The sequence below is a fragment of the Dioscorea cayenensis genome, chromosome 1 (assembly GCF_009730915.1).
Source record: "Dioscorea cayenensis subsp. rotundata cultivar TDr96_F1 chromosome 1, TDr96_F1_v2_PseudoChromosome.rev07_lg8_w22 25.fasta, whole genome shotgun sequence".
In the NCBI taxonomy this organism is placed as follows: Eukaryota; Viridiplantae; Streptophyta; class Magnoliopsida; order Dioscoreales; family Dioscoreaceae; genus Dioscorea; species Dioscorea cayenensis.
In genome coordinates, this window is record NC_052471.1 from 2,059,427 (window position 1) to 2,182,393 (window position 122,967).

The 122,967-nt window shown below is 33.1% G+C and overlaps 14 protein-coding genes, 1 long non-coding RNA gene and 1 pseudogene across 28 annotated transcripts in view; 6 read left to right on the forward strand and 10 right to left on the reverse strand.

Moving 5' to 3' along the window:
* The window catches only part of LOC120263247 (cucumisin-like), a 4,660-nt gene extending 2,538 nt beyond the window's left edge, over positions 1-2,122 (reverse strand). Inside the window, exons 1-6 of the mRNA XM_039271118.1 lie at positions 2,035-2,122; positions 1,840-1,934; positions 781-878; positions 473-616; positions 212-317; positions 1-52 (exon numbers count right to left, since the gene is read on the reverse strand). The exon at positions 1-52 is cut by the window's left edge and continues 465 nt beyond it. Coding sequence (XP_039127052.1) covers positions 1-52; positions 212-317; positions 473-616; positions 781-878; positions 1,840-1,934; positions 2,035-2,109 — 570 coding nt within the window. The 5' untranslated portion in view covers positions 2,110-2,122. The remainder of the gene's footprint in view (positions 53-211; positions 318-472; positions 617-780; positions 879-1,839; positions 1,935-2,034) is intronic.
* Positions 2,123-5,821: 3,699 nt separating this feature from the next.
* On the reverse strand, positions 5,822-10,153 carry LOC120264511 (hydroxymethylglutaryl-CoA synthase). The gene is made up of 12 exons (XM_039272325.1): positions 9,920-10,153; positions 9,530-9,636; positions 8,569-8,701; positions 8,119-8,262; positions 7,817-7,975; positions 7,354-7,427; positions 7,177-7,252; positions 7,049-7,104; positions 6,742-6,829; positions 6,520-6,660; positions 6,290-6,439; positions 5,822-6,210 (listed from the first exon to the last, which is right to left on the reverse strand). The coding sequence occupies exons 1-12, from the start codon at positions 9,989-9,991 to the stop codon at positions 5,983-5,985; spliced, it is 1,428 nt and encodes a 475-aa protein (XP_039128259.1). The 5' UTR covers positions 9,992-10,153; the 3' UTR covers positions 5,822-5,982.
* A 13,230-nt stretch (positions 10,154-23,383) lies between these two features.
* On the forward strand, positions 23,384-26,085 carry LOC120264359 (post-GPI attachment to proteins factor 3-like). The gene is made up of 5 exons (XM_039272175.1): positions 23,384-23,653; positions 24,433-24,694; positions 24,824-25,023; positions 25,121-25,308; positions 25,542-26,085. The coding sequence occupies exons 1-5, from the start codon at positions 23,562-23,564 to the stop codon at positions 25,898-25,900; spliced, it is 1,101 nt and encodes a 366-aa protein (XP_039128109.1). The 5' UTR covers positions 23,384-23,561; the 3' UTR covers positions 25,901-26,085.
* Positions 26,086-26,340: 255 nt separating this feature from the next.
* Positions 26,341-30,753, reverse strand: LOC120272028 (cell division control protein 2 homolog A-like). Of its 7 annotated transcripts, none has more exons than XM_039278919.1 (9): positions 30,691-30,753; positions 30,379-30,413; positions 30,106-30,290; positions 28,665-28,785; positions 27,846-28,019; positions 27,153-27,316; positions 26,969-27,056; positions 26,770-26,841; positions 26,341-26,688 (listed from the first exon to the last, which is right to left on the reverse strand). In XM_039278919.1, exons 2-9 carry the CDS (start codon positions 30,385-30,387, stop codon positions 26,599-26,601), a joined length of 903 nt encoding a protein of 300 aa, XP_039134853.1. In that variant the 5' UTR covers positions 30,388-30,413; positions 30,691-30,753; the 3' UTR covers positions 26,341-26,598. The 7 variants fall into 7 exon arrangements, with proteins under 7 accessions (XP_039134853.1, XP_039134961.1, XP_039135037.1 ...); XM_039279027.1 differs by having other exon boundaries at positions 30,379-30,469; positions 30,691-30,733; XM_039279103.1 differs by lacking the exon at positions 30,691-30,753 and adding an exon at positions 30,613-30,683 and having other exon boundaries at positions 27,846-28,016.
* Positions 30,754-33,091: 2,338 nt separating this feature from the next.
* On the forward strand, positions 33,092-38,642 carry LOC120260989 (flap endonuclease GEN-like 1). The gene is made up of 8 exons (XM_039268625.1): positions 33,092-33,349; positions 33,425-33,604; positions 34,825-34,995; positions 35,980-36,161; positions 36,269-36,518; positions 36,749-36,884; positions 37,145-37,614; positions 38,127-38,642. Exons 1-8 carry the CDS (start codon positions 33,146-33,148, stop codon positions 38,406-38,408), a joined length of 1,875 nt encoding a protein of 624 aa, XP_039124559.1. The 5' UTR covers positions 33,092-33,145; the 3' UTR covers positions 38,409-38,642.
* Positions 38,643-38,648: 6 nt separating this feature from the next.
* Positions 38,649-39,627, reverse strand: LOC120260994 (dehydration-responsive element-binding protein 1D-like). The gene has a single exon (XM_039268638.1). The coding sequence runs from the start codon at positions 39,551-39,553 to the stop codon at positions 38,909-38,911; it is 645 nt and encodes a 214-aa protein (XP_039124572.1). The 5' UTR covers positions 39,554-39,627; the 3' UTR covers positions 38,649-38,908.
* Positions 39,628-43,670: 4,043 nt separating this feature from the next.
* On the reverse strand, positions 43,671-62,092 carry LOC120263203 (dehydration-responsive element-binding protein 1G-like). 2 transcript variants are annotated; one of them, XM_039271087.1, is made up of 2 exons: positions 61,187-62,092; positions 43,671-43,984 (listed from the first exon to the last, which is right to left on the reverse strand). In XM_039271087.1, the coding sequence occupies exon 1, from the start codon at positions 61,825-61,827 to the stop codon at positions 61,189-61,191; it is 639 nt and encodes a 212-aa protein (XP_039127021.1). In that variant the 5' UTR covers positions 61,828-62,092; the 3' UTR covers positions 43,671-43,984; positions 61,187-61,188. The 2 variants fall into 2 exon arrangements, with proteins under 2 accessions (XP_039127021.1, XP_039127017.1); XM_039271083.1 differs by having other exon boundaries at positions 43,956-43,990; positions 61,193-62,092.
* LOC120263193 (dehydration-responsive element-binding protein 1B-like) lies at positions 43,969-45,005 on the reverse strand. Its single transcript, XM_039271079.1, has one exon. The coding sequence runs from the start codon at positions 44,677-44,679 to the stop codon at positions 43,987-43,989; it is 693 nt and encodes a 230-aa protein (XP_039127013.1). The 5' UTR covers positions 44,680-45,005; the 3' UTR covers positions 43,969-43,986.
* On the reverse strand, positions 59,422-60,720 carry LOC120263215. The gene is made up of 2 exons (XR_005537033.1): positions 60,569-60,720; positions 59,422-59,956 (listed from the first exon to the last, which is right to left on the reverse strand). It is a non-coding gene; the product is annotated as an uncharacterized LOC120263215 (long non-coding RNA).
* Positions 62,093-65,092: 3,000 nt separating the features above from the next.
* Positions 65,093-66,208, reverse strand: LOC120267844 (dehydration-responsive element-binding protein 1D-like). Its single transcript, XM_039275552.1, has one exon. The coding sequence runs from the start codon at positions 66,008-66,010 to the stop codon at positions 65,384-65,386; it is 627 nt and encodes a 208-aa protein (XP_039131486.1). The 5' UTR covers positions 66,011-66,208; the 3' UTR covers positions 65,093-65,383.
* Positions 66,209-69,703: 3,495 nt separating this feature from the next.
* LOC120267939 (ethylene-responsive transcription factor ERF025-like) lies at positions 69,704-70,505 on the reverse strand. Its single transcript, XM_039275652.1, has one exon. It carries the CDS (start codon positions 70,437-70,439, stop codon positions 69,969-69,971), a length of 471 nt encoding a protein of 156 aa, XP_039131586.1. The 5' UTR covers positions 70,440-70,505; the 3' UTR covers positions 69,704-69,968.
* A 2,792-nt stretch (positions 70,506-73,297) lies between these two features.
* Positions 73,298-78,912, forward strand: LOC120267686 (ribosomal RNA small subunit methyltransferase, chloroplastic). 2 transcript variants are annotated; one of them, XM_039275461.1, is made up of 11 exons: positions 73,298-73,525; positions 73,617-73,766; positions 73,974-74,030; positions 74,356-74,454; positions 75,138-75,233; positions 76,043-76,127; positions 76,781-76,833; positions 77,125-77,208; positions 77,988-78,098; positions 78,188-78,346; positions 78,685-78,909. In XM_039275461.1, exons 2-10 carry the CDS (start codon positions 73,623-73,625, stop codon positions 78,251-78,253), a joined length of 795 nt encoding a protein of 264 aa, XP_039131395.1. In that variant the 5' UTR covers positions 73,298-73,525; positions 73,617-73,622; the 3' UTR covers positions 78,254-78,346; positions 78,685-78,909. The 2 variants fall into 2 exon arrangements, with proteins under 2 accessions (XP_039131395.1, XP_039131327.1); XM_039275393.1 differs by having other exon boundaries at positions 73,399-73,525; positions 78,682-78,912.
* Positions 78,913-79,687: 775 nt separating this feature from the next.
* On the forward strand, positions 79,688-101,474 carry LOC120267298 (serine/arginine-rich splicing factor RS40-like). Of its 6 annotated transcripts, none has more exons than XM_039275235.1 (6): positions 79,718-79,859; positions 98,300-98,410; positions 99,871-99,983; positions 100,085-100,326; positions 100,815-101,087; positions 101,167-101,474. In XM_039275235.1, the coding sequence occupies exons 2-6, from the start codon at positions 98,305-98,307 to the stop codon at positions 101,195-101,197; spliced, it is 765 nt and encodes a 254-aa protein (XP_039131169.1). In that variant the 5' UTR covers positions 79,718-79,859; positions 98,300-98,304; the 3' UTR covers positions 101,198-101,474. The 6 variants fall into 6 exon arrangements, with proteins under 6 accessions (XP_039130918.1, XP_039131169.1, XP_039131026.1 ...); XM_039275092.1 differs by having other exon boundaries at positions 79,718-79,852; XM_039275020.1 differs by lacking the exon at positions 79,718-79,859 and adding an exon at positions 95,052-95,202.
* Positions 82,651-87,328, forward strand: LOC120268074 (annotated as a pseudogene).
* Positions 101,475-107,659: 6,185 nt separating the features above from the next.
* LOC120263354 (protein DETOXIFICATION 49-like) lies at positions 107,660-109,494 on the forward strand. The gene has a single exon (XM_039271216.1). The coding sequence runs from the start codon at positions 107,741-107,743 to the stop codon at positions 109,322-109,324; it is 1,584 nt and encodes a 527-aa protein (XP_039127150.1). The 5' UTR covers positions 107,660-107,740; the 3' UTR covers positions 109,325-109,494.
* Positions 109,495-116,496: 7,002 nt separating this feature from the next.
* LOC120262573 (peroxisomal membrane protein 11E-like) lies at positions 116,497-118,743 on the reverse strand. The gene is made up of 8 exons (XM_039270659.1): positions 118,699-118,743; positions 117,633-117,858; positions 117,467-117,541; positions 117,310-117,384; positions 117,118-117,198; positions 116,890-116,964; positions 116,632-116,811; positions 116,497-116,532 (listed from the first exon to the last, which is right to left on the reverse strand). Exons 2-8 carry the CDS (start codon positions 117,822-117,824, stop codon positions 116,497-116,499), a joined length of 714 nt encoding a protein of 237 aa, XP_039126593.1. The 5' UTR covers positions 117,825-117,858; positions 118,699-118,743.
* Positions 118,744-122,967: the final 4,224 nt, after the last annotated feature.

Below are 122,967 nucleotides of genomic sequence, written 5' to 3' on the forward strand. Positions count from 1 at the left end.
CCTTGGGTCGAAGAAATTGTCGGCATTGTAATATCTAGCTCCGATGAGTTTACTATACAAAGATATAGACATAGGATTAGTGAAAAATGAGAAGACTACCACCTCTGCAATAGGAATATATATTATTGCTCTCCCTAAAAAAAATCGAGACTTCGAATTTTATTCCGCGCTTGTCCATAATATTCAAAAATAAATAAATATGAAGACTTACTTGTTGCAAGTAAAATTGGTTCCTCCGGTCTGGCATGTACCTTTAAATTTTGATGGTAGAGAACCAAGACCATCACCACTAAAGCTTTCAGATTCAGGCCAAATTCCTATAAATTTAATAAAAAATAATAAGAATCCTTAAATTCATTGAAATAATATAGAACTTTGGCTCATGTTTATATAACTAAATAACTTTTAAACATTGACTATAATAAAATAACAAATATATTTAAACAATTAAAAAATAATGTGAATTTCTTACCAGTGTCTAAGACCCCAACAATGACATTCCCTTGATTAGGGTACCTTAAAGATAAGTTCCTAGTGAGACCCATGAAGTCCCAGGATCTGGTTGTGTGGGGCTGGAATTTGGTATTTGGAAGTACAGAGACCACCCCATCCATCTCTGATATTAAAAAAACACAACATGAAATTTATTAACCTTTTTTTAATTATTTTTTTAATAGTTCTTGAATTCATATTTAATAGAAAGTTATCTACAGTGAAATGAATATTACCTAATCGAAGTGGTTTATCCACCTTTTCAAAAAAAAAAAAAATGAATATTACCTGATAATTTTTCAACTTCCTCATCTGTTAACCTTGCAGCAAACCCATTGAAACTCCTTCCGTAGCTATAGACAATTGACTCTGAAGAGCTAACACCACTGCATTCAATATAAATTTTAACTTAGACCAAGCATAGTAAACAAACTTAAGGTCCAGAGTAGCACCCATTCTTTGTTTTTCTATCACTCAATTAAATAAAAATAAAACTTGTTTTAGTCTAAAGTATGATAATTATATCCGGCTTTTTTTTCCTGAAATGTTTTTTGTTGGCCAAATAAATGATGATACAATTTGTTAAAATCAAAGTTTAAATTAAAGTTTAAAATCACTAGTGGGCTCTTCAAATAAAAACATTAAATCATGCTAACGCTCAAATAGCATAATAGTGAAGTGCAAAAATTTCATGTGGGAGTTTGGGAGGTCAAAACTCTCTTATGCATGATAAATAATATAATTTATCCATATTATTAAAAATAAATAAATAAATAAATAAAAGCATATCAATGTTAGCTAAATAAAATTGGGTTTCATCTCATGATAATGTGATAATGTCACATATGTTTTTTTTTTCTCATTATTTTAAAGAGGATAAATTTTATGTAGTGCAGGGTCAAAAATTAATATACTTTTATTTGAAAAACCAAACAAATGATGAACCCTGGCTTTAAGATGTTGCTAGTGGTTGTAAATACCAAAATCAATCATTTTTGTAATTAGGAATAAAAATAAAATATAACAGCCACTATAACAGGTTTTTAACGACTTAAAACATTATACATATATATATAGCCTAAGATGTTTTTGTCTTGATATAAAAAACACATCCCTGGTGCTAGTTTTTGTCGCTCCACATCTAGTGGACTTCTGTTGTATTCTGTTCTTTTGGTTTTTATGGAGCGTGGTTTATTCACTTTTTTCAAAACACACACGTCCCAACTTTAACTCACGTAAAATGATAACTCAGATAAATTAAAGCATGAATTGATTTATTCATTTTATCTATATATATATATATATATATATATTATAATTAATTCAATTATTTGTACACGTTTGTACCTGGAAAGAACTTTATTAAGCATTGAATGATGGATTGAAGAAAGTGATGATGATGAGACTCCTTTGGAGCGTCCTCCCATGTAAACAATATGAACCTACATTTTCACACTCATGTTAACAAAATCAAGCTCAAATTCACACAAATAAAACCAAATAATTAATGCTAAGGATTAAACACTTAATCAGTTTGCTCACCTTTCTCTCATCTCCATAGCTCTGAAAAGACAATGCAAGGCAAGAAAACACAATAAGGAAGAGAAAAGTGGTCATCTTGTCAATGGCCATTGAGTTCTGAGTTGCTCTATGGTTGAAACCATATATATACACACAGATGAAACTTTGGAGATTACCTACTCTCTATGGTTAATCCGTCAGAGTTTTGGACATAAATATACATGAATTTGTTTCGGTTCAATGTTATCACTAGGAAGACAAAACGGCAAATGTTTAATGGTGTAGATAGATTACTGTGGACGGCATCAAGTCAGACAAGTTAGTAAGCCAATGGGACTAGTTTGCATGAAAAAATAAAAACAGCATATATTTCCTGAATATTCTTCGTTCTCTCAACCTAAATCAATGCATCTGGAAACAAAAGAGAAAATAACATAGTCAAAGCCACTTCGTTCAAATGGTTAAAGACATTGAAGTGGTGTGTAAATTCGAATTCTCATCGGAGTTATTAACTCAGGATGATATTACACTCCCCCTCACACCTTACGAGATGAGGGCACCTTCGAGGCATTAACTCCCGCACACACATCCCTTCACAGGCACGTTCAAAGCATTAATTCACATGTGATAGAAATACTAACAACTGCTTGTTACTCCCTCCGTTCCTAAATACATGTCGTTTTAAGAAAAAAAAATTTATTCCAAAATAGTTGTCATTTTACAATATCAAGGCAATATTTATTTTTTTTTTCCAATTTTATCCATCTTCAATTTTCTAAGTTATATAAATGAATAGAGCAATATTTATAGTCCTAAGAAAAATATATGGTTTCAAGAAATAGATAGTTTAGATCCGAACTATCTTCATTGCAAACACTGATCTTCACAGAGCTATCTTGTCTGATGATGCCCTCATTCCTTGGCGAATACAACCATTGATTTCCAACATTATTGATTACCTTTTCTGCCTTGGAAATCCACAGATACATATTGTGCCTAGATCTTGGTTGAATGTGGCTGTTAGTTTGGCTTACCATGGATTAAATTCTCATGCTCTTACACTTTTTCATCAAGGCAGAGATCTCCCTTTTTGGTTAATGAAGCAGCTCAACAGAAGTGGAATCCTATTGTAATCTTCTTTTATTTAGCAGCTCTTTGTTTTCTTTTGCTGTCTTCTGTTAGTCTTCCTAGTCTTTGTTTCTTGTTTGTATCTTTTCCAAACTATGTACTTATTGTTTTCATTTCAATAAATAGCTGATCCAGCTTCCTTTCCCCAAAAAAAGAAATGGATAGTTTAGTAATTTGGTTGTTTTTTATGTTAAAATTTAGATAATTTAATGTTATCTATAATTTTTGTGCAACATCCTTAAACAACATGTATTTAGGAACAGAGGGAGTATCTTTGTAAAAAAACAAAACAAAACAAAACATATATAAATGCTATTTAATGCTCTACTTAAGTTAATATATCATGTGTATATATATTTAAAAAATAGATAAAGATGTAAGTGAGTAGCTTAATGTGATTTAATATACTAGCTTAATATACTACGATTTAAGGGGTGTTTATTTCAGGGGAAGTGAATTGAAGTAGGGAAGTGGGGGAAGTGTACTTTTCTGAAGTGAGAGAAGTGATATTACTTCCCCACTTCCCTCCACTTCTGGTGTCAGAAAATGAAAATAAAATTGGAGAATTTAGATGTTGAGTGAAGTTCTATGAGTTAAAAAAAATATGAAAATGAGGGAAAATGAGTTTTTATAAATTGGCTCACTTCCCCCACTTCAATAAAAAAATGCTGAAGTGGGTTTAATTCAAAATCCACTTCGGAAGGAAGTAGGGAAAGTAGCACTTTTTCTACTTCAAGACAAATGAACACCAGAAGTGAGAGAAGTCAGACCACTTCCCTTTCCTTCTCCCCAGTTACTCTGAAATGAACGCCAACCAAAAGTGACATTTAATAAAAAAACATTATTATAGATGTGACATTACTATAGTCATAATTAGCATTTATCTCTATTTTTATCGCTTTTATCTTTATTACTTGTTGTGAACTATATTTAAAAAAAAAATCCCCTGAGACCACCTACCAATTGAGTAATTAGTTTTAAAAAAAAAAATAGTTAGCATTTCATTCCTCTTCAAATCCTATGACTTGTCTATATTTTTTTTTAACAAAAATAATAAATGCTTCATTATTAATAGTTACATATGCAGTGGCTTATCAATTACATAAAAAACTTATTACCACAGCTATGCATCACATGAGAAGTTAAGAGTGTGTTTGTTTCCATGGATTTCATTGTCACTGGATTTCATGAAAGATGGGTGAGACGATCTCATCTTGAGCTTGCTTCTTCTCATCTTGACCATGTTTCCACTTGAATCCAAGGTGCCTGCTCTGATTTGTTTTAGTTTGATTGTAATCTTTTTCTTCTTCTCTTCTTAGCCTGCTGCTTTGATTTATTGTTAAGCAAAATTCGGGAATGGCTTTTTGAGAAGGTGGTGGTGGTGATGAATGGTGATATCTAGATGATAAGGTGAGTAGGAAGAGCTGCAATTCCTTCTTTTATTCCTTCTTTCTCTGGGACCAAATCTACAAAGAGAGATGGTTTCATAGCAAAAAAAAAAAAAATTATCTGAACCATTCAGATAGCAACAAGAATGTCCACATGCACATGGGATGAACAAAAATCAATGAATTAATGATCACCAATGTATAACCCCGATGTTTTAATTATGTGTTTTAATTATGGACATTCAATGAACTAATGATCACCAAAGTATAACCTCAATGGACTAATTGATTAATTATTGTGTTTTAATTTTTATAACATAAATTATATTAATTAAAATTAATAATAATATTTAAAATAGTTTATAAATAATTCACTATTACATGTAATTGGGAATTTTATAATCAATAAATTAATGATCACCAAAGTGAGGTATACTTAATATAATTATTAAAAATAAAATAAATTTTGATAAAATCATAATTATATTTTAAATTAAGTAATTACATCCATAATTAATTTTATTATTATTATTAACATTTAATTATGTATTTTTAATTAATTAAACTTAATGATAACTAAAGGTGGGGGTAACCTCACCAAAAAATTTTATATCCTAAAAATACATTCAACTAAACATATGTTTTCAAAATCCAGATTTACAAACCCTTTCAAATAAATACAAAATTCTTAAATCCAACATTTTCAAATACAGTTAACCAAACAATAAATTTAATTCTCCTGTATTTTTAAATCCAAATCCACTGTATTTTTAACTACATCTAACTAAACACATCCTAAAGTCCAAAATTCTCTCTATGTGGACAAAAAATAAATTAAAAAAAAAATAACATCAATTGAAGACTTAAGTGGTAATTTACTATTAAGTCCTCTTTTGTGGAAAACTCAAATTTTTACTTTGACAAAATAAGTAATGAACTACCCATATAATAAGAGAGTGGCAATTGTTTTCTCTTAAGTAAAAAATAAAGAAATCAACTAGGTTCCAATTCAATCTAGGGTTTGATTCGTTTCCTGCATAATGGTTGAAGTGTCACGCCCTATCCATATTTATAATTAAAAAAAAATAAAAAAATCGTCTCCCAAACATCTTTATTATATATACATATATATCATTAACTACTTCTAAAATATTATTAACAATAACCTGATATAAAATTATCCACCCATTGAACCACAACTGGACACCAACTTTATATGTACATATATTATTTGAGAACTAAAAACACAGCATTCTGCACATAGAATGATATATAGAAATCAATAAAAGAGATTAAAGAAATTAAATTTAACCAAGAAATTAGAAATTCATAAACAAAATAAAATAAGCCACAACAATCCAACAATAAAACCTTGCAAAGTTAACAATGAGATCATAAGAGGGATACAAAGAAACTATAACTCCATTGCATCTCCCTCATATTTGGAGTCTTATCATTTGTGGCCATTGACCAGTGAATGATTGGCAAAGCCGATACCATCCTCGGTGTTCACATTATCTGCGTCCTTCCTCGCGTAATATCTCCGGTACATCGAATCAACCTCGGTGAGATAAAATGTACCAGGGGATAATAAGCTTGTGTCTTTAGCAGTCACAAAATCTTTAGCTCCATATCGGTGTTCCATCAGTTTCAGTGTCTCAACAAATTTTTCAGGAGGAAACTGCAAAAGATACAGAGCTCTAATGAGTGACAAAAAAAAAATTCATCATATTTCAATCGTTTAAAAGAGACAAACATACCACATGTCTCATGTTTAGTTTCTCGGAGATGTTCATCACTGATGCAATGTTTGATAGGCTGAATGGATGTTGACCGTCGTTAAGTTTAAAGGAGAACATTGTAGAAGTTAGGCCACTGCCATACGAAAACATGACAATCCGTTGACCTCCCTGCAGATTTGAGAATGAAATAAGAAGCAAAGTCTATCACAGTAAAACCAAAGCAAGATATATGACATTGAGAAATTCACCAGAATTTTGTGCTTGTTATGAAGAACAGATGCAAATGCCGCATAGAGAGATGCGGTGTACATGTTCCCAACTTCCTTTGGGACCAAAGTGGACGGTTGAACTTTTGCGTCGTATAATTGCTTTGCAACTTGCTGAGAAATCTGTGTAATAAAGCTACACTTTAAGCAGGATATAAACAATCAAGTGCACGACTTGGAAAAAAGTATCTAAGGATGAATGACCTTCTCAAGATCCCGATTCTGGTAACTTTCATCACCAGTCAATGTTGAAAATGGCTCAAGTTTTTCTCTAGCTTCCTTCTCGATGGAGCTAATCAAGACGAATAAAAGATGGAATAACCATTTAGAATTGTAAAAATAATAATAATTGTAAAGTGGATCTTACTAAGGAAATGCAAAGGTATTTTCTTCATCGCCGCCGCAATAAACACCAAAGATGGCAACAATTATGTTATCATTATATTATTTGTTAAATATGGTTTACAGTATTATCACAACTGCATGATAGTGTCATGTTTTGAAAAAATACCTTGGATTCTGCAAGAAGTCATTGAAGAAAAGGCGTGCAAAACTTTTCTGCACAAGCTGCAATTGAAATTCATAAAAGATTTAGAAAAGATTAACAAAATGGATTTTACAACCACTTGGGATCTGTACCTTGTTGTATGGAGAATGGAATACAATATACTCTGCATCAGAAAGTGAAAATTGTTTTCCCTCAAACTTCTCATACCTGATAGGACGAAGATGGTGGAATCATCATTGGTTATGTACATTATGTCGCATGCATGATTGATAAAATAAAATAAAATACTCAAGAAAATTACAACTCACTTGGCACAATAACGTCTGTAACAAAAATCAACTGCCATGAGATAGCATGTTTGAGATAACTTTCCATCAACAACCTAAAATATATATATCATTCACATGAATAAGATACACTTGCAGCACATAGTTGGATCAATAAGCGAAGCAAATTGCTGAAATGTGGCTGAATAACAGTTCTACATCATTAAGGCAAGTCAATAAGTCAAACTCTTACAAATCTGTGTCAATAAGAAAAGCACAAAAATTATAGTATTTTACATAATAGAGCATATTCAACCATTTTAACAAACAAATTATCCATAATCATATTGTGTAAGCTGCAATGAAAGCATGCAACTAAAATAAAGAACAGCAGAGAAAAGCCAATTGCTAAATTAAAATAAATAAAGGAGAGCAGAGCCCAAAAACAAGGTTATCAACTCCATGTGGAAGAAAATTTTCTACTATATAGAATGATGAAACATACCGGATATTCACTTGCAAGATTTGGTTTATAAAAGTCATAAACATGAGCCATATGACTCCCCCGAAATTTTCCTTCAAAAGCTATTGGAGCATTTGGCCCAATTAACATTGCAATAGCAGCAGCACCCCCTGTTGGCCGAGCCGGTCCTTCTGCATAAACCTGACGAACAGAGGATGCATTTAATTTCAACTTCTTGTCATTAACCAAAAAGAATAACACACAAAATGGATGAATTTTAACAATTTCAAATGAAAATTTTAAATCAATTTTAACTTGAATCCAGCTATTTAAAAGGATCTCACCGCACTATCTGTACAAACAACCAGCCCATAACGCCCATCCCAAGAGCTACTCTCTGCCCAGTTCACACAGTTCAGTAGTGCAGCAGTTCCCCCATAACATGCATTTGTTGAGTCAACTCCTTCGATGTCAGAGTTACCACATTTCTGTAAGGTTTACATTAAGACACAGACATTAGGATTATGACCAATAAATACTTACGACAAAAAAGAACACATTGCAGTCCATTGAAGTAGCATGTACTGTTATGCAATTTTAAAAGTTTAAAAAAAAAAAAATTTAGAGGCATTCATAACCCAAGGTTCAAAAAAGAAGCCAGAATAAAGAATTCAAATAAAAAAGTTGATGTTGATTCTTGTAAAACCAAGCTTATTCTCCACCACACAACACAAATTGCTCGTTCATCATGTGAATGACCTGAAAGCGCAAAGTTTAGAAAGTTGTGAACAAACCTCAAAAATTTGCATCAGCCAAGTCTTTATAGACTTGCTTTTATCTATCACCGTCTCACTACCAACTTCCAAGCGACCAATTTCTCTTGGGTCAATTTGATATTTCTCGAGGAGGGAAGTAACTACAGTCAAGCTGAAGAAAATTTCTAATCAAATTAACTATTAAAGGGGCGCATATGCATAAACTAATATCTCAAATGATCTCATAAACATAGACCAAAAAAGAGAGTCAAAAAATCATCAGAATAAAAAGAATACAAGAAAATAAAGCCTAGAATGGAGAGGCGACCAAAAGGACAAAATAAAATAAAATAAAACTATAAGCATAGGTAGTATATTGTAAGCATTAGCAGATCAAATTTGGTGTTACCAAAAAATGGTTGCAATATCAAACTAGAAACATCACATATTATGTGTACATTTCTGCATCAGATACTAAATTAAAATTGTAATATTTATCCATAATCTGCGAAATCAGCTTGCCAGAAAATCATGTGGTTCTTTTTTTCTGCGACCCTACAACGTGCAGGGCAGGTCCAGAACAGGGTAAACATAGTTCCCATAGCATTGTATTTTAAGATATACATTCTCTTTCAAAATGTCGGATTTTTAAGTTACACTAGGGTAAAATTTCCTGCCGTAGACCACCAACCAGTTGGTAAACAACTTAAAACACTACAGTTCCATTGTTATACCTCATTTTCAACTGAATCACAAATGAAGATATTATCTTCATCCAAATCTCATTATCAGTTTTTTGTTTTGTGGAAATAAGTGGATAAATCCCCAATCGAAGCTTTAGCAGCAATGAAAATAAGGGTTGTGAAAAAAAAGGGGACTACAGAGAAAAGAAACATCATCCAGCAACAAATTTTTAAATCAAAGGACCTCACAATTTTATCATTCTCAAATTGAAAAAGGACATCCAAGAATCCATTCCAGATGCCAAATTGCCAATTACCTCATGGAGATAACGTCTTCCAACTCGGTGCAAAAGGCCATACAGGTCTGCCCAAGCCCAATGGTGTACTTCCCTTTGCTCACTCCGTCGTAATCTTCCATAGATTCCTACATCCAAAAATAAGCAAAGATATGAGAAACACAAGATCACCGCAAAAAGCCCCTCCCTTAACAAATCAGCCCACCAAAATCAAGAAAAATCACGTTTTCCAACCAAAAATCACCGCGTTAACCAATCTCCACCCAAATAAATCACAAACTTCAGCAAAAACACAACTTTTACTTCAGATTTTCTCAAAAGCAACCAAACAACCCAACAAGCCATCACTCCCCCATGAGAAAAACGAAACAAAAAACAACAAAAAAAGAATGATTTAATCCAGAATCATACTTGAAGAACACAAGTGGGAGGAAAGTAGATATCCATGGCGACGATCCCCACATCCTTCCTCTGCAACTCCATGGCTTGAATCTCCAAATCCCAAGCACCAAAGATGAAAACCTAACCTCCTTTACCACGCTCTTGAAGCCCCCTGGAGACCGAGATCCTACTCTCTCGCTCTCGTGACGTTGGAGCGAAGAACGAAGCCAAGCTCGCGAGCGAACGCCGCCTTCTCCGTCTCGTTCGAACACCATATAAACACAACCCTGCTTCACCTTCCGACACCATTTTCCTATTTATTACATCATATGCCACTCGGTATTTTTGCTTTTATAAAACTTATAATAGTTAAATAAATGGATTTATCTTTCTTTTTTTAAAATAAATATATTTATCCACTTCGTGAAATATATGTACAAGGCTTAATTCTTTTGCGTAAGTATGCATATGATTGTTTACTAGGGATGTTTATGTACAGCTGTTGAATCATCATCCAACAGCTATTATTCATTAAAATACTGTATAAATTTACTATAAATAATACTTTATAATACTATATAATATTGTTTGATATTGTTTATGAATAGATTATAGCCATTGAATTATGATCCAATGGTTACTGTACATGTCCTTATATTTTTTTAGGGAAAGAGCTCACAGAGCTAGTATATGTCCCTGTATTTGAAATCTATCAATGTCCTTAGATGTGGGATCTCATAAATATATATATATATATATATATATATTAATTCTAAATTTTTAAAATTAATTTATATTTCATTATTTTAATTCTTGTTATTATTACTAAGTCAAAATAATATGTGAGCTTGATTCGGGGATTAAAAAAAGCATGGAATTATGAATGGAGAGAATTTTTATGGAAAGTGAATTTTAACTTAATTAATATCGATGAGGATAAAATATTTTTGTGATTAAAAAAATATATATATTGCGATTATTTTTGCAATAATCGTTTTAGGCCTTTTAAAGCGCGTGTTTTTTTTCACTCTAACCATAAATAATAATAATAATAATAATAATAATAATAATAATAATAATAATAATATGTTGGATTTAATTTATGTGGTTTATCCACTTTTTCAAAAAAAAAAAATATATGTTGGATTTGGAAATTTAATATATAAAAATTGATAAAGAACTATATTTTAATTATAATTATAAATATTGGAGTGGAAGAGATAAATAAAGGGCATTTTGAAAATTTCATGATATAAGTTGGGAACCAATAAATAGTAAATTCCTGACATGGATGTAAATTTTATACTAAAAAAGAAAATAAAATTTGTTGGGGGGCAAAACGCCAAAAAGAATGGTGCTGTAAAGATTCACCAGCACGTGATTGACGTTGTCGTTGATTCCAAAGCAGTGTCCACCGTCAGATCGGAATTCAACGGGTAGGATGATCCAAATCGGGTTCGTAAAGAACAATATAGCTGTTAAGTATGCATGTTAAACAACTTAACATCCTAAAAGCACGTGGTTCGAGCACGTGACGGATCCCAGATTGAATCTTGACCGTTAATTGGCACAGAAGTCATGGGATGACAGTGATCTGATCGGGTAGGTGAGGGGAGTTTCGAGTTTTAACTTCTCCGCAGCGCAAGATAATTTAATTCATGAGGACACGTGGCTGTTTATAATAGGTGTATGTTACGGTTCAGATGTCTGCCACGTAGTGATATTATGGTTATTTAAGTTATGTAGTGAGGGAGGACACCGAGTATTTTTTTTTTTTTTATATTATGTTAAGCAAGGGGTTGGTGGGTGAATGGCATGAATGCTTGAGTTGTAGCAACTTTCTGTGGGTAATTTTAAGGTTGAAATTTTTAATTGATCTTACTCAACAAATAAAATAAAATTAATTGAAAGAAATTTAAATTTATGATCCATTTAATATAGGAATATAATATCTTTTGAAGATTATTATTATTTTTGTTAATTATGTTTATCTGAATATATGCTCCATTTAATACATGGGTGGATAATTCAACTATTCAAGCACAATTCAACCATGGTATATTAATTAATTTATTTATTTATTTTTGAATTGTGGATAAATCATGTGTGAAAGTACATCAGCGTGGAGTTGCTTTTGAAATATATATGCGCTCTCACTCATGCATGCGCTGAGATTTTAACCCGCATTCTCAGTAAGAACACAAACACTATATATAAAGATCTGGATACCAATAAATTATGAGGTTGTTGCCTATATATATTTTTTTCCTGAAAATACCTTAAAAATTCCTCCAAGTTTCACATGTTCATAGATTGTTCCACCAAATTTAAATATTCTTGAAAATTCCTTTTTTCTTGACGGTATATTTTTTTTTTTTTGTCATAAAATTACATGACGTTAACAAAAATATCTCTTAATTTTTTAAACAAAAACGCATAATATTAAGCGAAAAAGTCAAATATTAAAAGAAAAAGTCAAATATTAAACGAAAAGTTACTATATATTAAGTAAAAATTTATGTACTTACACGAATAACATGCAATGGTAAACATAAACTATATATTTTAAGTAAGAAATACATGTTGTAAAATAGAATAAATTGACGGAGTAAACTACATGAACTTAAAAGTAAACTGCGACAAACAAATAGGGGGAGTAAACTACATGAACTTAAAAGTAAACTGTAACAAACAAATAGGGGTCTGGGATATTTTGAAACTTTTAGAGACTTATAATTCATTTTCTTTTATTTTTTTATACTAATATTTTTTATATGTATCTAATTAAATAATAAATTTACAAATACTGTGATATTAAAAAAATTTGCAAAAATTTAACCTTTCATTGTGGTCTTCAAGACTAGAACAAAAGGTGCTAGTTTTTTGAGATTTTAAAAGTTGGGAGCTGTAATTTAATCTAATTTTATTAACTGATAGGCAAAAATAAAAATTAGACCATTATTGAGTAAGCATCTTGGATGAATTTGATTGCTTTGAGTAGTATGGATTTAAAATATTATCTCTATATCAAAATGGAATTTGGTGAAGATTCCTGCAAACACATAGATCTAAAACGTGGATTTCAATGTCACATGCGAATATATGAATATTCATATTATTTTTTTAAAATAAACTATTTAAAATACATTAAAGATACGAATACAGCACAAGTCTTGTGGTGTTGATTAAAAAAAACTTAGAAATAGAAGTAACAAATGTAGGACAATGAGAAAGAATTATACACATGGAACATCTGCAATAAATAAAAACAAGCTAATAAAATTTATTTTTCAATAAAAATCATATGTTATATGTTATGAATACCAAGAAGTTAATTTAAATCCATGATATTTTTAACTCTCAAAAAGTAAAATCGAAAATCAAAATTGTGTTTGATTGTAGGTGTAATTATCCTTATGTTATAAATATCTATTTTTATCTTTAATATAAAAAAACATTATTGATATTTTAGTTTTTATTTTTTTATTTTAAAATATTATTTTAGTTTATCAATTGAGATATCTCATAAGTAATAAAGTGAGCATACTCACATAGTTTGATAGTAATTAAAGTAATAATTCTTTATGTTCTCTATTAACTGTATTTTAACTTTGCATAAATATTAAAACTATCATTAAAATTTAAAAAATTTAAAAAAATTTAATAAAATATTTTTATTTTTATTTGAGTTATTTATTTTTAAAATAATTATTAATGGTTATAAAATTTTTAAATATAATAAATAATTAAAAAATATATAAATGTGACAATTTATAGTATATTTTTATGAAGAAGGGTAATCTTATCATCTCACTGATGTGAAAAAAAAAACAACAGGGATTTCATATTGCCAACATGGACAAGTGGTGAACATTTTTTAAATAATTAAAAGTTTCCCCAATGCATTGAAAAGTCTAATGATGGGCCATCCAGTCACATGCAGCGACAAAAAAACTGCAGCTAAAACAGTATTCACGTGACATGTGCATTCACAATTTCCTGAAAAAATCAGTCACGTGTTCCCCACTGGGGGCCACTGCATTGATTGGAAGAAATTTTTTTAATTATATTATTGATTTTTAATTACTAAAAGACACCGGTTCATTTCGAGGGACCAGAAAGATAAATTTTTCGGTATAACACTCAACTTTGCTCTATTTTCAAATTGGTTATTAAACTTTAAAACATATTAAAATTGTCACCCAAGTAATATTTTTTTCACAGGACAGGCACCTTATGCTTTATGGCAATAAATGTCTTACGTGGCGGCCGGAATTCTTGTCTCAACTTTAAATGGCCATGTCAACAAGCCTCCTTGGCATGGACACATCACCTATAGATGCCATGTCAGCAAAAAGTTTCCAAATCAGCTCTTCTTCATCCTTCGATCAGGAGCAACATGTAGAATTAGGGCAGGGGAAAAACTTAGCGAAGCTTTAGTTGGTTAGTTTGCAGAACAAAAAGCTTCTTTCTATAGATTAGATAATGTTGAATGAAAATGTCAGTCATTGGAGCTTTCATTAAGATTTAAAACTTCAGTACATCTCCACTTGAAAATGTTAGCAATGCCCAAAAATGAACCAGCTTCAACTGACCATGGAGTAAAGGTCACTGATCTTTGTAGACTAAGAATCTCTTGTTGTACATGTAGATGCTCTGATTGCCATTCCTTTCAAGTTAGTTGGAATTTACTTTCAGTTGTTCTGTTGTAATCTTATTTTTTCTCTTTCAGTGAGTGCACTGTTTGTTGAATCACTAGCAGCTTTGTTGTATTTCCATGTGGTGGGCGTACTACTCGCTTGATAAAGTGATCATATTGGGTCAACAATTGTAAATGAACAGGCATGGATGAATTCCAAGATTGGTTATTGAACTCTCATGACAAAATCTTGTCACATGAATGATACTGATTTGTATATTACCAAGCAAATAAATGCACACAGAAAAAAAAAATGTCTGCATAAATATGATTGTTTCCTCTCATATGTTCTAAAGGGAGAACTGAACAACTAAATATACACTCATTAATGAGAAAAGCATCAAAATAACTCCACTAACTTAAAGGAACAAACTATTGTTGATTTCTCACAACAATAGAAGCTAGTTCTGGTGGTGAAGAAGGGGAAAGATGAAGCCCTATGGAGAAGATGAACATTCTACTATCTGTTCAGTGGATTGAAGAAGAGGAAAGTTAATGATGACGTGGGTTGTTAATTCAGGTGATGTGTCCATGCCATGGCTTGCTGACATGACCATTTAAAGTTGAGTCAGGATTTCCGGCCGCCACATAAGACATTGGTTGCCGGAAAGTATTAGATGGCTGCCCTGTGAAAAGAAAAACAACTTGGGTGATCATTTTGATGTATTTTTAAGTTGGATGACCAATTTGAAAATAGAGCAAAGTTGAGTGTGATGAGTATAATTTGTAGTTAATATATAGACCTTCTTTAACTCATAATGAATTAAATTTGAATTATTTTAAACAAATTTTACTCGTAATTTTAGTATTATTGCATTGTAGGAAAGAAAAAGAATTATTCGAAGGAAGAACATGTAAAGGCACAAAATTGGAGAAAAAAGAGCAAAGTTTCAACAAAGAGGGAACAAGCAAATCAGAAAATCTAGCGCCTAGGCGCTAGCATGCAGTGCTTAGGCGCTACAACATTAAGAGGTGCAAAACATAAACTATAGCGCCTAGGCGCTACCCCGATTTTTATGTTATAAAAGGGGCCAGGGTTGAGACGAAAAGGGAGGAGAATTTCGGAGATCAAGAGATCGGGAGCGAAGATTCGGCGCGGATTCATTGCCAGGCTTTAGTTTTTAGTTTTTCTTTGATTATTTGATTATGAACCTTATTTATATATCGAACTTTGCAATTATTATGTTCTAAATACTTTTTCTAGGGCTACGATGTAGCCAGACTATGAAACCCTATATTCATCTTTCCTTTAATTTAATTGATGTTTGTTTCAAGACTATGTTGGATATTTTAATCTATGCTTAATGCTTGTTATTGCTTGATCACCAATTGCATGATTATTAATTTGATTTGAGACCGAGAGGTGATAATTGAATTAGGTCTTGGTTGAAATATTGTACAATCATCATAAGATAGAGATATTTATGAGGTTGTATGCATCATTATAAATTTCTAGAGCTTAAAGAGTTTCATAGGTTCACAGTTATCTCAGAGATGATGTTAACTTATCTAGTGGAATATGCTATTGATGCTTAAGAAAGATCAATATATAATTTAGGAAAATTTGATGACAACATAAGAAACAAACATTGATTGATTGAATTAGATACTCTAGTTGGAATTAGTCTAGGTGAACTCGGAAACCCTAGAATCTCTTGACATTGATTTCTCCTTATCTCTATCTCTCTCTCTAGTCCTTAAATTAGATTCTCTAAATTAAACCTCTTCAATATCATTAATCAAGTAGAATTAGGGTTAGAAATTTTGGTAATTAATAAGCTCAATCCTCATGGGAACGATTCTCTCTTATCACTATATTACTTGTTTGCGATAGCGTATACTTGCGTTATATAAATCACACTAACAGAGTGTCCTACTAAAAAATTTACCACGAACCAGAAGGAAGCAAAAGAAGTCTAATTTCTCCCATTTTTGGTGTTCATTTGTGTTGAAATGCCACTTCCTCCACTTTCTACTGAATTGAATTTTGAACTAAGCCCACTTCAACGGAACTTGTTTTAAACTCATAAAACTTCATATAACACTTAAATTATCCGATTTCATTCTCACTTTTCTGACAAATGAACATCAAAAGTACTGAAGTCATATCTCTTCCCCTATTTCAGGGAAGTGACACTTCCTCTACTTCCCCACTTTAGATCACTTCCTATTAGTTCCGCCAATGTTGTTTGCGATATTAAGAGCACTCAAACTCTCATAGTAAACTCACGCAAACCAAACAAGAAAGAGACACACAAGATTAGTAACCCAGTTTGACATCCACTCTCCTAAGTCTGGAGGCCAAGCCTGGGATCAACAATCCACTAAAAGAAGTAAAAATAAATGAGTACAAACACTTGTCACTCACATTCCCCAGAGATCACTACCCTCTCTAGATTATCTAGTGCTCACACCCTCTCCTCTTCAAAAGTCGCACACAATCTCAGAGAAAGGTAGTTTATATAGACGCCTCAACGTCCTAAATATAGCACATACCTCTTTTAGAATCTTCGTCGCTACTAATTTAAAAACCTTCCAAAATTATCTGTTGCAACTCCTGTTGTAACATGAATTACAACATGGCCCTAACTGTTGACTTGATTGAGTTTTGGTTACATTACGAACGACCTCAAGACACATCAATCTCCCGGTTATTCTTAGTCCGAGTTATTGCAACTCGATCTTCTGATCCTGACTACCGTCAACTAGCCTACCTCCTCAGTTCCTCGCCACGCAGTCCCCTTGCAAGGGGGCGCACATCCTTGTACGTTTGCATGAAACTTTCCAAACTTAATCTTTAATTCATCCAAGTTTGGTCTTCAAATCTTCCCAAAAAAAAACCTTCAATCAATCATCTCAATCATGCCAACAATAGGCAACTCTTCAAATCTTACCCTTAATAGTCTTCCATCATACTCATTAAGATTTCTTCAAATCATACCTTCAATAGCCTTCAATCATACCATTGATAGGTACTTCTTCAATTAAGCTCCATCCGTATTTAGTCTTCAATTAAATCACCTAAATATGGCCTTCATATGATCTTGTCTTCAAGTTGTAACACATTAACAAAAATAGTTTCTCCAAGATCTCCCAAGATATTTGCCTCCAATCCAAGACTCCTTGCCATGCCATCATTTATGCCATGTCACAAAGGTTACCACGTCATCTTGTCTTGGTGTCAAATCATGCCAATTAAGGTGCATTTGCACTAACACTTCCCTTAAAATGAAGCCCCCCCTCCCAAAAAAAATAATAAATAAAATTTTTTTGCTTGTAAAGCCGAGGATCTGTTTAAAAAAGAACGTCAAAGAAAGGTGACTGAGACAGAGATTGAAAAAGCTTTCTCTCCCGCTCGGTAAGAGTTATACACCACGTCGATGCTTTCTTCCCAAAGATTGTTGGGACCAAGCTGTGAGATTGCGATTGACCATGTGATAAGTAATGTTTTGAGGGTACCACGACTTAAGCGCTAGGTCTGGCCTAGTCTACTTAAAAGAAAGGTTAGAGGGAGATTTAAGAACAAAGATTGTTTTCCTACTAATGGAGATGTATCTAATTATGGTCACACTGAAGGTACTTCTCCTAATGATGTTGTACAAGACTGGTCTTTCAGGAAGGAGGGTCTTGGTCTTCCAATCCTTCAACAAGTAGAGACACAGGAGATAAAGGGATCAGAAGCAAATTATGAGGAGTTTACGCTTCACATGATGATAAGATAGGATTAAGATACCTTTGCTTCCAATTGTACCAGCCAAAACTCATCTTGGTATGATTATAACACCTGCTAAATGAGCCACAGGTCATAAACTTTACATAAGAACATATGTACCATCATTCTATTTAAATTATGGCTCGAACTCATCTTCAATGAAAACATAAATATCTTAAATAAAAAAATTTGTGTCAATAAATCAAAAAATATTTACAAGAATGAAAGGAAGGTGTAAGGTGTCGAGGAGACCTTCCCCTCCTTGCTTAAAAGTTAAAATTGTAAGTGCAAATGCATTTTTATTGGCATGATTTGACACCAAGACAAGGTAACGTGGCATAAATGATGACATGACAAGGTATGGTGACAAGGCAAGGAGTTTTGGATTGGAGGCAAATATCTTGGGAGATTTTGGTGAAGCTATTTTTGGTATGTGTTACAACTTAAAGGCAAGATCATATCAAGACCATATATTAAAAGATTTGATTGGAGACTAAATATGGATAGAGCTTAATTGAGGAAATACCTATCAATGGTATGATTGAAGGAAGAACATTAATAAGTATGATTGAAGACTATTAAGGGCATAAATAATTGAAGGCATGCCTATTGTTAGTGTGATTGGCATGATTGATTGAAGATCCATTCTTAGGAATATTTGAAAGCCAAACTTAGATGAATTGAAGATCAAGTTTGAAAAGTTTCGTGAAGACGCACAAAGATGTGCGTCCCTTGTGAGGGGATTGCGTGGTGAGGAACTGAGAAGGTAGACTAGTAGCTGGTGGTTGAAATCGGGACATCTGGCTGCACCGACTCAGACTAAGCATGACCGGGAGGTTAATGGGTCTTTAGGTCATTCGCAATGTAACCAGAACTCAGTCAAATCAGCAGTCAGGGTCATGTTGCAAGTTGTGTTACAACAGGAGTTGCAACAGCTAATTTTGTAAGGTTCTAAAGTTAATAGCCACGGATATTCTAAAAGAGCTATGGGTTATATTTGGGATGTTGAGGCGTCTATATAAGCTACCTTGCTCTGAGATTTGGTGTAACACTTGAGAAGAAGAGTGTGTGGGCAGTAGCTGATCTAGAGAGGGTGGTGATCTCTATTTGGGAGAGTGAGTGACAAAGTGTTTGTACTTATGTATTTTCACCTCTTTTAAATGGATTGTTTATCTCCGGGCTTAGCCCCCTTGACGTAAGCAAGTTGATGCCGAACTAGATCACCAATCTTGTGTGTTTTTTTTTTGTTTAGTTTGTGTGAAATTTCTACGAGCGTTTGAATGTTCTCAAAACCCACAAACCACACCGGCAGAACTAACAAAAATCCCTCCCCTTATCTCTCTCTGGTTTTTTATTTTTATTTTTATAAAAATGTCAAAAAAAAATTATATTCAACAAATAATTTTATATAATATAAAAAAATTCAAAAATATGTTTTATATAGTAAAAAATATTTTCTAGAAAAATATTTATGAAAATTATTGTTTGACGTTCGATTTTTTATAAAATAGGATATAACATATATAAATATACTCCTCTAGGCATTTTTACTTGTCCATTTTAAATAGTTAATATGAATTATGAAAATCGGTAACAGTTAGTTGATAACCAAAATTTTATAAAAAAATTTGTATTAAATTTTCAAAATTATTCTTATTTAAAACTCTATAAAAATTGTTTAATTTCTCTATAAATAATATTGTAAAATTGTTTCTACTATTGAATGTATCCATGGAATGGGAGTGATTAATTCTTTAAACCCATTACTTTGTTTGGTTATACAGTAATGGTAGTCATAAACAATTGTGCAAGGAGTGAGGGAGGAGTCACATGGGCTTTTCACTCCTCTCAAAATTTGGGCAGATTTAGCACTCCTTTGTATTGAAATACCTATTTTGCTCATGCTATATAATCCTAAAAAACCAACTAATCCCAAAATGTTTGATTTTTAATATATTTTAATTTATATAATAACACAAATTTTCATTAAATAGTATAATTTCAATAATAGTTCGGTTTATAATTTTAGTGATATGAAAAAATAACACAATACCTAATTTTTTTTAAAAAAAATACTATTAACATTTTGTTTTATATGTATTACTATTAAACTTAATAAAACATAATTGTTCTAGTGAAAATTTTAATTTAATTTTAAATTATGATAAAAAAAATGACAATACTTAAAAATTTAATTAAAAAATATTAAATTTTCTATTTTCTATGTTTTATTATTAATTTAAATAATAAATAATTATCATAATATGATATTTAAATATCATAATATATAATATGTTATGTCACATATAATATAATTTAATCCTATAAAGGTTATAAAGGTCATTTAACCATATTTTCTTCTTTTATTTTTCTCATTCCTAATAAACTACCCTCTTATACTTTACCAACCAAACACATCCTTCTTACCCACTCCTCCACTCCTCATTTCCATTATTTCTTCACTCTTTTTTATTCCCAATTCAGGAACCAAACCGCCTCATAATATAAAAAAACTAAATAAAATTTATAAAATAGAAAAAGTAAAAAGGTACGTGAGGGAGAGTATGTTTCTAAAAATATATTGCTTGACCCATTAACTTTTTTACTGAATCTCCCCTAAAAAGTAGAGATGGCAATTTGTACCCTACCCAACGGGTATACCCGTACCGTACCCGGTCAAAGAGGGTATTATCCTCTTTGACCGGGTACGGGTACGGGTAATACCCGTTAGTTTTTGAGCGGGTACGGGTCGGGTAAGGGTATGCCCCTACCCTACCCGTACCCTTACCCTTACCCTTACCCGTTGAAGAGGGTACGGGTTCGTACACGTACCCTTACCCTCTCATATATATATATATATATATATAATTTTTTATAAAACTAAACATTTACTCACAATTTACTCAATATCTATTTTCATAGTGATTAATTTGAAAATAATACTTCAAATTTTCTCTTAATATATTATTTTAAATTTTATTTAATTTCTATATTTATATTTGATAATATTATCAAAATTGAATTTTAGATATATATTAATAATAATAATTAAATTAAAAAATAAACAAATATAAAAATTATAAGAACATCCTGAAAAATAAGATACTAATAAAAAATCAATTGGATATAACTTATGAGAATTACTTATAATGTTTTTTATATTCAAAATATTACTAGATATTTATAAAATTTGAAGCTATATAAAATATAAATAGTAGATATATGAAAAAATTTAAACAAAAACCAAGATGGTTAAACATGAACAAAACAAAAGGTAGAGTTACCATTGAGTCCTAAATAGACGTCATTTTTATGTGATTATATAATTTAAGATAAACAAATATATATCAACTTGTAATTTTGAATTTATGAACATGTGTTTAAAGATTGTAATATAATGTATAATTAATTTATTTTTATTATTATTTAAATTTAATTCGATAATTTGAACAACGGGTAAGCGGGTACCCTGCGGGTAAGGTTAAGGGTATGATTTTTTTTACCCTGAAGGGTACGGGTATGGGGTAGGGGTTACGGGTACAGGTAAGGATTTTGGCATACCCTACCCATACCCTACCCGTTGCCATCCCTACTAAAAAGAATTTATGATCGTGTCCCCATAACACCTTTTATTTTATTTTATTTTATTTTATTTTATTTTATTTTATTTATTTATTTGTCAAAATCCATTGAGTAAACCAACAATAAGATGTCATTCCACCATTTTGAATATATATTTTTTAAAAAAAAATTTAGAGTGAATTTTTAAGGTCGATTTGATATGCAAAATTTTGAGGTACAACATAGCATAACTTTTCTTGTTCTTTATTTGGTTTGTTAAAAAGTTGAGAGTACAGCAAGAGGATGTCAGCGTACAGCAAGAGGATGTCAGCACAAGTAGTTAAACTTTTTGTACCACCAAAACCTCGGTACAAAAATTTTATCATGTTAATAAAGATAAAAAATTACATATAAAATTATATGTTTTTAGGGAATTTTTGAAAATTTAGAGATTCCAGGGACTCTAGAGATATCAGTTAAAGATTCACACTGAAAAAAGCACATGTTGATATTATAAGTTTTTTTTTATCTATTTCATTTAATAACCTAATAAACAATGGATTTAATTATATTTATGATGGATTCAGATTTATATTACTATATTTTATAGTTTTCCTAATACTATTTATGTTTTCATTTCAATTTAAATAATATACAATTTTTTTAATGTAAGATCGATATCTTAAAATTAAAAATTTAAATCATAAAAATTAACATAATTTTTTTAATATTTCTATCCAAAAATTTAAAATTTAAATAGCATAAAAAATAAATATAAATCTCTTTATATCTTATATTCTTGAATCATAGATATGATTTTCATAAACATATCAAACAAACATAATCGAATTTATCATGTATTTTTTAACCAAAAATTAATTTTGAATGTATTTTGATAGTTTAAAAAAACATATAATTCTAATTTACTAAGTGATTAATTATAAAAAAAATAATTAAATTATTAAAAATGAGAGTTTGTTGTGAAGTTGTTTACTGTAAAACAAAGATAAGATTATAGTATTAAAAGTAATTTTATAATATTTTTGTCCAGTACTCAAGAAGCTTTCCATAAAATATCAAGCATGATACAAGATAAACAGTTATGTTGTACTATAACTACTTGTTCTATTATGTAATGTTTGTGTTGTACTTAGCTGCGTATCAAACGCATGCAAAAATACACCAATTATAATAGCTTGATTGATCTCTTATAAATAACCTCTATCATACAACTCTAAAGTAAAGAATACGTGGTGTTCTTCACATAAAAATTTTACATTAAATAAAAAAAAATTTATAATCTGAAAAACTCAAACTCACCTGTAAGTTCATCTTTATGCTTGTTCCGGATGAGCAAAAACCGCCAAGTCTACGGCTATCCACACGTAAAATTATTATGAAAATGAAAAAACTATTAATTAATAATAATAAATATTATAATTAAGTAATAATAATAATACAAAAGAAACAAAGCTATTGGTCCACGTGTACACGCCAGAAGAGCTAGAACGAAGCCCGCGATCATCTCTTCTGGATCTCAAATTTGGGCCATCTCTCTCTCTCTCTCGCTCTCTCCATCGAGGACCGATGATGGCGGGAGCGACCACGAACCAAAGCGCTGGGTTCTCCTCCTGATTTGCCCCACAGAGCGGTCTTCTTGTAGTGTTTGACTCCTTTGATCCATCTCTAGGTCAGGGGAGATGGCTTGTGGTAGGCTTTGTGTCCTCCTTGTGTTTGGCTTCCTTGTTGTGGCTCTCGATGCCAGCCATGGCGACCGGGATCTGATCTATAGGTATGCTGTTATTTGGCGATCGAAAGTTCTCATTTTTTTTCTTTTTATTGGTTGTTTGTTCTCATATGTGATTTCTAGGTTTTCGTTTAGTCTCGCTTGTAATCTATAGTCAGGATTGAAGAAGCTTTTTCTGATGAATTCTGGTGGAAAGTGGGAATAATGAAAGAAAAAAAAGGCATTTTTTTTTTTAGCTTTTAGTGTTGCTGATTATTTGGCGGCTATCTTGGTCTCCGATTTTACAGGAAACAAGCATTGATTTGATCTCATTAATTGCTCCTGTTCTGCAGCCAATTCATTCATCTTATTGCTTATAGGCATTAATTTTTTTATTTTTTTTTTGTTTCATGTTCTTTTTGTTGAACTGGATAACAGGATGAGATAAGCATATCAAGCTATCAAGCTAATTGCATGTCTTTTTTATTGTATTTCTTTAGATTTTTGTTTTATAGATGTGCTCAAAGGAATTTGTGAGATTATGTGACCGAAGTTAAGGTTCTCATAAAATGTCACACAATTAGACAAATTCTTATTTTTTTTCCTAAAAAAACTGATGCCAATGAAATGTGTAGAGGCTGTTTCTCAAGTTTAGAATTCAATTCTTGAAGAATATGGTAGGAAATAGTGTCTTGACTTGTACATAGAAGTATTGGTTGTGTGATAGAAAATCAATGTAGGAGCAATTATGTTTTGCTTATTGTATTAGTTTCTTTAAGTTGGTCCAAGTTGTATTTCATTTTTGATATCTCTGCCATCTTGACTTGAAACATTTGAGATGACAGAACTTGTGTTGAGCAATGTGAAGAAATAGGATCTGTCGGCGATATTTCTGTTGCACATTGCCAGTTTTCACCAGATGTTGCGCATGCCAAGAGTACTTGGTATACGCAAGAGCCACTTTATATGCAGTGGAAACAACTCAACTGCAGAAGTGAGTGTCGATACCATTGTATGATGCAAAGAGAAAAGGAAAGGGAAGCTACAGGACGCACTCCTGTTAAGTATCATGGAAAATGGCCCTTGAAACGAATTTTCGTGTTCCAGGTTTGTTGCTACTTGTATTTGCTAGTTAAACTTCATTCCAAGTTTGTCATTTGGCTTCTGTTTAGAACTCCACTATGCATGTCTATATGAATAATTTTATTTCCTGTTGGTAATGCTATTTATTCTCAGGAGCCTATCTCAGCAGCCTTGTCAGCATTAAATCTCTTGATGCACTTCATTGGCTGGCTATCATTTTTCAGCTTGGTATGTTACAAGCTGCCTTCGAGGTCTCAGACTAAAAGACCATACTATGAGTATACTGGCTTGTTGCATATATACGGGCTCTTATCAATGCATGCCTGTCTCTGGAGTACTATATTCCATACCTTGTAAGCTCTACAATTTATTCACTAGTTCCTGCTTCAAACTGATAAAAATGTTTCCTCCTTTCTGATTTGTTAATATGGGTTTTTAAAATTTATGCAGGGATTTTGATTTAACAGAGAAGTTGGATATTTCATCAGCTGTGGCTCTTCTTGGATATTCCGTAATCCTGGCTTTACTGCGGATCTTCAATGTGAAGGATGAAGCATCCAGGGTTATGTTTGCAGCACCGGTTTTGTCCTTCGTGACAACACATATCATGTATCTCAACTTCTACGAACTTGACTACAGTGAGCATTTCTCTACCTTTGCCTTTACAAAACTCACATGAATTCAAAACAGTGTTTTGTCATATATTAATCTTTATGAGATAAATTCTTCTCATGTTTTCCCTCCTGTTGTCCATATAGCAAAAATCCTTGAATAGATGAGATATGCAAGAGATACCCTGATGCTATGCGTTTAGGTTTACGTATTGTGTACATTTCCGAAGCTCATGAGTTATGAACTATTTTTCACTCAGATTGGAATGCGAAAGTTTGCCTTGTGATGAGTGTCGCTCAACTTATTATGTGGTCAGTATGGGCTGGTGTCTCTCACCATCCTTCACGCTTCCGGTTATGGTTGGCAATGCTTGGTTATGGCACCACAATTTGGCTCAGAATGATAGACTTCCCTCCTTACGAAGGATATATCGACGCCAATTCACTGTTGCAGTTCATCAATTTGATCCTCACATACCTCTTGTGGAGCTTCTTCAAGGCCGATGCAGTGTTCCGGACCTCAGGCCCTCATGAAGAAGGTGAAGCACCAGTAATAACAGTCCCCATTGAAACTCACTCATTCATGCTGATGGGATTTGGTGCGCCTGCCGTGTTTTGAGCTGCAAATTGCAGCTTTTTCTCCGATGTATGATGATCGGATTCCAATTTTCTTGAATTGGCTTTTGTAGCATGGTCCTCTCCTGATGTATTTATGAACAGTTCTTCTAGGTTCAATTTACTGCTAAGGCTGACAGTTTTGATGTTTAATTTAAGGCATGGCTAAAGTTTCAGTATTGAAATCTAGTTTGAATCTTTTCTGTCTACAGAATTTTCACACCGTTGTTCTTGTAGTGGTAACTCAAATGGCTGCAACTCTTTTCACAATTGAGCATCTCTCAGTTCCCAATTTCTGTCTAATAATTTTGAATTTACAAAATACGTTGTCATGCTAAATCAATGTGATTTTCATTAGTTTTTTTTTAATGTTTTATAAAACATAATTTAAGTTGATAAACTTTTGTCATATATTATAGGCTTACAATCCATCATCCCTGTGAGTTAGTTATGAAAAGCACTGAGAACTTGGGCTTGTTAACATCAGACAAGTTACATTGAAGTTTGATGATGCCTGAACATGAACACATGCCTTAACAACCATCTAAAATTACACTCTCCAAGAAAACAAGAAAAGATGAAAAGGAGAACTATACAAATTCATTGAGCAAAGGAGACCACAAAAGAACATATAGCTAACCATAAAAGTTACAAAGGACTCAAGCTCTACAATGATTAGGAGTGGGTTGTTGATCATAACCCTTACAGAAGTTCCCCTATGTCTTTAAAGTACTCATGCTGCAGAGCTTCCCTGGCTGTGATTCTTTTAATTGGACTGATCAACAGCATTTTCTGTGAAGAACATTGATATATAATGAGATGTATTACTGATAAGTATCTGGAAAGAAAACCCTAAAGATTTAAACAACTTACAGAAAGAAGATCAATCCCTGCAGCATCTAATTTTGGAACCACTGTTGCCAGACTCTGCACATGATTTAAGGCCTTCACAAGTCAAGCAAATGCAACAGTTTGGTTTGATAAAAAAAGTAAAAAACACAGAATTGTAAGTAGATAATCAATGACAGAACTTCAGTTTGAGTTTTAATCATTATTATTTAGTTTTTCACACCTTAGGAGACCACTTGGGAAAAGCAGCCTTGAAGTCAGGCAAGGAAGTCACTCCTGGCCAGGATTCTTCATCTGGAGTGCCTAGAACACTATTGATGTTTGGGTTAAAAACAGTAAGGAATAAGATGAATGATTAAGAAATGAAAGAAATTCAAAGATTTAGCATTGATAACTTTGATGGAAACCTGAATATCTTGAACAATTCATCAATCTCTGAGTCTCCGGGGAATAGTGGTCGCATGTTCACCATTTCAGCAAAAATACAGCCAACTGACCACACATCAGCAGGAGTGGAATAGTGCCGAGATCCAAGGAGGATTTCTGGTGCTCTGTACCATAAAGTTATCACCTGAAAAAAACCAGCTTAGGATGTTGGTGGCAACTAATAAGAAAATACCATATATGAAGGGTCTTCACCGACATAATAGTTAGCTATATGCACTGACAGAACGGAGATAAAAATAAGGGGGAAAAAGTGGAAGAGAAGAACTTTTGCCCAGTAAAACTCATGTTATACATTATATTTGATGGAATAACAAGAAACTTTGACTCTGTCGTCAACAAGCTTAAACTCAAATGATGTTTACTTTACGGGCCTTCACCAACATAACAGTAGGACGCACTGACAAGACTCAGATAAAGATAAGGGGAAAGAAAGAAAGAAGAGAACTTGTACACTATTAAACGCAAGTTATACTTGATGATTTGATGGAAAAACAGGAAACTTTGTCGCCAAATGGATACACTGAAATTTTATTGAATAAATAGATCATGTGAGGCCGAGAATTCTTCTCTATGAATGCCTGACTAATAGCAGAAACAATAGCATGACTTAACCACCAAATCTAATCTAATAATTTTAGGATGCAGAATAATACCTCATGGGTAAAGGTCCTGACAGGAAGGCCAAATCCCCTCGCTAGTCCAAAATCAGCAAGCTTCACAGATTTAGAGCGCTTATCTATCAGTAAATTTTGGGGCTTCAGATCACGGTGAAGAACTCTATGGGAGTGGCAGTAGGAAAGCGCATCTAGGATCTGATAGAGAAACTTCTGGAGAAAAAAATAAAAATAAAAAATTTCTGAGAATGACCATAGTTTCAGAAATACTCACCAAACATTTCATTGAAGGTACAAGGCAACATAAGTAATTTTACATATTTATTTATGACAATTGTTAGGACATGTAACAGAAATTGGAAATTAAAATCCCTGCCAATAAATCAATTGAATATAAATTTTAACCGCCAACCGTAAGTAACTGAAAACAAAAATAGTTGCGCAATTGCTGGTTAAATGCATGTATAGGAATAAAACTACGATGCTATTTCTTGTATAACCCCTTTGATATCATGCTTATATCGTCCAAGAAAATATTGTCAGATTAAAAACTGCATGCATCGTTTATCAAATTTTAGTGTCATCATTGACATGAGCAAGGAACAGTATTAACTAAAGGAAGAAATAATCTGTCTCAAAATATAAATAAATAAATCCACAGAATGACTGGTAAGAACTAGTTATAAAAAAAAAATTAAAAAAAAAAAGGTAAGAACTAATCAAGAAAATTCCAATGGCATGACATGCATTCAATAGTTCAAGAGATTGTGAAAAGAATGTGCATCATTATCCCTGTACAACTACAACGATATGGAATTTCACAGCTGGGAATATCTTCAAGAGGAATGCAAAACTTACTTTTATAATCCGCGGATCTTTCACATAATCTGGACAAGAATTGATGTACTTCTTCAAATCCAGGTCCATATACTCAAAAACTAGATATATGTGTTTCTCACAATGCACGACATCTAGCAACCTGAAATTCATGATCATTTAGAGTTAGATATTGTTCACAACATAACACAATGCCATAACATTAAAAGCTATCAACAATTTGAAGAGAATTCATTTCACCTACAAAAGCAAGCAACCACAACCAATTTCTAGAATTTTAAAAAAAAAAATCCATGTGGATTGCTCCATTTTCTTCAAAGATGACTTCCATTCAACAAATATTGACAAAGCAACGAGCAATACTAGCTTGTGACACACAACAATTACAAACTTAACAAGGAAAGTTATATAACTGCATGTTATGCGAGTGTGGAGCAAAGCAGCTCAGGGGTCATTTTATCTGATATATCAAGTAGAAATCAAAATCCAGGAAACATGAGCTCAGATAATTCTAAAAGGAACATAAGATGGAATAAAATACAGAAGTTGTCGGGCTCCAAATTTAGAAAAGTTACAATTGCTGTCAGGAACAACTGTTGGCTTTACTGAAATTAGAAATATGATGTAAAGACCAGTCTTGGAATTGCCACAATTAGAAGCAGTGGCATTTCTAGGTCTTCACTGAATTTCCAGAGGCATGCCATATACTTCATTGATGGATACTAACAAGAAGTTTGTGACATAATAAAATTAAATCAGAGGACAAGTGCTGATGGCACGAGGATGGTCATAATTACTTGTGCTGGTGCGGTAGAAGAGCTCTCCAAACACTCAGAACTAACTAATATTTATGGAAGTCCTGAATTTGAAAACTTTACTGTACATCAGTACTGTTCTAATGCTTTGTTTCATTACGAATGAAAGCATCCATAGACAAGGGAGAAAGCAGTTAAACTATTTCAGCTAAATATACTGACAACACAATTCTATAGAAAACACAAATAAAGATATAGAACTTGAACAAGATAGACCACTTGGTTGTGTTCGACTGTTCGGTCTAATGATTTCACAAGATTTCCCACATGATAAAATCAACAGATGTGAATGAAAAATGAATTGTGTATGTGGTATCAGAGTGATAACAGCCGTTTCCATTCTTTGACCAAAAAGGAATATCATCCTAGATATAATTAGCATCTTCCTATGCCTCTTAGAAAGCCTCTCTGATATGTTTCATTGATTATAATCAATCAAAGTTTTCAGATTTTTCAAGGATATCTGGTCAAAGAATTCAAACTAAAAACTTCATTTGCATAAATAATAAGATTCAAGAGCCAGAAAACAGTTCACATCCACAATTTTTTTCCTATAACAGCACATCTTCGATTAAAAATATATATATATCTTGCTCATAATTCAATGAAGTAAGTCAACAACTTTTGCAGAATTACGGAGTAATCACCTAACAATGTTCTTGTGCTGCATTTCCTTCAAAAGGGAAATTTCACGAATTGCAGTACTCGGAACCCCTTCATCGTCCTGCTCCAACCTGATCCGCTTCAAAGCTATCAACTCATTCTTCGAACGATCGCGTGCCTTGTAAACCACGCCGTATGTCCCCTCCCCAATCTTCTCCACCTTCTCATACTAATTCCAAAATCCCTCCCATTACCATCAACACCATCCAAAAATTTCCAAAAAAATATATAAATCACACAAAATTAGCGTTTCTCACCTGCTCCATCGAGGATCAAACCAAGCCGAACAGATCTAGCAAACAAGTAAAAGGAAAAGGACGATCAGAAACGATTCCAGCATCAAGAATTCTGCAATTGAAAATCAATCGAAAACCCTAATAAAAACAATCCACCGGCCAAATCGAACTCTTTTTCAACAAGAAAAACGGAGAAAAAACTTCAAAAAAAGGATCAAAACTGAAAAATTTCAGCTCAAATGAGAAGATTAGAACCAATAATCGATCGAATGGAGTGGAATCCGAAGGGGAGAATCGAAATCGAGAGGAGAAATCCAAGATTTAAGAGCAAACCTGGAGAGATAGTGATTCGAAATTCGGAGGAGAAGAGCGCGCAACGCCAAAGTGATGCGCGGGAGAGGGGCTCACTCTCGTGCTCTCTTTTAATGCTTTTGGGACTTGTGATTGTGACCTTAAAACGTAACTAACGAATTATGAGCGTAAGAATAGTGTGGGGCCCACGAGTCAGGAAGGTTAGGTCTGACTTCTGGTCGATATTTGGAGTGACTTTGTTTTCTTTGGGGGAATTTTTTTTAGCGTGAGTAGCGGGAAGAGGTTTTGGTTCCCTCTTTGACTGAAAACCTTTTGCCGTTCAAAATATTTATCAGTTAATATAATAAAAAAAAAGTATTATTATTATTTTTATTTTTATTTTGACAAAGTTGACTTGACTGACATCTTACGGATAATCCTTGATATACAACCCTGAAAGATAGAATGATAAGTATTCTTCACACAAAACTTTTAGAGATAATTCAAGTAAGGTAATTGTAATTTAAGAGATTCAAAAATGAAAAAAAAAATTATATATATATAATAAGAGATATTTACTTTTATTACAATTATATACATATTATTAATTTTATTTAAGAGTAACCAAATCCCTCCTATATTGCCATTTCCTTAATTATGAGAGGCCTGTTATTTTTTTTTTTTTTAAAAGAGTTGAGTGAGTCTTATACCACCCACCTTTCATCTCTATGTTATGTTATATTATGTTATGTTATATTATATCTTATTAATAATATTATTTTTATATGTTTTAAATTTTATTTTAATTGCTTTATATTGTTTTTCATACAACATGATTTTGTGTATTGTATGGGTTCGTTTTCCATTGTTTTTTTAATAAATAAATAATTGATTTTTTTATTTTTTTATTGTTTTTCCATCCAATGATTGTCTTTTGCTTTTTTTATTATTTATATGTTATATAGTTAGTTATTGTTTTATTAAATTTATCGAATAATATTAATGTGAGATTAATTTTTTCCACTTGTATTTTTTTTAGTGAGTTTTTAAATTCACATCATTAGATGAAGCTTGTAGCATAACCACAGGCATCCATGTTAGAAATCCTTTTATTCTTAAATTTTATTTTTTGATAAATACAACAAAAGTTATAAGCCAAATAATGTGTACACGATTCAGGAATTGAACATGAATCAAATTGTGGTGTTCTTCATGATTATTTTAAGCAATTACTTTTCTTCTTTTTCTTTCGCTCTCAATATACTTGTCTTTGTCACTATAATAATTGTTATTAAATATTATTAAAGACTAAAACATAAATATAAATAAGAATTAATTGAAATAAGGAGAAAGTTCTTTTTTTTATTTCAGTTAACAATAAATTAATTTCACTCCTGTGAAGATATTTTAATTTATAATATTTTTCTTTCATAAAGAATGTAAAAATTAAACTCTATATTATATGGTTCCGGCATTTATCATATATAATCACTTTCTTTATACAATCACTTTCTTTTTATGTAAAAATTTTATATATGTATGTATTATCTTAATATGTTATATTGTTATTAAACTCTATGTTACTTTAAGAGGCTCTAATTTATTAAAAAAAAAAATCTATTTATAAATTTACGTATACCCGCAGCTTTAGCACGGACGCTGCTGTGAGCCGCCTTGCTAGCTGTAATGTAACTTTACCATTACATTTGCCAAACATTTGGATCCAAATAAATTGACAAAAAACTAAGTTTCCAAAATTACCTCAACAAGGAACCATTCTCTTAAAACTAGATACCACTCTTTAAAATCTTTTATTCTTTAGGAAAAAAAAATCTCATGAGTAAATTTGTGATTTTGTTTTCAAAAATTTCCATTCATAAATATATATATATATATATAGAAACCCTGGCAAATTTAGATCCAGATAGTAAGCTACTCATCTCGAGCATCTTACTAATTCATATTTAGGGTCCCTTGCGGGAGTTCTGTGTGAAGATTATCTCTCGTTCTCCCATCCAGGGTTGTCCTTTGCTTTGTTTTGTCGACTTTGTCAAAAAATATATATATTTCTTTATTTTTTAAAACTTTCATTAAAAAATATTTCCCTATATTTTTTAATTCTCATTAAAAAAATGTTTTTTTCCTATATTTTTTTTCTTATATTAAGTTTATATATATTTGTTTACCTCTTAAATAAAAATGTCACATTTTAAATCATCTATTTGAATCCAATTTTCTCTCAATGATTAATCATTATTTTGAACCATTTCTTAAAAAATAAGTTGTAATTAATAAAAAACATAACAGAGTTATACACTTATTTTTTTAATTAAAATTCAAAAATTCACACACAAGGTGTCTTTTGTAATAAGATGATTATTGGAGGGGTTTATTTGCAAAAACGTCAACATTTCCTCGATCCGCTCAAAACCCTCCCCCGCGCTCTCTTCCCGCATTCCTTCTCTTCTCCCTCGTTTTTTCCCTCTTCTTCGCGGCCATGGGCGTCGGTGGCCGATTCTGGGACCTCCTCAAGCCCTACGCCCGCACTGAAGGCCCTGACTTCCTCCGTGAGAAGCGCGTCGCCGTCGACCTCTCCTTCTGGATCGTCCAGCACGACACTGCCATCCGCGCGCGCCGCCCCTTTGCTCGCTCCCCCCATATCCGGACCACCTTCTTCCGCACCATCGGCCTTTTCTCCAAGGTCGATTCGTGATTCTTGATCTATTTGGTTTATTGAATTGTGTGTTGATTGATGCGTTGATGTGGGGTTTTGTAGATGGGGGCGCACCCTGTGTTTGTTGTGGACGGGGAGCCTTCCCCGTTGAAGACGCAGTCAAGGATGGAGCGATTCTTTCGTTGTTCGGGGATAGAGCTGGCGGAGCTGCCCAAGAATGAGCCGGGCTCGCCGGTGAAGCAACGGAACCAGCATTTTGCCAAGTGCATCAGTGACTGCGTGGTGAGATTCAACATGCCCTTTTTATTTTTATTTTTCTCCGAATTCATTGAATTAGAAGAAGAGAAGCCATTTTCTTTGAAAAAAAAAAACTAGATTTAGTGGGTGTATAATGTGTTTTTTCTAGGCATGGATTGTTCTGTTCATAGTTTGTTACTTGGTTGAGTTAAGGTAAGTAATTTTGTATTGTGCGTGTGGACAAACTATTGTTTGAGGAATTTGTTTGAGAGGATCAGTACCAACTAGTTAAATGTATGATGCATTGTCTTTATTAATTGAAGCGGAGTGTCGCACCCATGAACTGTGGGGAGCCTGTTGATCAGTTATTGGCCTTTGACAAGATTTAATAGTTGATGACCTAGACAAGGGCAATCAGACAATGATCATGGATTAGTTGCAGCAGAGGATATTTTAATCCAGTGTTTATAAGGCTTGTGGTGGCTGATAGTACATATCTAGAAAGAGGGTAGCAAATTATTCTTGATGATATATGTCCGTTTTCATAGCTTGAGGTTCACAAGCAGTGATCATACTGTAGCAATGGCTGGCAAGAAACAAGGAAGCCAGAAGTAGTGAATATGATGTTAGTGGGCGGTTGTTAGAATTAATGTTATTCTCAATCAAATCTTGGTCTAGGAATCTTTCTGACTTTGTTTCTCATCACTCAAAATGTATCAGGCTTGACTTAAGTTTTATTGGCCAAAACCATACAATCATTTTTTTAAGTTGGATCCTTGTGAAGTTTGGAACATGTTTTGTTATAAAAGTGAATAAACCACATGGATTAGGGTAAAATAAGTTCAGGGGACGATAGAAAACACAAAAAATACAAGGACTATAAGAAAAATGATCCAACGAAATTTGAAGTTGTTATTTGGGAAACTCATGGTCAAGGTTATCCACCCTCTAATGTGCGGGGTAGGGACATTGCATTTGAAGGTGAAGCTCCTCTTCACCATGAATATCATAGAGTTTGTAAATCTAATCTTAGAATATCAATCCATGCATCCTCAATCAAAATGGGTACATCTCACAGTTTTACTGTGGGGTTGGTCCACTGCCCATTCAGACCTTGTCTATGGCTATACCCATTTTAAGGCCAAATTTTACCCTTCTGGGTATAGAAATTCTCAAGTCATTTTCTTAAACATGCTTTTCTATCTCCTTGCTCATTATCTTTAATCATATTATGACCATGCAAATTTCTTTGCTGTCATTGATAGGAACTACTTGAGCTCCTAGGGATGCCAATTTTAAGAGCAAATGGTGAAGCTGAAGCTCTTTGTGCTCAACTGAATTATGAAGGTCACGTAGATGCTTGCATCACTGCTGACAGTGATGCTTTCCTCTTTGGGGCCAAATGTGTCATAAAATGCTTTCGATCCAACTCCAGTGTAAGTTTAAATGGTTATTATATGTTGTCCATCATGATTTATATGAAACTCTTTTTCTGCTTATTTTAGCTCTGGATGGACTATCACACTATTATTTGCTCAGCGAGGAATTCAAACTTGCATGAAATTGTTAGTCAATTGTTCCAGTGAGCTTAATGAATCTAGATTTTGAGAAGGGTTGAATGGTTGTCCATGCAAATCCGAAAGATAGATAACTTAAAAAATTGTTTTATGATCAGAGGAAAGGATGACAATAACATTCTTTCTTATTCCAAAGCAAAAAAGCTTGGTTTTCATTCGTTTAATTTGATAATATTTGGATACCTTATTTTTTGTGGGAATAGTAATTTTAATGCAAAGTTAGGTACCCCACTGATGAAACACTTTTCTTAGTATCCATTTTTGCTTCCATGGCAAGCCTTGTATTTAACCTTTAAACTTTATGAATGAATTCGCTTTTCTCATAGATTCTAGAGAACAATCTTAATAGGAATTGAATGCCATCCTAGTGGAAGCGTGTGTGTACGCGTGCTTGTGAAACAGACTATACTCCAAAATTTGACTTTGGTTTTGTTCCTTATTTTGTGTAAGTAATAAATATATCTTTCACTGTTATAACTCTCCGGATTTGGATTTATCTTCTTGGTTATGATTCTGATCTATGGGTGGTCTTTTGCTCTTTAAATTGGATCTCTGTGATCTGTTTTTATCTAAAGGCTTAATCAAGGAAATCTCGAAACTAATTATATTGTAGCTAAAAATGTGTAATTTAATACTTCCTGTTATCGTTACCAGGCAAGAGGAAGATATTTGAGCTAAAACAATTGAATCCAAGAACCATCTACCTTGTGATACATAATTACTTAGCTAATTCTGCTGCTTACATCTACTCTCCTGACTATGATGGTAAATTTGTCTCCTTGTAGTGTTTGTCATACAAATGTTTCTTTCGTTTACCTTGTGAGAATGAATCATTTCATGCAGGATCCATATGAGTGCTACAATATATCAGACGTTGAAGCTGGTCTGGGGTTAAGGAGGAAACAATTGGTGGCTATTGCACTTCTGGTTGGTAACGATCATGATTTGAAAGGTGTGCCAGGGTTTGGGGTTGATACAGCTGTTCGATTTGTTCAGATGTTTAATGAGGATGAGATTTTGGATAGGTTTGTATTCTCTTATCAATTCCTGATGCACATCCTTTTTTCTTCTGTGGAATCATCTGTTTTCAGCATGAATCATGTATTAACATTGTGGAGTTGATGTTATGTAGATTACACGAAGTTGGCAAAGGAGTTATTCCCGTAGTTGCAGGCAGTGTTAGTTCTGCTATACATCTTGATGAACCCAATGTAAATAATGCTTTATCAAAAGCTAGATCTCCGCATTGTTCACAATGTGGCCACCCAGGCAGCAAGAAAGCTCACTCAACATCTTCTTGTGAACATTGCATCAATAATGGGTTTGAAAGCTGCATGGTAAAGCCAGCAGGTTTCAAATGTGAATGTTCCTCGTGCGAAAAGGTAAACCTTCACTTTGTTTCATTGATTTGTTTCAAATGGTAACGTATTAAATCCCAATTTAGGCTCACTGTTGTAGTTGAAACATCTCTTAAGGACATGGCCTCTGATGTTTCATACTTTTGCGGGCTCTTTCATGGTTTAAGCCTCTTAATGTTCAAACTCTGTTATTTTTCTCTCTTTGAATTTTGAACCTGATTTTTTGTTGATTGTTTTTACTCCGTTAATTACAGGATCGCAAAAGTAAGGAGCGGAGGAAATATGAGAACTGGCAAATCAAAGTTTGCAAAATGATTTCTGCAGAAAATAATTTCCCCAACAATGAGATTATTTCAATATATTTAAGAAATTCAAATGGAAGTTATGATGGTAATACCTTTAACTGAATAATTTATTTGCAATGTATTAATATTCTCCCTGTTATCTGGCATGCTTGCAATTAAAGAAATATTAGCATGCAATAAAATGAATATTAACATATTTGCAACAATTTCTGGATCAATTGTGTTCTTTTATTGTGTGGCCTCTGATTGTATGAAATCTCTTTATTATCTGACCAGATCCTTGACCATCCTCTTTTGATTTGCCAGCGCCAGTTATAATTTTACTCATTATAATTTGCTTTGCAGATGGCCCTTCTCTCAGATGGGACTACCCTAAAGTTGAACATCTGGTTGACTTTTTAACATACAACATGCAATGGGAACCATCTTATATACGCCAGAGATTACTTCCAATGCTGTCAACTATTTATTTGAGAGAAATGGCCTCTGCTCAGAACAGAGACATGCTTTTATATGATCAATATGAGTTTCATTCTATTCAGCGAGTGAAAATTAGATATGGTCACCGATATTACTTGGTCAAATGGAAGAGAACTACTGATAGTGTTGGATATGTTAACTATGGAACTCAAAGTGAACATACCGAGTTTGAGCCGGAGGCTTTGGGAGCAACTGAGTCAACCGATCTCTCAGATGAAACAGATGTTCCACATATTCTCATTGATGATGGATGCTGGTTTCTGTTAACTGATGAAAATATTGAGCTTGTGAAAGCTGCATTTCCGGACAAAGTAGACAAGTTTACACAAGAAAAGGTACAATTCACTTGCCTGTTTACTTCACAACTGTACTTTCAGTTATCTTGTATTCAAAATAAAAATACCTCCATTTATGGGTTATAGTGATGTCATCAATGATGCACTCTTGCACAATTTTTATGGGATATATAATTGAAACAAAAATTTGCTGATGATGTTAGAAAATGAATCTCATACGGATTTGTGTGCCATAATTGATCTCAACCACCTTCTAATCTTTTGCAGACTTGATTATGGATCAAGCTTCTAAAGCGTTTATTTATAGTTTATTGCTTGTCAAGGTTAGGTCCTCATTATTAAAAATAGTTACAAGATGGAACATGTCTGTCTCCTGATTCTGATACTTTTCATGGATCTAGAGGTAGTTTGATGTCAAATCTGAAAATGTCCATTTACATAGGGCATTATATTTTGTACTATAAGATCTTGAACTTTTTATCACTTTCATTATTTTTAATTGCAAAATGATAAGCATACTCATTCACTCCACTTCTGGGAAAATTTTGCAGAAATTGAAGGGATCACCAAGTAAACAGAGAAAAACCAATTCAAGATCCGGCAAAAGCAAAACCGGTGCAGGTGATGAATCTCCCAAATCCACTCATGTTCAGCTTAGCATCACCGAGTTTTATCGCTCGACAAAAGTTACTTTTCAACCAAAGCCAGCCGAAGAAGATCCAGTGCAGAACTCTCAAAATGCAGGGCCTGTAAGAGAGCGCAGGAAGATTTCTGCTGCTGGTTTAGATAATACCACATCCAAGTCTGCTAAACGACGTCTCACGTTTGGCTGATTTCTAACCATCTGTTTTGGTGAATGTAAATTATGAAGAAAAATTGTGTAAATTTTGTGGTATAACTAATTAATTAATTTTGTCATGGTTTATTATGTAAAAAAAAAAAAGTAGGCATCCAGCCCACATTTGAGAATCTCTAGCTTATTAATAATTATTTTTCTCCAGTAAGATATAAATGTATCATTCATGATTCATTGCATTACATGCCCTCATGCGCTTACAAGACCAAAATTTTTTACTTCCATTAATAATTCAATATTAAAACAAGATCCTTTAAATATTTTAAAGCAAGACACTTTCACTACCCTTTTCAAGATATAGTCTAGAAGCTATGTATGCTATATGAACATGAAACTTGTATCACAATAACAAACTGGTATGTATATATATATATATATATCATATCATATATGATACATATGAAGATCAACCAGATAGATAAAAAAAAACACACACTGGTTGTAGGTAGGGAGATTCTGATTCCGCTGACGTCAGCATCAATCAGAATAACTCCATAAATCCACGTCAGCACTGAAATCCACGTCATCCAATCCAGTCAGCACTGGTGGGTCCACAAGCAACCCTTCAGCCAAGCTCTCATAATAGTAACCCTCTTGCAATCCCATCCCCAAATAATCCAACCATTCAAAATCAAACCCTTCCTCGATCGCCGCCACCGCCTCGACAACCCCTTCGCCCTCGTCGCTCGGAGATGATGCCACCGCGACCTCCTTCAATCCCAACCCCTTCCCCGGCCCAAACGCCTCCGCAGCCATCGCCGCCGCCGCGCGGATCGCCTTCGGAGAAGCTGAGTCCGGGACAGGCAACCGCCACGCCGAATCAGCGAAGTTCAGGCAAGCAGATCGGCCACGCAACGCAATCGCAGCAACATCGTGAGCTCTCGCCGCCATCTCCGCCGTCGCGTATGTACCAAGCCAGATCCTCGATTTCTTCTTCGGTTCTCTCACCTCACACACCCACCGTCCCTCACCTCTCCCTCTACGTCGCACGCCTTTATAGATCGGATGCCGAGTTTCCCTAAACTTCGTCCTCCCCGCCCGGCGCTTCGGCGGGGCTGATAAGATGGTAGCATAATTACTATCAGAATCACTGTTGCTAACCAAGGTATGCGATGATTCCATGATTTTTATTTCTCGTTTGATAACTGCTTTTGCCTTTCCAAGTGTTTGTTTGTTGGAATTCTAAAATGGATTTAGAATTTTATATATATATAAGTATGAGAGTGTTGATTGAGGGAAGTAGGGGGACACGGGATTGCCAGCATAGTGGCCGTGAGGAGACAGCTGGTGAGTTTGATTGGGCGTGATGTTGCAATGGTTTGGGGTCATCACTGTGGGGACAGTGTATGGGCATAGCTATTAGTTGGGACTTGGGAGGGGAGTCAAGACAAGAGATATTATATTAGGGTTTTTAATTTGGAATTGAATTCTCTCACACACACACAGTGTTAACACTTGGTTTTTGTTAGACCAAGTCTAATTATGGTAGGATAATACTAATAGAATATCTGGAGTTTTTTGGTCTTTATGGTTTCTCTTTCTGGGAAACTGGCCTACTGAAACGTGGTCGTCAGGGGGATAAGCCGATAAGGGATAGATCAATGCCTCTAATCAATTTTTATAATTATTATTTTATTTTATTTTTCTTAATATTTAATTGGATGTCATGATGTAATATAAATATATATATATATATATATATAGGTAAAGTCACTTTAACATCATATCATGTCATTAAATATGGGTATCTCACTGTAGTAAGTTAACTGTGGAAGTTCGTAAAACACTTACAATTGGGAGAAAAATAATTATTAGAGAGAGGCATAAAAAAAAAAAAAGATATGGGTACATAGTAACAGTAACAGTGGTAAAAGTTTGTAAATGAGTGGTGTTTAGTTTTTTATAATTTTTTTTATGAGAGTGTTAGTAAAAATCGGATTGGACCACTAAACTATTTAAATAAACAGTTCATTATGGATGAAAATTCTTTTTCATTATGGATGAAAATTCTTTCGTGATATATCGTGTTATGTTGAAGACCGTTAGATTGAAATCTAACAGTTCAGCATGAACGCTTATAGATATTATATTTATGGGCGTTCGTAGATGATATGGTCTCTAATAGATAATAGGGCTAATTGATGGTTGAATAATAAAAAATTAGAATTTATTTAAAAGAATGTTTATAAAATATATTTTTTTTTATTTTTTCTACTTTAATAAATTGTTTCCATTTTAATTTTTTTTATAAAGACAAATGACTAAATATATATTTTTTATTATTATATTTTAATTGTGCATTGAGACGGAATTAAATTCTGCCTGGAAGGTGAGTGGGTTAACAACTTAACTATTACCGTGGTGGTCTCATGGGTTAATTTAATATATGAAATTCTTTATTTATATGCTATATACTATGATAGATATTATATATGAATTATTTTTTATTTATGATTGAGAGGTACACATATAATTTTAGCGGCTTATTTTTTTAAAATATTGCATTTTTTTAAATTATTTACAAAAATGAGTATTTTTTAAATTAATTACCAAAATGCCCAAAAAATACCATGCATGGTACTTGCATGGTACTTTTGTTTTTGCACACATGAGTTATTATTAATTTTTTTTTAATTTTATAATAGTTTTATATATAATATTTTACATTTACAACCTTATAAATTTTTTAAATTAATTGTTTTTTCACAACTCTATTTAAATTATACAATTGTTTTTTATATAATATTTTACATTTTAGTTCTTATAATTTTTTTAAATTAAAAATTTTTTTCTCACAACTTTATTTAACATTTACAATGGGTTTTTAATATAATATTTTACGTTTAAGTCTTTATATTTTTTTTAATTTAAATTCTTTCTAACATATATCATTTTCAATAAAAAAAAAGCACATACCATATTTTAAATAGATGAAAATGATAATATATATTATAAAAATATTACGACAATCACATATTATGAATGACTACTTCGACCAGGTGCATCGGGACAATTCCGACGACTATGACCTTCATTTCGACATAAACCACAACACTTCAGCTGACCGACTTCTCTTATCCATTTCATTATGAATTCTTGTAGATTTGGGACGCCCTTTCAAAGGTCTTCTCTTATGTGTTTTTTTTTAATTGAAAATGATACAAGAAAGAATTTAAATTAAAAAAATATAAAGACTTAAACGTAAAATATTATATAAAAAATCATTATAAATTTTAAATAGGGTAGTGAGAAAAAAATTTTAATTTAAAAAAATTATAAGGACTAAAACATAAACCATTGTAAAATTTAAATAGAGTTGTGAAAAAAATTAATTTAAAAAATTTATAAGGTTGTAAATGTAAAATATCATATATAAAACTGTTATAAAATTAAAAAGAAAATTTAATAATAACCTATGTGCAAAAAAGTACTATACATGGTACTTTTGCGTATTTTGGTAATTAATTTAAAAAATATTTATTTTGATAAATAATTTAAAAAAATATAATATAAAAAAAAGCCTATTTTAGCTGTAATATATATTTTTTTCAATTTTAATGTTTAAATAGCTTCTATATATATATATGTATTTGTAATGTATATAATTGTATTATATATAAAACCATATTTTTATATATACCTAGTAACTCATATAAATATGTACAAAACATCATGTTCTATTTTTAAAAATTATTAAAATCTTTGACAATTTTTTTTTAATTATTTACTTATCCTAATAATATGCATAAAACATGCATAGATTAAGCGTTTTATAACTAAGATTTTTTTATTTTTTTTAAAATTAGAAAACATGGTTTATCTATTTAAATATATATATATATATATACGAGTTTTAAACACGTGTCATAAGAATATTGAAGCAGAAGAGGTGCATGAACTCTAGCGCACAAAGACAAAAGTCTACTTTTAGAAGACAATGTTTATAGATAATGTTTGAAAGGGCCAAAAGAAATCCGCACATAAAAAGTGGGAACAACGCGTTGCCAGCAGGAGACAACGGCCACCGATTTAAGTACTTTTTTTTTTTTTTATTCTGTCCCTTTGAATAAGAGATAGAACACTATAAAAAGCACACACTGAAGGTAAGTAGGAAGGAAACTTCATTTCCTTGCTGGCCTTTCTGATGCTCTGATGTTGTAACCCACTAACCCTTGAGGAACCTCATGAGCTTGTGGATATCTTGACTAATATCAACCGTCTTCTTTTCAGACTGCCGGTTTAACTGTCAAGTCGCACATGACTTTATAGCTTTTGTGGACCTGTAGTTTTGAATGACATTTCTTTATTAGCTGTTTGTGGTTTAAAATTGAGCATGTGATAATATGTTTTATGTTTTTTCTTTTAGAAAAAATATCCCTTGAGTCCTTGTCATAGTTAGGCATCATGATTAAATTAAATCTATTGAATCTCTTGACCTTTTCAAATATTCTTTTTAATTTTTTTTAATGATTTATTATTTTATTATATTTAATTATTTTATAAAATTACGATTTTACTTTTATTTTTTAATATTTCCTTGTTACTTTACGAGAGAGCTTGTTTTGTAGCGGGAATGCTCCGATGAGTTTATGAAAATTTTACGTGAGTTTATCTTGAATTTGAAGAGCTCCAACGAGTTTGATAGGAATCACCAGGGTTCAAAACAAGCTTGTTTGACCATGAATAGTCATGTATGGCTAAGAGAGTTAATTCATATAAGTCGAGAAAACTTGCTTCAATTCGAGATAGTTAGGGGAGTTATGATTGAGCCCATACAAAGATCAGGAGCTAATTAGCGATATGTGACCTTGTCCAGCCCTAACAAGTTTATACAAGACTGAGCAACCAAAGCGAGCTAGCCTTTACCCTGGCCACTGGAAGTTAGTTATAATTTTTTTTTTACATTAAAATTTTTCTATGGAAATAGAGGCGTTTTTGAATTTTGCCAATCAGCTATGCTTCCTTTGTTTTAATACACATGGTTGAATGATATTTGTTTTTATATTTTTTTATGTATAATATTTAACTTTTTTATTTCAAATTCTATTAAAATTGCTTTTCTACCATTCCATCCTTTTTAGGATTGTTACTTGTTCTCTTTGATGACCTTAGATATTTTGATTAGATCGGTATAAAATCAAAAATATGATTGTCAATCTAGAGTAGGTGGTTTTTATAATGATTGAAGTTTTACTAAGTTTTTAGTATACAAGTAAAGTCCAAAATTTCAAATCTCCACCAATACGCGTAAACCTATATTTATTTAGTTCTTTTATTTTTGTCTCCACATAAATTATTTTCTTGTGGAAAAATTTACACTCAATTTTCTCATTTATTTTCATTCCTGACAATTTTATTAATTTAGTCGCCACATATATTTTGTCAAAGTAAAATGATATACTCACTCAATTTCTTTCTTACCTTCTCCGTAATTTCCTAATTTTCCCTCAAATAACCAAAAAAAAAAAAAACCCTCCCCTTTTAAAAATCTATTTACATTTCACACAGTCCCTTCTCCACAATTCTAGATTCCCGCCGCGTCATCATCATCATCATCAGATGGAATAACTCCAAAGCTCCACGTCAGCATCATACTCCACGTCATCACATTCACTCATCGGCGGTGGGTCCAGCAACAACCCTTCCGCCATGCTCGCGTAGTAGTAACCCTCCGCCATCTCCATCTCCGCACAATCAAACCATTCACTCCTTCCCATCGCCTCATCGCCGGTATCTCTCGGACCATCTCCGGCGTTTGCCACACCCTCCACCACCGTCCCCACCTTCACCTCCTCACCTCTCCCAAACCTCTCCGCCGCCACCGCCGCCGCAGCCCGGATAGATCGCGGAGAACGAGAGACCGGGACGGGGAGCAACCACGCCGAATCCGCGAAATTAAGGCACGCGGATCGGCCACGGAGCGTGATCGCGGCGACATCGTGAGCTCTGGCCGCCATCTCCGCCGTGGCGTAAGTCCCAAGCCAGATCCTTGATTTCTTATTCGGTTCTCTTATTTCGCACACCCATCGTCCCTCACCGCGGCCGCGGCGCCTCACGCCTCTGTAGATCGGATGGCGAGTCTCCCGGAACTTGGTCCTCCCGGCCCGGCGCTTCGGCGGGGCAGTGGAGATGGTGGCGTAGCCGCGATCGGTGTCGCTGCTGCTTAACGAGGTGTGTTTTTTGGACTCCATTGCTTCCTTGATTTGTTTGTTTTTCAAGCGTATGAAGCTTTTGATGGAATTCCGCATGCATTTTTATAGTAGTTGGTTTTGGGGCACGAGTTTTATTAGCTCTGAGATGGGGGTTGAGACGGGTATTGCGCGCGCGCTGGATTTCTTTCCTAGTTTAAATTGCCAGGAGACTGTGGGCGCTGCTGTGTGGTTTAGAGGGCCATAGTTCACACTAGATCTGTCCAAGGGCCGGGCCGGGTCGGGTTTTGGTTCAGACCGGGCCTTGTTCGTAATTATTAAATTTTAAGCTTGTCTAAATCCGGCTTGGCTCGAAATTTTGGGTTTTAACCCTTGCCAAAACACGTCTAAATTTAATGACCTCTACCCAAAGCCCGCCCAAAGCAGTCCAAATAGGTTTTTCATCATATAATATGTTAAGTTATATAAAAAATTAACAATAATATTAATATGGTCAACCATTGGATAACCCAATGGTATGACATCAAAGTATAAGAAGAAGGTCATGGGTTCAAATATTATGAAATGTGTTTAGAATAGTTTCATAATTACTCAAATATTAATTTGTTGTAGCAGAATAGATTGAGAGGGGTGTTTATTTTAAGAGAAATAGTATGGGTATTTTTGCTTGGAATGTATTTTCAACCAGTTGAAAATATAGTGGTCGTATTATTTTTTATTTTGTCTTTTGAAATAAAAAAAATGATTAAATTACAAACTTGAATAAAAAAATTTTTTTAAAAAAATTCATTTGAGATATTAAAAAAAACTATTTTTAAGGGAGGGTAGATTCACACTTTTATTAATTTGCGAAAAGAATGAAATATTAATTCCCTATAGTTTACATAGTGGAAATATATTTTCAAATGATTAAATAAATAAATGGCCATTATTAAAGTCACCATATATATATATATTGATAAAATATGGATAATTTATGTTAATGACATGCACAAATATAGAAATTATTGTCTTAACACATATACCATTATCTTGTGTTGTGTGAGTTGAAATTTAAACTTGTCTCTGCAAATAAAAATAACATAACTCTACATGAGAAAATCTGGTGCTAATGAATTTTCTAGGGTAATTTTCTCAGTTGAGTACTAATGTTTGCTCTTATTTCAATTTGAGCACCAACATTCAATTTGTATCAAAATGAGCATTAACTTTCAATTTGATTGCACCGATGAGGCTTTTGGGGTTTCCCATTGAGGATTAGCTGATGTGGACACCGGACTACTTGCATGACCACTATAATGCACGTTATTTGCACCTTGGAAGGTGCCATGTCAGCAAGGTGAACAAGTGGCTTTTATTATGGCCACGTATGATGCCATGTCATCTTCTTTCCCCCTTGTTTTCCTTTCTCCTTTGATCCATGTTGCCCTAGAATCCCATTTTTCGCTTCCGGTGGAGTTCTTCAAGTCCTTGCTTTCCGATGGAATTCTCCATGTTGGAAACAATATTTGAGTAGCCCTGCACCTCCATATTGGGAAGGGTGATCACCAGTGCAAGCGGGAGAAAAATAGATCATGGATGTTAATTTAACCAAGTTTGCTAATTTTTGTATGTAATTCAACAGATGTGGCTGATTTCTATGTGTATAATTCACCAGATGTGGTTGATTACTATAATGTCATAAGGTTCTATGTAATTCACGTAAATACATTTATAACTCAAGTAGTGTATAGATATATAATTCACGTAAATACATTTATAACTCAAGTAGTGTATAGATATATAATTCACGTAAATACATTTATAACTCAAGTAGTGTATAGAACTTGTAGAGTCATTTATGCTCATGTTCTTTATCATATTATGTGCTTTTCTTTGATTATAATCAGGGACGGAACCAGGATTTATTGATAGGGGGGGCTGAGGGCAAAATGTTAAAAAAAAATTTTCAATCAACATAAATTGTATTCAATACAAAATAGTGCGATATTGTGACATTTAATTAAATTAATCACAAAAAACATAAAATATTTATCTATGCACACTAGAGCTAGAATTGTCATCTGTGCGACGCATGCTGCTAAGAGGAGGTAACTGAATACGACGAGTTTGCATTTTTTGAAAACATTGTAGAATTGCCTCATTGTCAATAGTTGCAAAAACCTCTTTCTCAATATAGATAATCATGCTATCGTTCATCCACTCGTCTCCCATTTTGTTGCGCAAGTCAGTTTTCACAATATTCATCGCCGAAAATGCCCTCTCAACACTAGCTGTCGCAACTGGCAAAACCAATGCCAACTCAATAAGACGATAAACGAGTGGAAAAATAGTACATTTGCCAGTATCAATCATCTTTATAGCAAAACCTCCCAAGTCCCCGATATTTACAAAATCTTCATCATGTCGCACATCATAAATAAAAGTAGTAAGTTGATCCTCAAGCATCATATGTTCAGTCACCGAAAAGTCTTCAGGATGCATCATATGTTACATCATTGAATCCAATTTTATTATGTGTTAATGAATATTTATGATTATGAAACCTTTGGTATAACTAGTCTTATTGAAAGTTTGAAACCTATTTTGTTATGCATTTTACTATATAGATTTAATACTAAACATTATTTACTTATACATATATACATTATGATACATATTAATATTTGATATTTGATATTTTCAACATTTTAACTCATCAAGGCATTTAATCAAACACATTGTAGGCATATTTATAAAAATGAAGTTTATCATTCATGTTATATTTATTTCACCCATAAATTTAATACATTCATTCTCTCATTTTCAATAAGAAGTGATCATTGATTATATAATCAAATAATTAAAAAAAATAAATACTAAAATATACATACTCAGTGAAAAGTAGAGAGGATGCAGTGTAGTGTAGAAGCAGTTAGGTTGAAGAAGCAGCAAAGCTGGAATTTTGAATATTTTGAAACCTGGAAATAGATTTTGATTAAAGGGTAAAATTGACCTTTCAAATGTTTGAATGTTGGTTAGTTTTGAGAGGGAATGAATGAACGGCTGAGATTAATTTCATCAAGATGATTGGTTTAAGTTCGAGGCAACCTCAAGAGTCAAGATTAGTTTTCCAATGAATGGCCAGGATGAGATAATCAAATGGATGCACATTAGTTCGAGGCAACATTAGTTGGTTTGGTTTAACTAGAATGCAATTAACTCATGCTCTCAATGCACCGGTTTTCATTTCGATTCATCGAAATTTCGTAAATTATAAAAGCTTCAAACTTAGGTGGTCTGTTTTTCCTTTGAACATCTCATCTTCCATGAATTATCCCGACTTGTACAAATGTTTTTCGAGGTCGAGTTGAATACAAAAAGTTCTTCCCTCATTGTCTTTAGTATCTATGTAGTGATTATCAAAGGCGGATGAGGGGTGCTTTGGAGGGGTCTGCATGGCTAAAGGGGGCTGGTTTACATGGTTCCATAACTTCAATGTTTTTCCGCCAAACATAAAAAAACCTTGCTGGGTGCCGAGGGGGCTGAAGCCCCTGCTAGCCCCCCCTTAGTTCCGTCCCTGATTATAATCAAGCAATGAGAGTAAGAAGATATACAAAAACCCATACAAAGAAACTGGAAGTGCTTCTCTTAAGTTTTGTAATGCATGTTATGTTCAAGGTATGCAATGAATGCGCCGGCCAAGAAAATTAATGTAAATTTCTTCTTGCACTCTTGGTCTCTTGCTCTAGAATTACAACCTTCTTGAAGAACTTCTCCTTGCGTTCTCAGGCTCAACTGGAAAAAAAGGGATTCTATGGCGACAAGAATGGGCGGAGAAAAGGGAGAAAGTGGGGAAGAAGATGAGATGGCATCATATGTGGTCATTATAAAAGCCACTGGTTCACCTTGCAGACATGACGCCTTCCATGGTTGCAAATGATGTGGATTATTAGTGGCCATGCAAGCAGTCCGGCACCCACATTAGCCTCGTGCAATCAAATTGAAAATTAGTGTTCATTTTGATACAAATTAAATGTTGGTGCTCAAATTGAAATATGAACAAACGTTAGTACTTAACTGAAAAAATTATCTGAATTTTTTATCTCACTATATACTATTTTTTATTTTTAACTTATTTTTAATTTTTTAAAAATTTTTACATTATAAATGACATACTCATCTAAATCATTGTCACGAGAAGAGAAGGAGTACATCAATTAACAGAGAAAAAAAAAATACAAATATTCTTTCGATGTATCTATAATCTATATTAAAATAAAATATGCAACATACCCCCTAGAAAATGGAGAACTCCAGTATTCAACTTTTGTTTAACCGGGGAAAATAGGCAAGCTCACGTTGGATGCCTACGTATAGGAAGGGCTGTGAGCTTGCATCATGGATTAGTTCTCTCCCCCATACGTCTATAAGTATACAACAGAAAAAAATCTCAGTTGTAACAGTAATAAGTAAATAGTGATTAATTATATATAACATGAGTTCATTACTTTTTTCTTTAACTTTTGAAAGAGCTTTTCAATATCCCTAAAGCTTCTTAATTAATAGCATGTACATCGGAAATGACATGTACAGGAAGGACCAAGTTTATGTTGTGACAGGTTGACCATTGAAGAGGCGTTTCCTTAGATGAGAAGAAAAGGTCATTTATAGCTACTGTCCAGTGACAAAGACTGAAGAAGAAATACTAGTTTTTTAAACTCATGACGAGGGATAACGAAACAAGAGCGGAAAGAGCGTGTGGTGTGTGCGCTTAGGGGCGGTCGTAGGAAGAGACTTGAGTATTTACTATTTAGGGGGGTGCATATGAATCATATGATCAAGGCTTGAAGCTTTCTGTTTGTTTAGAATTTGTTGAATATTTGACTTTGTAGTTTGTAGTCCAAGGCCAGTCATCTTATCTTACTTTGTCGTTTGGATAAGGTACGACAACATATAGAGGATTAAATTTGGTATTTTTTAAAGATTAATTGTCCAATATTTTATTCTTTTCCTTCATTCTTTTGTGTGTGTAGTTTGAGCATATTTCTTTATCATAGATTAAGGATTAAGATTCATGAATTATTTTTTTTTTTATAAAAAGAATGTACTATTGATAGAGAATAATTTGATTTTTATAGTTATTTTATTTAAAAGGGGTGTTTTTGGTTTTAGAGGATAAGCTTAATGTTATGTGTTCCTGAAATATTGTAATATATAAATCATACTTTTGCCTACGTAATTTTTAAATGAAAGTTAAAAATGAAAAATAAAATTGATTTATGAATTATACCTAGAAGCTCATTTTGGTTTGTAAACAATTAAACATATAGTGATATTTATCTAAGGGCCTGTTTAGCTTTAAAATACAAAAATATGACATAATTTTATTATGTAGGAAGTATAAACGATTATTAGAGAACTTGTGGTATATTTTATTCTTACAGAATGAGTGTTTCGTTAACAAAATAAAAAAATTAAGGAGTCCAGCCGTTGGTGACTGGATCATCGGTGGACCGCTAGGATGTCACTGGCCAGTCCGTGCTGTGGACCGGTGGTCGATTACCGAAAGCCGGTAGGACCACCGGTGGATTGTCGGCGTGCCATCGGAGGCCGGCTAACCGGTGGGCGGATTGGTGGTCGGTTGCGAGAGGCCGATTAGACCATCAGGGGGTTGTTAGAGATCTGTCGCACCGCCGGTGTACCAGTGGCTGGTCGCCGGAGGCTGACCGGACCATCGAAGGATCGCCAGAGGGCAGCTAGACCGCCGGCGGATCGTCGGAGGTTGGTCGTATCACTAGTGGACCGATGGCCAGTGCGAAAGAGGGAAAATTTTTTTATAATGAAAAAATATTCCACTCTTAGTGGAATTTTTTTATACCATAAAACCTATAATATATCATAATTTTATATACTAAAATAAATACCCAAAAAATCAATATAGTAATTTTGACCTATCCAAACATGCCCTAAAATATATAGTACATATAGACCCTTTCATTTTTTTGACAAGAGAATAGACAGCCTGAAAGCCCTACTATACCATCAAAGACGTGCACAAGCCTCAGTAGAGCAAGTGAGAGTGGAACCTGCGTACATATGGGCATTGGGACCACTTGCACACAACCACTAGCGACCCTTTCATTCTTTTGTGATATATACTTCATGATGCACCAATTTACACAATCAATAAATAATTGTAACATGAAATTCAATTCATGTGCCACAAAAATACTAAAGCTACGTCATCGAGAGATGCTAATTAATTTATAAGTGGTTCGTGGAGATAAGCCAACATATTGTATAATTTTTTTTTTTATTTAAACATAAAAGTATAAAACAAATATGATTCAATTGTGAATAAAATAACACATACACTATATTATATAAATCTATAGTAAACTTCCAACCAACTTTAAATTTTATTATTTTTTAAGTATTAATGTTTTTGAATTACACTTTTTCTTTTTAGATGTTAGGAGACAAGCACTCTATTTAAAATTTAAATTAGAAACAAAAACAGAAGTGGAGCACAATCACAAACTCAACAACATCTTACTCCCAAATTACATAATTGTATCTCTCCTTAATAAATATTTTTTTAAAATTCCTCCATATATATATATATATATATATATTTGGTTTCTTTTCCTCTCACAACAGCTTGGCAAACACTTTACAAAAAAATCAAATTGAGATGGTCACATGTTACTTGTCTGCATTTACGTAGATGACATTATGTACTTAAGCTCTTCTCAGACAATGGTGGAGGAATTCAAGCTTGAAATGCAAAAAGCTTTTGAGATGTCAGATTTGGGCCTTCTGAACTACTTCTTGGGATTGGAGGTAAAACAAAGTGAGAATGGAGTGTTTATAGTGCAGAGGAGATACGTTGAAGAAACACTCAAACTGTTTAAGATGAATCAATGCAAGCCTGTAGTAACACCAATGATCGTAGGCGAAAAATTACAAGCTGATGATGGTTCAGGAAGCACTGATTCTAGAAGCTACAGGAGTTTGATCTGTAGTCTACTTTACTTGACTCATTCTCGTCCTGATATTGTGTACACTGTGAATATTTTTTCAAGGTTTGTTAGCAGGCCAATAAAGCAGCATTTAGGTGCTGCAAAGCATTTGCTGAGATATATTGCATGAACTGTTACTTGTGGTATTTGGTATACTAAAACCAATGAATGTAAACTGCAAGGATTTACTGATAGCGACTGGGGTGGATCGATTGAAGATAGAAGGAGTACATCTGGTATGATATTTGATTTTGGATTAGATGCTATTTCATGGGATTCAAAAAAGCAAGATGTCACTACTCTTTTGACTACCGAAGCTGAATATATAGCTACAACGGCGGCGGCCTGTCAGAGTGTATGGTTGATGAGGATGCTGGGGGATTGTGGGATGAAGCAAAGTCAAGCAATTGAAATATGGTGTGATAATTGATCCACCATTGAGATTGCAAAAATTCCTGTGCATCATGGACGAACCAAGCATATAGATATACAGTATCATTTCATTTGTAGCTTGGTGCCAGAAGGGAAAATTGTTTTGACGCAATGCAGATCAGAGGATCAAAAGGCAGATATTTCTACAAAATCTCTCCCTGTGAAGAAACATAACTATCTAAAGATGTTGCTGGGAATTGAAGAGTCTTCAATCAAGGGAGGGTGTTGTAAGTTGATTGAAGAAGCTGCTAAGAAGGAGAATTGGTCAGCGGAGGTAAAATGGGAAAATGAAGTTTAACCTCACACTTGGTGTGTTAACCAGTGTAGTGCAGAGGAAATCCTATGCTCTTTACAGCCAATGAATGAGCTAGAAGATCTATTGACCAATATGTGAAGAAGTTTAATTTGTCTGCAGTGTTGTGTCGCTTTAAAGTATGTTTCAGATATATATCGTAGATTAACTCTCTAGTGTACTAAGAGACTGTCTGTGTCTTGGAACTTTATTCAAGATATTAAGTTATTATTATTATTATTATTTGAAAAAATATGTGTTTTGTATTATAAAAAAAAAACCCCTCTCGCTCTTCTTCCTAATTTTATCAATAATATTTTTCACTCTACAGCCATATCAGACCAGCTGATCTTCAACACTTGGTTCTTCTAGCTCGGCTCTTCGGCGGGGTAGAGAAGATGGTGGCGTGGTTGCAATCGGAGTCACTGCTACTAATCGAGGTATGTGATTCCATTCCTTGTTTGATAGCTTTTGATTCCTTGGCCTTCAAGTGTTTGTTAGAATTCCGCAATGGATATATAAGTAGTGTGTGTTGGTGTATTGGGACAGAGCGCACAGGGTTGACGTTTTAACTTGTGGATTGGGAAGCATTTTGGTAACTCAAAAGCGAGCAACGTGAGTTGTTTTGTCACGACGGTCTCGTGGGAGTGTGCAGTGGCTGAACGAGAAGAAAAGTAGAGGGTGCTGACTCAAACAATTAAAAATAGATTTTGAAGATTTATTAAATTTTTAAAAAAATAGAGTCGTTCATTGTTGTTTGGCCGATTGAATTAAAAAAATAAAAAATAAAAGAAACTATACGATATAGTCAATAAATTTTTTTATATAAAATTTATTTAAAAATTAAGGGCCAAATAATAGAATGTTATAAATATTTTTCTATATATATTTTTATTTATTTATTTATATGTTATATTCTAGCTTATAGAAATCACTGGGTCAAACAATGCATTTTTACCATTTTTCTAAAATTATAATTTTTATTCTATATAAACTGATTTGTAATAAATAGAGGGGCCAAAACAATAAAAAATTATTTTTTTTTAAAAAAAAAGAGAATACTTTTATACTATATGAACCAATATGTAAAATATCAAAATAATAAATTTTTGTTTTTTTTTTCCAAACATTTTTTTAACTATGGGTATTCATTTGCAAAAACTTGTTATTTTAAGAAAAATAAAATAAAGATTCAATGGATATATATATATATACATATATGAAGAGAGAGAGAGTGTGTGTGGAGAGAGAGGGAGGCTTTTAACTATGCCCTCCTCAACCCCGTAATATATATATATATATATGGACCCGTTTGGTGGATATGATAGGATATGGACAAATATGATATGAGAACTGCATAAGAGTAGGAAAAGATATGGGGATGATAAGCTCATATCCTATCATATGCTCCATGCGGTATGTAAATAGACAATTATCCTTTATAACATAGTTATATATTTTTTTTTAAATAGACTATTTTGAATTTTTTCTTTAATAATTTATTTATCGGTATATTTTAAATTTTTAAAAATAAATAACTTATAAATAATGTCCACAAATATATAGACTGCAATATCACTAACTTGCAAAAAATTATAGTTAAAACCTTTTTTCATTGGAGAAAATCATACACAAAGTCATCAATATAATAGAAAGGTAGAATAACAAACTCATTAATAGAAAATAAATAAATCAAATCAAAATCAATTTGAAAAATAATCATCAAACTAGAAAAACTAAAAATAAGACATGATTAAAAAAATATATTTAGATGAAAAATAATCTGCTCCACGAAGATTGACGGAGAAACTTTTAACCACTCTAAATGCCTAAAATCTTATAGTGAAAGTAGTGTTTTATCTAGTTGTTGACAACCTTCTTATCCCAAGCATTGTATTTAAAAAATAATAATAAAAAAATTACAATGAAACCCCAGATAAGGGAGACAAACCAAATAATAGGGGAAAAAGGTAAATTTATTTATTTTTATCATATCCTACTTGTTTCTATCCTGACTCCCCCCATAGGATTTATTATCATGTCTCTGGCATAATAAAGTGGGCCACTAGGATAATATTATCATATCTTATTGGTACACCAAACAGAAGCTAGCAGCATGATATGATTGTCTATCATATCCTATCGTTCTTATAAAGTCCACCAAACAGACCCTATATATATATCATTGGTTGGGCCAAGGGGTGCTGAAGCAGCCCCTTGCCCCACTTCTTCCGCCCTTGGGTGTGTGCATACAAAAAAAAAACTTGGTGTTCTCACCATTTTTTTGTTTTCTTTTTCCTCGCATGTTACGAGCTCAACTATGTTTTGAAAGAGAGTCGAACCATATTTTTTTTATATATAGGAATCAAACAACTTACTTTTTAGATAAGACTAGTGGTGTGCCAATGCTTTTGTTATGTGATCTTTTTGTTTGGTTTTTTTAATTTAACAATATAGACAAGCTATAATCACGTCTTAATGTAGTGGTTAATTACTTTAGTAATGGATGTGCGGTGTAACACAATATAGAATCCCTGTGTTGTAGTATTATAATAGTGCTATGCTATTGATCTATTGTTCCTGGGTCCATGTATTGTTTATAAGTGGGCCCGATAAGCCCTTTGTGGAAGGAGTTCTCTCTCTTTTTCTTACAAAGTGACATATGATTTATTAACTTGATATTATTCTTGTAAATCTTTAGGATGTACATGGAATGGACTTTCATTAGTTGATGTAATACTTGACCAAGTTAATAAGTTTTTAGGATTTAATAAACAAATATAATTGGTGTCTCTCTATACCTATATGTCTTTTAATAAATTTTTAAATAAAGATATTTGTCACATTTTGTTAAAAGAGGGGAAATTGTTTGCATACCCCTGCAAAACCATGAAATTGCTTAAATACCCCCATACAACTAATTTTTTTATTTATATATCATTTCCGTTAGTTAGCGTTAGCTACCGTTAATGTTTATAGAATTAACCATAGTTCCCAGTTAATCCAACTTAATAAAATTACCCAATTACCCTTAACATCATTCAACCTAAACCATCTGAGAAACATTCTCAAACTTCTCAGCCACTCACCCGCCATCTTTTGCGGTTTCCTTCTTACCAATCCCTTCAAGCCACGCCATCTCACTCGTAGGTTCTTTCAAATCGGCGTCAGAGATGTCTATGCCGTCCCCGGAGGTTTCAACCTAACCCTATTGGACCATTTCAACGCCGGCTACAGCCTACGCCGTAGCATCTGCGCATGTGCCGTTACCTTCACTGTCAAAGTTCTGAGCATGTTCAATGCCGTCACCGGAGCTTACTCGGAGAACCTCCCAATCGTGTTTATCGTCGACGGGTCAAACACCATTGACTACTGTACTAATCAGATCCTCCACCACACTATCGGATTACTAGATTTTTCTCAGGAGATCTGATGTTTTTCAGGTACTAACTTGCTAGCAGGTATGGATCCCGTCACCCCCACTTTGTTCTCTTTTATTTGTGTTATTTAGTAGCGATGTGATCACTGCCGGTGTGAATCAGAGGCTGATGTGAATTATTCGGAAGGTGCGCATGAGGTGATAGATGGTGCATGTTATATCAACAGCGTTGAAGAAGAGCAACCTATGGCTTCATCATCTAGTGTTCAACAAGCCTACAGGTAAGCAATGAATATTTACTTATTGGCTTCAATACATTCATATCGTACTCATTTTTAACAAAAGAAATATTTTAGTTAGGGGAAGATCAAGATCAAGGGGAAGATACCATGCTTATCTGCCACCAACAGTAAAAAAAATTGGGAGGCCTATAAAAATAAATATCTTTATGTTGTCTTCCCTATAATTATTTCATTTATTTTTAAGTTCTAATTGCAAATTCATCTCCATTTTTCAGGTTGATGTTGAGAATAGAGTTTAAGGTTGTTATTTGTGTTATTTGGAGATTGTTGTTTTTTAGAAGTTTAATGTGTTTTTGCATAAATGAACATATGTATAATTTTAGTTGATGTTAAAAAAGTTGGTGTTGGATGTAATTTGTTTTAAAGAATTTTATGGGGAACTTGTTTGTTCAAAAAATTTGATGTCCTTTAGAGAACTTAATAGTTAAAAACTTGATATTGTATGGTTGTTCAAAAAAAAAAAATTATTGGATTTCTTTCTTATAAATTTCATATGTGATTATATTTTGAGTATGTGTATGAAATTATTTGTTATATATTGTTACATGTTGTAATTTTTATCTATTTTTAAGTTGTGTTCGTAAAGAGCATGTGATAATGTAAAATTTTTTAGAAATGTTTATAAAAATCTTAAAAATATGAATTTACACAAAAATTCATGATTTTTAATAATTTTTAAAAATAATTAAGGCATATATAAAAAAAATTACATTGGATATCTATAATTTAAATAATTTAAAGTCTATAAAATATAATAAAAAAATTTGATGGTACATTAGCAAACCTATAATGATCATTTGTTGAATGAAATGAGTAATGTCTACAAAATAAGAAAAAAAAATTTAGAGGGGTATATAAGTGAACCCATTTTTGTAATTTACCATTTTTTTCCATCCATTAATTTAACACTATTAAGAGTCAACTTAACCATAGGGGGCCTATAAGCAAATATAATTGATTTGTAGGCGTATACAAACAAATATTATTTTTATGGGGGTATTTAAATAAATTTCATAATTTTACAGGGGTATACAAGTAAAAAACCTAAAAAAAAAAAAACAAATTGACAGATTTTAATCATTTAGGTCAAAAGGAGAAATAAAATACCACCTCAATGCGGTATTTGTTTGTTTAATTGGTTGGATTTTGATGTTAGTCAATTTTTTTTTTTAAAATACAAAAATAAATAAAAATTTATATTACAAAACTAATTTTATTTTCTATCACGTGGTTTTTTTTTTCTTGACCCACACGCCTTAACAACACAATCACGTGGTTTGAATATGATAACTTTAATGTGATTTTACATATGAACCATTGATGTGGCCATCAATGTCGAAGTTTGAAGCAGGAGCTTTGACAATGTAGCAAAAATAATTTATCTTTATGTTTTTTTTATAATTTTTTAATTACAAAATGTATTTATACTATTTAGATCATCTATTTATATTATCGCTGTAGTAAATTAGAGTTAGAGAATTACACCCTGGATAAATTATATTTTCAAGTGCCACATACATTTGGTTGCAATATGTACATATAAATTTAATCAAGTGATAAAAAAGTTATTATATTTTCAAAAATTATTTTAATATAATATAATGTATAGTTTTTAGTAATAAAATAATTTTAAATTTATGACCTCTTGGATTTATTAGCATTAGATCATTTATATAAAGTGTTAGGTTTTTTTTTTTTTTGAGAAAGTGGATTCAAATTTCAAGAAGTGTACAGATATGATGAAGTATTAACTTTATATACATGTTTTTTTACGGACATAATTTGTTTATATTTAATAAAAAAAATAAAATCAAATAATCTCAAACATGTTAAATTGTTTAATAGTAAAAGCTGAGATTTTACTGATTTTGATCCATATAAACGCTTTATAAGAGCGTTGGAAGCATCTGGAGACAAACATTGTATCCTTTGTGGATCAATATATGATTTGAAGAAGAAGAAGAAAAAAAAGGTCACTAGATTAACTAGATAGTTTTGTCAAGAATTCGCAACATTATAGAATTTGTAAACTTCGATTACTAAATTTATTTATTAAGAAATATAAACAAACCAAGTTGTTCCAACTTGACATTTAGCTGGTGAATTTTTCATTTTTGGATTGCGAAAATGATTACTAAAATTTTATCAACCGAACGGATGTATTGTCCGTAAATAAAGTGCTATATTTTTTTGTATATATATTTAAAATATTATAGATATTTTTAATTTTTTTTTTGTAGTATAGCAAAAGGGTTGATAGTCTTATAATACTAATCTTTCTGAAAGCATCATGTAAAATTTTCAAATGTCTTGAATTCAAGTTTCATTGAACACAATAGTAGGAATCTAGTTTTCGGTGTGGGTTTTGTTTATTATTTGAATCCGCATCACCCTACCCTATGAGAGCTGAATAATTTATTTCTAGTTTTATGCAATCCATATGTTTTATGGACCAAAAGTTTTGTAGACCGGAAATTTTGAATGACAATTTTTTATTAGCTGTATGTGGTTTAAAATTGAGCATTTGATAATATGTTTTATGTTTTTTTCTTTTAGAAAAATATCCATCGAATCCTTGTCATAGTTAGACATCATGATTAAATTAAATCTATTGAATCTCTTGACCTTTTAAAATATTCTTTTTTTAATTTTTTTAATGATTTATATATTTATTAAATTTAATTACCTTATAAAATTACATTCTTAATACCTTCTTGTTACTTTACCAGAGAGCTTTGTTTTTAGCTGGTATGCTCCGATGAGTTTACGAAAATTTCAATTAATCGAGTTCATCTTGAACTTCAAGAGCTCCAATGAGTTTGATACGAGTCACCACCAATGTTCAAAATAAGCTTGTTTGAACATGAGTAGTCTTGTGGCTAAGAAAGTTAATTCATATGTGTTGAGAAAACTTACTTCAATCCGAGATAGTTAATCGAGTGACAATTGAGCCCACACAAAGAACAAGAGCTCATTAGCGATATGTGGCCTTACCCAACCCTAATAAGTTTACACAAGGTTGAGTAACCCAGTGAGCTAGCCTTTACCCTGTCCCTGGGAGGTGTTTTTGAATTTTGCCAATCAGTTATGTTCCCTTTGATTTAATAAACATGGTTGAATGGTATTTGTGTTTATATTTTTTTTAAGTATAATATTTAACTTTTTTATTTCAAATTCTATTGGGATTGCTTTTCTACCGTTCCATATTTTTTTAATGTTGTTGCTTGCTCTCTTTGATGATCTCAAATATCTTGATTGGATCGGTATGAAATCAAATAACATGCTTGTTAATCTATTATAGGTTGTTACTGTCACGTCCCAGCCCCATAGCTGGGCCCGCGGACAGACTGGCCGCATCCAATGGGACTGGGTCCCACTGGGTGCAAGGCCTCAGTTATTAACCTGGTCAGAGTCAACCTTAACAAGCTGATATGAACAGAACACAAAAGCACAAATAGGATACTGGAAACTGAAATACTACAAGTACGGACTTTAGCAGCCCTACAGAATACAAATACAACCCAACAGTTCGCAAATTACAAATACAGTCAGAATATAAGTCTTACACTCACAAGAGGGTAATATAGAGGTATTGATAAAAGCAGACAATACGACCCCCAGACAACCCCCGATCCAAGACTTGATCTTCTCCTGCGAGAACAGAATTCACATAGTGCATGGGCCACAAGGGCCCAGTAGGATTGCAGAAACAACAGATATAAAAGATATTGCAGAATAAAAGCTCATGCTTCATACAGAAAATATGTGCACATGGCTAGGACTTACTCCTCCAAGCTGGGAGGGTGACATGGAGGGTGAGTTGGCAACTTAAAGCCCAGTCAGCCAAAGTGCTGAGGTGGGCTTCGCAACGTGGCTTAAAAAAATATTTTTATTTTGCTGACATGTAATTCCGGCGGCCACGTCATCAAAAATTCACCTGAAACGATCGAGTGACCTGTCGGTGGAACTAAATTAAAATTCAGTGAGCAGTCTGATACAAATTGAAATTCGGTGAGCAAACTTGAAATCGGGCAAAGTTTAGTGAGCACCCAAAATTTTTACCCTATCTACGGTTAAACAAAAACTCTCAAATTTCCCTCTCTGAAATCAAGGGTTTGAAACAAAGATAATACAAGGCTTAATTAGACTAAGCAAGCATTCAAGATAACCTTAAATTTAAACAATTTGGTTTAGGAAAAGTGGAAAACTTATCACACAAATAATCCGAATTACACAGGTTTAAAAAATACATAAACACAAACATGCATGAATTTATGTAACCATATTTCTAGGAAATTCCAGAAAACAAAAACCAAAATATAAAAAAATAAAATAAAAGAATCATCATAAGGCAAATTTAAAAGCATGTTGACCAGATTATGCTCACAAACCAGATGCAATTATATAACAACACATACCATGGCTGCGGATCTAACAACAAGATCAAAGCTATACGTATGCATACAAAGTTAATTAAGACAAACTAAAGTAATGAATACAAATCATGCTTACTGTCATGCTTCAAACAAATCACAATAAAGTGGCAAGCTAAAGAAAGAAACATAAGCATGGATCTAACCTCCAGCCAAAAAGGAAGCAAGATCTGGAGTTGACCACCAAGGAAACCTCAAACTCTGGAGTTGAAGTGTTTCTAAAGGCAAGCTCTCAAGGAGAACACACACACACTACCAGAGTTCTAAACCATCATACCATCTCCTCTTAAAAACTAAACAAAACAAACACAAGTCCATAATTTACTCCAACAGGATCCGGTTTTTAAGAGCAAAGAGACAAAATAATGGGGTCCACTCACCAATAATACTCAATCAAACCAGTCAAAGTTAAAAGAAAAATTTTACAAACATTACAGTTACCATGCTACGTGGTTTTTTTTATAATGATTAATGTTTTTCTAAATTATTAGTATACAAGTAAAATCCACAATTCCAAATCTCCACCAATACAATTAAAACCATATTTATTTGGTTCATTTGTTTTTCCCCTCACGTAAATGATTTTCTCGTGGAAAAATTACACTCGATTTTCTCATTTATTTATCTTTCATTTATTTTCTATCTACTAATTCTTCTCCGTAATTTCCTAATTTTCCCTCAAATAACAAAAACCTCCCCTTTAAAATATCTATTTTTTCACACAGTCCCTTCTCCACAATTCTAGATTCCCGCCATGTCATCACCATCAGATGGAATAACTCCAAAGCTCCACGTCAGCATCATACTCCACGTCATCACATTCACCCATCGGCGGTGGGTCCAGCAACAACCCTTCCGCCATGCTCGCGTAGTAGTAACCCTCCGCCATCTCCATCTCCGCACAATCAAACCATTCACTCCTCCCCATCGCCTCATCGCCGGTATCTCTCGGACCCTCTCCGGCGTTTGCCACACCCTCCACCACCGTCCTCACCTTCTCCTCCTCACCTCTCCCAAACCTCTCGGCCGCCACCGCCGCCGCAGCTCGGATAGATCGCGGAGAATGAGAGACCGGGACGGGGAGCAACCACGCCGAATCCGCGAAATTAAGGCACGCGGATCGGCCACGGAGCGCGATAGCGGCGACATCGTGAGCTCTCGCCGCCATCTCCGCCGTGGCGTAAGTCCCAAGCCAGATCCTGGAATTCTTATTTGGTTCTCTTATTTCGCACACCCATCGTCCCTCACCACGGCTACGGCGGCGCACGCCTCTGTAGATCGGATGGCGAGTCTCCCTGAACTTGGTCCTTCCGGCCCGGCGCTTCGGCGGGGCAGTGGAGATGGTGGCGTAGCCGCCATCTGTATCGTCGCTATTGCTAAACGAGGTGTGTTTTTTGGACTCCATTGCTTCCTTGATTTGTTTGTTTGATGGAATTCCGCATGCATTTTTATAGTAGTTGGTTTTGGGACACGAGTTTATTAGTTGTGACTTTTGAGATGGGATTGAGACGGGTCGCGCGCACGGTGGGTTTCTTAGTTCAAAACTTCAAATTGCCAAAAGACTCTGGGTGCTGCGGTGGGGTTTGGAGGGTCTTAGTTCATACCTCCTTCTTGACATTGGGTTGAATTTTAGGGTGGAGTCAACATTATTATTTTTTTTAAATTGGAAAATTGGGAGAATTATTTTATTTTATTATTTTATTTTTGGAAAAAAATTAGAAATTAGTAGTTTTTTTTTGTTGGAATCAGATATAAATATTATGAAATGTGTGAGCACTGCTCCCCCACGTGTTCGTTCCTGGGTTCGGGCTCTTGTCGCCTTTCTCAAAAAAAAAAGTGTTTAGAATAGTTTCATAATTACTCAAAAATTAATTTATTGTAGCAGAATAGATTGAGAGATGTGTTTATTTTAAGAGAAAATACTATGGGTATTTTTGCTTGGGATGTATTTTCAATCAGTTGAAAATATGATTGTCATAATATTTTTGATTTTGTTTTTTGAAATAAAAAAAATGAATAAATTACGGAATTGAATAAAAATTTATGTTTTTTTTTCATTTGAGATATAAAAAAAACCTATTTTTAAAGGAGGGTATATTCAAAACATCTATTTTTATTAATTTGCGAAAAAGAATGAAATATTCATTCTCTATAGTTTGCGTAGTGAAAATATATTTTCAAATGATTAAATAAATAAATGATCATTATTAAAGTCATTATATATATTGATAAAATATAGATAATTCATGTTAAGGACATGGGCAAATGTAGAATTATTGTCTCAACATATATATCATCATCTTGTTTGAGCTGAAATTTGAATTCGATTCCACAGTAAAGATGCCACAACTTTATATGAGAAAATCTGGTGCTAATAAACTAACAGATCATAAGCATCATTATATATATATATATATATATATATATATATTTTTTCTATCTCACTATTTATTTATTTTTTAATTTTTACATAATAAATAGACTACATATCCAAATCATTGTTACGTTAAAGAGTACATCAATTAACCGGGGAAAAAACTACCAATATTCTTCCGATGTGTCTATAATCAATATTAAAATAAAACATGCAACATACGCCCTAGATAATGGAGAACTCTAGTATTCAACTTGTGTTTAACCGGGGACATTATAAAAGGCAAGCTCACGTTGGCGTAGACTGAAACCTCACCTTCCAAGACTGGATGCCTACGTAAAGCGTGAGCTGTGAGCTTGCATCATGGGTGAGTTCTCTTCCCCATACATCTATAAGTTATACATCAGAAAAAGAGTCTCAGTTATAACAATAAGGACTGTTTGATTCATAATAATAATATATTACCACGTAACGAGATTATTATAGTAATATGGGTGAAAATATTATATAGTTAAAAATATTATGGTAATTTAATATAACCATATTTAGTTGAAAACTCTTATTAGCGGAAATAATTCATTGTTTTATTTGATTCATGGTAATCAATTTGGTAAAATATAAAAAATTATGAGATTACCACAGTAATCCAAGATTGACACCAAATTTGGTGGTAATAAAATTATCAATTTTCTTAGTAATATTTTCATGTTGGTAATGTGATATTATCATTCAGATTATCATCCATATAATATCAAATATAGTAATATTTTCATATTATCACGTAACTCGTGATAATCTTTTTATATTACCGTGAATTAAATGATACCTAATAACTAATAGTGATTAATTATATACAACATGAGTTCATTATTATTATTATTTTTTTCTCTTACTTTGACAGAGCTTTTCAATATCCCTAAAGCTTATTAATTAATTGCATGTACATCAGAAATGACATGTATAGGAAGGACCAAGTTTAAATTTTAACTTGTTGACCATTGAAGAGGCGTTTCCTTAGATGAGAAGGAAAGGTCATTTATAGCTAGTGACACACAAACTAGCTTTTTAAACTCATGACAACGAGTGTACTGCGTAGGGACGGCGCGGAACAAGAGCGGATAGAGCGTGTGTGTGCGCGTGCGCCATCAGGCCATTTCCAATGGAGTACCCATATCCAAAGTTGACCCTAAATTTGGGATCTGCCCTAGAATAACCTCGAATTTAGAGTCTCATATAAATATTATTTTTTAAATAATAATAATAATCATTATTATAATTAAAATTATAAAATTAATAATTCATTAATATAATTATAAACAGTCATTATATACCTATAATATTAATTTATGTGTAATTAAAATGATTAATTAAATTAATTTATGATAAATTTATGAAACTGGAACTATTAAAAATTAAAATGGTGTTTCTGGTTTGAGGGAGTAAGCTTAATATTACGTGTTTCGGAAAATTTTGTAATATATAAATTATATTTTCATGTAATTAATTGTTATTAAAAGTTAAGAATGAAAAATAAAATTGATTTATGAATTATACCTATATATGCTCATTTTTGGTTTGTAAATATATATCAATATTTATCTAATTAATAAAATATTTAGAACATATTGATCCTTTCATTCTTTTATGCTATATACTTGATGATGCAACAATTTACTTAATCAATTAATAATTGTAACTTGAAATTTAGTTCATGTGCCACAAAAATACTAAAGCAATGTCTTCGAGAAATGCTAATCAATTTATCCAAGTGGTTCGTGGAGATAAGCCAACATATTGTATAATTTTGGTTTTTTTTAGATATTTAAACATCAAAAAAATATGATTTAATTATGAATTAAATAACACGGACACTATATTATATAAATCTATAATAAACTTCAAACCAACTTAAATTTTAGTATTTTTCAAGTATTACTGTTCCCAAATTACACAATTGTATCTCCCCTTAACTTTTTTTTTTTAATAATTTCTTCATAACATTATTAGTAGGCATTCTCCGTAACTTTATATTGGAGTTTTAAAAATTTTGTGAGAAGTTTTGATGCAATATTATATATAAAAAAAATTATATAATTAAACAACTTCTATTATTGAAATTATTGTATACTTTAGATTTTAAAAATCTTATGGACATTTATTGTATAAATAATTAAATGTAATTAATATTTTTTAATTATTAATATTACAAGTAATATAAATAAAAATTTAAATATTATAAAAATTTTAAATTGTTTATTGAAATAATGACAGAAATACATTCCGACCATATTATACATTTACTTTAAGAGAGTTGATCACACGGAACCGGTTCCATAATAGTTACTATAGAACCGAGATGCGGCTCAATCTCATTCGTTGGATTGCCTCGATTTAATAACTTTGGATCTTTTAAGATAATTACCAATATATTCCTAAATTATATAATAAAAATAATAAAATTTATAAACCCATAACTAAGATTGACCCACCGGTTCGTGTGATCATCTCTCCTTAATAATATGTATATATTATTATTATCATTTTTAAACCATTCACTCCCAAAATTGGTTCCTGCGCCACGTCAGCTTCAAAAGTTATAATTCCACAATGACACGTAAGCACTGAAATCCACGTCATCCAATCCAGTCAGCAACGGTGGGTCCAGTAGCAACCCTTGCGCCAAGTTCTCGTAGTAATAATAATCCTCTCCAAATATCCCCTCACAATCCAACCATTCCAAATCTAACACCCCTTTTTCTCTCACCTCCATCATCGCCGCCACGCCGGTCTCACCGCCGACGCCTCTCCGATAACCAGTGCCCTCGCCGGATCCAAACCTCTCCGCCGCCATCGCCGCCGCGGCACGGATCGCTCTCGGCGAAGCCGATTCAGGGACCGGCAACCGCCACGCCGAATCAGCGAAGTTAAGGCAAGCCGATCGGCCACGAAGCGCGATCGCGGCGACATCGTGAGCTCTGGCCGCCATCTCCGCCGTCGCGTAGGTACCAAGCCAGATTCTCGACTTCTTCTTCGGTTCCCTCACCTCACACACCCACCTTCCCTCACCTCTCCCTCTACGGCGCACGCCTTTGTAGATCGGGTGGCGGGTTTCCCGGAACTTGGTTCTCCCGGCGCGGCGCTTCGGCGGGGTGGAGAAGATGGTGGCGTAGTTGCAATCGGAGTCACTGCTGTCAATCGAGGTATGTGATTCCATTCCTTGATTTGATAGCTTTTGATTCCTTGCCCTCCAAGTGTTTGTTAGAATTCCGCAATGGATTTATACAAGTAGAGTGCGTCGGTGTATTGGGACGGAGCGCACGGGGTTGACGTTTTGACTTGTGGATTCGGAGCCGTTTTGGTAACTCAAAACTAGCGAGCAACGTGAGCGCTTGCGTGAGCTGTTTTGTCACGACGGTCGTAAGCGTATGAATAAAAAGAACTTTGTGTTTGCACTATTTTTTTATTTTCTTCTTCATCACATGTTATGGGTTTTAATTGTTTAACTATATTTTGAAAAGGAGGCGAACCATATTTTTTTTATATATAGAAATTAAACAATTTACTGTTTAGATAGAATTGGCGTGTGCCAATGTTTTTGTTATGTTATCTTTTTGTTTAGTTTTTTTTTTAAAATTTAACAATATAGACCAGTGATAATCACGGTTTAGTGTAGTGGTTAATCACATGAGTAATGGACGGGGGTGCAACATAAGATAGAATCCCTGTATTGTAGGATTATAATAGGTCTATGCTATCCATCCACTGTTTTTGGGTCCATGTATTGTTTATAAGTTGGCCCGATAAGTCTTTCGCAGGAGGAGCTATCTTTTCTTTTTCTTATAGAGTGCCAGATGATTTATTAACTTGATATTGTTTTGTAAATCTTATGGGTGTACATGTAATGGATTTTCATTAACTTTCATTAGATTATGTAGTACTTGACTGAGTTAATAAATCCTTAGGGTTTAATAAACAATGGTATATTTCTATACCCATCTGTTTTTTAACAAATTTTTAAGTGGATATATTTGTCACCTTTGTAGACAAGGGACATATTCTAACATTTAGTTCAAAAAGAGAAATAAAATATCAACTCAAAGCGGTATTTGTTTAATTGGTTGGATTTTTGTGTTAGTCAATTAATTTTTTTAAAAAAATACAAAAATAAATAGAAAAACTTATATTATAAAACTATTTTTTTTCAGTCAAGTGGTTTGGATCTGATAGCTTTAATGTGATTTTACATACAAACCATTGACGTGGTCATCAATGTCAGGAGTTTGAAACAAAAGCTTTGACAACGCATTAATAGTAAATATATATTTTTTAATTTTTTTAATTACAAAATGTATTTATTCTATTTAGGTTGTACCGAACGGGCATTTGTATTTCCGTTGTAGTAAATTAAGACTTAGAGAATTACATCCGGATAAAGTATATATTTTCAAGTGCCACATACATTTGGTTGCAATATCTACATATAAATTTAATTAAGTAGTAAAACAGTTATTATATTTTCAAAAATTATTGTAATATAATATAATGTATAGTTTTTAGCAATAAAATAATTTTAAATTTATGATCTCTTGGTTTATTTGCACTGGGTCATTTGTATAAGGGGTTAGGGTTTTTATTGAGAAGATGGATTATTCAAATTTTAGTGAGTATACAGATATGATGAAGTATTAATCTTATATACATATATTCTTCTTGACTAACATAATTTGTTTATATTTAATAAAAAAATATAATAAAATAATCTCAAATAGTGTTAAATTGTTTAATAGAAAAGTTGAGATCTCACTGATTTAGATCCATATGAAACTCTTTATAAGAGCGTTGGAAGCATCCAGAGACATTGTATCCTTTGTGGATCAATATATGATTTCAAAAAGAAGAAGAGAAAAAACAAGGTCGCTAGAATAACTAGATAGTTATGTCAAGAATCAGCAACATTATAGAATTTGTAAACTTCAATTACTAAATTTATTTATTAAGAAATATAAACAAACAAAGTTGAATGGGCGGAATTCCAACTTGGCATTTAGCCGGTGAATTTTCCACTTTTGGATTGCGAAAATGATTACTAAAATCTTATCACCCCAGACACATGTATTGTCCATAAATAAAGTGCTATATTTTTTTCTAATATATATTTAAAATATCATAGATATTTTAATTTTTTTGTGGCATAGTAAAAAGGTTGAAAGTCTTAGGACATTAAGCTCACTCTGAAAAATATGATGTGAAAACTACAAGTGTTGCTAATTCAAGTTTTATTGAACACAATGGTAGGAATCTAGTTTTCGATATGAGTTTGGACTTATTATTTAAACCCGCATCACCATATGAGGACTGAATGATCAATTCCTGGATTTATGCAATTTTTACGTACTATTGGATATTTGTTTATTGATGCACATGATCTAATTCATTTTTATAGTACTATTCATGCATTTTCTTTATTTATATGTGATGATCATTGTATTGTCATATGTTTTTTTCTCCTTTTCTTTTCATATTTTCATGCATGTTTTGACTTTGATTTTGTCAAAGATAGTGACATTGCACCATTTGGGTTATGCAACATGTTTGTTGCTATTTTATGTCAGTAAATGACAAAGCAGTGACTACTTTATGGCTGAAATAGACAATTTCTCATTTTCATCTTAGTAAGCAAGAAAGATCCTTAAGACAGATTTTTATAAAAACACACAAAAAAAAGATGCCCTCATCCAAGTTGCCAAAAACAAATCAAATTTGCTCTCTAAATATCTCAACCATTTAATTTTTCTCTGACTTCTATATTTAGAAAAGAATTATAAATGTAACTATCTAACAAGGCTAACAAAAGAAACAATTTTAGAAAATGAAAAATTAAATATAGATATTTTTTATATAAAGGTGTTAGATTCATGGTTTTTGGTTATATAGATTTTGACATATGATAATCACAGCAAAGCTCATGTTTATTATATATTTACATTTTGATGATGTAGTGTTTAAAAATATTAAATATTTTTAATTTTTTAAATTTTTAAATTTGATCTTGTATTACAATTTTTTCATAGTTAAAATTTAAATTCTAAAATCCTTTCTATAAAATACAAAACCTAAAACCTAAATTTCTAAATCTGTTCAAATCAAACCGGAAATTATTCCAATGACTCTCTATATTGATAATTATTTTATTTTATTTTTTTTAATAATATGAATAAATTTACACGTGATTTTTATCATTATATTTTAATCATTAGCTGGGTATTAGACTTTCGTTTTGTGGGAGTCAAGTATTTTAATTGTTCAGTAATGTCGTAGTGACATAATTAGTTGATTTTATTAATTAGTGATGACAAAATCTTACCTCACAAAGCATGCTGGTCTTAATTGGAAACTTAAAATCTAAAAGAAATGGCGCCAATGCTTCAACTTGTCAATAACGTGTGAAGGCAGACATAAGAGTTCAACAACATAACAGAAGGAAGCTTTATGTGACTCTACCTTTTCAAGTAACTGATGAGCTAAAGGATTTATCCATCTGAATTATTTAACTCCCAATATCAACCTTATAACCCAATAAATTCAACTCGTCACCTAATTATAAATTTTTATAATAAAAATGATAAGTGTTTTTAGTCAAAGAATAAACTGATATGAAGATACATTAGTTATAATAATTTATATGTATAGAAATATAGTAGTTACGATGACTTGCAAACCTTTTATAGAATTAAATGAGAAGGTGTTTATCACAGGTCTTTCATAGGTAATCATTGCAAGTTAAAGGGCTTGAACTTAAAAACCCTTTAATCTCAAAGCATGGTGGATTCTTTGGGACTATTCCCGGTTTCGATCACTTAATACCCTTCATATACAGATATATATACACATTTAAATTTTTTTAACATAATCAAGGGGGGACTTAAACACCCAATTTATTTATTCATTTTCATAATAGATTAAAGCTTACTTAATGAACACTTATTAGCAGGTACACACATGACATGGTTCTCACACACCATACTCCACATCAAAGCACAAGCTCATACACACAAAGGTAGTGTAGTAGCTATTTTTAAAAACCAGCTATTTTCCCTCCCTTTGTTCATCTCTCAGGGAAAAGTCAAAGTCAAATCCAAATTCATATTCAAAGTCAACCATTTGACTTTTCTCTAAGGATAACTCCACAATCCTCCTCCCTCTCCATCCTCCGGCCCCTCCTCCGGCGCCGGCGGCGAGCTCATTCTCGGTGGTGTCATCAACATCCCCTGAGCCATATTCTCAATCAACTTCGGCATCTCAAACATCTCCTCCTCATCCACAAACTCCGGCACCGATCTCACCTCACTACTTTCCCCTAACTGTCTTGGCCTCGTCGACTCTGCGGCGGCAGCTGCCGCCGCACGGATGTCAGCCGGTGCTTTCGAAGCCGGTGGCGAGTAAGCCGAGACACAACCCGGAAAATTCAACACTGCCTCATTGCCTCGCAAAGCCAATGCGGCGACATCATAAGCCACCGCCGCCATCTCCGCCGTCGGATATGTCCCAAGCCAAATCCTGCTAGCTTTCCCCGGCTCTCGAATCTCTGAAACCCATTTCCCGGACCTACTCCGGACTCCCCGGTAACTCCGGCCATCGCTCATTTCACACGTGCGGAGCTATGGTTTGGGTGACACACGTGTGTGGTTTGAGTTCCAGAGGTGAAGGGTTTGAGGGGTTTAAGGAGGGGTTTCAAAGCGTGGGGTTTGCGCGGGAAGGGAGTGTCCGTTGGGCCAGGTGACAGTTGGAGCTTGGCGGGAAAAATGAGCACGCGGTTTAACGAGCTTGTTAACCGCCATTGCCAGGTTGGTTACAGCTTGGTCAAATAATTGGAATCAGTTGGTGAAATTCAAGTTTGGTTTTCATAGACAGTTGATGGGGATTTGTAGTGATTTTTGTGTTTCTTGACTGATTCTTTGAGTGGTAGGTTTTTGAAAGGGATTTTTAGGGTTTTTTGTCTGTGTTTTTGTGTACCTGTTTTTGAGACTGAAAATTATTTGAATGTGTCATTTTCAGGGTTTGTTTTCATCTTTTAATTTGATAGAAATATATATTTTTTTAATATAGATTTTTTTTTTTAAAACAGATATGTTAGTTGGGATCAGTAAAAACTTTTTTTTAGTTGAGAAACTGACCCTACTTTTAAAGGTCATTAATGATTTTAGGTGTATATAATTTTTCTTCTTTATGTTTTATAGATACACATGAGATGACTGTGGTCCTTGCCCATGTTTTTCTTGTCCCACCCCTTAAAAACCAAAGAGATTTCTATTTTTGGAGTTATCCTAAACATCTTATGTTTTAAAAAGAGTTATTATTTATTTTTTTTATTTTCCTTTAAGTATATTTTTAAAATTACTAATTTGCTTTTATTTGCATCTATCTTCCAATATCTCTGGTCAGCTTCATCTCTTTTGCACCGACAAACTCAGCCCCAGCAATGGCTGGTTGATTCTGGAAGTGCGAGTCACATGTATTGGGTTGGGAGATCTTCTGACCCTAAAAAATTCTTTGGGAATGTTTTTTTTTGTCAATATAAATAGTTAGGCCGCTGAAAAAAATAAGGACGTGCACAAACCTTAACAGAGTAAGTGGAGACAAGGCTCACACACACATGGGTGCTGAGATCACCTGCACACAAACACTATTCATATTCCCAGAAATTTATCATCATCCATGATTCGAACTCTCATCACTTGTGAAAGGTTCTAATGGGGACTCAGCTACCAATAGACTACTTAGTCGTTAGTAACTCTTTGAGAACACTATGAGCTTACCTTAAGGGGCCGTTTGGTTTGTGGTAATGAGATTACCAACTTTCTTGGTAATGCTCTCATGTTGGTAATGTGGTATTACCATCTAGATTATCACTGGTGCAATACCAAACGTGGTAATATTTTCATATTACCACGTAACATATGATAATCTTTCTACATTATTTACCATGTAACATATGATAATCTTTCTACATTACCGCGAATCAAACGGCCCCTAAGTTCAACTAATTTGATAAACCATGCATGTGGTTCACTGTGGTTGAGTTGAGCTTACCCTACTAATAGGAGCTCTCCTAAGGTCAGACCCTGTAGGGTGAGTATTCTTTGGCCTCAATTGATTTTCCTAAAGTGACGACAAGCTTGTCGAATCAGGGGTGTGCTTTGGCCCAACTATGATGACCTCCTTGAGCTAGTTTTGTGCTTGGACAATCCAAGTGAAACTCTGTGGTTGGCTGAGCTAATCCTAGCCACTAAAAGTCAAGGCAAGTGGTTATGTGGCCTAGCCTAACTCATCTTACCTAGCCACATATCATGTGTATGATATGTTGAGGTAAGATTAGGTATAATTTGGACATGTTAGCCCAAGGAGAAAAATAACAAAATAAAAAATAATTATTGTGAATAAGGAAAAATAGTTTCACACAACTAAAGATATTTAATTGAGTAGCTGAAAAGTCTTAAGAACCTAACAATCATTTGTAAACTCTTCAAAAAAACCTCCAGCTGTTTTTTTTTTGGCAAATGTGATAAGTAGTCAAGCAAACAAACCATGTTGACACTGGGCTGAACGATGAGTTATTTATTGTTGACTTTTAAATGGGCCAAGGCCCAACCCATCTTCTTACAAGCCCAAGTTAAAGTGTCTACATGTAACTCACCCATTTTCGTCCACCATAAAACAAAATATCTCTCCTTGTGTGTGTATTTATTTGTATTTGAAACCCTTCATCTCCCATTCAAACTATTATTATTATTATTATTTTATTTTTTTATAATTTTTTATTATGGGTATCTCTGACTCATCATTAGGTCTTGAAATCTAATCAATTTAATGATACAATATTGATTTTGCTACCCATAAATACCATTACTAATTTTTCTGTCAAGTAATTTTGTTATACCAAGTTAATATTATACATGGCAATCCCACAAATTACATGTTTATATTTTAATAAAATCATATTTATAATGTTCACAATTATATATAACACCATATTTATCTGGTGTTTGATTTTTTTAAAATAAAACTATATATATATTACAAATACCATTAAATAACCATTCTTTAATGGAGTGAATTATTACTTGAATAATGAATAAACAAACCCAAAGTCATATATGTGGGTTGTCAATATAATTACAGTATTATTGGAATACTGTAAACTAATGTAATATGTAATTGAATTAATAAATTCATAATGAGATTAATAGGCTGCTATAATTGATACACAATTGTATCTATTTATTTGTTGGCAATCTCTTTATAAGGTGGTTTTTATTGCTTGTGTTAGAAAATAAAAATTCTAATAAAAAAATTTGAAATTTAAAGGGTAAATTAAGAGTAAAAGAACTTGGGTTTTTATTAATTAATTTACTTCATTTTTTAATATTCAAATAAATTTTAAAATATTTATTTATTTATAAATAATTCATAGATATACCAAACAGTGTACCTTGTTCGGCATTTGTCCCGCTTCTCTCACTCATGCTCATCCTCCGGCCACCCTCTCCGCCGATCTCCGGCGCTTTCTCGGCCGCGGTTGCTTCCCAGCACGCGTCTCGCGCCCCTGCTCATCGTATCGTCTTCTTCTCCTTCGTCTTCGAAAAGCCGTAGAACTGAGGACGACTACCACTCCATCCTCAAAGCCCTTAATTCCAATGGCCGACGCGTTCCAAGGAAATCTCTCGGCCAGGTACTCGATGAAGTTCAAGAAGAGATAAATTTTGAATTTTGTTGAGGATTTTGATGTTTGATTTCTTCTTCTTTTTTCTGTTCTTCTGCAGCACTACATGTTGAATTCGAGTGTTAATGAGGAGCTGGTTAATGTGGCTGGGGTTAAGGATGGGGATTTAGTTCTTGATATTGGCCCAGGCACTGGATCTTTGACCAATGTCTTGATTAAAGCTGGAGCTAGTGTTATTGCGATCGAGAAGGTTTGGAATACTTCTTCTTCGTCTTCATGGTTTCTTGCTTTTTGAGTAAATTCTCTGTGATTTTTTTTTACTATATGATCTTATTTATATGTGTGCACTCATTGTGTCTTCTATTCAATCAAATTGATAGTATTATTCCAGTATTGGAGTAGTTTCCATTTTTATATCTTTTGTACACTTAACATTGTGCTACTGTTCTGATTTCAGGACCCGCATATGGTTGTGCTTGTCAAGGAGAGGTTTGGAAGCACAGATCAACTTATGGTAATCTTTGATGTATTATGTTAGCTTGGTTTTGGATTTCAGGTGGTTATTTATTTGCTATGATATTAATCTTTTAATGTCTAAAGTTGCAAGTGGGCACAGGACAGCTAGTTATGGTATTTGAAAATTTTCATAGATAAAGAATTATAGTGAAAAAAATTGAATGGGTGGAACTGATTTTCTTTTTGCCTTTTCATTTATCATCCTTTGAGGTTGTTTGAGTCTAGATCTTTTTATTTGAACTGCTTGAAACATTCAATTAGATTGATGCTTTTCATAGATTGTAAAATAAAGGCTGCTCTAATAATGCAACTTATGTCTGCAGGTTTTGCAGGAAGACGTTACAAAATGTCACATCCGTTCACGACTGAGTTCCTTTATAGAGAGCAAGAATTCCACAGGACATGAGTTAAAGCGTGCAAAGGTGAGATGATATATGGGTGGCAATGCTGTTGAGTGTGTATCTTCGTTGTGTTCTCTTTGAATCATATTTGTATCAAATATTGTCTTGACTGGCTTGTGCCAGTTACACTTTTACCCATTGCTATGGTGGTATTTTATTATTCTCTTATTGAACTACAATTGAAAATCTGTTTCCCTAAACCAAAGATTATATTATATATATACATATTTTATTTTTATTTTTGGGCGAACTTCAACATAACTGGAAGGCTGTTACTTTCTGTAATGACAACTAGTGAACCTGCAACTAATCATGTTTCTCCTATTTCCCATGTGTAAAACGTTTGTAGACCTGGTCAAAAGGAACAACTTTGATCGGATTAGGCTCATTTAGCTTTTGGACCTCCTGTTGGTTCTTAACAGCATCACACTGGATTTTAATCTTGTTTCTTATGAATATGAACTCCAGTTATTCAGACATCCAGCTTAATATTCTTATCTTGGTAGGCTTTGTTCACAGTTTGTGAACTTATTCCTTCCCTTTATTTTTTTTTTCATATTGTATAAATCTATTGGAAACCTTGTTATTTTTAGGACATCAAACATCGATTAAGGTGCATTATTGAATGATTTTGATCATTGCACATGCCCATGAATATAAAGATCAGCAATAACATATTTATTTTTTTGACTTTCATTGTGCAGGTTGTGGCCAATATACCCTTTAACATCAGTACTGATGTGGTTAAGCAACTTTTGCCAATGGGTGACATCATCTCCGATGTAGTTCTTTTGCTCCAGGTTAGAAGTACCGCCTTTTACCTTTCCAAATGTAATTCATTGATTATTTTCTAGTTTATCATGTGTCGTTAATTCTCCTAGTAGGTACTTTGATTTACTGTTACTAATTTTAGAAAGCATTTTTATATGCCAGAAAGTTGCAGAAAGTGATTGAGATATCCTCGTGAGCTCAAGTTGAACTTTATTTTTAACAACATCAAAAATTATATTATGATGATTTATAAATAGTGTGAAAAATTAAAAAGCAGCATGAGAGCTTATAGGAAGAAAGGACCTAAAGAATTTTAGAAAAAATATGTTGACTATGTTACATGTATTGTCGCTAATGTAGCATAAATGACCTCAGACTGGTTGTGGTAGATATTAAGCATGCCAGACAAATCAAACTTGGTCCAACAATCATTCAATGCTATTTGCAGATATCTTGTTAATTATGACTTTAGTTGTTAAAATTCTCTGCCTGAACTCCAACATAAGTGCCATCATTTAATTACTCGAATGCAAACATAAAACTTTTGAGGGCTTACAAAATCAGTCTGGATGCAGCTCTTCTGGGTACTTTCTGACTAGTCAAAAGAACTTCACAAAAATTGTTCTGTTTCTGATATGTTATCTTTAATTGCATGAATTGTCTATTTCCCATTCCTTTGACACATCAATTTTGGTTCCTTAAACTTGCTATTGAGACCAGCAATTGTTTATTGTAGAAAGATCATTTGTTTGGTTATGAGCACATTGGAAGAAATGATGGTAAAAGGTTTGGTGAATTATTATTGGTCAGTCATTCTCAGATTACTTAAACTTTCCAGGATGAGGCAGCTTTACGCTTGACAGATGTTTCCCTACGAAAAACAGAACACCGACCAGTGAACATCTTTGTGAACTTTTATTCAGGTGAGAACATCCTTTTGGCTAATAGCATGTGTTGGTTGGTTAGTGACATCTATTGGGCCTTTTTCCACATACTGTGATCTTAACCACTATCCAGTAGCTGCACATTTCGAAATTTCTGATACATAAAGTTTAAAAATGAAGGCAAACTATGGGAGTATATACACTGTATATGGCAAAAAGTTTCATTTTCTCTAATTTGTGAGAGTTGAGAGTCTTGAGACTGGATTGAGTTTGGTGAGTAAGTTACAATTAAGGCATTTATTCACCAAATGTCTGGATAAGCTCACAATGAAAACTGGTAAGCTTTTCAACAATTTATGTACCTACCTTTCTAAAAATAATAGTCCTTATGGATTTGGCTTCTTGAGATCACATGTTTCATGCACTGGTGTCATCATAAGTATTTGGAACTGTAGCGGACAAACTTTTTGGACGGCTCTGCTTCTAAGAGAAAGCTATACAATACTTTTTGTCTGTATATATGTGTATTTGGAACTGTAGAAGACATCAAACTTTTTTGACAGCTATGCTTCTAAGAGAAAGCTGTACAATATCTTTAATCTGTATGTGCATTATTTGGATGGAAATTTGTGTTTGTACTTCTGTTCTGTGCATCATTTAGAGGCTATTTTTGCTTCTTTTTTGTTTCTCAGATCCAGAATACAAGTTCAAAGTGGAGAGATCAAATTTTTTTCCACAACCAAATGTAAGCTATTTCTTCATGTTTTAGTTGTAGTGAATCCTTTTCATGATGATACCTAGATAGTGAGGAAAGGGATTTTCTTCACATATAAATCTGAGTTTCTCTCTGTAGAGATATCCTAAAGACTCTTATGCTGAAAAAGTTGATGATTTTGAGGGAAGAAAATAGATTTTTCATGCTAAAATGTGCATGGAGCACAGAACATACTGATCAAGAGTTGCTTAATATCTTCTAATGTACATTGGCCTGTTAGTAATTTTCAACTAGTCTTAACTTGCATCTTTTCCTGTGCAGGTTGATGCAGCTGTTGTTAGATTTAAACTTAAATTAATTTCAGATTATCCACCAGTAATATCCATCAAAAGCTTCTTTTCAATGGTGAGTTTGCAATTTAGATCGAGTTATTTATCATCTCAGTTAAATACTAGGATGAAAGGATAAAAAGAGGACACACTTGAAAACCTCATGGCATTTATCCTTGCCTGGATTTTAATTAGTACTATTGCTTAAGTTTTCTTCTCAAATCAAAAGGCATTCGATAAACATGAAAGTGGGTCAAGATTTCTAGTGCAAAATGTTAAGTTGTTGTTAGTGGCATATAATCATACTTAATTTTGAGGTGCCTGCAATGGTTTTGCCATTTGCACATTTTTTTAAAGAAGTTGATATCCCCCTCAAGAAGGCTTGAGGCTGGAGATTTGCCTGGAGCGGGGGCCACCCTACACCTAGAACCCAAATTTTCATTATAGCATGTATGTAAACAAACCCAACTGTGGCAATGCCTATCCAACATAGTAAATTTGACAAAGTTTATGTTAAACATCTCATACTTCCAACAATTTCTAAGGTTATATCAGCAATCATCCACTTGTATAAGGGTGCACAAGCAATCTTTGGCTGTCTTGTTTTCATTTATTTGGATATTACAACATCAACCCTGATATCTGCTTTTTATTTGATAAATTCTCATGTTACCTTGTTGGCTTTCAGGTTCGAAAATTTTCATCACATGTCCTCTTACCTTTTATAAAATCTGAAGATTTTTCCAATTTTCTTGTCTGTGTGAAGCATGGACCATAACAAGTGCAGTTAATAATCCGTTAACAAAATGCTTTATGTGCCTTACCAACACAATATCTTTCGTTTGCTGCACATAGGTAAACTCTGCCTTCAACGGAAAACGTAAAATGTTGCGAAGATCTCTTCAACATATCTGCTCGGCTCTTGAGATTGAAGCTGCTCTTATGAATGTTGGTCTTCCAACTACTGTAAGTCCTTTGTGGGCTAAATTAATTGGATTTGGCTTGCAGAACTGGTAATGCTCATCTTGTTTTATGAATCTGAGTTGTTTTTTCAGTCTAGACCAGAGGAGCTCACGCTCGATGACTTTGTGAAGCTGCATAATGAGATAGCAAAGGTTTAATCTTTCTATTCAATAACGGCCGAAAACAAAGCACTCTCATGGTATCAAGCGGTGCTGCTGAACTTAGGATCAATCATAATGAGCAAAACTCAGGTAAGAATTTATCAATCATTTATATTTGTATAAACTTATTGTTTCATTATATCTTGATAATTTCTCTGCACATCAAGCATTAGAGTTAAATGTGGTTAGAAGATTAATACTATTTTAACTTAAATATTCCATACATTTTTTAATTTTCGACAAGTATAGCCACATATTTAGAGTTCATTAGCAGTGCTATTAACTTGTGGAAAGCATATCCGAATAACCATTTAAACTTAAAGGCAAAATTATAGTAAATACTAATATAGTCCGAGTCTTGCAGATGATTAATCTATTGATTTATAGATCATATATTGTTCTTGATATTTTTTGTTTCTTTGTAGTAGTTGCAAACATTGTACATGATGAAGATCATACTTGTGCTCCGGATTGTCAAAGATGAAGGTCATTTGTTCTCTCTCTCTCTCTCAATTTTTAAAATGTAATATCTTTTGATGTACTTTGGAGGTTTGAGTTTTTAATGTAATTTCAATGTAATATTTGTATTTCTTTTCCTTTTTACAAGATAAAAGGAATGTATATCGACCGCTTTAATGTTTTTTTTTAACAATTTATTTTTGTTAACCTTAAGATGTTAGTTCATCTTTATTAAGTTATTTGTGTTTTTACTGAGGAAGAGGCACGTTTAAATTTCAACTCGCTCTTTGTAAGGATATACATTGAGATAATAATTCCACGTTTGTGTACACTTAGCACATGGCTTGTTTGTTTTATCGAAAAAAAACTTGTGATGTCTTATTGAACAACGTTAAATAGCATTTTTAATGTAAATGGGAGCTTATTTTGATGAATAAAATTTAGTTTATTATTATCATTTGCGGTGAACAATTATGTATAGATTTCTGGGGTATGATTTTGAAACTCAAAATCTACTCCAAAAAGGTTTTGAACTTCATAAATGATTGACAACGTCCAAAGTTTATAAAAGTTTATTTCAGAAAATAAAATAAAGCGAATGGATTACTTAATATAATTTTATTTTAAATAATATTATTTTAAGGGAAGGAATCCAATTTTATAATGCCTTGTGAGAGTTTCTTTTCTATAAGAAATTATAATGTTTTTGGGGGATATATAGAATATATCCCCTTTTTATATTTCTACCATTAATTTTTAATAAAATACAGATACTCGCATTTTAAATAAAACCATTTTGTTTTGAGAAATATTTTACTTCATTATGAGTACATTTGTGATAAACCAACATTTGTCACAAATATTTATTATATATTATACAAACTTTAGAGGGAGTTACATGAAAATTTGGAAAATAAGGGACTTATCTAAAAATACAGAAAAAGTTAAGGTGGTGTTTGGAAAAAAACAAAAATTACAAACCCTAGATCTCACTCCCCAACTTGACAATCTTGCATTCTCTCTTCTTCACTTCTCGCCCTCCCCTTCGATCCTCGTCGTCTCCGTCTCCAAGATCAAGATCGGTTCCAGGCTTCAATCGGTGATTGTTGCTCGCGATTCTGGCGGCGATCTCTTCAGGTATAATGTAGTAAATCTCCTCAATTTCATCTCTCCTTTTCTACCTTGGTCTTAAGGCTTTTTGATTTCTCATCTTTGTGATTTCCCTGTTACTCAAAATCCTAATCATGTTTTTGGTTTCCCTCCTACTCAAAACCCTCATCTTGTCTATTGTTTTTTTTTCTTGGCCGCTCTTCTTGTTTTACTTTTGTTTTTAGTTGTTTTCCTTGTTATTCGTGCAATTTTCCGGTCTCTCGCTCTCTCGATTCATCATAAAGTTTAAAGATCATTTCTTTTTTTAATTATGTGGATATTTTTACTGTGATTTGTTTCACTTTCTCTTATGAGCGTCACCTTCAGCGTATGTTGTCTGCACACTTGTCACTGGTTTGAAACTTAATTAGGGTAAAATTAGAATCTTGCTTTTTTTTTTTTGGGTTAAAAGTCGATTCTTTTCTATAAATAACTTATCAAAATTTCTGGGGTTTTTATGGAAAAAGGTGTTTGATTTTCTTTCTTGATTTTTATATATTAAAATAGCAATTCTTATCTGTTTTGTGTCTAATAAAGAGGTCGCACTTCCCTTTACATCACTTTTTTGAATCTCAAGATATGATCCTGTGTGGAAATGTTGTGTAAATTACCGGATTGCTTCTCTTCTTCCCTGTGGACTCTACTTGTTTCTACTCTGTCTTGGTTGTTTTTCTTGTTGTTCTTTTAAATTTCCGTTCTCTTTGTTAATTGTTTTAATAACAATTGGGTTATGAGCTGTTACTTGTTCATACATCTTACATTTGCATTTATAAAAATCTACAGGGAAAAGGATCTAAAGTCGATTTATTATAAGAATGTCACTACCAACGAAACGCTTCCGCTTGAGTGCTAAAAATTTTTACTTGACATATCCTGAGTGTTCACTATCCAAAGATGATGCACTGACACAGCTCCTCGCAATTCCCCTTCCAACTAATAAGAAGTTCATTTGTGTTACGAGAGAACTTCATGAAGATGGAAGTCCTCATATCCATGTGCTCTTACAACTCGAGGGCAAAGCACAGATCACAAACCAGAGAATCTTCGATCTACGACATCTTCATTCCTGTAGATGCTTTCATCCATACATTCAGAGTGCAAAATCCTGCTCCAACATAAAGGCCTATGTTGAGAAGGACGGGGATTACACAGACTGGGGTGAGTTTCAGATCGATGGCAAATCTTCAAGAGGAGGTACTCATGATTTAGCAACTAGGTATGCTAACGCCTCAAATGCTACTTCCGTGCAAGAATTGTTACAGATTATAAGAGAGAAAGATCCCAGGTCATTTGTATTGCAGTATCACAAGATCATAGCGAGTGCTGAACGTATATTTGCCAGTCCGGTAGCTATGTTCCGATCGAATTGGGCCTACTCAAGTTTCCACGTAACTCAAGGTATTCAGCAGTGGCTAGTTTCCAATTTTGATGAGAAATCTGCTGCACGGCCATTTGAGAATAATATATTTATTCTGAAAGAAAATTTAGATCGGCCAATCAGTCTTATTTTAGAAGGACCAAGCCGAACAGGGAAGACAGAGTGGGCTCGGTCGTTGGGCCCGCATAATTATATATGTGGCTACATGGATTTCAACACACACACCTTCCGCAATGATGTCATGTATAACGTCATCGATAACATAGCACCACGTTATCTAAAATTAAAGTATTGGAAAAAATTAATTGGTGCAGAGAGAGACTGGCAAGCGAACTGTAAGTACGGGAAACCAGTTCAAATTATAGGAGGTATTCCTGCTATCGTTCTCTGCAATCCCGGTACAGATTCCAGCTATTCGGAATTTCTCGATAAAAGACAGAATATTTCTTTAAGGCAGTGGACCTGTCAAAATGCGCGGTTCGAGTTCATTACCTCCCCCCTCTACACCTTGCAAAGGGACGATATTGATACTACAATGACGACTTGACTTCCATTCCTGCACCGGGGAAATTTTAACTGCACCACAGGCGGAGAATGGTAGTTTTATCTGGGAGATTCCAAATACCCTGTATTTTGAGATAGAAGAACACCTGGAACGGTTCTTTAATAACAACTATGATATTATCACAGTATAGATATGGTTCAACTACAACCTGAGGTAAGCATTGAGGATTCACAAATGCTAGATATCTTTTAAATTCTGGACAACGTTCGCTCCCCAGGGTTACAGCTTTCTTTAGAGCTATTTATGTTTCATGTCATGTATTTTTTAGATAATCTCGGTGCAATTTCCATTAACAATGTTATTCGGGATGTAAGCTACTTTGTTAAGAGAATGCAACGACATATTATCGATGTAACACAATATTCCGATATCAAATACAACCTGTGTTAAACATTCATGCATTTTGTTTCCGTTCTGATTTACACTCCTTGTCTCTTTCTCATAACTCATAAATACAACATAAAGATCTCCTGTAACTATATGATCAGCAGTTTCTTTTGTTGAATCTATAAAGAGACTTAGCATTATTTGAAATTAACACAGGTCCACAGAGTTGCATATTTTACAGCATTTCCACAGTCTGCATATTTTACAGCATTTCCAGTCTTCAGATCCACCAATCCACGTACACTTCTTCGTCGGCTTCTAAATAACACAACGCGCAGGGATGTTTAGCCCACAATGTCGGATCTGAATTGTCATCAATTAAGCCCTCAATTCCAATGGCTGACGCGTTCCAAGGAAATCTCTCGGTCAGGTACTCGATGAAGTTCAAGGAGAGATAAATATTGAATTTTGTTGAGGATTTTGATGTTTGATTTCTTTTTTCCTGTTCTTTTGCAGCACTACATGTTGAATTCGAGTGTCAATGAGGAGCTGGTTAATGTGGCTGGGGTTAAGGATGGGGATTTTGTTCTTGAGATTGGCCCAGGCACTGGATCTTTGACCAATGTCTTGATTAAAGCTGGAGCTAGTGTTATTGCGATCGAGAAGGTTTGGAATACTTCTTCTTCGTCTTCATGGTTTCTTGCTTTTTGAGTAAATTCTCTGTGATTTTTTTTTACTATATGATCTTATTTATATGTGTGCACTCATTGTGTCCTCTATTCAATCAAATCGATAGTTTTATTCCAAGTCTGGAGTAGTTTCCATTCTTATGTCTTTTGTACAATTACCATTGTACTACTGTTCTGATTTCAGGACCCACACATGGTTGTGCTTGTCAAGGAGAGGTTTGGAAGCACTGATCAACTTATGGTAATCTTTAATGTATTATGTTAGTTTGGTTTTGGATTTTAAGTGGCATTTTATTTGCTATGATATTAATCTTTTAATGTCTAAAGTTGCAAGTGGCCACAGGACAGCTAGTTATGGTATTTGAAATTTTTCATAGATAAAGAATTATAGTTTTATGTAGTTTTTTATTGCTTTTGGTTAACTCCCTTCATTGGTGAATGAATTGTGATTGTGTAGCCTCTGTTCATTATTGAAATTTTGTTTTTGAGGAAGTTTAATTGGCAGGAACTCCCCAATTTCATGCATGGTAGGGGAGGTTTTTATGTTGGAACTTTGATCCAAAAGCAGTTCTTGTTGTCTTTGGTACTTGCACTTGCACCCCAGAAAAATGAGCCCTTTGAATTTAGTAATTTTGTTATAATACTAATGGAAGCATGCATTATTCATAAATGTTCTGACACAATTTGTCTTGGAGAATAAATTAAATTAGAAACAAAAGCTTCTGACAGCACTTTTAATGATCCTCATGCTAGTTCTGTTTCATCCTTTTTGATATTTGGACTTCAGATCATTAACGGAGCAGGGTCCAGTGAAGAAAATTGAATGGATGGAGTTGATTTTCTTTTTGCATTTTCATTTATCATCCTTCGAGGTTTGTTTGAGTCTAGATCCTTTTATTTGAACTGCTTGAAACATTCAATTAGATTGATGCTTTTCATAGATTGTAAAATAAGGCCCGCTCTAAAAATGCATCTTTTGTCTGCAGGTTTTGCAGGAAGACTTTGCCAAATGTCACATCTGTTCACAAATGAGTTCCTTTACGGAGAGCAAGAATTCCACAGGACATGAGTTAAAGAGTGCAAAGGTGAGATGATATATGGGTGCCAATGCTGTCGAGTGTGTATCTTCGTTGTGTTCTCTTTAAATCGTATTTGATATATTGTTTTGACAAGCTTGTGCCAGTTACACTTTTACCATTGCTGTGGTGGTATTTTATTATTCTCCTATTGAACTACAACTGAAAATCTGTCTCCCTAAACCAAAGATTATATATATACATATATTATTTTTATTTTTGGCTGAACTTCAACTGGAAGGCTGTTGTGTTCTGTAATGGCAACTAGTGAACCCGCAGCTAATCTTGTTTCTTCTTTTTCTCATGTGTAAAATGTTTATAGACCTGGTTAAAAGGAACAACTTTGATTGAATCAAGCTCATTTAGCTTCTGGACCTCCTGTTGGCTTAACAGCATCACACTGGATTTTAATCTTGTTTCTTATGAATATGAACTCCAGTTATTCAGACATTCAGCTTAATATTCTTATCTTGGTAGGCTTTGTTCACAATTTGTGAACGTACATTGTTCCTTCCCCATATATATATTTATTTATATTGTATAATTTTATTGGAAACCTTGTAATTTTTAGGACATCAAACATCGATTAAGGTGCATTATTGAATGATTTTGATCATTGCACATGCCTATGAATATAAAGATCAGCAATAACATATTTATTTTTTTGACTTTCACTGTGCAGGTTGTGGCCAATATATCTTTAACATCAGTACTGATGTGGTTAAGCAACTTCTTCCATTGGGTGACATCATCTCCGATGTAGTTCTTTTGCTTCAGGTTAGAAGTACTGCCTTTTACCTTTCCAAATGTAATTCATTGATTATTTTCTAGTTTATCATGTGTCGTTAATTCTCCTAGTTGGTACTTTGATTTTTTGTTACTGATTTTAGAAAGCTTTTTAGTATGTCAGAAAGTTGTCAGAAAGTTGCAGAAAATGATTGAGATATCCTCATGAGCTCAAATTGATCTTTATATTTAACAACATCAAAAATTATATTATGAAGACTTATAAATAGTGTGGAAAATCAAAAAGCAGAATGAGAGATGATAGGAAGAAAGGACCTAAAGAATTTTATGAAAATATGTTGACTGTGTTACATGTGTTGGTGCCAATGTAGCATAAATGACCTCAGACTGGTTGCGGTAGATATTAAGCATGCCAGACAAATCAAACTTGGTCCAACAATCATACAATGTTGTTTGCAAATATCTTGTTAATTATGACTTTAGTTGTTAAAATTCTCTGGCTGAACTCCAACATAAGTGCCATCATTGAATTGCTCGAATGCAAACATAAAACTTTTGAGGGCCTACAAAATCAGTCTGGATGCAGCTCTTCTGGGTACTGTCTGACTAGTCAAAACAACTTCACAAAAAATCTTCTGTTTCTGATGTTATCTTTAATTGCATGAATTTTCTGTTTCCCATTCCTTTGACATATCAATTTTGGTTCCTTAAACTTGCTATTAGGATCAGCAATTGTTTATTATAGAAAGATTATTTGTTTTGTTACGAGCGCATTATAAGAAATGAAGGTAAAAGGGTTAGTGAATTATTATTGGTCAGCCACTCTCAGATTACTTCAAAACTTTCCAGGATGAGGCAGCTTTACGCTTGACAGATGTTTCCCTACGAAAAACGGAACACCGGCCGGTGAACATCTTTGTGAACTTTTATTCAGGTGAGAACATCCTTTTGGCTAATAACATGTGTTAGTTGGTTAGCAATATGTTTTGGCCTTTTCCACATGCTGTGATCATAGCTGCTTTCCAGTAGCTGCACATCTTGAAATTTCTGATACATAAAGTTAAAAAATGAAGGCGAACTATGGTAGTATGTACACTGTATATGGCAAAAAGTTTCATTTTCTCTAATTTGTGGGAGTTTGGACTGGATTTGTGATTAAGTTTCAATTAAGGCAATTATTCACCAATTGTCTTGGTAAGCTCATAATGAAAACTGTTAAGCTTTTTAATGATTTATGTAACTACCTTTCTAAAAATAATAGCCCTTACGGATTTGCCTTCTTGAGATCACATGTTTCATGCACTGGTGTCATCATAAGTATTTGGTACTGTAGCGGACAACCTTTTTGGACAGCTCTGCTTCTAAGAGAAAGCTATACAATGTGTGTATTTGGAACTGTAGAAGACATCAAACTTTTTTGACAGCTCTGCTTCTAAGAGAAAGCTGTACAATATCTTTAATCTGTATGTGCATTATTTGGATGGAAATTTGTGTTTGTACTTCTGTTCTGTGCATCATTTAGAGGCTGTTTTTCTCAGATCCAGAATACAAGTTTAAAGTGGAGAGATCAAATTTTTTCCCACAACCAAATGTAAGCTATTTCTTCATGTTTTAGTTGTAGTGAATCCTTTTCATGATGATACCTAGATAATGAGGAAAGGGATTTTCTTCACATATAAATCTGAGTTTCTCTCTGTGGAGATATCCTAAAGACTCTTATGCTGAAAAAGTTGATGATGTTGAGGGAAGAAAATTGATTTTTCATGCTAAAATGTGCATGGATCACAGAACATGCTGCTCACGGAACCTGATGCAGCTGTTGTTAGATTTAAACTTAAGTTAATTTCAGATTATCCACCAGTAATATCCATCAAAAGCTTCTTTTCAATGGTGAGTTTGCAATTTAGATCGAGTTATTTATCATCTCAGTTAAATACTAAGATGAAAGGATAAAAAGAGGACACACTTCAAAACCTCATGGCACTTATCCTTGCCTGGATTTTAATTAGTACTATTGCTTAAGTTTTCTTCTCAAATCAAAAGGCATTCGATAAACATGAAAGGCACTTATCCTTTCCTTGTTGCCTACAAGGTTAGAATATTTTCATCATGTTCTCTTAGCTTTCAAATTTACATATGAAGTCTGAAAATCTTTCTAATTTTCTTGTATGTGAAGCATGGACTTGAACAAGTACAGTTAATAATCCATTAGCAAAATGTTTGATGTGCTTTACTAACACAATATTTTTCTTTTGCTGCACATAGGTAAACTCTGCCTTCAACGGAAAACGTAAATTGTTGTGAAGATCACTTCAGCGTATCTGCCCGGCTCTTGAGATTGAAACTGCTCTTATAAATGTTGGTCTTCCAACTACTGTAAGTCCTTTGCTCTTGAGATTCATGTTGTTGTATGAATCTGAGTTGTTTTTTCAGTCAAGACCAGAGGATCTCACGCTCGATGACTTTGTGAAGCTGCATAATGAGATAGCAAAGGTTTAATCTTTCTATTCCATAAACGGCCGTAAACAAAGCACCCTTATGGTATCAAGCAGTGTGTAATGAATAAACTTCACAGATTGATGTATAATTCCAAATCAACAAATTCTATCAGTAAAACACCACCATCAAAGAGCTCTCAGCTCGAATTTCATTGAATCAACTAGATCTATATAGTTTTCTTCAGAGTATTACTGTATCTATCACCAATGTTTTCAGATTCACCAAGCAAACAAATAGCAGTATCATCTCAACAAATTGCAAAAGAACAACAGAGTTCATATCTCAGAATTTATTTAGAAAAAGAAAACAAAACCAGAGAAATTCCCAGCAGGCTTCTCGGTCCTCATCCCTCCAGTCGGCAGGGCCTCAATCTTTCACTGATTTCTTCCCCTCCTTCACCTTGCCCTACCTGCCCCCCTTTTATATTCTCTTCCCATCACCCAGCCAATAACCCTTTAAGCGTGAGCTTAGCTTCCTCTCTCTTCCTACGCCTCTACTGTAAAGATCAGCCCTTGATTCCATCTCGTCATCCACGTGTCGCCTCCCTGTTGCCTTCTCCTTTTCATAAATCCCAGTCTCCACATCTGAGCGTTCTTGTGTCTCCACGTGGCCCTTCTTCAAATTTAATTCATTTTGCTTGGCATTCATTTTCCCCAATGCTTCTTGTTGTTCTGCATCCTGGAATTTCAATTTAATCACATGAGGAAATATTACATTACCTCCCTCATCGAAAGAGACCTTGTCCTCAAGGTCTAGCTCCTGGTACTGGTGTTGTAATAACCCCAAATCCTCCCATGAATTCTCTGATTCCGGTAATCCATCCCATTGAACCAAAACCTGTTTAACTGGTGCTTTGTTTCTCAAAATTGTACGACCCTGTATTAGTCTTGCTGGTTGAATGAGAGGCCCCAAACTATCAGTCAATACCGGCAATGGTCTGCTGTCCTTTGAAAGGTTCCCAGTAAATTGTTTGAGAACTGAAATGTGAAATACTGGGTGTATTTTAGCCCCCTCTGGTAAAGCTAATTTATAAGCAACCTGTCCAACTTTCTGCAAAACTTGGAATGGACCAAAATATTTCATACTTAACTTGTGATTCTTGCGCAAGAATACAGAGTGTTGTCGGTAGGGTTGAAGCTTCACCAACACCCAATCACCCACCTGAAAAGATATCTCTTTGCGTCGTAAATCTGCATATTTCTTCATCCTGTCCTGTGCCTTGGACAAATTAACCTTCAATTGCTGCAGAATTTTATCTCTATTGGATAACCATTCATTAATTGGTATTGGATCTGATTCAGTAGAAGTATAAGGTAGTAAAGGTGGTGGGTCACGACCATATACTACCTTAAATGGAGTCATCCCCATGCCGGTATGAAAAGCAGTGTTATAAGAGTATTCCGCCCAAGGAAGCAAGTCCACCCATGACTTTGGGTTATCAGCAATAAAGCACCTGAGATAATGTTCTATACTTTTGTTTACAACCTCTGTCTGTCCATCAGCTTCTGGGTGATAGGCTGACGACATCGCTAAAGAAGTCCCCATTTTAGCAAATATGAGTTGCCAGAATTTACTAGTGAATGTTTTATCTCTGTCAGAAACAATTGATCTCGGTATTCCATGCAACTTGACCACATGAGCAACAAAGGAATCAACAACAGTGTGGCTAGTAAAATCAGAACGCAAGGCCATAAAATGTCCATATTTGGACAATCTATCAATGACAACAAAGATTACTGACAATCCTTTTGACATAGGTAAGCCCATAATAAAATCCATCGATATATCCTGCCATATATGATGGGGAATTGGCAAAGGTTGCAATAAACCAAATGGGTGTGTGTTTAAACTCTTTGCTTTCTGACAAACTGAGCAGGCTTTTATAAAACTTTTCACATCACCTCTCATTCCCGGCCAGAAGAATTGCAAGGCTAAGCGAGCATATGTTCTCAACTGGCCTGAGTGTCCTCCCAGTTTGGATGCATGAAATTCATGCAAAAGTATCTGCTTAATACCTGGAACATCAGGAATTGCAATCTTTCCGTGTCTCCACAACAAATTTTGTTTCCAGGTATACTCAGCATAACCATCACCACTATTTTGCAGATGAGTAATAATACCAGCTAATAAAGGATCACTCACTTGCGCTTGCTGAATCTGTTGAAATAATTGACATTCCTGACTAGAACTGGTCAATTGAAAACATCGAGATAAGGCATCAGCAGCTTTATTGTCCACACCAGGTCTGTATTCAATTGTAAAATTGAATCCCAAGAGTTTTGGCAACCATTTTTGTTGCTCAGGAGTTTGAATGGTTTGATTGCACAAATGCCTCAAGGCCTGCTGATCAGTCTTGATGATGAATTTCTGCCCAATAAGATAATGCCTGAACTTAGCAACTGCTTCGGTTATTGCAAACAATTCCCTTATATAAGCAGATTGTTTCTGCATGGATGAAGACATCTTTTTGGAAAAAAATGCAATCGGGTGCTTATTTTGACTCAATACAGCACCTACTCCTATACCTGAGGCATCAGTTTCTAGAGTGAAGGGTTCAGTAAAATTAGGCAGAGCTAATACCGGGGCTGATGTAACTGCCAACTGTAAAGCCTTGAATGAATCAGTAGTGTCCTGGTCCCAATAGAAATTATCTTTCTTAAGCAACTCAGTCAACGGTTTTGCCAATTATGCATAACCTTTTATGAATCTTCGATAATAACCTGTTAAACCCAAGTAACCCCTCAATTGCTTCAAGTTAGTTGGAACTGGCCACTCAAGTATAGCCTGAATTTTGGCACTATCCATTTCTACCCCTTGAGCAGACACCACATGGCCTAGATACTCCACCCGTTGAATGCCAAATTGACACTTAGATAATTTTGCATATAACTGATTCTATTTTAAAGCTTCCAATACTTGTTCCACATGCCATAAATGAGAATTCCAATCTTTACTATAAACCAAGATGTCATCAAAAAAGACCAAGACAAATTTTCGTAATGCGAATTTGAAAACTTGGTTCATAAGAGCTTGAAAAGTCGTCGGAGCATTTGATAGCCCGAAAGGCATAACCAACCACTGAAAGTGACCATGATGAGTCCTGAAGGCTGATTTGTATCTGTCTTCTTCATGCAATAAGATTTGATGATAACCTGATCGCAAGTCCAGTTTAGAAAAGTAAGAAGCCCCCCACAACTCATCGAGCAACTCATCCACTGTAGGGATGGGAAATGAGTCCTTAATGGTAATAGCATTAAGAGCCCGGTAGTCTGTACAGAATCTCCAAGAACCATCTTTTTTTTTAACTAATAAAACTGGGGACGAGAAGGGGCTGTTGCTGGGTTCAATCAAACCGTCAAACAACATTTGTGCAACCATATTTTCAATTTCAGATTTGTGAGCATGTGCATACCTATAAGGTCTCACCTTAACTGGATTGGCAGTAGGTAATAGATGTATACGATGATCACAATATCTTGATGGTGGCAGTCCCTGAGGCATAGAAAAAACTACAGCAAATTTCCTGAGTAATTGTTGCATACTGTCAGGTAAGCTAGATGGCAACTCCAATTCATCTGCAAACCTTGGATCTTCCACTGATAATTTCTGCAAGGACAATTCCTGTAATTCTAAATCCTGAGCCACAGTCAAAGTGTAACAAGAAGCAATAGAATTGATGGAACAAAGGCGATGCAATTGTGGAACAGAGGCACTGAAAGGTATCAGATGTCGCTCCCCCTTCAGTATAATAAAATCATTGTTGTAGAAAAATTCTAAGGTCATGTGTTGGTAATCAGTGATATGGGGACCCAAGGTTGCTAGCCAATTAGCACCCATAATGATATCTGCACCCACAATAGGTAGAAGATACACAGAAAATGTGAAATGGTGCTGTTGTATTTGTACCTGTAGGTCTTTAACTCTGCCTTCCACAACTAAGGCACTACCATCCCCAACCAAAACCTTCAGTTGTTTAGTTGGTAGAATGGGAAGATGTAAAAATTTGGCTAGGCTTGGTCTGATAAAGCTATCGTCGCTGCCTCCATCAAGTAATATTTGAACTGCATGCCCATTAATTACACCAGTGAATCTCATGGTGCCCGAAACCCAACTACCATCAAGAGCATGAAGCGACACACTCTGTAATTCTTCTGATAACTGCTCCTGGGCCTCAGAATCATCCCCATTAATTCCCAATGATTCAGAAAGGTCCTCGTCCCATTGGAGTAATAGTAATCGCCTATTAGCACATTTGTGCATTGGTGAAAATTTTTTCATCACAGTTATAACACAATCCCTGTGCTCTCCTCTGTTGCATCTCTTTGAAAGACATTTTTCGAAAATGTGAGGGAGTAGAAGGAGTGACCTGTGTGGCTGGAATTTTGGCAGCAACTGCAGTTGGACTTGGCAATGCTAAAGGTGATGGACCGATTGGCGGTAATGAAGCCATTTTAGATGATCCTGAATAAGATATTGGAGGTAATACAGATTTCCTGGGCAAATTGGTAACCTCTGTAATAATTGGAGATTTAAATTTCTGCAATCTATCAGTAAACATGGGCTTCTCCTCATACAATCTTGCCAATGTAACTGCCTTAGTAATGGAAACTGGTTGCCATGGTATAACATCACGTTGAATGTCTGGTTTTAACCCACTGAGAAAACAATCCAAAAGAGCATCATCTGACAAGCCGTCGACTCTATTAGCCAATTCTGTAAAGGAATTATAGTATTCCATCACTGACCCTTCTTGAAAGAGTTTAAAAAGAGAAGCACGAGGATTATCAAAAACCGACGGTCCATATGTTTGTTCAATTGCTTTGGCTAAGGCCTTCCATGACGCAATATTGCCGGATTTCTGAAGCATCTGGAACCAGGGAACCACTGGTCCATCAAAATGGACTGAAGCGATCTTAAGACGATAGAAATCAGAAGTTTCATAGAATTCAAAGAACTGCTCAGCATGATACAACCACTGTAATGCATTTGAACCATCAAAACGAGGCAAATCCATTTTAATAGACCTCAAAGGAGAATTAACAACAGATCTGTGATCTGAAACAGAAGGTTCTTGCAATAAAGCCGGTGATGAAGAAATCTGATTCAGACTGGCTTGCTGCTGCAAAGATTCCATACATTTAACTAGAGAAGATACAGATTGTTCGATCATAGACAATCGATCATCCTTCAATTTATCTTTCTCCTCTTTATCCCCCAAAACAGCTAATATTGTCTCCATCTTTGCTGAAAGTTCTTTCAATCTAGTACCCTCAGCCATGATAGTAGAAACGAACAACGAAAGCACCAATTGTAATGAATAAACTTCACAGATTGATGTATAATTCCAAATCAACAAATTCTATCAGTAAAACACCACCATCAAAGAGCTCTCAGCTCGAATTTCATTGAATCAACTAGATCTATATAGTTTTTCTTGAGTATTATCAGTATCTATCACCAATGTTTTTCGATTCACCAAGCAAACAAATAGCGGTATCATCTCAACAAATTGCAAAAAGAACAACGAGTTCATATCTCGAAATTTATTTAGAAAAAAAGAAAACAAAAACCGGAGAAATTCCCGGAGAGCTTCTCGGTCCCTCATCCCTCCGATCGGCGGGGCCTCAATCTTTTCACCGATTTCTTCCCTCCTTCACCTTGCCCCTACCGCCCCCCTTTTATATTCTCTTCCCATCACCCGACCCAATAACCCTTTAGGCGTGAGCTTAGCTTCCTCTCTCTTCCTACGCCTCTACTGTAAAGATCAGCCCTTGATTCCATCTCGTCATCCACGTGTCGCCTCCCTGTTGCCTTCTCCTTTTCATAAATCCCAGTCTCCACATCTGAGCGTTCTTGTGTCTCCACGTGGCCCTTCTTCAAATTTAATTCATTTTGCTTGGCATTCATTTCCCCCAATGCTTCCTGTTGTTCTGCATCCTGGAATTTCAATTTAATCACATGAGGAAATATTACACAGTGCTGCCGAACTTAGGATCAATCATAGTGAGCAAAACTCAGGTAAGAATTTATCAATCATTTCTATTTGTATAAACTTATTGTTTCATTAAATCTTGATAATTTCTCTGCACATCAAGCATTCTAGTTATATCTGGTTAGAAGATCAGTACTCTTTTAACTTAAATATTCCATACATTTTTTAAATTTTCGACAAGTGTAGCCACATATTTAGAGTTCATTAGCAGTGCTATTAACTTGTGGAAAGCATATCCGAATAACTATTTAAACTTTGATATCTAACTCAATAAAGGCAAAATTATAGTAAATACTAATATAGTCCGAGTCTTGCAGATGATTAATCTATTGATTTATAGATCATATATTGTTCTTGATATTTTTGGTTTCTTTGTAGTGGTTGCAAACATACATGATGAAGATTGCACTTGTGCTCTGGATTAACCAAAGATGAAGATTATTTGTTCTCTCTTTAAATTTTTAAAATGTATGGCGGTTTGAGTTTTAAATGTAATATCTTTAGTTTTTTTTTTTAACAAGATAAAAGGAATGTATAATGACTGCTTTAATTTTTTTTTTTTGTTGGTTTTTTATAATTTATTTTTGTTAAGCTTGTGATGCTGGGCCTACTCCGTATGGTGTTTGTGTTTTTACTTAGGAGACGGGTTTCAAATTTTAATGCGCAGAGAGTGTGGGTATTAACTCCACATTTGTGGACATTTTATACATGGTTTATCTATTTTTATTTTATTTTATTTTGAGCTTATTTTGATGAATAAAATTTAAGTTTATTATTAGTGAACAATCATGCATAGATTTCTGGGGTTTGATTTTGAAATTCAAAACCTACTCCAAAAAGGTTTTGAACATCAGAAATGAATTTCAAAGTTGAAAGTTTATAAAAATTTATTTCAGAAAACCTAAAAAGAGGTGGAATGGATTACTTGATATAATTTTATTTTAAATGTATTATTTGAAGGGATGGAATCCAATTTTATAAGGGAAAATTATTTTTTAGTCCCTGAAAGTTTTAAAACATCCCAAACAGACCCTCTGATATTTGAATTTACCAGACAATCCTTTCTTTTTTTGATAGTTTGTTTTTCAATTAATGCAGTTTACTTTGTTAATTTATTTTATTTTACAACATGTACTTTCCGCTTAAAATATATAATTTTTATTTAACATTGCGTGTTTTTATTTAACCACATAAATTTTCACTTAATATATAGCACATTTGTGTTTAAAATTTGACTTTTCAGCTTAAAATTATGGGTTTCTGCTTAAAATTTGGTGTTTTCGTTTAACCACATAAGTTTTCACTTAACATACAACACATTTGCGTTTAAAATTTGATTTTTTCCGCTTAAAATTATGGGGTTTCGCTTAAAATTTGCTGTTTTCGCTTAAAAACTGAGAGCCAGTCCAGTTAACATTTGTTACCTTTATTTCAACATCTATCACTTTTATGTCAGACAGGTTTGAAAAATAATCTATCAGAAAAAGGAAGGATTTTTTGAGAATATTTAAAGTCATGGGGTTTTTTTGTGAATATTTGAACTTTGGAGGGACTTTTTGTTCATTTTCAGATTTTATAATGCCTCGTGAAAGTTTCTTTTCCAGGAATATATATGTCTACTATGTTTTTTAATAAAACCCCCTGATTTTCTTTTAAAAGTTTATATGTCTACTATGTTTTTTAATAATAAAATACATATACTCGCATTTTAAATAAAACCATTTTATTTTGAGAAATATTTTACTTCCAATAGTTTAGTTACTAAAATTTGATTATGGGACAAATATTTATTATATATTATATAAACTATAGAGGGAGTTGCATGAAAATCGGAAAAATAAGGGACTTATCTAAAACTTCAGAAAAGTTAGGGAGGTGTTTGCAAAAAAAACTAAGAATTACAAACCCTAGATCCCACCCCCCAAATTGACAACCTCGCATTCTCTCGTCTTCTTCACTTCTCGGCCTCCCCTTCGATCCTCGTCGTCTCCGTCTCCAAGATCAAGATCGGTTCCAGGCTTCAATCGGTGGTTGTTGCTCGCGATTCTGGCGGTGATCTCTTCAGGTATAATGTAAATCTCCTCAATTTCTTCTTTCCTCTTCTACCTTGGCCTTAAGGCTTTGATTTCTCATCTTTGTGATTTCCTTGTTACTCAAAATCCTAATCATGTTTTTGGTTTCCCTCCTACTCAAAGCCCTCATCTTGTCGATTGCTTTTTTTTTTCTTGGCCGCTCTTCTTGTTTTACTTTTTTTTTAGTTGTTTTCCTTGTTATTCGTGCAATTTTACGTTCTCTCGCTCTCTCGATTTATCATAAAGTATAAAGATCATTTCTTTTTTTAATTATGTGGATATTTTCACTGTGATTTGTTTCAATTTCTCTTATGAGCGTCATCTTCAGCGTATGTTGTCTGCACATTTGTCAGTGGTTTGAAACTTAGGGTAAATTTAGAATCTTGTTTTTTTTTTTTTTAAGTCGATTCTTTTCTTTAAATAACTTTTCAAAATTTCTGGGGTTTTTTTTTATGAAAAAGCTATTTGATTTTCTTTCTTGATTTTTACATATTTATACATCACTTTTTTTGAATCTATGATATGATTCTGTGTAGAAATGTGGTGAAAATTACCGGATTGCTTCTCTTCTTCCCTGTGGTGGATGCTCCTTGTTCTACTCTGTCTTGGGTGTTTTTCTTGTTATTCTTTCATATTCCCGTTCTCTTTGTTAATTGTTTTAATAACATGGGTTATGAGTTGTTACTTGTTCATACATCTTAGGTTTGTATTTATAAAAATCTACAGGGAAAAGGGTCTAAAAGTCGATGTTTTGTGTGTGTGTGTGTGTGTGTGTGTTTTCTCGGAATATCAAGCTTGGGAAGCTACAATTTCATCATAATTTCTTTGTCTGTACACTTGTTGGAGGCTTGACATTTTATAACGGAATTTCAGAATCTTGCTTTCTTGGATTTTTTTTTAATCCTATTCTCTCTTTACTAAACTTTTTAAATCTTCTGGGGTTTTTAAATAGTGTATTTGTTTTTTTTTTAAATAAAAATAATTTGCTTTTTGTGTCAAATTATAGAGGTTGCGTTTCCCTTTGCAACACTTTTTAATCTCATGGTCTGATTCTATGTTTTTTGCTTTGAACTTCTTGACTTTTTGTAGGTATCTGTTTTGGGAATGGATTATAGAATTTTTTTTGTGGTTTTGATGGTATTTGGAAAAATAACTTTTGTGAAAATTATTCACACTAGTTGTTATCTATGGATTAAATGGTGGATGTATGAATTTTTCTTGAGTGTGCAAGGGGAAGCTTGATGTTAGTATCATCAAAACAAGTTATTTGTTTTTACACTTGCACATCTCGCCAGGGATTGCCTAGATCAAACGTGTTACTGTTTCTATTAGTAACAGTAAACATCAGTAGCATTGATGTGATTTAAAGCTGATTGGTGGATGGTTTGTTGTGATTATGTTAACTCAGAGTTTAGATGCATGGAAACTTTGTTGATGCTTCAATGTGGCGGTAAAGTTGTGTTGCAGTTTCTTTTAGTAATGATGTGAGGTTGCAGTATACTAGTATGTTAGTAAAGCCATTTATGCTGGCCTTGAAATGTAGGTGGAAGGTCTTTTATTTGTTGGGCAACATATATGCCTTCTGAGCTTCTTGGTTCAGGATGACCTTCAGCTACGGACGTCAAATGTGAAAGTGATTTTGTGGACAACATCATTGGACCCATTTTGCTCAACTGTGTGTGTTGGTTTGGAATTTGGTGTTTGATAGACTGTATGTTTGAAATTTAAGGAAGAGGAAGAAAGAAAATAAACACATACGTTGAGGAATGGAGGTTGAACAAATCCGATTTTGAGGCATACTTCTATAATTGTTTGGTGTAGAATCTTCATTGCTCCACAGTGAGTGAGGATCATGCGAGCTACATGATGAAGTTGAAGGAATGGTATGATTTGTTTTGGTGAGGTTATGTGTTAGAAGTCATTTTTGGCTTGGAAGGGCTGCAAAAACTGTGAATATTTTATGGTAAAAATTATCTATCTTATAAAAAAATGGTTGACTTAGTCATGATTATGTGAACTGAAATTTTTGATTTATATAGATGGCACTGTACTGCGGAGATAGAGAATCATTTTAAAAAAAATGCAACAAGGTTATATTATTTAAAATTAAAATAAAAGAATATGATAGGAAAAAATAATACAAAAAAATCAGCAGGCAAGATTCATACCCAGTACCAGTACATCACATGGAATGCTGATAACCAACCACTTTAAAGGATGGTTGTCTAAAACTTTTACAGAAAATATATATTAGTCGAATGAATGTTTGCTATTCGGGTCTTCTGTGAATTTGGCTTTTTAATTTATTTGTTTAGGTATTTCCTGAATGTGTTTGATAAACTAGGTTATTTAAGTGAGTATCAGTGCAAAAGATATTGTAAATCCAAAGTTTTGATTTTTCAGATTAATCTCATAGTTTGACCGGTGATTATTTGTTTACAATATTTCTGAAAATTGCTTACCTTGAGCATTTAAGGAGCTCTTTTTAAAAAATAAATAAATAAATAAAATCACAATAAATCTTGAAGGATCGAACTAACCTGATCAATTGAATTGAGAAAGTGTTATTCTATATGGGCTTCAAGACAATGTGCAAACTATTCTATATGTCTTGTACCACATGGTAATTTTTTCATTGTTATTTATCTTTTGTGCATAATGTTGTATTAATAGGGGTACTTTATTGTAAGTCAATGAATGCAAAGGAGTAAGCTTGTCTACAAATTAAATTTAGATTATGGGATAGTGATACCAGTGTTTGGGTTCTCTTCAATGAGTTACAGCTATGAGGCTGATCAAGCAATCATCTCTGGTTTGTACTTCATCTTTTCATTGGTATTTATTTTTTCGTATATGTGATGTTGAGTAAGTTTAGGCTATTGGTTTGTTATTTGTACCCATTATTTTCAATCTTCCCCTTTGTCCTTGATTCTGATCACTATCGTTATAGAATGCCAAATTCTGAAGCATTTTTGTTTTGGTTTGAATTTTTTAAAATTTTGAGTAAATTTGTCATGCTTATTTTTTACATATGTGGGTAACTTCATTAGATTAAATAAAGGGGCACCTAACCTGTTAGTCCCTTTACAGTCGCAATGAGGCCTATTTTCTGTGGCAACTTTGAATATGATGCACGCCAATCTGAGCTTGAGCGTCTCTTCAGCAAGTATGGGAAGGTGGACAGGGTTGACATGAAGACAGGTGACATTTTAATCTACTGATATGCCCACTTTGCTTTGTTGAATACTATTGTGTTAGACCTATCCTTTACTTTTGAGTGCTAATTGGTGCATTATATGGGAATTTATCTTTTGTTCTGGCCTTTACTTGTATGTGTTGCACTAAATATCTTAGTAAGCACATATTCGTGGAGGTTTCCCATGGATCTCATGAGATCTCTTCTTTGCGTGTGGGCAGTAGAGAATCGTAGAAAAGCTTCATTATCTCTGATTTTAAATGCACCAAAAAAAAAATCAATGTACTGGTACCAATTTTTGGATGGTTGGCTGCCTCATAAAATCACTGAACACTTATTTTTCTATGAGCTTTCCAGTTTAAGATTTCCGTATCTGTATAAGATTCCATGAGGGGGAAGATATTTGTTACTATCTTGTTTTTCCATATTACTTGTGTGTGTTTGAGTTTTCGGATGTGCGTTTTTTCTTTTCCTGACTTCTCGCCCCTGCTTTCTTGGTTACCTTTCATATCTGACCTTTTGTTTTGATTGGTTGAGTTCACATTTGCTCCTACCCGAGTAAAATAATAAACATGGTCTTAGATGCTTGGTATTGAAGACCCTGATTTTGAGGTTACACAACACAATTAGATATGTTATAGCACTTTTTGGAAGTTGTTCAGAGGTGAGTCGCAAGCATCAAGTATTGTGCTGAAGCCGTGACTTATGGACAGAATCTGCTTTTTCGGATGTGACTTTTTAAGTGGCAGATCCCATTTTCAAGGCCACGGTATCCAAAGTTGTAACTCAATTGCAGAGATCATGCCATTTGCGGTGGAAGACTGTTTGTTGAGTTTAACTTGAGATTTGGGAGCAAGATTAGTTTAGCAAAGAAGAATATTTTTTTGAGGGTAAACCCCATACTCAACAATTTCTTTGCGCAGGATTTCTTGGAGCTCCCATGCTCTTCCTAGTTGATGGCTCTGCATCACCTTTCCTGCATGTGCCTGAGCCTCATCTTCCTATGTTTTTCCAGAAAAGCTGATCAGAGCCACAATCCACTCTGGCATCTGTTTCACATGGGACCATTCCCCAAGAGACTTCTGCCTTTCATTTTTCGTGAAATTTCCCGAGTCTCCCATTCCAATCATGTTTCTTAAGCTGATTCTGCAGCCAGGATGGAGAATCGAATCCATGAAGGCACTCTGTTCAATGCCCTACCACGAGAGACATACTTTTGGATTTTTCTACCTTGACGTCATTTAGTCCAATATACAAGGTCTGTTTTCTTGATTTTACTGGACCATTAGTTTCTAGCTTTGACAGAGATGGACATGCTGCGTTCATTTATTTGCAGGGGTTTTTGAATGTTAATTCAAGTGAATCAAACTCAGCTTTCATTGCTGAAATATTGAAGAGGGGGTTATTTGATGACAAGTTAGAAACCTTCATATTTTTTATTTAATTATGAACTATCTTGTTGTAGGCTTTGCCTTCATCTACATGGAGGATGAGCGTGATGCAGAGGATGCAATCCGAGGACTTGACCGGTTTGAGTTTGGCAGACAGGGTCGTCGTCTTCGTGTTGAGTGGACAAAGGTAGGGTGCTGCTCTCCTCACCATTTTGATTAAAGACTTGAAAAAGTGATATACATACATATATTGCTTTATGCGTTTGTTTCTATGAACACATTTCGCAGCAAGAACGTGATGGGCGACGATCTGGTGGTGGCAATCCTAGAAGATCTTCCGCTAATATGAGGCCCACAAAGACTTTGTTTGTGATTAACTTTGACCATATCACTACCAGGACAAGGGATTTGGAGAGGCATTTTGAACCATATGGCAAAATTTTGAATATCAGGATTAGAAGAAACTTTGCTTTCATCCAGTTTGACTCACAGGAAGATGCAACAAAAGCATTGGATGCAACCAACATGAGGTACTTTTCTTATATTTATGCTTAAATCTTGAGCCTGCAATATAATTTCTGTCTTCAAAGCTCTAAAACTTCTGTTTTGGTTGATATTGGTAAACACACACACACACACACAAACTCCTTTAGTGTGTGCACAGCCGTACTTTTGTATCTTTTTTCATTTTCCATAATTAGAATTTCATGTTGTGACCAGATTGGAAGAAAAGGTGATGATGCTTCTCATAGGCTCTTAGTTCTTGGTTATTTTTAATATTTTTATTTTTATTATTGAAGAAAAATAGAGAAGATTCAGCAAACCCTTGTTTAAACATGTTTTCCCACTCTTGGTTTAAGCCTTAGTGTCAGATCAATTACCTTCACTTATGCAAAGAGAACACAACTTTGCTTGAAATTTCAACATTTCTTCTCTTGGTTCTGTTGTTAGATTACTATCATCATCATGATGATCACCTGTGCTATTGTTATCATACTTATATCAATGCAATCTGCAGCAAGTTGATGGATCGGGTTATATCAGTAGAATATGCTCTTCGTGATGATGATGAAAAAAGAAATGGCTACAGCCCTGATCGAAGAGGTCGGGATAGGTCCCCAGTTAGAGGCCGCGATCACAGGAGATCTGTTAGTCCCTATGGCAGAGGTGCTGAGAGAGGTAGTCCTGACTATGGCCGTGGACCTAGTAGTCCATACAGAAGCAAGCCAGACGCGAGGAGCAGCCCCGACTATGGAAGAGCTGAAAGCCCTGTTTATGAGAGGTACCGCAGGTAAGTGTTATCTACAAACTTTATTATCTATTTGGTTCAGGATAATTTCTTCGGGTAACGTTCATTATTGTTGATGTAGCCGCTCGCCGATGAGGCAGGAAAGGCCATGAAATGAGAATGCCAGTTGCAGTGGTAAATCCTTTAGATATGCGCGTCGGAGGTCTTTGTGCTGCTGTCATGTAAACTGTTAAACCTTAGTTGCCGAAAACTGTTGGCTTCTTCATTCAAATTGGACTCTTTTGAGTCTGTCTTGTTAGCGTCAATTTGCCGTATTTTGCTGTTTCCTGTTGTGTATTGTTTAAGGTCTGTGGCTGAAATTTGAAGTTTTTGACTAAATGTTGCAAGGTTGCTTCAGCTTCTTACCAAATTTTAATTTAACTTTGATAATCAAGTCTTGTTATATAATCTTCATTTTTTAGGTGTCTTCCATTTATTTTACATTTTTTATTTCAAAGAGCAAGTGGTATCATTTGCGGTTTCATTTTAAATTTAGGCAATCTGTGTGCGTCCCATGCATTCAAGTTATGCATGTTTTAGTGATATATTTATAGAAAGTGTCAAGATGACATTGTTAATTTATTTTTTACTTTATACCATTGTGGTTAATTCTCTTGATTGGTAATTTGAAAATTACTTGAAACTCAAAAATTACAAACAAAATTTCTATTTTTTAACTTGATTTTGATTTATCTCAGCTGATGAAAAAGGATGGCCAAAAATGAATTTTGTTGTGTCAAAATCATTCAAGATGGCAGGCAATGAGACAACCGAAAGTGATTTTGTAACTTTTTAAAATTAATTTTTTTAATAAAAAGTGTAAAGTTATCAGAGATTCTTATAATGACTGTCATTCCTTGTTTTGACGTTTCAATCTCTCATGTTAATTAATATTTATATTTTAATTCTTCTTTGTCTATTCGCGGAGATTTTTTCTACATAGAGAGTAACCCACGGAAAATGAGATATAGCCGTTTATTGAATTTTTATTATATTCTATGCTTATACATATTTCTGATTTTTTTAAATAAAAAATATTAATTGTCTATTTATATATATAAAAAATTGCTCATTGAAAGATCAAAGTAAGCTTTTACACGTTCAAAAATAAAAATAAAATTAAAGTAAAAAGTAAAAAAGACAAATAAACCATTAGGCTTTTGTGAAAGGGAATGACTTGGTCAAGAGATGTATGGGTAGTTGCATCATGATGCTCATTGTCACAAAGTAAACATCTTTAGACCCAAAACAAAACGCGTTCAAATTTATAGATCCACATCAAGAAACCAAGTCTGGTTCCTCGCCGTGTTTAGACCGTTTTGTTCCTTTTAATTAATTCCCCTCCTCATCCTCCCTAATAAGAGTAATAGTCTAAAGCCGCTTCCTTCGCTTCTTTTAAAACCCACCATTTTAGTATGCATGTCCACATTTCGTTCTCATTATTATTATTATTATTATTATTATTATTATTATTATTAAAATTTTTAATTTTTAATTTTTTTTTCACAATAATAACATCGCTTTTCCAGAAGGTACACATTTCCATCATCGGTTTACTTGACTGATGGAAAAATGATATTCGAAGACCCAATGTTTTCTTTCTTTCTTTTTTCTTTTTTCTTTTTTACCTTTTTCAATTATTATTATTATTATTTTTTTATGAAATGTGAATAAACAATATGTCAGGGATGTGCAGAGACATAAAGTCACAGAGTTATCATTTCAATACACATGTGCATTCACTTTTAATGAGTTGAAGTTTAAACCTGTTTTTTTGACAAGATATGAGCAGTCTATATACAAGACCAGGTGTTTATAATTAAGGAGTCGTTGAGTTCTTTATATTTTCGGAAGTACAACTTTTCATTTTATGTAACATGTTTAGAAAAGTTTGATTGGTTAATTGGATTTCATTGGCTTATTTTTTTTAATCTTATTTACCACATGATTAAATACATTTTTGGTCTAAGACATTTATTCTAGCTTAGAATTTTTGGATGTCTCTTTGATTAAATGAAAATTTATTCGTAAAGTCCTTTGTGTTTATCTAGAAAATCATGGATACTAAATAAATTACAATTTTATTTTTTGACTTGGCACTCAGATGTTTTGAATTTTTTTAGGGTATATCCAAAATAAAATCTAGGGAGGTGACATGATAAGACATTGGATTTGACAAGTTACAAATCTAGATACTTTGCATAGAGGTGGGCACGGGCCGGTTAACCGGGCCCGACCCGCCGGGTCCGGTTCACCGAAAACCGGACCCGGAACCGGCCCGTGATACAGGAGAGACCCGCCGGGCCGGGTTGACCCGACAGGCCATAGATGGGGTTTGAACCTAGGACCTCTCACATGGGAAAAATAAACGATTAACCAATTCGCACTATAAATTTTTTTCGTTATAATTTAAAAACATAAATAAATATAAAAGAAGTTACAAAAATATTTTTTTAAAAATTTAATCCCAAACAACAAAAATTTAAAAATAATTTATAATAACTTAAAAAAATTTTTAAGACATATCAAAAATAATTTTTAAAAAAAGAATAAAAAGCTACATTTTTTTATTTATTTATCTATCAAATTAAATTATTAGCACATCTTTTTTTAAGTGCAACAAAATGTATATATCAAGTAGTATTTTTTTATTTTTAAATTGAAGTTATCATCAACTTATTTATTTATAATAATTAGGGTTGGCTCTAGATTTTACTTTGGTCTTTAACAATAGGGTTATTATTGTGTTTATCATATGATCATTGAAAAAAAGTTACAAATCAAAAATAATATAGTGTGAACCATTATTCAAAAGATATTCTTTTTTTACTAATATATTTTTTTATAAATTGATTTACATAATTTAAAAAAATAATTTTTTTGTAATTTTTATTTTTTTATTTCATAAATTAAAAACAAAATAATCTAATATATATGTGACAAAATAAGAGTCTGCTTATTTAAGAGAATTTAAAAAGTCATGAGATATGTAGAGATTTAGTGCTTATGAGCTAAAAAAGACAATTAACAAAAATAATTAATTTTTTTAAAAAAATATTTATGAAAAATTTATTGTTTGATATTTTACTAATTGATTTGTATAATTTTTTTAATTTATTATATGGTTTCTTAATTTTTTTATAAATTAAATATATAAAAATATTTTTGATCCATATCCTACATCTATCTATATATAATTCTTTCCAATAAATATTGGAAACAAATTATAAACTCAGTGGTTGGGTTTTCTTATCCGAGTTCAAGATCATGGGTTCAAATCCCATGACCAACAAGTACTTAGTATTAAAAAACAAAAACAAAATAATAACATTAACCGGGTTTGACCCGCCGGGTCACGGGTTGGGAAAACTCAACCCGTAACCGGCCCGTCTACAGTACTGGCCGGTTACGGTTCAATGAACCGGCCCGCCGGGTCATTGAACCGGCGGGCCGGTTCCGGGCCGGGCCGGTTTTCCGGACGGCCCGTGCCCACCTCTAACTTTGCATATGTGAATAAAAATCAATTATTATGTTGAATATTTCAAGATTCCACTGTGGTTATTAGATTCACATAAAAGTCTTATTTTGGATAAATAATTTAAAAAAATTACAAAAATACATGTGTACATAATTCAATATGTTTTTTAAACTCCTTAACACGTTCATCTCATGGCGCCACAAATGTGGGCTTTTTATTTTTTATTTTTCTTCTGGTTCTATGAAACTATGAATTAATGGCATAAATAATAATTGATTTTGATGGTAGCTTGGTAGGTGGAAGATTAATTATATTAAATATATATATATAATATCTCTAAATTCTTAATTTGTTTCAATTAAAAGGCTTTTTGCCGACCTCTGTGTCACTCTCGCTTTCCCATCTTAGGAATGCATAGATAGAGTTCTTAAGTCTATGTTTTTTGTTTGGATTGATCTTTCACAAGATTTCTCAAACTTATATTTTTGTTCACAAGTTCATATTATATCTTTTCGAAATGACCAATTCAATATCAAACTTAGTTTGATTCACCAACGATTTTTTTAGTCTAATAATAACAGGTTTCGTACGTAAAGTATTTGTATCATATTGAGGAGACAAGTTTGAATTTTCACTGATGTATTAAAAAATTAATTTTATATAGAGGTGTGGTTTCTCTGTATTTTGTCCAATTTTTTTTTATTTTATAATTTTGAATTATTTTATTTTACTTTATTTTACTTTATTTATTTATTTTTGAGAGATATGTTTTGAAGAGATTTTAGCTGAATTAAATTAAATAAAATTAGAATTTGTAATCTAGATGTTTAAGGAAGTCGGTAAATTAATTATCTTAATTTAATTATAAGCTGTCAAGTTCTTGTACGACTTTGACTGTTCTAGCCTTCTAGGCATTCCTGGCTTAATTAGTCAATTAATTGAACATTAATGCCTGATGACTAGCAAACATCTCACCTATAAGCCTCAAATTAAGAAACACAAATGATTATGATTTCTAATTATTATTATTAATAAAAAGATTAAGTGTGTGTATATATATCATATGAATAGAAATTTTTTATTAAAAAATACAGCTTTATAAAATAACAATTGAATAGAAAAAATTGAGTTAATATAATATTTTTTAATTCAATTGATAAGTATTTGGCTTATTTTCATTTAAATAAATATACAGCGTTGAAGTCTTTATGTTGAAACAAAGAGAAAATTTTAAAACATTTACTATCAAAACATCTAGAAAAACATAAAGTCACCCCATCACTCAAAAAATTAGAAATTTTTGTGTAATTGATGTATGCATTTGTCATCTTTTTTTAATTGATTATCAAAAGCTCATCACAAGTAGTACATTTGCCTTTCGATATAAACTACGAATTTGACTTGAAGATCCCAAACAACTCAGGCTCTTAATGAAATTAAATTAAAAAAAATTAAAAATTATTTTACATAGAATGTGATGTGATGCACAATCCATGTAAACAAGACTAGTATTCAATAATACAATGACGTAAATATAAAGAATGTAACAACATGAAAAGTACATCAACATCAAAAATACGACGGTGAGTTCTCGTCACATTTTGTTGTAAAATAAAACTTTCAGGTTGCTCCATGTGGCGTGTTACAGGGAAGATGGCGGCCGGGAATTTTAGTTATATGGTGATGTATTTGTGTCAAAGAGAAAACATGATGCATTGAGGTGTATAGTTTAAATTTGTTTATTATAAGTGAAGCATTCACATGAAATTTTGAGAGGCCGCCCATGAGAAGCATGCATTTAGCAGGATCTGGTTATCCTTTTTGATAAAATTGTTGGCTTTATGTGTGTGTGAGCCTTTGAAACTGGATCCATGGATACAGTTTTATTTGGACCAATGTTTAGATTGTTTTCAATGTTTTTTTTTTTTTTTTGGGAAAAATAGATGAATCATTATAATATTAAAATACAAATATTTTGTACATAAGAATGAGGTAATTTATGAGGCAAAGTGTAAATTATGGGTTATGAGAATTGGTGGATTTGTATGCAAGTAATAATATCATATTGTTGGAAGATTATTATTATTAAGGTTTTTTATTTTTTATAAAATAAATAAATTATGATCGTAACTTAAAAAAACAAAAGAGAGTGAAGAATACAAAATAAGTAACTGATAGTCTGATACATGATAAATAGACACCAAACAAAGTACGATGGGAGGAGATGGGGGAATGTTTTGCTGTTTTATATTTTTATTGATTTTTATAGTAAAAAATAAGTAAAATAAAAAATACATAAATCCAATATATATATATATACACACACACGTTATAGATTACCGTTGACACTCAACTCACTAATCTTTAAAAAGAAAAGTTCACAAAATGCTTATATTAAATTTCAAAAGATGAATAGTTGAAGTCAAATAGTAATTTTCTAAAAATAATTATTTTTATTAAATGTTATATTTTTATTTTTATTTTATAAAATAAGTAAATCACACACTTGAATTAATATTATGCGAGCAAAATAATCCCTTACTCTCTCACTTATTAAGAAAAGTATTACCCTGAAGTCTTTAAATGTGAAAGTTCAAAAAACATGAAAACTAAAATAAAATAAAATACTATGCCCTTACTCTCTCACTTATTAAGAAAAATATTACCCGAAGTCTATAATGTGAAAGTTCGAAAACATTTGAAAAATAAAATAAAATACCAACCCTAGAATAGGTGGTTAAAAAGTATATCTATTATCAAACACCAACCATGTTGCTATAAAAGGTGCTTCTCATTTCTCTAAACATTCTCATTCATTATTCATGTACTACACACACACACACACACACAGAGTCACAGAGAATAGTTTAACTTTTTATATAGACAGAGTAATGCTACCAGTTCTGCAGGCCAAAGCCATCCATCCAAATTGTCCCCACTTCTACTAACAACCAATTATATATATATATATATATATATATGTCAGTCTTCTTTCACCTTATATAGCTTTTACCCTCTCCCTCTCCCTCTATATATACCACACCTTCATCCTTCTTCTTCTCTCATTCCCACCTCCTCCTTATATCCTTAACCCTAACCCTAACCCTAAGTACTTTAAACCCTCAACAAACTCACCAGCAGCAGCAGCAGCAGCAGAAGCACTACCACCACCACCACCATGTGCCAACTTCCACCCACCCATGCAAAACCCAACCACCAGTACCCCATGCTCACCCCTTTCCTCCCTAAACCATCCAACACTACTATCACCCTGCACCACCAATCCTCTCTCTCCCTCTCCTTCACTGAAACCAAGTCCATTCTCACCATTGCACTCCCCATGATCCTCACCGGCCTTCTCCTCTACTCTCGTTCCATGATCTCCATGCTTTTCCTCGGCCACCTTGGTAGCCTTCCTTTAGCCGGCGGTGCTCTTGCCATCGGCTTCGCCAACATCACCGGCTACTCCGTCCTTTCCGGCCTTTCCATGGGCATGGAACCTCTCTGCGGCCAAGCCTTCGGCGCCAACAAACCTCTTCTCATCGGTCTCACTCTCAAACAAACCATCCTTCTTCTCCTCACCACCTCATTCCCTATCTCTCTTCTCTGGCTCTCCATGCGCCACCTTCTTCTCCTCTCTGGCCAAGACTCCTCCATCGCCGACGCCGCTCACGACTTCATCCTCTTCTCCCTCCCTGACCTCCTCCTCCAATCCTTTCTCCATCCTCTTCGCATCTATCTCCGAACTCAATCCATAACTCTCCCTCTCACCTACTGTGCCACCGCCGCTCTCATTCTCCACCTCCCCATCAACTACCTTCTCGTCTCCATCTTCCATCTTGGCATTAAAGGTGTCGCACTTGGCACCGTGTTAACTAACTTCAATCTCTTAATCATGCTTCTTTTCTTCATTTACTTCTCCGGCATCCATGCTCATACCGGCGGCTTCACACTCACCTCAGATTGTTTCACCGGCTGGAAACAACTCTTAAGTTTAGCCATACCCAGTTGCGTTTCAGTGTGTTTAGAGTGGTGGTGGTATGAGCTCATGGTTTTATTATGTGGTTTACTACTAGACCCAAAGTCCACAGTTGCTTCAATGGGCATACTAATCCAGACAACATCTTTGATCTATATATTCCCATCTTCACTCAGTTTCAGCGTCTCAACTCGTGTCGGTAACGAGCTCGGCGCTAACCGACCCGACCGAGCACGGCGCTCGGCCAACGTCGGTCTATGTTGCGGCTTCGTGCTCGGTTTCACGGCGCTGGCATTTGCTTTCAGTGTTCGTAACGTGTGGGCGAGGATGTTCACTGATGACTCGACCATTATGGCGTTGACTAGCACAGTGTTACCGATACTGGGCGCGTGCGAGCTCGGTAACTGCCCGCAAACGACCGGGTGCGGTGTGTTGCGTGGTAGTGCTCGGCCACGAGCCGGAGCGAATATTAATCTTGGTTCATTTTACTTAGTTGGAACACCGGTTGCTGCCGCGCTAGCGTTTTGGTTCGGTTTCGATTTCAAAGGGCTTTGGCTCGGCCTTCTCGCCGCGCAGGTGACTTGTGTTGTGCTAATGCTCGTTGTGATCCGGCGCACTGATTGGGATTCACAGGCTCAGCGCGCTCAGAGACTCACTGGAGCTGCTGGTCATGATCATGATCATGATGATGATGATGTTGTTAAGGATGAGGAATCTGGGTTTGGTGTATGTGTGAAGAGTGTTAATGAAAGAGAGAAGGAATTCAGTGGGTTAATTAATTAGTTAGATTGATTATTTTAATAATTTGATTTTTTTTAATTAAAAAAAAAGAATTTGTCATGAGGGGGAAGAGGGAAAAAGAAAGTATAGGTTTTTATTTTATTTTATTTTATTTTATTCCTCTTTGATTTTGTTTTAGGATAGAAAGAGACATCATGTTGTTATGATTTTCGGTTAAGAAGTCGGACAGAAAATGACTTGTTTATTATTTTGTTGTTGGTTTTTCTTTGGGAGGGGTTGGTTTTGGGTGGAGAAGGGGATAGACTACTTGGATTGTATGTATTATATGTATGTATTTTAACTTGAAATTTATACTTATTCATGCAAATATATATTTTCAGGATAAAGTATATGAGTAGTATTAGTTTTTCAGCTTTAATTTTTACTAATTAAATTGTCAAAATTTTAATTTATTGTAATATATATATATACATACATATATTGAGTAAGGTGGATAAACCAATTATTTATTAAACTATTAAAAACTAGAAAAGATAACAAACAAGCAGTAAGATGACTCGAAAACATGAATAAATAAATAAAAATTGTGAAAATAATATAGACAAAATTATATATAATTATAAAATAATATCATATTAAAGAGTAAAAAATATAATTGAAAGACCAATTTTTACTAAATTAGAATAACATATATGTATATATATATACATATATATGGCCAAATAGGCAAGTGATTTAAGTAACATTAAAAAAATTTTATCCTATAATAAGATTTATATCAAGTATTTTAAGAAATTGATAATTTAGTTTGCGCAATATTTTAATATGTCAAAAATTTTAATTAATGAACTATTAGTATATCAACATTAGATCTCTTATGTAGGGATAGCAATTGGGCGGGACAGGGGCGGGGCACGCCTCTACCATCCCCGCCCCAGATGGCAATGGAGTGGGGCGGGGCGGGGCACGTCTTTACCATCCCCGCCCTGTTCTTTTTTTATTATTATTATAATTCATAAATCATCCACCCCATTCGGTCCTACCCCGCTCATAGTTACAAATAAGTAACTAAAATTCCTAAAAATATTTTTAAAATAGATTTTTTTATAAAACATATACTTGTAAAAACAAGGTCATAAGAAATTTATTGAAATTTAAAGAAAATTTTCATTTACTCCTACACTATATAATATTTACAATAAGTAAAATTAATAGCGGGGCGGGGCGGGGCATGGAAAAACCAAACTTGTTTCGTCCCGCCCAAAGCCAAGGCGGATCGGGTTGAAAAAAATGTCATGGTTCAGTTTGTGTAGGGTAGTTATGACGGATTCGAATCTCAACTCACGGTGTGAGGGCATAAAGTTGAATGAAGTATTAACTTCTCGTTTCGTGTTGTTATTGATGTCACTTATCTATTCTGTCATAAAATATTTAAAATTTTAAAATTTATAAAGTAATTTATAAAGTAATCTTGTGTGAATGCAGAGAAACTTGTGCCCGAAAGATCGAGTTCGAGTTAAAGCTAGTTATGGTGTGATTCTTGCTGATGTAGTTTTTGTTTTAATCATTGATGTTTTGATTCTGTTAATTTGTTCATACCTTCTTTTTATAAGTGAATTTTTGTTCTAGCTATATATAGCTCCTTTAGCATTTGACAAAAAGCCAAATGTTTATGTATCACATGGCTACACTCAGAAGAGTCAATGTCTCACCCATAAATTAATACCTTAACCCAATAATTACCTCTAGATATATCTTTTTGACTATCAAAAACATGATTGATTGTTATTAACATTATTAGCAATCCAAATTTAATTTGTACAGACTAATAATAATAATAATAATAATAATAATAATAACTTTTTGAAATGATTTTGAAATCATGAGAGACATTGATAGATGACATGATTAAATACATTAAAATAAGATTAAAATGAGAAAAATTTATTGGTCACACCTAATTCATTTATCTAGATTTCATCTAATGAAAATCATAAACCAAACAAATGAGACATCAAAATTAAGGAAGAAAAAAAACATTGAAGTACATCCAAGAGGATAAGTGTGTACTACTTCAACCTCTCTAATTATATGTCGCCATTGTCTTGCCAACAAGGCAACAACAATTCCTTTTTTCTTGGGGGAATATTCATGTCTTAGAGTGGACTTCCATTTGTTTAACTCTCAATCTTAGACGAACTTAATCACTTTGATAACTCTTAATTAATTAATTAACTAGCTTATTTAATTATAACACCTAGAAACATGACCATGAAAACTCAGAAGGCATCTCCTAAATTAAGAAACAGCAGCCACTGATTGGCTAAAATAAAATAAGTAACTTTTGAGAGAACTAATAGTATTGGTTGGCCTGCTTTTGTTAGCAATATAAATATATATATGAATTAATTAATTAATTAGCATCTTGACAAAGCTATAATATCTCACTAATTCTATAAGGAATTCAACTCTTGTTTCTTTGGCATCTCTTATAATTAGAACTAGTTTGAATGTAGTTCACTTCTTGTCCATTTGTGCTATGGAGAAGAATCACTGTACCCTCAGAGCCAACATGATTTATATATTTATATATATATGCCCTAATTTTTTAAAAAAATAAATAAATTAATGAGAGGTTAATTTTCAATGAGGAATCCTGAGTTCTAATTATTAAATATATGAAGAACAAAGTTTTATTTTTATTTTTATTTAGGAATATGAGTTCGAGTTCACTCTTTTGTTGTTTATTTCTTGGAATATATATAAAACACAATTAAAGGAATTGGCCGGCAAATTAAAGGTGGTGGGATATTGTTCAAAGGGGGATTGTTTTAAGATTAAGTATTGATTATGGAGAGAATAATGTTTTCATTACTGTGATGGATTAAATGATTCCCATCCAGAAGGAAACTCCAAGATATACAGTGTGAGGTTGGATACTGTTTCCTTTTAATTTGCTTTGGACCTAAGCTAGCACTATTCATGGTGGATCCTATTTCAACCTAATTAGGATATATCTTAATCAAAGTTTATGCAAATAATTATTTGATTACTTTAATCAAACTTGAAAAAGTTATGCTCATATATTTTAGGGGGAAAAAATTAGATCAAAGCATAAATTTTCCAATACAGACTTTATTTTTTTCTTTTTTTTTAATTAAGCATGTACTTCACTAGTTATTGATATGTACCGGTAATAATTCGTTCATTCTCATAGTATGTATGACTATGTATAATTTAAATATATAGCAAACAAGTGCATTTTGACTTTTATATATATGTTAGAGTAAAAATCTTTTCCATTATCTACAAAGAAATCACAATTATATTAATAATAAAATAAAAATTATAAACAAATAGTTAAATAAAAAAATCATAAAAATAGAAAAAACTAATAAAATAAAAAGATATATATTTTCTATCGACAAAACAATATTACGCATATAATCTGAATAAAATCTTTACAATAATGACTACTGATAAGATATAAAATCAAATTAATAAAAAAATTAAGATGTCCTTATGCATTGAGAGAAACTAAGTCAATCAGTTATATGATAAACTCCAAATTTATCAGATATTTTATTATCATCGACTACGGCCATTACTAATTTCTATAATTAAAAAGAAAAATCAAATCAAAATTTGTACACATTTCTAGTTAGGAAGAATTAATTACTCAAAAAAAAAAAAATTGAGAGACCCACACACAACACAAACACATAACAAAAAGTAGAGGAATTTGATGTGACAAGTTAGATACTCCATCCACATCAAAAGTTGAGAAACCAAGTGACAATCCTACTACCCAACCCTTATTATATATGGGTCCACACCCAATTTGATGTGCTGTATGAGAGAAACATTGTGATTAAGTAGCATCCAAAAGCACTCCATTAATTGATTGCAGGCTAAGATTGTTTATCCACCCCCTTAACTTCATTTCTGAGCCCACTTTCTTCAAGTGGACAGCTCAACTCGGTCACTCCCTTTTCCACAGTTTTTTAAATGTTCTTTCATGCTTCTCTTCCCACATGCTTCACTTGTACCTCCGAGAGGGACTTAGTATCTAACACTCACCGTAATATCATATATATATATATATATATATATATATATCATCTTCAGTCATTATATGAAGATTTCATGATACCATAAAGACATCTAAAACGGATTTGATATAAATCAAATGATGTAACAATATATTCTATATATGTTCATAGCTTCCATTCTCACTTATATTTTATTGTTATAGTTTAAAGAATGAGGCATTAATTACCAAATATAAGTTTGTAAACATGAGCTAGCTAGGAAGAATGAATGCATGATATATACAAGTCAATGGCACTGCTTTTGGAGAGGGATTTGGGTTTTGGATAAGATAAACAAGAACTACGAAAAAATCATATATAATATTAATTAATAATACAAATAGTAATAATATATTCATGCATGTAATTAATGCTTGAAGATTGAAGAGAAGGAGCAGTGGCCGTGTTCGGTGGGTGGAGGCACGGTACGTGCCAAGCGCTCGAGGGGGATCTCTTGACCAGGGCTCTTGTCTCATGCCAGACGTGCGCCTTATCTGGACACACTCTTTCTCATTTTTATTAATTATCTTCTTCTTCTTCTTCTTCTTCTTTCTTGTTGTTTTATACTCATGTTCACATACATTTCTATTAACAGTAGTATTTTTTTTTTAATTTAAATATAAATTTGATGTCAATTTCTTTTCATTGTCTTAATATTTTCAGAGCAAATCTTTTGTTAAGTGAAGTCTCATTTTCACCAAAGATAGGATGCAGTGAACATCAACTTCTGTCACTCCTGACTAAAAGACAAAACTTAAATTTTCTTTGTTTGTAATTGTTATTTCTTATCTCTTTCATTTTGAAAATTATATATATATATTGGGGATATTTTTAGGTTAACACCTGTACTATGAAATATTAGTTAAGATGTTTTTAATTTGGATTATGAGTCAAAGTATTAAATAGTTTATTCTAGCTTTAATCCAACCTATCTTTTTTGTTTGCTAGAGGCACTCTTTGTACGTAGGTTTGACGTTATGATTATTTGTATTGACATTTATACTTTTGTTATCAATATAGTTGTGGATATATATATATATATATATATGCTTCTTGACTAAAGGTGTATGCATGATTAATTGCTATTCATATTCAGATTTGAGCAATCTTACCTTGTTCATTTTGCATTCTTTCTTTTCAGATATATATGCATTGTGAGGGGATTAATATATTAATGCATTCACATTTAATTATTTGTTCACCAATTAATAGTCATGGTTTCACATCTCAATTGAATATATTTAATTTTTATATTTTGAACTAGAGGTTGTTACAAATTAACATAATTATAATGCAACACACACACACACACACACATGAAAAACAGTAGTTTGTAGTCATCTTTGCTTCTTTGCTTCTTTATGTGGTTTAAAATTCAGCTAGAAAACAAAATGATGTTCAACCATATAGAGAGACCATTTGCTTTATTTAAGTCTAAGTTTTATCTCGAATCCATCAAAGGGCACCATATGAACTTTACTTGCAAAAAATCATCTTCTTGATTAGTTAATTAATTCAAGGAAGGGATAAGTCTAAGATCATTTACTTTGATTCTCTTGTCTTCTTCTGTGAAGCACTATACAATGCTTTGCGGCATGAGAATTGTTAAGACTTGAGAACTTCTCCAAGCCATCTCTTAATATATATATATATATATATATATATATCTCAACAAAGAGAGATGTATAACTTCATAAATGAAAGGGTTGACCTTCATGCATATCAAATTCCCTTTGGACTTTGGACCAATATATGTATATACACACACACTTACATATATACCAAGTGCATCACAGTCAATCAAGTTGAAATTAGTAGAAGAATTGAAATATTGAACATTGCTTGTACAATATAAAAAAAAATGAAAATGAGAAGAAGAAAGCTTATCTACTTTTTCTTTTCTTCTTTCTTTCCTTAATTAACTCTTAAATAAAATGCATATAACTCCAAAATTAAGACTCTAATAATATCAATGATGAAGATAACAAGGAAAAAGACATTTAAATACAAACGGTGCCTTGCCATTGTCATGTATAGTTCCATCTTTCTATTTTTATCAAACAAACACATCATACATCATGAAATAACTGAAGATAATTAAACTGGGCAAGAGTATTAGCCAAGCATGCATTGCAATGTTCATCAGTAGTATTTCAAGTTAACATTATAGAAAGAAACATTGATAATTATAATATGTATATATATAAAACAAAAGATATGAAACATATGGACAGGTTTTCAGGATTAAATGGGGGGGAACAAGTATTGAATAGTGTTTTCAAAGTATTAAAGAATGTTGTGGCCTCTTTCAGACACCAGCTTTAAACATGTACATATCTTTCTCTTCATGTGATTCTGCGCATTGGCAACAGTAGGCCAAACATGCATTAACAGTATTATTGTTGGAATTATTTCGGAGACCGTTTAGGTGGTGGGCGCTAATTGTTTCGGGTCAGGCTTCAATCATTTCAATTCATTTATTCGAATCTGTGACTTTGTGATCCTTCAAATATATATACATATGTATATATATATATATATTCATATTTCTTTTCATTTATATATATGATCATTATGAGAGTGGTAGGTAGTACAAACTAATTAAAGGTGCAATGAACTTAAGCGAAGTACATCACAAAAGTTAGTTGCACCAAAAACAAAATACCGGAATTTCATTTGAAGTGTTACATGCAATTGGAGCTTGTTAATCTTAAAGAGAAGTAGATGGTCATCTGAAATTGATATACAATTTTATTTTTCGTTGACATTTAAAGATATTACACTGCAAAGTATAGAACAAGATAAGCTTGCAAATGGCATTATTAATTTACACATATCCAAACAAAGTACATTTTTGAAACAAATTACATGTATAAATTTTATAGTCTCTTTTATTAGATGTAATTGTTTGGCACTTATTAATTAAAACAAATGTTGGTCTAATACTTGAGATCAGGTCAAGAAAAATTAAGCCTTAATTTCATAGTAGCCCAAAACAAAGGCAAGAAACAAAGCATAACTTTATGCAGCATCCTTTCACATTAATAATGGAGCAAATTAAATGCATGCAGTTATTCATACACTTTTGTATGATTCCTTAATTTGCTTATCAAATCAATTTCTTCACTGCATCTTTGCCTTGTGTGATGCAGGAAGTAACTGCAAAAACAATTGCAAATCAATGAATTAATTATCAAGCTCAAAATGTACCGGAACTGAGAACATTTCTAGATTCAAAGATGGAACAGATAAGTGTACCTGATAACAAGATATAAGTGAAGTTATGAAACCGAAAGCTCCTGTTACTCGAGGAGTGACAGTTTCCGGTGCAAGTTGAAGAAGTCCAACAGCAACCACAATGTCTATTGATGATTTTATTAGCAAAAGAAGCCGATCATTAGACTGCTTAATCTTACTAAGATACTGCTCACTTTTCTGCTGAAATCGAAAACATTACATGAGTGACATCTAATTGATTCATTATAAACCAAGATACAGAGTTTCATCTGAACATACTTCTTGCTTGTCATTTAACTTCATATCCTTCTCCAAATTCTTGATTTGTGAAGATAACCTTTTTACTTCTGCCAACTAAATATATATATATATATACAAAGCAAATAATCTAAATACATAAGATAATAATGCATACAGCCATGTTAGCATACAACTATATATATATATATATATATAATACATATACATAAACCATGAATTAAATTTCAAAGAATTGTGATCACAAACCTCAATAATAGAAGTGCATATAGAAGATCCCATCCAACAGAAAAGTGATATCCTACTAATTTTCTCGGTGCGCTCTTTGTTCTATCATAGGAAATATATATATATATATATATATAAGCGAAATATTCAATTTAATTTGTATAGAATGTAGAAACTAAATATGTTATTGGGAAAGAAATCGATAATGCAAACCTTATATATTCCTGTTCTCCCGGCCCACACAACTTGATCCAAGAGCAAGAAAGTCGATAATAACGTGTTTTTTGACTGCAATTTGCATGTGTTTAATAAGGATGAACTTGCATAATAATGTGACAAAACTGTCAAAATATTAGAAAAATTTAAGTACCTTTCCGAGCAAAATCAGTGGAAGAGGAGTTCCTTGAGAAGGTGGACTAATAAGAGCTTGCAAATCATTAACAAACTGCAAATTGAGAAGATCATGATGAGGATTTAAAAATATTCAACATTGAGACTGAAACAATTAGATGCAAAATTTCAAATAAAAGTTTAACCTTGAAAAGCCGAAAAACTTTTCGTGCTAAGCTAGTTGATTTGTCGACATCTTGTGCAGTGCCTGGCTGTCCATTGCTCAAGAACTTCGATCCATACTGAATGGCTCGACATATCTTATCTCTTGCTTCGGTTTTGTTCAAGTATAAAACAATAAGTGCGAGGTCGGCTCGTGTTCCATCTAATGTGCTCATTTTTAGTACTCAAAGCAAACCTGAGTGATTCAATCTATTCAAAGACTCAGAAAAGGAAAAAATCAGATGGAACTTAACTATGAGAAAAACAATTTCAAAAATCAACATGTTTCATCAATTTTTTTTTTCCTGATGAATTACATAGACTGACTTAGTATCAAATTGTATTGAATTACAACCATAATATCAATAAAGCAAAAGCTAAAAAATATAAAATATAAAAACTGCACAATATTTACATGCTGCTTTTATTGTAAAGTTTTAAGGTGAAAAAAATAAACTCATGAATTTATGTAAACAATGTTGGGATCAAAATAGAGGAGAAGAGTACCTAGCCTACAAATTTTATTGAAGAGGAAAAGTTATAAGTTCTCTTAATAAGGTAAGATACTTTTTGCCTTTTTAATACTTGAAGAAGCTGAAGTTGAGTTGGTGACTAGCTCCTTGTATCTACTTAATTAATCCAACAAACAAAACTCTAACATCCTTTTGTATTTAATATATCTATATATTTATATATTACATTAATTTGGATCCAAAATAACAAGGAAAAAAAAATTGATCAGAGATGGCATACTTCTAGTTTTCTTCTCATATTTAAGATATATATATATATATATATATATATATATATAACGAGTTATTTGTAAACTCAGATTTAATTGAGAACAAAAGTAACAATTAACTTGAACTAATTGATGAAAAATATATATAAAATTAAGTAATGACATGCATAATTTCCACTAGAAATCATCCAGAGAAAACATGAATGAATCTTGAATATAACAAACTAGTAAACACAACATATATATATGATCCAAACTTGAAGAAAAAAGAAATTAAACGAATATTAAAAAAAAGGAATGATAAATACCTGATGGGGCTAGAGAAAAATCAAAGGGAAGAGCTTGAACCTGTGTTTTTTATGGAGGGAAGAAACAAAGATGAGTCAATGGAGCGTTTTAAAATGGTGTGTGTGTTTGGATAAGCGTGACCTTGAAAACGGCACCCTATAAACAATCCCAATGGATAGGACTTATCATGTCCACGCAATGCGGGTCCCACTGTGTTTCTAGAACTAGAGTTTCTTTTGTGGGTTTCTTTTTTAGTGCACTAGGTAGTGCCCGTGAGTCTGTTTAGGAGACAGCCAAAAATGATATCATGTAGGTTTGGAAATGAACCCTACATTCCCAATGGTTGTCCAATTTATTATTATTTTTTTTAACATATTAGGGTTGATGGAATGAAAGTTATTTTTATTTTATTTTACATTAGATATCATTTAAAAATTTCAGTATTTTATGAATCTGTGTGTGTGTATATATATATATATTAAATCTGTTTATCTGTTTTTATTCTTTCTCTTGAGCGAGGTAGTGTAAGTTCTATAAAAATAAATCTCTAAACATATATCTTTTGCTTAACGATCCAAACCTCTATCACTTGCATCAGTTTTATTGGTATTTTAAATTTATTTATCACACTTAAACTACATGTATATTTTTTTGTAACTTGTATATATTATAAGTATACTAGTGGAATATTTTTGTGATATTAATATAAATATGTATGCTTTAATTTATTTTTAACATATCCATTATTACTAACAATGTATAAAATTAAAGTTGCTTCTGATAAGATGAAATATGATTAAATTTAAATACAAAATGAATATATTCCAATTATGCAGAAATATTCTTTCAGTATTCTTTATGTGTATATATATATATATATACTCATATAGCACAACATTTTGGAAGTTCAGATAAAACTAAATATATCACAATAAAACAAGAAAAAGTAGATGATATTTTTATTCAAACACTATCAACCATAAAGAATATGATTTAATTCACGCAATCACATGCAAGAAATGATAATTTAAAAATATATTAAGTTTATAGCAAATTTTTTTTAAAAAATAAATGTGGATAAACGATAGCTTTACTAAAATAAAAGCGAAAAGAAAACATAGGAGAAATCTTCTCACCAGAGGTGAGGAACAGAAAAAAAAAATACAATAATACGAAATAAAAAGATAAACAACAGTTGGGCTGGCGAAAAACACCGTCTGGCACCACAGATCTACCCAGACTATCAGACGGAGAGTCCTACTCCTATGCTAAGTCAAGATCTGAATCGCCAGCTTGGTTTGAGACTCTTGCGCTTAAGAAATTGAGTGAGCGCTTAATTTGCTAGGATGCTTCGTTGAGAGATAGCTATTGACTGTCAGCAACTATTGAAAACCAAGAAAGAAGAATGTTAGCAGTTTTAAAGATTATAGTGTAATAGGGTAAGGCCGTTAAGTGAAAATGCGAGTATTTCGTTCAATCCAAATATTCCACAAGATGGCTCGAGAGGTGAGATCCCAAAGACTTCGGTGTTGGGGAATTAGTGATGGTAACCAAGTAGTCCAAAGCTTTGGGATTGAATGTGGAGAAGAATTAGAATCTAAGATTTGGGTGAAAAAAAGCCCAAACTCGTTATGAGAAAACACAATTTAGAAAAAAATAATCCAGTTTCTCAGAATCTTTGTGGCAAAGAACACAAGTGTCTATGGAATATAGAAGGTTGCACCCCTTCTTGAAAAGATTTGATAGAGTGAGTAATTTATCCTTCCCTGCTAGCCAACAAAATAGAGTTATTTTGCTAGGATAACTAATTTTCCAGAAGTGAGGATAAAGCGGGTTACGCATTCCACCATCTATAAGGAACTTGTAAAAGGATTTGACTGAGAACGTTCCACTTTTTTCCAGAGCCTAGATATGTATATCATCCTGGATATTGGAACAATCTGGGATAATTTCCAACAGAGGAGATAACTCATCTAAAGAGGCTGATCAGTTAAAAAGAATCTCTGGGGTATTTAGATGCTGGAAAAATTGTCTAATATTTATCCAGGGAGAAGTACAATCATGAAAAAGAGATGGCCAAAAATCTTTAAGTGGTTGCCCAAAGTGCCATAGGTCAAACCAAAGGGAAGTATTAGATCCACTTCTGATAGATTTGGAGATGCAGGAGCAAAAAAGTAGTAGTGGAGTTCACTCCTTCCCAGAAGAAGGATTTATTTCTGGGTGGAGTGTGAAACAAAATTCCATTTGAACTTCTGTTTAGGTAATTAGCTTGGATGATTTTAGCCCAACCACTATTGGGGTTGCAAGAGAGTTTCCACCACCATTTCCCAAGGAGAGCTTTATTGAATTTCTGAAGATTAAGAATTCCCCAACAGACCCATGTTATAAGGTCTGGAGATCCTATTCTAGGCTACCAATCTAATCCCTTTGGATCCCAAATCTGGTCCTTTTTATAAGAAGTCTTTTCGAATTTGATTTATTTCTTTTATCACCCAGGTGGAAAGTTTGAAAACTAACATCCAATAGACTGGAACTATTGAAAGCACGAAATTTATGATTTTTTGAAAGCACAAATTTGTGTTTTTTTTTGTGTGTTTGTCTTTTTTAAAACCGACATCCAATAGCACCTATTTTTTGTGTTTTTTTAAAACTCTAAAATTATTTAGTAATAATAAAAAACTTAAAAATTTATGTTTAGATATGTATGTCCTAATTCAATCATAAATAGGGCGGGTCTAAATTTGGCTTGGGTCATGAATTACTCTGTGCCTTATAATCCATCCTATGCTATCACCATATATTTCAAAAAAATATTCTCATAATTAAAAAAGTCAATGTTTTTAGATTTTGATCAAAGAGAATTTGTGTAATAAACTCTAATATAAAATTTTATTTGAAACATTACAAAAATTAATTAACTAGTTAATATTAATACAACAAAATTTTAATAATATAATGTAAGAAAATTAACTTACCATCCATTCAAAAATTATGGCATTGGTTTGCTCTAGTGCTTGATAATTTTTATTTACAAAAACGATGTAAGCTTCACTACGTCGGCCTACCTTAACCTCGGGTCCATAAATTGATATTGAAGCTTTTGTCCTATAATAGTCATAACAAAATGGAGTAATATAATATGGCACCTAATCACCATAAAAAATAATATTGTTATTATTATTGTTATTATTATTATTATTATTATTATTATTATTACTTAAAAAGTATATAAATAAAAATAATCAAAAAACTTACACGGGTAATTTTGTACTCAATATTATGAGAATGGGAAGAGTTTGGATTGATTAAATCCTTTATTCCTTGCTTTGAATAAAGCTTTATATATATATATATATATATATATTCCATATTAATATAAAATAAAATATTTTATTAGAAAAAATAGAAACGTGTTAATGTTAATGCCCTCTTGAGATGAATTGTCCACATTCCATTAAAAAAAAATTATATAATTATTAGACATACAAAGTTAATTTCTTCCACCACTTAGAAGAAGCATAGAGAAGCCATTTAAATGCAAGGGAAAAAAACTTGGAAACCACTTAAAAGTAAAACACAATTGAAAACAAAATATATAATGCTAGATTTTGAATAAGCTTGTGGAATTATTAAGATATTTTAAGATATTGATGAGTTATGAAATTGGATTCATAAGGATCTCGTGTATAAATTTAGTTTATAACTTATTACGCTCATTAATTGTTTGCGCAACAAAATAAAATAATAATAGAAACATTAATTAATTATATGTTATATTATATTAGAGAATAATCACATAATTTTATTTAATACAATAAAAAAAATGGAATAAAGGTTACATGCAGTGGAATTGTAAATAATTTATTTTAAATATTTAGACTTTATTTTATAACTATATCACAATATCAAAATGAAAAGGTGAACCATTACATAATTGTAATGTAAAAAGAAAACATATTTTTCATAGAATATTAACGTTAAAGATGATTTTATTTAATTATCACAATTAAAGAGTTTTTTTATGCACCCCAACATTTTTTTTCTTTTTTGGTCTAGTATGAGATTAAAATTAGGAAAAACTTAAAAAATAATCCTAATGAACAATCAAAAAAAGTCCAATTATATGTCTTTAAAATTGAGTTGAAATTAGTGGTTACGATTGATGAAGTCAAAGTATTGCTTGAAGATTATTTTATGATTTATTTATTTGATTTTATTTATTATCACACATAATCATAATATTCAAAAAGATAAGTTAATATAGAAGTTAAAAACAAGGTTTAAAACTA

Excerpts from the sequence above, each read along its gene's own strand:
- LOC120264511 (XM_039272325.1), bottom strand. The coding sequence starts at position 9,991 with ATGGAGTTGCAGAGGAAGGATGTGGGGATCGTCGCCATGGATATCTAC. Across the intron at positions 9,637-9,919 it reads CTCCCACTTGTGTTCTTCAA|GAATCTATGGAAGATTACGA; the intron begins GTATGATTCTGG and ends TTTTGGATGTAG. Across the intron at positions 7,105-7,176 it reads TCCATTCTCCATACAACAAG|CTTGTGCAGAAAAGTTTTGC; the intron begins GTACAGATCCCA and ends TTTCAATTGCAG.
- LOC120264359 (XM_039272175.1), top strand. The coding sequence starts at position 23,562 with ATGGCTTGTGGTAGGCTTTGTGTCCTCCTTGTGTTTGGCTTCCTTGTT. Across the intron at positions 24,695-24,823 it reads AACGAATTTTCGTGTTCCAG|GAGCCTATCTCAGCAGCCTT; the intron begins GTTTGTTGCTAC and ends ATTTATTCTCAG. Across the intron at positions 25,024-25,120 it reads AGTACTATATTCCATACCTT|GGATTTTGATTTAACAGAGA; the intron begins GTAAGCTCTACA and ends AAATTTATGCAG.
- LOC120272028 (XM_039278919.1), bottom strand. Across the intron at positions 28,020-28,664 it reads AAGATCCGCGGATTATAAAA|AAGTTTCTCTATCAGATCCT; the intron begins GTAAGTTTTGCA and ends TTTTTTCTCCAG. Across the intron at positions 26,842-26,968 it reads TTCCCAAGTGGTCTCCTAAG|GCCTTAAATCATGTGCAGAG; the intron begins GTGTGAAAAACT and ends TGACTTGTGAAG.
- LOC120260989 (XM_039268625.1), top strand. The coding sequence starts at position 33,146 with ATGGGCGTCGGTGGCCGATTCTGGGACCTCCTCAAGCCCTACGCCCGC. Across the intron at positions 34,996-35,979 it reads GCTTTCGATCCAACTCCAGT|GATCCATATGAGTGCTACAA; the intron begins GTAAGTTTAAAT and ends CATTTCATGCAG. Across the intron at positions 36,885-37,144 it reads TTCAAATGGAAGTTATGATG|ATGGCCCTTCTCTCAGATGG; the intron begins GTAATACCTTTA and ends TTTGCTTTGCAG.
- LOC120260994 (XM_039268638.1), bottom strand. The coding sequence starts at position 39,553 with ATGGAATCATCGCATACCTTGGTTAGCAACAGTGATTCTGATAGTAAT.
- LOC120263193 (XM_039271079.1), bottom strand. The coding sequence starts at position 44,679 with ATGCGGAATTCCATCAAAAGCTTCATACGCTTGAAAAACAAACAAATC.
- LOC120263203 (XM_039271087.1), bottom strand. The coding sequence starts at position 61,827 with ATGGAGTCCAAAAAACACACCTCGTTTAGCAATAGCGACGATACAGAT.
- LOC120267844 (XM_039275552.1), bottom strand. The coding sequence starts at position 66,010 with ATGGAATCACATACCTCGATTGACAGCAGTGACTCCGATTGCAACTAC.
- LOC120267939 (XM_039275652.1), bottom strand. The coding sequence starts at position 70,439 with ATGAGCGATGGCCGGAGTTACCGGGGAGTCCGGAGTAGGTCCGGGAAA.
- LOC120267686 (XM_039275461.1), top strand. The coding sequence starts at position 73,623 with ATGTTGAATTCGAGTGTTAATGAGGAGCTGGTTAATGTGGCTGGGGTT. Across the intron at positions 75,234-76,042 it reads ATGTAGTTCTTTTGCTCCAG|GATGAGGCAGCTTTACGCTT; the intron begins GTTAGAAGTACC and ends TAAACTTTCCAG. Across the intron at positions 78,099-78,187 it reads ATGTTGGTCTTCCAACTACT|TCTAGACCAGAGGAGCTCAC; the intron begins GTAAGTCCTTTG and ends TTGTTTTTTCAG.
- LOC120267298 (XM_039274984.1), top strand. The coding sequence starts at position 80,680 with ATGTCACTACCAACGAAACGCTTCCGCTTGAGTGCTAAAAATTTTTAC.
- LOC120263354 (XM_039271216.1), top strand. The coding sequence starts at position 107,741 with ATGTGCCAACTTCCACCCACCCATGCAAAACCCAACCACCAGTACCCC.
- LOC120262573 (XM_039270659.1), bottom strand. The coding sequence starts at position 117,824 with ATGAGCACATTAGATGGAACACGAGCCGACCTCGCACTTATTGTTTTA. Across the intron at positions 116,965-117,117 it reads TATGCACTTCTATTATTGAG|TTGGCAGAAGTAAAAAGGTT; the intron begins GTTTGTGATCAC and ends ATATATATTTAG. Across the intron at positions 116,812-116,889 it reads AGTTAAATGACAAGCAAGAA|CAGAAAAGTGAGCAGTATCT; the intron begins GTATGTTCAGAT and ends TTTCGATTTCAG.